Below are 122582 nucleotides of genomic sequence, written 5' to 3'. Positions count from 1 at the left end.
GGTTGTTTCTGACTGAGTGGTGTATTTCTGCAGTTCTACTGGGAGTACTGGGAGAAGGCAGAGGAGATCAGTTTTGTTTGTTTTTTTTCCAAAGATTATCTGTTGTACTGTTGCAACATAATGATGATTTTCACAAATATGTAAAAATCATTTTTGTAAATAAAGGTTAGATACACCTTCAAGGATAATTTAGTTACTAATCTCAATTCTCACAAATGTTGGTAGTTAAAAGATTTTTAGATACTTATGCTTAAGTTTTTCCTCTCATTAACAGGAATTCCTTCCCACCTCAGTGCATTTTTGCCGAGGGCTAACAGGCGATTGTTGCTTTCACCTCGGTGCGAAGGCCCGACAGCCTGGACCGGGCCGCATTCACTTTTGCTGAATGAGTGTTTAGCTAAATCCCACCAGCTGACGGAGCCAGAATGGAAAGAGGTGGCGGTCCGAAAGCGCGTCCCGTGGCCTAGCTAATGTCCACAGCAGAAGTGCAACCTTTGCAAAGCCCGGCTTGGGGACAAAGGAGGGACGAGAGACGTGCCGTATGTCGTCATCTTAGAGTAATGTTGCGGCAACAAAAGAGCCAAACTTGAACACATTAAAGCTGGTAATCTACATCGTGAGAAGAGTTGGCTTCAGCGTGTGGGCTCGAACAGACACAGAGCGTCAAGTTGCTGCAATGTTTCCCACTTCTTCGAGCTACTTCAACACATTTTAATGACATTTCTGTCACCGTGGATTTGTGTTTAAGAGCGTCAAGTCTCACCGTCTCCAGCTTGATTCTTCATTAATGGTAATAACCCAGCAGCAGACTAAGTGGGAGTCAGCTGGGGCTGCAATTATATTAAGCAGGCATATACTTAGAGTCCACACACAACTGGCATATGGTAGTTTCCCCGTGCCGTGCAGCTGTCATGTGGCAATGCAAAGCGAACACTTTTAAGTGGTATTTATAGTTGAGTGAGAAATGCCCCCAGCTAAGCTGTCTGTTTGCATGAATACTTGCAGCTCTCTCGTGATGCGTAAAAAACAAAACCTATGAGTATGGGAGGAGACCATGAAGGTTAATGCAGCAGGTAAATATTGGTTATAGTGCAGAGGAACAGCAAGCTGTCAGGCTCGCTCCAGCGCCACATTGTCCGAAAAAAAACAAACAAAAAAACTAACAAAAAAACATCCACCTCCTACCGTTTCCTGTTGTCTTCTTCGTCGTTTCCGCCAGCAGTAACGCCTGGTTGATCACATGACTCGTGTGGTGTGAAGATAGTGTTTCCATTACAGTTTTGCTAAATACATCTATTTCGATACCTCTGAAAAAGCACCCGCTTTGTCCGATAGAAACTTTTCATTGAAAAACGTGTTTATTTTGTGTGTGGGTGTGTGTGTGTGTGTGTGTGTGTGTGTGCGCGCGCACGTCCACTATGCAAATTTATTTTCGTAATTTCAGTTTGCTCAATTTTATGGTTAATGGAATCGCAGGTTCTGTGACTTTAATTTTGTGAACGGTGTAAATTGTAACATTGCTATAAATTGAGAAAGATAAGTGAATATAATTTGACGGTCAAGGTTTTGCTAACAATTAAGCTAGGTCCAGTGAATTTGTGGGTGCATAGCGAATTACAATGATGACTTTAATCAAATAAAATAAGTGGATTTAACCCCTTTTTGACATAGTTATAGTAAGCAGTTGGTTTAAATAAGTTAAGAGCCTTTTTAGGTAAAAATGTTTCAAAAGATTTGCTTAATTTGAAGTAATGTGAGAGGGTATGTGACAGAATTTATTGTCACCATAAATTAAAAAAAGTGAAAGCCCCCAACACATACAAATTAAAATATTCCTAAAAATACAAACTATTACTCTTTTAATAACCAATTTTTAGGTTGCTGCTAACAACTGCTAACAAGACCCCAGAAGAAAAGTTTAGCTAACGTTGGCACAATGACGTCGTATGATGTTGATTAATGTCTCTTGACAAATAAATACATTTGAATTTGAAAATTTGAGTTTTTCCATAAAATTTTTGTAGCTCGGAGATGCATATGCTTATAAATACTAACAGAAGAAAACTCATGAGATTTCTGTCAGGATAATCGTGTTAGCATCCGATTGGGAGCTCTTGCAGGTTTGGCCAACATCTGCGGCGTTCGGAGTAACAAGTCAGATTTACACATAAGCTTTGCAGTAATGGGGAAAAAAAATATCAGTCAAGCATTAAAAATAGATATCTTTATTGACTGTTCTGATTTGCATCTTGTCGGTACATGACTTCAGGTTATTGTCACAGTTCAGTTCACAACATCGTAGCACACATGCAGTATCAGACATGCCAGCATGGAGCTCATCAACTCCTCGATCATCCTGTGAATCAAACCGAACTAATGGCAGAAAGCAAGCTTTAGAACGAGTCTAGCGCATATGGAGCATCGTCAGGAGGAGTGACAGTAAAACTGGCATCAAAGATCAAAGTTTACGAGAATAGATTAAAAAAAGACAATGGTTCAAATCGAAAACAGCAACTTTTCACGTGAATTGTGCAGATCTGATGAAAATCAGTTAACATTCTTCAGTGTGTCATTCTGCATTTTAGTCTCACATACTCAAGGTTTTTGTTAGTTTTTTTTTTTTGTGCCTACATCTTTTCCCGCTGTATTTATATTTTTAAGACGGAAAATGGAATCTGTAGCACCTTCATCTGCTTCATATCGTGTATGCCGGGACTAATGTGACGCCCTGTAAATTCAAAAACACAACTTGTCGTGATCGCCACAGGAAATGAACATTCAGACTCACGGGACACACCGTGTATGTGCAAACGTTCACATGTAGAAACTAACAGGACATCAGAAAGGAAAGAATAAGTTAGTCGTCATATTTTACATGTGCTGACATACAATGATTCAAAAAAAAAAAAAAAACAACTATTTTTTTTCCCTTCACATCGTTAAATCTAATAGTGATCGGGTTCAGGGGTTCCTGATTAAACGAGGATTCCCCGTTTGTCAAGTCAACAATTAGGTTTTTGTTTCTAAAATGTCTGAGCCCTTTGAGATTTACATCGCGTTTATAAGAAAAACACAAGCTTCAGCTTCAAAACGTTGCTCTCATTAACAGAATCCGAGCCCATGCGTTTTGACCCCAGCCGGACCTCGGGGGTCCCCCTCCCTCCCGGCCCCCTGCCCGTCACGTCGAGGCCAGGGGCCGCAGGAGCTCCAGCTGGGACTCCAAGGTGACTCTCTCCTGGTGAACCACCTGCAGCCAAACACAAGGAAGCACGAGTTCTGATCAAGTTCACACGGAACAAAAGTTCCACCTCGGGCACGTTTACCCTTGTTTGCTTCGTTTACCATGGTGACGACAGGAGGGAAGTCAAAAGGCTGCCTTGTTTGTTCCCCCATTAACCCACAGGGTTGAACAAAACGGAAAAGTAACACTGAGCTCATTTGGATGTGATGACAAATCTAATGTGGCGGTGATTTTGACAATCTGGTCCCGTCACTTCCTCACCTCCAGCAGCCACTGGACCAGAGGTCGCTACGTAGCATTAGTTTAATATTTTTACTCAAGTGAAAGTAAAAAGTAGCCGTCCAGGAAATTACTCAAGAGTAAATGAGTATTTGGTAAAAAAAAAAAAAAAAAAGGCAACTCAAGTAGTGATCAAATCATCAATTAGTATTTAAAACTTACATCATCAGATGGAACAAAATGTAAAGTTACTGGGAAATGTTGGTATTTTGAAGACCAAAATGAAAGTATTTCATGTAAATAACAATTACAAAATAAAAATCAGGCAAAGGAGGTGTCTTTTTCCAAATCAATTTTTTTCAATGTAAAACTTCTGAAACATGAAGAAAAACTGAAGGTGGGTGTTTGAATCTGGTGAATGTTTGGTCAAAAATAAGCTTGTTTGTCATTCTGGTTTCTAGTGCAAATATCTTTGTACACTTTAAATCAGACAAAACTGACTGACAAGTAGTAACTCTTCAGTCAGTCACAGGAGCTTGCTTTAGGTAAAAAAAAAAAACCTTAATATTGATAAAAATGCCAGATCGTTTCACTCATGACCTGGGGAAAAAAATACTGTCACAAATAAAATCATCTACCACCTTTTCAAATCAAAATGAATGAATTATTGACTTACAACCAGCTCCTAGATCTTGCTGAAATGCTACTTGCATGTTAGTATATTTGAAATACAACAAAACTATATTTGCACTAGACACTAGAGTAAAAATACCTTGTAAGATTTTGTGTTTTTGCAGTGTGATTACCAGACCTTTGAAGGCAGTTTTTTTTCTTGCAAGGAATTTTATTGAGCTGAATGAGGTCAAAGGTCGATATTTATTTGCAAAAAAATGTCATAAACCACGTGATTTCACTCCACTTTGTGACCAACAGCTGTCGGTCCACGTGTAAAATCGCATAAATAATGTGGTAAAAAGTGACAAAATGTGGAAAAGTTTACACTGTAAGAACTGGTCTTTATTACAAACAACTTAACCAGAGAAAATCCCCCTAATGTGAAGAATATGAAGTTGTCGAACCCCCGGAGATAAGATTGGATACGTTCCGAGTTCAGACACTCAGGGGATCATGGATTTGTCCCAAAAAAAAAGAGTCCAGGGTGGGTTCCTTCATAATATCTCCACACCTGGAATAAATTACGAAGTGAAGGTGGAATATTTGCTTCGTGTCCAGCACCAGCCGACGTTCAGGGAATACCGACTCAATCTTTCTGAGTGAGTAGGTGTCTCATAACCGTTATTGGTTGCCGCTACGCGGAATGACGTAATATAACTCCTTCCTTCTGCGAGAGTCGTAAAATGATCCCACTACTGCACTGCAAAAACACTAAACCTAACCAAGTAGGTTTGGTCCAGTTTCTAGTGCAAATATGTCAGCACACTGGAAATATGGCAAAACTGACTTACAGGAAGCTTTTCGGCAAGATATACGAGCTTGTTTTGAGTCAGTCATTTCTTAATATTGATGAAGAAGAACTGGTTCCACTGGCAGATTATTTCACTGATTACACAACACTGTTCCCTTGTTATAAGTGAAACAATTGGCCAGTGGAACCAGCACTTTTCCCATCAATATTAAGGAATTATTGACTCAAAACAAGCTCATCTATCCTGCTGAAAAGCTACTTATAGATTATTTCAAGTGTACTAAGATAGTTGCTCTAGAAACTGAACCAGAAACACTTGGTAAGATTTTGCACGGTAAAGTCAGACAAAACGCTTCCTCTCCATCCTGCAGTCTCCCTGCAGCCGAGATGCCTCATGGGCCCCGGCTCTATTTTGAAGAGGACAGTTGTGCAGGGGCCCGTTCGGTATTCCAGCAAGACCCGGCTCTATATAAAGACACATATGCCTTTCTCTGCAGAATTCCTCGAATGCTTTGGCAACGCGGCGGAATTAGAATGAGCGTAAATCATACCCGGCTGACCTTTTGAGCAAAACCGAGAACCGGATTATAAAAGAGCTTAAACTCATGGAGGAATCCAAAAAAAATGTTGTCCAAAAAAAAAAAAAGAGGGGGGGCAGCGCCTGTTGCTCGCCCCTCTCCTCTTTTGTGTTCCCCAGCCTCTGTCGTAAAGAGCGCCGCTAGGTTTGGCTCTTGGATCGCTTCCAGGGGAAAATGACAGGCATGCAGCATGTGCTGGCAGCGCGGCCGTGTGTGCCACAGGCAGATCCCCAACGCAAACAGCCGAGTCTTTGCCATTCGTTCTGCTGGGAGTGACGGGCAGAGAGAGAGGGCAGAGAGGTCGGGGTTCAGTGGGGTGGGAACGGGGGGACTTTTCACCGATTTGTGGGAGTGCTGGCTGTCGGCTGAAAACCAGGAGAATTCACACAAACAGCGCACCGCCTCTTGTGTCCGTGGGTAAAGCAGGGCGTAAGCCTCTGTCCCCGTTGTTGGATTGAACTGTCAAGATTCAAACGTTGCTGCCTTTAAGCTCCCGAGGGAACGGTATTCCCATTCCGGGTCTCCCTCTACGCCACCCCGGAGGAGGCGGAGGTCTTGGAATGTCTTCAGGTTCACATAGATAAACGCACACTCCCCTTAGCAAAGCTCTCTGTGGGTAACCTCTGATCCCAGGCCAGACTGTTTGCCATGAAGGAGTCAGAGACTTTTCTAAACTCAACTGGAAATGTTTTAGGTTAGCAATGCTTATATTGCAATACAAAATACTGATTTTAATTATCAATAAAAGACAAATGTTCCTACTATGGTCACGGTTTATGTAGGGAACAGAACCAGAGAGGGATGGAAGAGAAGGATGGAGGGAAGGAGAGAAGGAAGGAAGAAAGAGAATGAAGGAAGGAAGACAAGGAGAAAGAAAGAAATGGAAGGAAGGAAAAGAGGAAGGAAGGGATGAAGGAAGGAAGGAAAAAATGGATGTCCAAAAAAGGAGGAACAAGAAAAGAAAGAATGGAAGGACTTTAGGAGGAGAGGAAGTACATGCATTCCCTGCTTAATTATGTTCAAATATGTTTTCTACTTCATACCGTTATGTACAAATTATTCTTATTTTTTTTATTGAATTGAAGTATATGAAGAAAAATGGAGGGTTAGAAAATAGGATGAAGAAAAAAATGTCTTTTCATTATTGAATTTTCTTTTTGTTATCTGGAGCGTGTGGTAACCGAGGCGACCGCAGGCTGAGCGAAGCGGCTCTCACCTTCAGCTGCTGCTGGAGCTCGCTGTTGAGGCGCCGCAGCACGGCGTTGGTCTCCCGGTTCTTACGGATCGCCATCTGGATTTCTCTCTTCTGTCGGGACAGCAGCCTGACGGAGGGATTAGCCAGATTTATTAGCCTTTACGCTTCGCTCTCCAGGTACAAAAGAATATTAAAAAAAGTCACTTTAATCAGTTTGGAAATGGAACGAATTGTTCCAAACGTTGCGCAGTAAACGCGCAGCATCTGTCTGCAAGCAGTCAGCGTCGTTATTGATAGTCGGTGTCTACTTCACAGCAAGGAGACGGGGACACACATGCTAAAGTCGTTATGTCTGTTTTTAATCAGATAAAGTGTCCGTTCTGGGTGGATTTCATGGATTCTCCCACATTACACAACCGAGAGTGGACTCATCCAAATTCCTGAAAACATTGTCTCAGTACACAAAATCCCCATCAGTTAATGAAATACCTGAAGGTTATTAAAGCCAATTATCTGCATTCGGAAAGGGAGCAACCGTCAAACTGACTGGCAACCAACTGGTAACAAGGCGTAAAAAAATAAAGATATAAATGCTTTTAGCTTTCACTGCAGTAGTTTAATCCCAAAATGAAGACTTTAGAAATTCTCTATGGGATTTAGGTCAAACGATCCAAACCCTTCAAAAAGCCAGTACCCCTCCTCGCCTGTGGTGGCGCTCCACCAAGAACTACAGAAGGAAACGACACGAAAACGTCTGAAGAAAACGAGCGCGACTTCCTTCTTCACAAAATGTAAACGAAAATAGAGCGGCGTCAGATTTTAGTGATCGTCTCTTGTTTGGTAAAAGACCGCGAGCCATTTCTCCCGCCAGCACTAGACTCTAGAGTTTGTTTTGGTTGTATTTACCCAGAATGCACTGCACCATAGTTCGCCTCCTGCTTTTGGAGCGGTCTTCAACAAAACCAAGACACACGTTTTTAGGTGGGCCCAAACAATTTGGACTTTCTAGAACAGCAAACCATAGAGTTCAGTTAAAGCGGATTAAATGAGGCTGGTGTGAATTCACTCTAAAGAAAGTGAACATTTCTGATTGGAGGCTAGAAAAGCCTCCCATAAACATGGGCTCAAATTCATGCTTGTTTGTCACATTTCCAGTTTGTTTAAACTATGCAACCATCACACTTAACGTGGATATGGGAGCAGCTGTTTTCTAAGCTCTACACACATCTGCCTCATTTATATAGCATGTTCTCCCGTCTTTCCCATGGTTGAGAGCAGCTAACAGAAATGGGCATGTACTGTATTTTAAGTCAGATTTTCTTCCAAGGAAACAGGAATTACTTATGAGTTTCCATGAACTTCACTGTCTGGTTGCCGGTAAGTGAAGAACTGGTCATTCTGCGCGTGGGATTTTTTCACATGGATAAATGTATTCACATTTTATTACAGTAAGCTAAATTCACTACAATTAAAAGGGTAAACTTGTTAATATAAGGTTGTTTAAATTTTTTCTGCAGTTTTTCAATACTTTTACTTATTTCTTGGAAATCACGTTGTGTTTATTTGTGAGTGAAATTTAATGTGAACCAAAAAAATGGTCGTGTTTTTGGCTCAGTTCATGTTTTGAGCACTAGATGGCAGCGCAACAAGATCTACATGTTAACACGCCGGCAAATGGAGGTTTATTTACTCATTCAGGTCACATAGGACACATGATTTTTTCTTTACTTTGACTCTTCAGAAACTAAAACTTATTTGTCTACATGTCATTATCATATAATTCTCAGTTTGACTCAACAGCAAAAGTGATAAAGTTTTGAGTATCACTGCAAAATTTGAGTCAGTGATACTCAACTTTGGCAGTTGAGTATAGATCTATCTATCTATCTATCTATCTATCTATCTATCTATCTATCTATCTATCTATCTATCTATCTATCTATCTATCTGGTTTCTTGTTGTAATGTTTTGTGAAAAGGGACCAATTTTGTTCATTATGATTGATTTGTAAACACAATCATAAGGGTAAAACATCCAAGGCAGTGAATAATTTTTATAGGCACTGTAATGTGCACACAGCAATAGTTAAAAAAACAACAAAAAAGGTACAATTTTCCTTCCACTTCACTATGAGCCAGTCACATTAAATCCCAACTCACACTGAATCTGTGGTTAAACGTGACAAAACGTGGAAAAATCAGAGGATCGTGAAACGTTGTGGAAGGCAAAAGTTTCGCTACCGCTACTCCAACGTCTGCCGGATTAAATCTAAGAAAACGTCAGAACTGAAAATCCGTCACTAACTTTTGGCTGGTTTTGGCAGGCGGTAGGAACGGCATGGCAGGAGGCGGAGCTCCGGTCTCCAGGCTCTGGCTCTCCGGGTGGTACTTCCTCCGAATCGGCTTTTGTGGCACCTGACCGTGAGGCGTGCCGGAGACGTCCTGAAAAAGAAAAAAAAAAAAATCAGCTCCTTCCAGCTGAAACACACAAAAATACGCAAACCAGCGCAGTCTCATTTTTTGCTGTTGTTTCTTTGCACAGCCAACCTGTTGGGAAGTGCTTCCCAGGTCTTCAGAACTCAGTCCAAACCTGGAGGCCGGACCCAGCTCTTCCCGCTTCACGCCGCTCTCCTCCTGTAACCCTCCCCCAAAAAAAACAGAGAGGAGAAAGCAAAATGATGGAGGGACTCTTCCTGGAGGACGGGAGTGTTGATGTCGTGATAAGGTGAGATGACATGAGAGCGCGGCTATAAAAGAGGCAGGATGAAATGCATCTGCTCCGACCGGCGGTAAATCAGCACCTTCCCTGCAGGATGGGTGGGAAGGGGGACGAAAGACCGGGGAGGTGATGTACTGCTCCCCAGGAGCTTTGGGGAAGGGGGGCCAAGGGGAGGGCAGCCATGATGGATTAACTTACTTTTACTACACCTATTCGCTGCATTTCAGCCATTCTTCTCTTGTTTGATTTATCGCCACCTGTTTTCAGTTAGCAGAGGTTAACAGTGCAGAAGTGTAAAGAAGGGCCTCACGCGTCCTACTTCTTCATTTCTTCTCTTTCCGAGGGCGAGTTCATGTAAAGCGCAGCTGTCACACTCAGTTTTCAGTACGCAGAAAGTGTTGATGGACCCGTCAAAGCGACATAAAAAAAATGTATGTTTTTTTCTCTCTTTTTTTCACATTTGTTAAAACTGTCACCACGTCGTGACGTCACAGTACGACACAATCTGTGAAAAGTTTGAGCTCCTCCTCCCTGAGCTGCTATCGACGTCTGAAAAGAATGCACCGCTCCCGGTCCAAAAACAGAGGAGTGTTTTAGCGCTGTCAATCAACCTTGTGTACGCACTAAACGACGTACCGCTGCAGAAAAAACGATTATCCGGCGTCGTCAGTGGCCATGTAGCTAACAGACTGAGCATTCAGAATGAGCAGCCACACGGAGGGTGATTGACAGCGCTAAGACCCGCCTCCTGGCTCTGATTGGTTGTTTCAACGTAGCACTGGGAGAATGCAGAGGAGTGTGATTTTTTTTTGTAACAGATCATCCGTCTCATGACATACTGACCGTTTCAACAACAAAAAAAAATAAAAAATACTACTTCCCTCCAGGAATTTGTGATTTTTTTTAATGATTTTTTTTGCAGGCAAAATGACCAATTTTGTGGCGCTACTTTAGTAATATGTGCAGGGAATTTTGTGATGTGTGACGATAAATGTGGTGGGTTTTTTTGTTGCTCTCCACATCGATCTCAGGTTATATATTGACTTCAAGTAAGGCTGAGGCAGCGGTGTAGTAGCGGTAAAAGGTACTGCCACCTACAGGTTGAAGTTAGCATCAATTTTATCCAATGTTTTTGACAATTGTTGTTCCAGAAAATGAACAATAAACTCACAATTATGCATCAGTGTGAAAAAAATGCAAGGATCTTTGATTCTTAGTGAATTTCCGCAAACAAAAACAAAAAACAATAGACACTGATTTGAACACAGTTGTTATCTTGAAGGTTCTACTTGTGTTTCTCCCAGAATCTAGAGGATCACGTGAAGAGCTCCGGCGGGCCGCATTCGGCCCCCAGGCCTCGAGTTTGCACTTGTAATCTAAAGGTTCAGTTCTGCTGCCTCCATTTTAGTCCTGGCCGAAATTCTCAAAAGGTTTTTTTTTTTAAAAAAAACAACAGACTCTGCTCCTAAATGCACCCAAGAAACCTCGAGAAACATTAATCAGAGAATGCAGCCGACTCTCAAAGTGACTCCATGTGAAACACGACCGCAGCCTGGAAACATTTTAATGCACCGGAGTGGTTGGTGCAGTTGCAGTGGAGCTTTATTAGCCCCAGGGGCAGCATGTGTGGTCGCCTCAGCTATAGGTCACTGCCGCTGGCTGCGCCGTCGCTGTCGCTTTCTGAGAGGAGTCGCTTTTTAAAAAGCAGCCGAGGTCAGCTGGACTAATGAGGTGCAAAAACCAAGAGCGAGCTCCTCCAAACTGAAGAGGAGCACAACCGCCCCCCAAAAAAATCTCTGTTTCACACAACGCCTTGCTAAAGTATTCATGCTCCCTCGACGGCTGAAGATTTTGCCGCTTTACAACCAAAAACCTGAAGGTGTTTTATGCTACGTTTCTACATAAAGTGAATTTTGAAGGAGGAAATAAGTTTACAGATACAAATTCTGAAAAATGTGACAAAGATCTGTATTTAGCTCAGAAACTCCTAAATAAAAAAACCTATCTTAGTTACGATGGAATATTGGGGCCATAAAGAGAAGAAAACTAAAATAAAAGTCATAATAGTACCAGAATAAACTAGTACGATAATAAAGTCAAAATGATACAAGAATAAAGTGTTATTCTTGTATCATTTCATCCTTATTCTTGTAATTTGATGATGTTTTTATTTTCTTCATGCAGCTTTAATACGCTGTCTTAAGAAGTTGCACTGCAAAACGTACAAAATCTTAGAAACTTAGAAACTATTTCTAGTTTGGTTTCTAGTGAAAAATTGTCAGTGCACTTGAAATGAAGAGACTAACTTACAAGTAACATTTCAGCAAGATATGAGAGATTGTTTTAAGTCAGTATTAATATAAAAAAAAGCAGTAGTTCCACTGGCAGATTATTTCACTTCTAACATGAAATATTTCTTGTTAGAAGTAAAACAATATGCTAGAGAAACTAGCCGTTTGCTGCATAGTAACTTGTAAGTTAGTTTTGTCTTATTTTAAGTGTACTGAGAATTTGTTACTAGAAGAGACTCGACCAGAAACAGTTTGTAAGATTTTGTTTTATTCCAATGCACCAAGCCTTCATGGAAGTGCAGTTTGCTCCAATTCCTGTAGGGGGAGCAGTCAATCTGTGGAATCTGCTCTGGGTACACCAGGGTCAACTTTGACCTTTACGGCCTGCATCCAAAATGAAGTGTGTGAGGACAGGGGGGCTCGGATGTGTGGTGTTAAACCAACACTGATGTTTTTTTTCTTTAGTTCACTCCAAGCTGATTGAGACGCAGAATGGAGAAGAATAAAGGCAGGTTCTGGATGAAACCTGGTTAGAGGACATGAAACCAGAGATAGAACAGAATTGTTTAGATTTGGGGTCCAACTTGCATGCATTTAAAGGTTAGCTGTCAAGGATTTAGATCAAGGCGTATTTATGTTTTAGAGAGGCCCAAAGTCCAGGCCGAGAATTAAAGTGAAAAAACGATTTTTCTACAGAGTACGGACCCAAGAGGGTTGCGCACTTCACTTGTAGGATGTTATTTTACGGAAAATGCTAAAATCCTGGAATCAATTTCCTACCACTTCGCAATTATGCACTACTTTGTGTCAGTCTGTCACATGAAATCCCATTGAAACACTTTGAGGCTCTGAGTGAAAAAATAAAGAAGTATAAATATCACTGCAAGGCCCTGTGAGGTTTCATCTGATTCATCCTCTGCAGTGTTTGCAAAGTTGACAACATTAGGCGTCCTAATGGCTGAATCCAACTGCTTCAGAATCATAGCGTCTGCACAGTGGGACAGAAGAAGTAAATAAAAATGAGGAGAATAAAGTAATTTCACCCAGATTGTTAATCGTTAAAGTGACCTTAATAGGGTTTTACGATGGAGTGTCAGGGCCAAGCTAAGAAAATTAAAAATAAAACTACGAGAAAAAAGTCATAAAATGATGACAAAGTCGTAGTGTTATGAGAATACAGTTATAATATTACTAGAATGAAGTTACAATTTCACAAGAATAATGTCATATTATGAAAATAAAGTCAAAGTAATATAAAAATAAAGTCAATAGCAAGGGAATAAAGCGATAATATTACAAAAATTAGAACGATACCTTCATTCTCATAATATCATGACTTTATTATCATATGTTTATGACTTTATTCTTGTAATTTTTTCTTTTTTATTTCTTAGCTCTAATACTCCATTGTACAAACCTGTTGGTCACTTTAGAGATCAGCAACCTGGATGAAATGTGAAGGAGCTTTAGAAAATATGGACTGAAATGTTTGAATAAAGGATTCAGTATGACCAACCGTGAGGCCGTAAACTCATCAGCACCTCTCTGATGTACCTGCCTGTTTCCCACATATCTTATTTCCCTCCGAGGATTCGGGGCCCCGGGGCCGGTTCGGGTTACAGTTGATCTCGCCACGCGGAAAAAGACATACACTCACGGCGTATACATTTCTGCGGGATAATCCGCTGCGGCTGGCTTTTGTGAAGCTAGACGTCAGCTGTACGGCGGAGGAGCGAAGCCGTCTCCATGGGAACTACAGAAAGTCGGGATTAAATGAGACAAACGGAGGCCTGTACGCTTCACGATGGGGATAAACCCGGAGAATGATGGAAAACACGAGCGAGCGGATGGGACAAACAGATGAGGCCGCGCTCGCCGTTTGACCCGGGGGGAAAAATTTATCTGGAGTTATTCGTTCCCTAAACACTGAAGAAATTTATGAAGCGAGTTACGATGATGTCAGGCGGCCTGAATCTCAGGTGAGTAATGGGTAACTCATTTGTTGCCCGGCGCCTCCTGTGGTTTGGTATGCTGGGGGTGAAGAGCACTGACTTTTGCCAAGACATGACGATGTTTAATAAAATATCCTTAAAAAGTTGATTTCAGTAACTCAGTAAAAAAAAAAAAAAAAAGAACGAAATAAAGTATACAGATTGATTACACACAAGCAGTAAATTTGATAATTAAAGCTTACAACTAATACACAAAATCATACCAAGTACTTTTGATCTAGTTTTCAGTGCAACTATCCTAGTAAATTTGAAATAAGACAAAACTTATTTACAAGTGGCTTCTCAGCAAGAAGTAGCAGCTTGTTTTAAGACAATAATTCCTTAATGCGGGTTAAAAAAGTACTAGTTCTACTGGCAGATTATTTTATATATGTAAGAATATTTGTTTCCTATAAGTGAAAAATCTGCTAGTGAAACAAGTATGTTTTGAGGAATCATTGACTTAAAACAAACTTCTATGTCTTGTTGAAAAGTTATTAGCACTAGAAACTGGACAAAGTTACTTGATAAGAGTTTGTGTTTTTACAGTGAAAAAAGCCCAAAATTCAGTTTTCAGGATATTACTTATGACTAATATTAAAAAAACATAACTTTGTTCCGCTTAAAACTAACTTGCAAGTAACTTTTCAGTAAGATATGGGAGCTTGTTTATCGTTTAATATTGATTTAAAAAGTACTAGTTCAACTGGTAGATTATTTTACTTATAACAAATTTTTCCCCTGTTATAAGTGAAATAATTTGCCATTGGAACTAGCACTTTTTCATCAATATGAAAGAATTATTAACCTAAAACCAGCTCATATTTCTTGCTGAAAAGTTGCTTATAATCAAGTTTTGTCTAATTTCAAGTGCTAAGATATCTGCACCAGAAATACTTTGTGAGATTCAGTGTTTTTGCAGTGCAGGAACAGGATCCGGTTCTGTTTGGCAAATTTAAAAACAAAACCAAATCCGGCTTACGGAGAAATGAGGTCTGTTAAAAACTCACCTCTTCTCTGAAGTGACTGAAGTCAGCGAAGTTCGGCTGCTGAACTTTGCTCTGGGAAGCTTGCTCTGACACCTTGAGGAAATGAGGAACCTGAAAAGAGAAATGTAATGTTCTGATTCCAAAAGAAACAAGAAAAACAATCCCCACAACGGCGCTGAGGAACTCAACCTGCGAGGCCGATGGTCTGGGAGGCAGAGCAGGAGGAGGCAGCAGCCATCCGCTTTTCACCCCTAAAAAAAAAATAAAATCCAAGAAGAGCTCAGCTCCACCTTCAAGGTCTTTGTTCTCAGGACGCAGGACCAGAACAAAACATTTATTTCACATTCAGAACCTGACTTCCACCTATCGGAGCAGTAAAAAAAATCACTGCTTCTGCTTTTGGCCCCTTGAAACGAGAACTGCTGGCGAAAACCTGATGAGTCGGACGCAGGGCAGCGCGGGGCCGCTTCGCCTTCCGCGTGTCGGAGGGGGAACATTGTGGCCGGAGTCAGGCGAGGTCGTACCTGGAGCGCCCTGCTGGAAGAGCTTGTTGAGGTCCAGCGAGGAAGCCCTGGAGTGGGTCTTCTGAGGGCGGGGCGGAGGCGTGGGCGGCTCCTCCGCCTTCTTTATGGCGTCGTCGATGGAAGTGCTGGAGTATGACCTGCAGGTGGACAAATGCACACGAGGACGACGAGTAAACCTGCAAAATAGTCTCAATAGTTTCACCAACAAGTGTTTGGATGACCTCATATTTAACTAAATTGTCATTTAAAGGGGTGGTAGATTGAATTTTCCAAGCACTCATGTCATTTTATAGCACAATCGAGTCACTATGTTACCTTCAGTTGTTATAAAAATGCTGTTTATATACATATTGGTGAAATTGTACTTACAACAAATTTGACTTTTCTATTTAACGCCTTGAAATTGGGATTCTGCCTCTTTAAGTAGCTCTTGCTCTTAAAGAGACAGGAGTTCTTCACAACAATTTTCCTCCAATAAGCCTTTAACATCGCCCTGCAGAGCATTTGACTGAGAAGTAGCTCGTATAATGAGACCTGCACTTCCACCAGGTGCTTCCTAATCGCTGCTGCCGCTAGTCTGGAGGAACTGGGTGGAAGGCGACGCGTGATGAGCGCTCTTTGGATTGTTAAAAGCTGCAGACCTCTGCTTCAGGTTAACAGCTGTGTGCTTACCAGTCAAATCAAAGTCGCCTTCATCTGTACGGTGCCAAATTACGTCAATATGAAAAGATTCTCAGTAATATTTAACTGTAAGAAGTACTCGCTGAATGCAGAGGCAGCTATTTGCTGATATTTTAACAGTTTGGTAGCGGGTTCCGTCAATAGATTCGGTTGTGGTTGTTACATGACAAAAACAAAAAAAGTGTGAAAAAGTTCAAGCATGTTTATTTTAAAAGTGCAGCCATTTTCCCAATTTTCTCGTTACCTTTGTCTTGTTTTTGTTCTTGTCTGCGGGTCTAAATCCTGATGCGGCTCTGGGGGAGAGGCGACATGAAACAGAAACACAGCGGCGAGACTTTCAGTCAGTGAGAAGCAGCTACTTGGCTTCAGCCACCAGCCAGCGCTCGGGTTAGGCAGCTCAGTCAAACCTGCACATAATCAGCACTCATGACTATAACTATAAGACGCATCGGCAAAATGCTTCCGTCATGAAAAAGTGCTGGCTCCACTGGCGGATTATTTTCACTTGCACTAAGAAAGTTTCCTCATGTTATAAGTGAAATAACCTGCCAGTGGAACCATCACTTTTTCATCAATATTAAGGAATTATTTACTTTAAAACAAGCTGCTGTATCTTGCTGAAAAGTTACTTATAAGCTGGTTTTGTCTTATTTCAATTAAACTGTATTTACACTAGAAACTAGACCAAAAAAATACTTTTGTTTTTGCAGTGTAGAAACCCCCCCCAAAATTCAGTTTACAGAATATTACATATGGCTAACATTTAATACTGTTTAACGAAAGACCCTGTGTTGTTTTTTTAAAGTCATTATTACCCGGCTTCTCAGGAAACGCTCCCAGCTGTAGAGCGGGTTTCTCTCGAGACGACCCCAAACGCGTCACGCTCCCGTCTGCAGGAACAGCCAGGCAAAATAAACCCTTCATCAGCTCAATGACGAAATGACGGCACTTTTTTTTTTTTGTGTACTATAAAATACCGATCTGTGTTTCACATGCATAAATCACTGAGTGAACCATTAAAGGTCGACTGATGAAATAACCCACACGGCTTCAATGGTTTTAAGGCAATTCTTAAAATCAACTCAGTTTTAAAATTATTCACACCGATTCACAAATCTGTTGCTCGGGTCACTATGATTGGCACTCAATCAATAAGAATCTATATCGCGACAGACATGTGATCAATACGTCTGATAGAATATTCGATAAATTCACTGAACTCTGCTCCGGAACCGCACGGCATTCTGGGAGGATTTAGGGAGAGGATGGACTTTAGATACTCAGCCTCTCACAGCAAACTGGAAAAGGTTGATGGCATGGGCTGACTCAGTCACTCTTTGGTTACCTAGCAACAATCTGTTGAGTAACCTGTGCAATTTAAGGTTTTACCACAGTTCATAAAAGCTGAAGAATAAAAAATGGCGTAGAGCAAGAACTGTGGGCACGCCACCAGTTTGGCAGCATTTTAGTTACTTAAAGCAACAACAATAATAACAATCTATATTGACTGATATTAAACGCTTATATCCTGACACATTTTTCAGCCTAGTTGGTACCATGGAACCGAGCCAGAAGCCAGAGAACAGAACCTTTATGGAATCGTTTTAAGCTAATTGTTGGCCTGTTTTATTCTTCGCTGAAGGAAGTTTATTGTCGTTTTGGGATCTTTGTCTTGTTGAGATAAAGGTGAAAGATTTGGAGGTAGAACTCTTCTGTCATTCCTCATCAAGGCAACTGTAATCCTGACCAAAAGCAGACCCCACAGCATGACGCTGCTACCACCGTGCCTCACAGTTTTCCCAAGTCTAAAGCCGAACTTTACCTCCACCACAACCAACTGGACTCTTTTTCTTGGCCTGTAACGTGTTGGTCCATGTTGAACTGGTGTTTAAGCATCATGCAGATTATGACTGTTTCTGAATATTATAACAAATTTCCTATTTAACCTGGACACTGTTGCAGGGAAGTGATCGAACCAATAAAACCTAGACTGTGAGTGGTTTAGTCAGGCTAATATTGAGCTTCTGGAAGCGCACCAATACAAAGTGTACAGTAAATTGACGGACCGTGTTAAAAGCTGGCTTCATGTCGGGATTTAACTGAGCGCTGCCATTTTTTCATAACTGGTGTGGTCAAATATTTACCAAAGATTAAACCAGAAGCTTGTTGATGGCTTCCAGAAGTGTGGGGGTTCTCTAGAGCTCGCTAAGGGACATTTGTTTATTCCTTCATTCATTCACTGACTAACTGAGATCAGGAAAGAAATTTTAAATATGAACTGCGGTGTTTCCATGTGTTCAGCTTGTATTTAGTAATTTAGTATAAATCCAATTTAGTGGACCAAATATTATCATTCGATCCTGGAAAAAACCCCCCAAAAAACCACTATAAATACCAACGTGCAGTTCTTTCAGTAAATCGGACAAATTTGTTCAATTTTGCAACATACGAATCCTTATATTTTGTCTGATTCAGTGAATTATGCACAAAGACTGGGGTCATCAGGGCTGGTCATCAGGGCTGACTTTCCCTCAAAAACAAAAACAACAACAACAAAAAAAACATGGTAGTTAACATCTCTGCAGACCCCACACATCCTGGACACAAACCATGTAGACATTTACAGAGCATTTTTTGCCAAATCCAGTCTCTGAATTTAAAAAAACAAACATTTTAGACAATACTTTCCTTGATTAAGGGATTCCTCTTGCAGATCTTGTTTCCTTGAGGCCAGGGTTGGGTCAAGCCTTGCTACGCTGTTTGGATCCTAAACAAAGAACAGGACAGACGCCATCAGTGCCCAACAACACCGATACGTTCTCTCTATGTGCAGTGCATTTAAGAAACTAAAAGGCTTTTCTCCCTAGAGCCAACACTGAAACCCGGACTCAAAATCTTCTCTCATAAGCTTGCTAGTGCCCTCTACAGGCCACATAAAAAAAAAAAATTAAATACAGCATCCTTAAAAAGTGTTTTACCTTTACCACCTGACAGGACCTCAGTTTCGCATCCTCGAAGACAATCAGAGGCTCCGAACTCTGCAGGCAAAGTAAAACAGTTTAAGGAGCTCCGTGCAGGACGAGAGCCGGACGTCGCAGGGAATCGTCTCTTACCTCGGGAGTGTCGGGGAACCGCTCCTCTGGGTGCTGAGCCGGCGCCGGCTGCAGGGTCGGGGGAAGGCTCTCCGGGAGCGGGTAGCCGTTCTTCCGGGCCACAATCAGGTGAAAGGCTATGCAGAACTCGGTGAAGGTCAGCGCTCCGTCCCGATCCACATCGCTCAGCTCCCTTAACGAGAAAGACGGAGAAATCACCTTAAACTTACAACTTACAGTCTCTGCAAAAATACTGAGGACTGAACGTTTATCGTATTATTTATCATTCGATTTTGATTTGTTGTTGCCACAATAAATTGCAATGAATAATAAAAAAAATAAAAAAACTGTCTGTATTGTCGGGATTGCCAATTTAACAATTTTTCCCCACTGTTTTTTCAATGACAAAATGAGTTAATGCCAACACATTTAAAAATATGATTAATGTCTTCAGTTTAGTGACACAAATCACACTTTTTATGTGACTGGTGCCCTAAAGAAAAGTATATTCCAAATGAGAATGTCTTTCTAGAGCATTATTTATGTTTTTATGGAACATAATTTGCTGCATCATGCAGTCACTGCGTAACAAAGAAGTAGCACATACTTCTTATCGTCACTTTTATTATGATCATCACAATAGTACCACAAAGTATCGTGATAAAACTTTACGTCCACATCACCCGCCCCTTCTCTGACGTATAAAACTTGCTACTTTAGTGCTGGAGATCCTGAGTTTGAATCTCCTGAAGCCATTTTCTCTTCACATGGATCGACTTTAGGTTGAAGGAGGGTCGGACTAACATTTGGGAATTTCGTTCTTGCGAGTTTAAAAAGAAGGTTATTGAAAATTCAAAGAAACGTTCTGTGGTTCTGGGGCGTAATCTGATTTATTTGAGTGAAAAAAAAAAAGACTGAAAGTTTAGTTTAAGAACCCTTTAGAAATAGGAGAGTTGTTGTTCCATTGCTATAACTCTTGTAATTACAGCTGAAGCTCAGTCAGACAGAATGCAGATTTAAGTGACAGGCTGCACACGTGAAGTAGGTTGGTATTTGTGCCAAAGTTACTGCATATTTAAATGATACAGTAAGCAGTACTTCCTGTCCAAAGATTTAGAAAGAGATTTATGAACTAATCAGTTTAAAATTATGCGCAACTTTGATTGATTTTTTTATTTATTTATTCAGTCATCAAATCATTTGTCATCCACACCACAACAATTTAAACAGCCTGACTGAAGTCGGCCTACAAGACAAACTAATTATTTAGTTAATTATTTAGTAATCGATTAATCTATCAATTAGTTTGACGATTAATCAATTAATCGGATAAAAAAACGGCACGTTCTACAGATTTTTCATCTAACCACTTGAGCCTTTTTTATCCAATAGTAGAAATATATTAGCAGATGCAAACAAACAACTGAATTCTTTTATTTTACGTAAGAAAATAAACATGTTATTGCTTAAAATGCAATAACGTAGAATTCGTTGAGACAATCTGAGTTGGGTGAAGTTAAAACTACACCAGTCGACAACTTCTGCCAAAAACCTGTTTACAAATAAAGGTGTTTTTATCCTAAATTAAAAATGTGTCAATTTTTTTTGTACAGCTTTGGCTTAACTACTGCTCTGAATATGTTTTTTTTTTTTTTTAGCAAACAGCCTTTTTTCGAGTCTGTATATGTCAGTTAACGATTAATCGATAATCACTTGACGATTATTTCGATCCTCGATTAATCACAATTAATCGTTTCAGCCATACCACATATATCCACATATATAAAGACAAAACATAATTTTCTTATAGGAATTACTAGGCAGAAACGTAAAAAATAAAAAAAAATAAAAACAATCCATAAAAACTTAAAAGTAGCAATTTGAAGTTATTTACACTTGTAACCCTCGATGTTTAACTTTTTTAAAAACCCAAAATAAAATACCCACTAGTTCTTTGCTTGCATCATTCCATGATTTAATTCCCACAACAGAAACGTGGGTTCTCTGACCTGTCTGCTGTGCTACATGTCCTAAATCTCTCAGATTTTGTTGGAATTGAAAATGAACGAAAACACCCAACCTCATCCAGCTGCACTGAAACAGGAATGAGACAAAATGTGGAAAACTTCCAGGGCCTTGCCGATACTTTTGCCAGGCGCTCAAACCAGTTTGAGGAGGACGAGGGCACTTCCTCTCCTGTCACCTTCAAAACCGGGTCTCCGTGTGCCTCCGAGGCCAAACTCAGCAGACACGCACACAACGTGACTTGAAAGGCAGAGCAAGGACAGGCGGCACACTGAGTCAGCACTCACCAAATGTGGGAGAGCTCCGGGATAGGCAGCTTGGATTTAGTGAAGAAGTTCTTCGCTACAGCTCCTAAAAAAAAAAAAAAAAAAAAAGAAGGAAATGAGAGATAATAGAGCCTCATAAAACTCTTTTTAGACATAAATGCTTGGTTTTAGTTTTAGTCCATACCCAAGATTAGAGCCCCCAGGTCGGGCTGGAGGATTTTAAACTGGTTGGTGTAATAGTCCAACTGTTCCGCAGTGATCCTCCAAGGGTCGTCGTCGGAGTAGCTCAGCGTGGCCGGCTGGTTGAGCCTCTCTGCAGAAGAAGCCTGAGCAGATGTGTAAAACTGTGAAGTCAGACGTCACAGACGCTATAATGCTGCTATTTAAAAATAAAATAAAATAAAAAAACCGGACTCTACCTGAGCCACAGCTGGATGTTCTGCAGCGGGTTTGTTCACATAGTGGCCGGGCGAGGAGTGCTGCTCCGGCTGAACGATCGACCGCGAGGAGAGTTTGCCGTCGTAGGCTGCGTGACGAGGAGAAAAAAAACAACAAAAAACACACGGAAACCTACTGTTCACACATGTCTGACAGAGAGAAACTTCAGAAGAATGGAAAGCCGTCTCACGGATCTGTGCGTCCACACCGTTCCTCTGCTTTGAGTACGGGTAGCTGCGATACGTCAGAGGAGAGCGAGGCGGCGAGCCGCACGGCGATCGAGGTGGAGACCACGGCTCCTTCAGACAGAAGCAGCACAAAAAACTGACTGAAGATTCCCCTCCTATGGTTCACTTTAGGATATTTTTCTAATATTTTTATCGGCTACGTCAGCAAGGCCAATAAAACATATCGTATCGGTCGATAATGATAACAACCGATTTTCAGTTGGAGGCGGAGGGGCTTGACAGTATCATATTTGTGACTGTGATGGTAACGCAGCAGAGGACTGTGGGTGTTTTCAAGTGAAGCAGAGAAAGCAGTGTAGGCGGTGTGTTTAGTTTTACACAAGGTCGAAAGTGTAGGGGTATGTAACATATCGTTACCTTCCTAACATAATGGCTTAGCTCATTTTCTTTTGCTTAAATCATCTTTTGTCAAAAGAATAAAAAGGATCAATGAACACTGCAAAAACACAAAATCTTACTAAGTGTTTATGATGTAAATTTCTTAGTAAATTTGAAATAAGACAAAACTAACTTATCAGCAAGGCATAGGAGCTTGTTTTAAACCAATAATTCCTTAATATTGATTAAAAAGTTCAACTTCCACTGGCAGATTACTTCACTTATTACAAGACATTTTCCCCGTGTGATAAGTGAAATAATCCAGAACCTTTTCAACAACACTGAGGAATTATTTGCTTAAAAAAACTCTAAAATCTTGCTGAAACAATTTGCACTAGAAACTATCTGCAAACATACTCGGTTTGCAGTGAGACGGTTGAAACTGGATCTATGCTATTTAAATAAACTCAACCAGAATGATGACTGATGGCTACAAAAAGCATGTTGTTTCTCCTTCATTTGGCAGGAAATATGTAACCACATGTTAGTAGGCTTATTCACTACATTGAGCCTGTTTGTATAATTTTGACCGTGTGTAGAATAGAGGAAGTCTAAACTTGCATAAATTCATTCAAATCTTACAAAAAGAACAGTTCAAAGCTAATATCAGCTGGCTAGCTTAACAGTCCAACGATTTTGCTGTAAACAGTTTAGATATAAAGCAGGAATGATTCATATCATTCCTGCTTATAGGAATTTGTTGTTGATTTAATATCATGACAATCAACAACAATCAATGTTGTTGATTGTAAATATATCTGTGTTTGGTAAAAATCGCCGTCATTGGCAGTACGTGTTTTATATTTGCTTACAGGCTTCTTGTCAGTGTTGGCCTCCAGGTGTCTGAAGGAGCTCCTGTCCGCAGCGTTCCAGGCCACAGAACCAAGCGGCGCCCCCTGGGGGTCGGAGGCGGGAGGCGCCGCGGCGTATCGCATCTCCGGCTCATTCTTAAGCCCGGCGAATCTGGGGAGAGGCAGATCTGCGGAGACAACGTCAGCAGGGTTTGGACACATTTCCCCACAGTAAAGTGCAAGCACAACTTCATTAAGTGTGCAGCTTAAATTTCAAGCACTTTCATTTTCCAAACCTGGAAGCATTTTCAAGGATTCCAACCCTGTTAGGCTGCGTGTTGACATTATGACATTTCAAGAGCATACAGCTCATTCTCAAATATTTTCCAACCTGCAGTCATTTAATGAGGGGAATAATCAGGGAGGGCATCTTAGCCAACAGGTCTGCTGCGGGCCAAAGTGTGTATGCATGCGTGTGTGTGCGTGTGGGGGCGTGTGTGTCTGTGTGTGTGTTCACTTCCCCTTATAATCCAGAAATCTCTGTGACGCTGCCGGGAAAACATGCTCCCTCTGCGGTCGGGGTGCGACTGATTGCTCGCTATTTTCAAACGAGGGCAAACCCACTTAGCGCTCGCCAAGCAACTCCCCCCTTTCATCCAGATTAGACCGAAATCCCGCCACGTTAAGATAATCTCCTGATCCCCTTTTGCTCCCGTAAGATGCCTTCTCTGTCGGAGCGACAACAACACTCACTGCCGGCTACGCTCTCCAGGCGGACGGGCAGGCCGGACTGGGCGGCCGCCAGCAGCTTCAGGGCGATGTAGAACTGGGCTGTACCGAAGTAACCCAGGTGCTTCGCGCCACACACCTCAGTCACCTGGGAAAGACAGAAATAATATATATATAAAAAAAGACAATTCAAATGAAAAGCAAAATGGAGTTTTTAGCATAAATACTTGGCCAAACATACCGTGAAAAGTATATTTCTACGGTATGTTTGCCTATACCGTAAAATCTACGGTATACCGAATGTATGTTCGGACATATACGGTATGTATGGCTAGCGATGCGTGGTTATTTTAGATTGGGATTAAATGAAGGGGTAGTTAAAAAAAACTACAGGCTGTGGAAGCAGAATAAAGGCAGAGCAAAAGGTGTGTGAGGGATAAGCAGCGCAGAGGGATCGGTTTATGCTGCACTCTTGTGATTAGAGGGACAATGGCCGCTTTGAGGGGAGCAAAGAAGATTAGGGTTTATGTAGGGCGGTCAAGAAAGACTGAAAAACTTTTGATTAAATGTCTTTCAGAGTTTTCCTGGAAGTACTTCAGCTCATTAAATAAATGTTCATTTTAGAAAAAAATGCCCTGAGTAAAATACAACATGTGGTTTTTAAAAGGGAGGTGAAAAAGAAGTGATTCAAACCCAATGAGAAGAAGTAATTAAATGATAAAAATAGCTGTTTTTCTGCCATCCAGAGTAAATGTAACCAATCATAGAATATTTTCCCAGAAGTCTTGGAGTTCATCAGAATGCTTTTTTTTATATTATGAAAATGTGAGATAAGCCTTTATGTTCGTTTTGGTCGGTTGTGTTTTTTTCCCCGTGGAACTCTCCCCAGGATGTCATTTTCCCAGTTGAACTATGAACTCTGACCTTTCATTAATGATCTAAGTCATTAAAGTGTGACAAAAAAAGAAGAAGCACAAACTGGTGGAATCTGTCGGGAGCAAATACGTCTATACAGCACTGCATAAACAAAAACACATCTACAGATTTGAGATGTGTCTTGATTTCTGGATTCAAGAATTTTTTTGTTGTTGTTTCTAGGCAGAATCTCCTCTGTCACAATGGGGAGTGTGTGTTCTCATAAAAGCATAATCCATAGCTGCCCACAGCAACCTAAGGAAACCATGAACTTCTATTTTTTTCCTCCTTGTTCCAGGATGCTATTGTTGCACAATTGACGGACAATAATGTGCGTTTTTGTGATTGTTGAAGACTTCCCAACAAATTTTTGAAATAAGCCCAGTCAGTCTGGAAACTAAAACCAACTTTTGTCACCAAAACAAACAGAAAGGCATATTCCAGGGCCTCCATTTTCTTGTGGCAACAACAGATTAACTACAGCTCCCTCGCTACACAACACTTTTAAATTCATCATTAGAAAGGAATAACTTAAAAAAAAAAAGAAGACTCACTTTAGCTAAATTCTTCCCCAAAAAAAGCATTGTACAGAATTATTTATTTACAGAATTTTTTAAACCTTATTTTTATGCAAAGATGAACAGACAGTTTGTGTTTCCTGCCTAATGAGGTTAAAGGTCTGGATGAGTACATGACTTTCCTTACGAGAGATTAATTCTGCTTGGCCTGCACTGTATTCATACAAGAGCTTTTAGGAGAACAGGACATCCAAAACAAGTCAGAAGCAGAACACACCGCGCGCGGAGGTCAAGTCTGCGTCGTTTCTGTGTGTGTGCGGGCGTGTGCATGTGTGTGTGAGAAGGACTGATGAGGAGATTATTTGAGGAGCGACGGCCGAGGCCTTGACAAACCAGACTGACGAGTCCCTGATGTGTCCTGAGGAGGTTAAACGTATTTGTGGCAGATGGCACAACGCCAGCGTTTTAGTTCACTTCTTCTTCCCTACTAAATGCTCCCCAGCACTTTGGTCCCTACATTTCCATCACTCTATCTTGCTGTCCATAAGCCTTGTGTTTGAACAGCCAGTGCTAATTTTGGCTGATTCCGAACTACAATATATAGTTATATACAATATAAGACGTTAGAACAGCATTAAAATACGTCTTAGTTTTGCTGCCATGACATGAGAGAGTAGCACATTGGCGATTTTCTGTTGTTTTAAAACAAAGATGAAAAAGATTACACCTTATATTCCAAGCTAGCTTTAGCATCTTCTATTAGCCAAGGCAAGGCAGCTTTATTTATTTGTAGCACCTTTCAGCTGGTACATTATTATAAAAACACCACATAATGTAATACAAAACATCCAACTATTAAGATAAATGCCGCTGTCTTATTGTGCTTAATAAGATATTGGCTTAAATGCTAATATCTTGTATTAGCTCTGTCCGTTCCGATGAAGATTTGCGCAAGCTAGCTGCTCGGGTGGCTCCTGGTCCTGTTTCGACAGCCAACCAATTGAAAAATAATTTACTATAGTCTACTGTGGTAAAATGACTCCCAATAAACGAAATCTATCAACAGAAGATTGCCTTGAGCTGACAATTGAGCGAACCACTGCTCAAGTGAGCAATTGTTAGCTCAATTGAGCTAACACCCAGCTAACAATTGGAGCTCTTAAAAAAACAAAAACAAACTTGCTGACAATTATTTTTTGTCGCGTTCTTTGAAGGTTTAAGAACAAGAGAATGAAATGGAAGTAGGCTGGGATTAAATTTCAGGTAGGAAGTAGGAGGAACAAATTAGCTAAAACTTCCTCAAAATATCCCCGTCCTCACATGTCAAGCCTCACAGAGTTTCTGAGATAAGATACATGTTTAGAAAGCAGTTTTAGATTCTTATTCTAGGCATAACCAAATACTGGCATTAAAAAAAAAACAACTTGCAATTCTCACCCATGAAATCAAACACAAGGAAATCATTAGATTTTTGAATGAAAGGAACATTTTGACTCGTGAGCCTTTGAGGAAATGCTGCAAACTGCCAGAGACATGCAGCATTGTCCTTTTCCTCCTCCAAAAACTCAGAGGGAAGCCTTTTAAACTCCTTTATTCAGCTAAAGCCCTTAATTGTTTTTCCGACTAAGCTTTTCCATTGGCAACCACACAGAAGGCATAAAACAGCATATGTTGCAGAACTTAAAACAAACCTCCTGAGCTTCAGCAGGATTCGTTGTGTCTTTTAATTTCACCAACATGTTTCTTCTCAATATTGGTGCAGAATTTGAGAATTGAGCTAAAGATTAGGATGATGGCAACGCCATTGTTGTAATGCCAATAAAGAGTTTTCCAATTCTTTCAATGAGATGGGTACAACAATTTTTTGACATGCTGTTTTGTATTAAAATGTACATGAAAACTGCTTTTTACTTATTCTTTTTTTTAATTAATAGTTTTTATTATGGTTTTATAAAGTTTGAAGTGATCTCCTATTAGAAAGAAGTATCTTGGTTTAATGAAAAATTTTCCTGGGATTAAATGCATGGCACAATTACTATGAACCTTTAAGGAAGCAGTATTATGTGTCTTCCAGCCACTTATCATTTCATAGCACAGTCAAGTAACTATGTATAAAAATGCACTATATGTCAAGTACCACGTAAAAGACATTTAACTTTGTGATTTAATGCCTTGAAATTGGGCCTCTGTCTCTTTAAGAAGCTCCTGCTCTTTCTGAAACTCAGCTTTCGGGAAGTCATCACAACATGGCTCATTTATTAACCCTTTAACCTTTTTTCCAGCGTTTCACTGAGCAGTAGCTCCTATAATGAGCTCAGCAGGTGCACAGGTCCACCAGGTGTTTGCTAATTGCTGCTGGCTAGTCTGAAGGAGCTGAATCGGGGAGTCACGGCGGGCAGCTGCTCTGTGAGGTGGAAGCTGTGAAGCTTGGAAACTGCAGCTCGGAGGAGGAGCTACGTCCTCGAAGGCGGAGCTAGGCCCACCCAGGCGTTTTGCACAGCTGAATGGTGGCCATGGAGACCAAGGGATTTCTCAAACATGCATGAAAGAATCAAGGCAACACTCCAGATCTGTCTTTGATTAGGGAATAACATTACAACATGATGCAAAGCCCAAAGGAGTTGATTTTACATCATGCTGCCGCTTTAAAAAAAAAAAAAAAGCTAAATGTTTTTCATGCATTTTTTTCCCCCAAAAAAGTACCGTAGATAAGATAGAAGGGTCCCCCTTACACTTATCTTACACTTACTAGCAGATGTCCTAGTTGTATTTTTTAGCAACTGCTGGAACTGAATGACTGCATAAAGACTTACTGATGTATATTTAAGTCAAACACAGCAAAAGGATCAAATCACCAGAACTAAACTCACACCTCGTTCAGTCGGACCAGTTTGGCAGCTGTTGATCTCTGAACAATGGTATTTTACCTTAACATGCCTTGGAGCGCACACGCACACACACTGGCCGTTATAAATGTTATCATGTTGCCCTGATAAAATGCTTTGGGGATCTTTTGTCTGGTTGGAGGTGAAAATAATGAAATTATCTCAGCCAGCAGCAGCGTGACCCAAAGTCCGTCTGCATGTCGGCTCGTTTCCCCGCGGCGGGAGGAAGTGTCATGCCTTTCTACTTATCAGCTGTGAACACGAGTCAGACAGAAAAGATCCATCCTCAGTAATCTGGAGCAGCGTAGGGCAGTCGTGAAATATTCGCACAGGACCTGTCGGAAAGGGTTCTTTGTTTATGTCCTAACAGAGTACTAAATATTCATGTAAAACTATAACCTGAGATCTAACTGGGCGTTTGCAGCCAGTGTGTGACACGATGAGAGAAGAAGAACGCACCAAGTCCAAGAGTGATCCTGCAGGCATCCTGCAGCAGGGCGTAGCGGCGGCTCAGAGGGCTCTGTGTCAATCACCCCCCCGAAAGCACCCCCAAGAGGTGGCAGCTTTCCAGGCCGGACAGGAAGGAAGCGAGCGCAGCTCTGTGCCAAACTTCCTGACACCCACACAGACACACAATGGGAGTGTCGGACGTTTTGGGACAGAGTGTGGGCCTGAAACGGCAGCGACATGCTGTGTTGTGTTCACCGGGGCTCAGGAAATTTTTATTTATTTATTTATATTTGTTTCTGTGATGGCTCAGCAAAAGGATCTGATGATGTGTTTTAACCGAGGGATCGGGCTTTAAAACTTGCTTTATACAACATCAAAAAATAAGTTGGGTAAACGACGAACAAGATGTGATTTTGCTATTCCATGTAAAAGAATCCGTCTCCGTCTGATGTTTGTGGACATCGACTGCATTTAAAGAAAAACGGCGAACGACGTCAAGGCACGCCAATTAACTAGCAGTTGTAAATGTGACTTTGAAAAGCACGCCACACTTTTCAGATATTTTATGTGTAACAAATTTCCAAAGTCATGTAATCGGTTTTCTTTCACTTCACTTTTATGGTCTTCAGTTGCGCTGGTCTGCCATGTGTGATGACGATGGATCACACAACAAGCTGTGCGCTTGTAATGTGACAAAAAGCTTTGGGCCTTAACACAAATATCAAAATCATAAACGTTACATTTGATATAACATAAGGCTGAGAGCCTCAGTCTGTGCAGCTCCCAGTAACAATATGACTGTAATAGATTTCCACGGTCAATGTTCTCCGAGATGGTTCCTTCATCAGAAGGAAGCTTCACATACAGAGCTGTGAGAAATTGCAGGCAGTAATGGAACCTCTTAAAGGGACAGAAGCCCTGATTCCTATAGCGGACACCAGTAGCAGCTCAGTCCAGACCTTCACACATTCACAATTAGAGGTAGGTGATACTGATCTATAGTTTCATCACGATGTTTTGCGGGAATGTTGTGATAACGATAAAACTAAAACTGACGATAAATACTGCTTATTACTCTTTTTTTAGGTAATTGTATGACTGTGGCTGGGTGTCACAGCAATTACAGCCCCACAAACACAAACAATGCTCTTGAAAATCATTCCCATTTGTCAAGTAAATTGTTTTTTTTAGGACACCAGTCGTGTAAAGAAGTGGGATCTGTATTACTACACCCCATAACTGTATTATCAGATTTATTGGTATTTATTGATGCTTTCGTTGAACAAACAATGAGAAAAAAAATTGTGAAACTATCAATCCCAGACAATACGGACAGTTTTTTTTTTTTTTTTTTTGTTTTATCATTTAAACTAGAGTTAAGTGGAATTTATGGACAAGGAGGAAATAAAATTCTTATCGTGATAAGAAATTTATCCCGATAAATGACAAAACACCCGATAAATGCCCAACCCTGTGCAGAATCGCCCACAACATCACAAATTAAAGCAAAAAACGTAAGGCCTGAACATCTGACTGCGAACTGAGAGGAGCAGCTGATAGTGAAGACATTCATCCAGATGCCTGGCTATGATTACAGACTGGGCTCCTCAATTGTTTCATCACCTATAAAACCCACACTGACACCGAGCGCGTAGCCTGTCATCATGTAACAGAGACCAATGCAGCCGCAGCCGCTCTCACCTTGCCACACGTGATCACTCACTTTATGCAGGGATTCTGGAGGCAGCTGAGACGCCTTGAACAGCTCCGCCACTTTGCTGGACGACAGCTTTCCCGGAGCGTCAGCCTGGCACAGAGCGCGGAGACCTGAGTAATACCTCTGCTCGTGTTCGGTCAGGGAGATCAAACTGGCCCCAGACGCCGCAGCGGATTCCTGATCCATTCCCGGCGGTGACACATGGAGGGATCCGCTGTGGGGGGGGGGAGCGCTCACTCTACGGGCGAACGGATCAATACATCCTTCCTCCAAGTAAGCGGCTCCCCGTTTGGCGAACAACGGATGGTATCAGCACCAACCAAGAGTGATTCCCGGTGAAGACGCATCGCCGAGCTGCTGGCTCGGCTCGGGTTTGTCCACTCCCACCGCCTATTGTGGCCGTTTGTAGCAATACCGCTCTGTGCCTGAAGGGGGCGACACAGCACAGGAAATAAATGTCCGTTTTTATGTTTTTTCTCCGACAACACAAGGATTTTTTTTTTTGGTTCTGCTGCCATGGTACACATTTTAAAGTGTAATAGTACTGTACAGTGTTTGACGTGTATTTTCACTCTGATGTGCAAAGAAAATATGAAGGGCGATAGAAATAACATAATTTCTTCATGTTGTTCCCCCGAGACCCTCCGAAAAAAAAATCCACATGGCTTAAGCTATTATTTACGGAGCCCTCTAGGGGACATGGGATTTTTTTTTTTCTTTTGCGTTCCCTCGCAATAATAATAATAAGAAAAAGATATAAAACTTCAGATATTTCACAACGAGATATTAACATTCATGGAAAAACCTCACGTAACCTTGTATTAAAACAGAAAGTACGGCGGGCTTACAGTATTCAGTTATGCCGCATGAACTGATCAGTACAGTATTGCGAGGGAACGCAAAAGAAAAAAAAATTCCCATGGGAATAGAAGAGCTGGAGCAGTTGGAATCCAAAATGTTCCAGTTTGTCACATGATTACCACAGACATTACTGTATTTTTAGGGATTTTACAAAACAACGCCAAGAAGCACATAAACAGAAGAATGTTGCATGATTTTCAAATGTTTTTTTTTCAAGAATTAAAATCTGAAAACTGAGATACCTCAAAATAATACCTAGCTTGCCCAACTGCAAGCGTAAGTGGTAAATAGAGTCTCCTTCTCTGTAATTTAACCTCAGTATAAATCCATCCCCACCATGGATCGTGGCAGTGGGAGCATCATGCTGTGGGGACCCTTCTTCACCGGGGATACGGAAGCTCAACAGGACAAACCCAGAAGAAAATCAAGTTGACAAAAATGGCAAAAAAAAATATAGCTCCAGGCAGCTTCCTTAAAAAACTAGCTTTGGACGACATTTTAATGACGCAAGGATGTACACAAATTAAAATCTGCTTCAAATGGAAAAGCCGAGATGCATCTTTGATCAACCACATTTTCTGCTGTCATTTAAACCTGAATGTGAAAAAGGGAACGGAAACGTCCAGTGACTTCTGCTCACTGGACCGAACTGACCTCGCCCGCTTGTCACGCCGGGGCTAAATGAAGCAGGACGTTTTGACTCCAGAACGACCCGTATCCTGTTTCTGTTGCTGGGAATACACACAATAAATGCAGATGAAGGAAAAAACAGAAGAACTGGGACTTTGTGTTTTATTTGTCCTTTCTTTTAAACAAGCCATTTTTAAGTTGTCGATTCACAATGATTCACAGATCACCTTTCACCAGAAATCCTCCTACTTTGTTCCTTTGATTACATTATCGTATTTTTTTTTTTATATCGATTACCAGACAAAAATGGATTTGTAATTAATAAAAAAACAAAAAAAACTGTAGTTTCTGTGATTACTTCCAACCTGATAATTCTGGCCTCTGTGGTAAAAAGTTTGGACGCAACTGGACGACAACACTAAGCCTACAGCCAGAGATATAATTAAGATTAAAAGACAAATGATGGCGTAGATTAGTCAAAAACCCAAATTTGTGGCAAGAGTTGAGAACTGATGTTCACTCTCCGTCAAATCTGAGTTTTCTTCCACACACTGACTTTGTGTCGGTCTGTCACATAAAATCCCTGGAAAAGTTTGTATCTGGAACGGGACAAAACGCGAAACTCAAAATGATAAGAGCACCGTAAAAAAACAACAACAAAAACACGTTCGCACTGCTTCTTCATCCCTGAGTGTTTCCTGTTTTCCCGTAAATACATTTCATAGGAGCAAAGGTCATTTATTGTAGTGTCACAGTTTGGTGGTTAACTATGGTTTGAATTTTACACTCAGGGTACAGTCTGCTGCCGCTGGAACGCAACCTGTGAGGCAGAAACTGGGCCCCCATGTCACCGTAGTCTGTTCTTAATGGCTGAAAAGCAGAAATCACAATAAAGTAGTTGAAAAATTAACCAAAAAGCCATCAGGGTGAGATGGATAATTAACCCTACACTTACCTAACTCTTGCTCTAAGAGATTTTAATGAGTCACTGAGATTTTTCTGCTGTCTAGCATGTTTTTTCCCCCTCACTTGTTTCGAACCTGCAGAAATAGTGAGGTCTAAGCTTTGAAACAGAGAAATACAAAGGAGAGGAGAACCAGAACAGTACAACTTGTCTCTGGCATGAGAGAGAAAGAAAAATGAATAAAAAGCAGAGTCTGACTCAAGATATCGAGCCGTGTTGCCTTATTTACTTCGATAGAAACACAGCTTTTGTTTTTTTTAAGAGCTTGTAAGCAAATTCTTTTGAATGCTTCAATAGAGACGGGACGTAATTTCCAGAAAACAAGCTGAGTACTGAAACTTTTTGTGAAAAGCTTTGTAACTCTGGATTACACGCACGCACACGCCCACACACACCCACACACACACGCTTCTGTGCAATGTAAACTGAAGTAGACGTTTCTCCCCTGAGTGGGTCGGTCTCTCTCCAGATTCTCTAGGAAAGCCCTCTTTAGCCACACAGAGCAGTGGCTGCCACTTCCTCACAGGTGGACAGATGAATGCAGGTTTGTCCTGGTTTAACCATTAAACATCAGCTTTTATCCAGGAACGTTCCTGCTGAACGCCTAGAAAACGCAGAACGCTTGGGAAGCTTCGCCTGCTTTGGGAAAAATGTTGGGAAGGATCGTCTACTTCCTCTGCCTGCCATCTGTTTTGGCTGCACAGCTTTGCAAACCAAGTAAGTGATTAGCTCAAATCTCACTCTTAGTTAAATGATATCCGTTTGAATTTGACACTAAGCTGTCACACTCTGTGAAATGAACCCGTTTCTCAGACTTTATTGCCTTATTTCTTCTCCGGTCAGAGTGGAATTCAGCTTCTAATCTCCCTTTACTGGAACGCAGTCAGATTAGGGACATAACTCAGATTCTTGCCTCGTAATAAACAGTTACATTACTTATCTACAGTGATAGCAAAACCCTCATTAGTTGACAGCGGCAGAAGTTAGTAAAATATTGTGAATTCATCTCAAAGTTATTCTGAAGCTGAGCAGTTCATCTCAAATCTGGGACAGAAATGTCAAACATCCGTTAAAAATATATTTTCTTCTTCTTCTTGTTTTTTTCTTCTGCTTCAGACGCTGCCGAGGGCTTCAAAGTTCGACTCAGCATTAAAACCGCTCTGGGAGATAAAGCTGTATGTATATATTTTTTGTTTTAGCGCATCTTCTTAAAAAAATCTTCCTCCACTGATTACATAAAACTGTATGTAAATATGGCGCTCCCCCAAGGTGGCTTCACGAACTTCAGTTTTTAAATCTGTTTGATCCTGAGATGAAAAAATAAAATGTCATCTTGAGGCGTTTGTGCCATTTGATCAGCAGAAGGTGCCTATATAGCTCTTCTACGGACGCCTTTCTCTCAACTCTTTCAGGACGTCGAGTCCTTATTTTCATTTAGATCCAAAGCCTGTTGCAGTTTCACATCTTTCAGTCATTAATCCTCTCCGAATTCAATCCAAACAGCCCATTTGATGAAGCCCAGCAACCCTTCAAGCTGCATTTTGAGATAAATTAACGTCTTTAATGAAACGACTTTTCTTTTTTGCGCTGTAGTGACACTTTTTTCAATGTTATTTAGACCACCGGTGTGCAAGATTTTCAGTTCCTGAAGCTGAAAAAGTAACAGCGTCTCTTCACACAGTTTGTTTTTTTTGCACACAATGTTGCTTTATTTCCTTTGAATAAGGTATTCTGTGTGTTTTCTACCATTTATAGTAAGATATGGTATTTAGGTACTGAAAAGCATCTCCAGATGCCACACTTCATGGGCTCTAACCTCAGGTTTGGACGGACCTCTTCCGTCTGAGCAACAAAATGTCCCTTAGGAAGTCGGATCTGAAAAATTATGCATTTCAGAACCTCTGCAAATCAATAATTTTTTATGAGTCGTGGCTCAAAGTCTCCTGGGGAGTGTCTTCACTGGTTTTCCACCATCAGCCTCAAGAGACATTTTATAGATTTGTCAAAACAAGCTCGATCACAACGTCATTACTCTTACTGTGACCGAGTCTTTAAAAATCATACATTAAACTACGTCTCAGTTTCATGTTTACCCCGTGAATAGTTTCTTCTTTTAATTGAACCACACCATTTTGTTCCATTGCTCAAAGTCTAAATAGATTTTTTATCTGAATAACCAACGAGGAAGCAAGGCAACAGAGAAAAAAATCTTTAAATTATATTTGTGTAGCCTTGAGTATGGAGTTCCACACAGTTCTGTTCTTGGCCCCGTATTTTTAGTGTTTTATTTGCATCTCCTATAAATAATGTTTTAAGATGATTCATTTAGGGTCTATTGTTATTATGCTAGAATCACAGCATGTTTTGAATAATTTTTTATACTTCCCCTCCCACTTACGGTTGTGACTGGTTTTTATTTTATTATAAATGTTTTCTGTAAATTACACTACTTTTAGCACTACATTGAAATCTGTCATAAATCATGTGTCATGTACGTATGTTGTTATGCATCTAAATTGTAATAAAAAAATCAAAAAAATCTCTTTCATCAACCTTCTAGGAAGCTACAGATAAACATTAGCCTCTCTGGCTAAATCTGGCATATTTACATGTTGTATTCATGTCGCTTAATGTGCATTGTCCACATTGTTAAGAATACGTCAATTTAATCGGAATCTGAATCAGCTTTTAGCTACTTTTAAACCCGGGCATGCTGCAAAAGTTTCAATCTCATGGAACAATTTGAAAAGTGCGCCATCCTCGTTTGTCAGGTCACTTCCTTTTTTTTTTCCAATCAGGAAACAAACAAAAAAAAAAGAATTTTCTTATTTGCGCCAACTCAGCCTCAAAGACTGAACTCCATCCACATTTTGCACACGTTAAACCAACAACGTAAGATTTAGTTCTAGTGGCGATTTGCCGTTTAAACCGAGCATTAAAAAAAAAAGGGGGGGGTTGCTCGTATTCAGATCGCTCACCTAATAAAAAAAGAAGGCCGCTGGGGTCAGCAGATCAAAATTTCGTCGCAGCAGGTGCATCCATCTGGAAAGACGCCATCTGTCCTGTTATCTGCACGCAGTTCAAAAACAAATATTAGAGCAAGGATCGGGCTGAACAAGAGAGAAACATCCCCCGGTGGAGGCTGCCCGTGAGTTAGAGGGACGTTTCGAATGACTTCTGCCTTCTCATTTTAGGTCCCTCACTTTGTGAAGTGATTTGAAAAAAGTAAATAAATGTGGGCATATGGCCTGGGTAATTTGCACACGTGGTGCATAGACCATTAAGGCTGAGCAATATGAAGTCATAAACACGACATGAACACAACAACTTGAAAGGAGAGCGTGTAATGGCCAACGAAAAGCGCTCGAGCGGAAGAACAATTTAACAAATAAAAATAAAACCATGTCAGAGGAATCAGAGAGAAACTGAAGTCTGTTGTGAGAGCAAGTTGTCTTCCACCGAGGTGCCAAACTTTTTGAGTTTTTTATTTTTATTTTGAGAGAGCAACAGCTTTACCTGTTTGTTTAGCTGGCGTCAAATTCAACATGAAGGTGACTTTTTAAAAAGACTAATCAAATATGTACGTTGCTTCTTGAATTAGGAGCATTTCCTTTGCACCTTTCCAAAACAGAACTTGTGTGGAAACTATTTTACGTTTTTGTCCAAGTTTTACAACACAGAAACGCATGAGGCTTATCCAAAATGCTCATAAAATACATGTGGTCATTATGTGTAAGGACAAGGTCCACGCTGTCATCCACAAACCTTTGTGCCTGTAATGAAAAAACAACTCTCTCTCTCTTTTTTAATCTGGTTTATGTTACAGTATGAGTGGAATAGAAATCAACGGTTCCTCTTCCAAGCAGCCATTGCTTTTGCCATGAGCCATCACTTGGACCTAGAATTTAAGTAAGGAAACAGCCACATGCTTGTTTTTAGGCGTTTTTAAAAAAAACCTTTTTAGACATGTGAGTCATGGTATGTGAAGGTGACGTCATGTTTGTTGTCTTGTGTCCAGCGTGTCAAACGTCCTCGTGTGTGATGAGACTCCCAGAGTGTCCTTTTGGTTTGTGGTCACGTCACCTGGCGACCCCTCACGTCTTGTAGGCAAAGAAAGCGTGGAGCTGGCTGTCAGGTAACCACAAAACTACATGATTTAGAGATGCAGTTGGTTTGTTTAAAAGCAAGTCCGTCCATCCATGACAGAGCCTTCCGGGGTGTTCTGGGTTTGCCCCAAGGTTTCCTCTGATTGGATGTGGTCAGAAACATGATCGAGGAACAGTGGTACTTTAATATACAACCCCAACCGTTAAGCAAGAGCCCCTTAGACGTAAGCTGAGAAGCAAGCAACCATACCTCTAGACCACAGGTGTCAAACTCCAGTCCTCGAGGGCCGCTGTCCTGCAGTTTTTAGATGTGCCACAGGTACAAAACACAGGAATGAAATGGCTTAATTACCTCCTCCTTGTGTAGATCAGTTCTCCAGAGCCTTGATGACCTAATTATTCTATTCAGGTGTGGTGCAGCAGAGGCACATCTGCTGCACCACACAAGGTTACGTGAGTTTGACATCCCTGCTCTAGACTCTCGTGAAGATACTAATCCCGGCCGCTTCCATCCAGGATCTTGTTCTGTCAGCTGTGATTAACACCTCCTGACCATAGTTGAGGGTCGGAGCGCAGACAGACTGGGAGATCAGGTTTTACTTGTCCTGGATTTTTTTTTTTTTTTTTCACCAGAAAAGTGATGTTTTTTTTGCAGGCATAATAACACACGAGGCCCCAGTCGTTCTATCCCAGTCTCGTTCCATGTTACAATCACTAAGGAGCAAAACTTAAACCCTGCACAGGGAACAAACTTGACTTTTTACTGAGATTACAGGAACATCCTTAGCCCTGGGTCTAAGGATAGGGCAGTCCTTAAAAGCAACAAGGTATCACATACGGTAATCCTTCTCAAAATACCTTGAGGAATATCTTTGTACATCTTCTCCAGATCCACAAAAAAGACCTGGCTTGAACAACCAAACCAGGATCCCCTCAGCAATTCATTGACAGCAAGGATCTGGTCCACTGTTTCTTGACTGTAAGCTAGACTGCTCTTCTGGAGTGAAAAGTTTGTCTTAACTATTGTCTTTTCCCGAAGTCCTCAAACTCTACCCGGGTAGAGTCCTCAGAGGCCACAGAGGCCATTGTGACATTGTGACTCCATCCATTGGCCAACGATATCCTCTGTCTTCCAAGAATATTGCATAAAGCCACATAAATGAACATCTTACTTAGAAGAGAGCACAGAAATTTTAAGAACCTGAAGATTGTTTGGACAGCATTTCTGCTCTGTTCAGTAGAGCATAGTGTTTGCCTTGGGCATTCATCTACATCCAAAGGAGACCTCTGACCTTTTCAGTTTGCTACAACTATCCATAATGTCATCACTTTGTGCGGAAAAGTATCCATTGGAACTCCTTTTGTTCTTCGTCCAATAGAGAGTCCAGGGACCGCATCAACAACGTCCTCCTGCTCAATGACGCGACTCTGGAGTTCGTTGGCGTCCTGCCCACCCTGGTAGCCCCCGTTAAACCTGCGACCCCTCCGTGGCTCATTGTGTTTGGGGTGGTGATAGGCATAGTTGGTGCCGGCATCGTCTTTCTGCTCGTGTCCACGGTGGTCCAAAAGAAACGGTAGGTTGCTGATTGTGGATGGATCGGTGCCAATCGTTGCGATTAAGTCTGATAACTTGAGCCTGATCCTGTTCGGTCTCCGCTCCAGCAAGGAGAAGGAGGTGGCAGAAGAGGAGGAGGACGACGAAGAGGCGCAGATGAAGAGGACAGCGAGAAATGAAGGCATTTACAACACTTCATTTTCCGAAGATGACCGAAACACACAAATGTAAAAAAATCAAATCAAATCTTGCGATATAAGTCTTCCATGTAAACAGATGTAATGGGAAAATAATATTTAGCTGCTTTGTTTAAAACCACGTTGGAAAAAGTAATGTTTGGCTAATGTGCAAAATCGTAATATTACTACAGAGCTGATCTTTATGTTTTATTTTTTGTTCTCAGATGCTCTCAGCAAAGCATGTACTTTTATTTCTACCTGTTCTTTATTCAAACATGTCGTCTTATGTGTGATGTCTGAATTTAAATTAAAGATTTCTCTCTAACGTAGTGTCTGTCATTACAAAGAAGTGCCCTATATACACAGCAAAAACAGTAAATCTTACGAAATTTGTTTTTAGTTTAGTTCCTAGCACAAATATTTTAGTACTTGAAATAAGATAAAACTAACTTACAAGTAACTTTTCAGCAAAATATAGCAGCTTGTTTTAAGGACTTATTGATTTAATATTGATCCACTGGCAGATTTTTTGACTTCTAAATATGAGAAGTAATAATCTGCCAGTGAAACTTTATCAATATTAAGAAATTATTGACTCTAAACAGGCTTCTGTGTCTTACTGTAAAGTTATTTGTAAGTTAGTTGTGTCTTATTTCAAGTATAACAAGATATTTGCATGAGAAACTAGATCAGCTGCTTTCACTGAATTACATTCAAAGGCATTCAAGCATCAAAGGGGATGTGTACAAATGTATACCACACTTTTCAGAGTTTTATTTGGGGAAGAAAATAAAAAAAAAAAGTTTTATCATTTTACTTCCACTTCCCAATTGTGCACTACTTTTTGTTGGTCTATCACATAAAATCACATGTATAATACAAAACAAATGTTTGTGGTTGTCAAATGATTTAACTGTTTAAAGGGTTAAATCATTTAGTTCATATTTTTAAAGTGAAAAAGTGGTATTAAGGGGTATTAACACGTTTCTAAAGCTCTACATCCAAAAGAGTCCAAGTAAGGTTAGTAAAAAAACTAAAATATGTCTTTAACTATACTGCCCCCTTCTGGTGGTTTGTGATACAGCAACATCAGCAGAGAGAACCCAATCTGACATTTAAAATACTACTACCATTATATGCTATTAGCATTTTACATAATTTTTGATTTACTGGTTATGTCTATCATATTGAATGGAATAAGTCAATGTGTCACTAGCATGTAAATCAACATAGTCGCATTATTAGCAGAAGTAGAGGGCCCCAAAACCAAATTTCACTTAGGGCCTCCTGGAGGCTTGGGCCGGCCCTGGACTGGAGCCTCACTGACAGTGCTGATTTCTGACATAAATGATATGGGCGAATGCCCAGGGCATTATCTTTATAGATAAGCAGAACAAAGAGTTTATTCCACTTTTAATACTGGTTAAATTTATTCCAGCTGTAAGAATTTAATATCTAGGTGTTTTTATGGGAATGTGAATCTTTCAGATCAATTTGATGAGCAGTTTTGATCATATTTCACATTTTATTGTGTCATGTAGCGCGGGGCGCTGGTCTTGGTCTTGACTCGGTCTCAGGTTAGGTGTTCTTGACTACAACGCTGATGTTTTCACTTTGAATGGAGTAATTTTATGTTGGTGAACATGCTAGTGGTAACTCTCAACCAACTGGGAGTATCAAAATGCTAGTCACTCACGAGTCACTCGATATGCTAGTGATGGCGCTCATGCTAACATTTTCCTTATATGTAAAATAAGCATTTTTGCTGAGTTTTCATTTGTTAGCTATGTTTAGTACACTGAGTTTTGTAACTCAATGTAAGTCAACATGCTACTGAAAGTTTTTACGCTAACATTAGCGTAATTTTCACATAAAACCTAGGTTTTACACATTAAATGGAGTATGTCAGTGTTTGTCAACATGCTGGTGATAACTCACATTCTACTTGTAGTGTCAGTATGCTAGTTGCACTACACACTGGTGATAGCCCTCATGCTAACATTAGCCTCTATCATTACAGTTGAGCTATTACAATTACTTTGTGACCTTATTTATGAATGACCGGAAAAGTGAACAAAATAAAGTGTGAAAAGTAAACAGAGTAACATTATTACTTTTTTTGTATTAAAAAAAGATGCTGTCAGTATAAATCACTCTGCATATGCATCAATGCACCGCAGTTTCTCTGCTAATGTCAAGCATCACATCCTCGAAGCTCATCTGTTTTATTCGAAAGAGGACTTCCCTCCGGGTCGCTCTGAGGACGGCGGTGACTAATTCTGTCTGGTTGTTCATCCAAATTAAATTCTGAGTCAAGAACTGTGTGAGAGAGCCTGATTGGGAAAATAGCTGTAGGGTGGGGAAGCAAAGTGGCATATAACTCAGAAAACCGTCTGCTAACTGATGCGTGGATGCCAACAATCTGTTACTCCAAGAACTTAATCTGGAGCTTTAAGAGGAATAATGTGACAGGTCATTTTTTAAAAAATGTCCAAACTGAAGCAAAGGGCGCAAACTGGGTTGTGTCGAAGAAGAGCAGCTGACGCTGGTTCCAGTTGGATTCAAAGGATGTAAAACCAAATATTGAAATTTTTCTAAATCTAAACTCAGCGTTTTTGAATGCAAAGTATCGACATGCCTTAAAAAACAAGTTAAATAAAAAAAATTTAAAGTGAGGCTCAGCAACATTTACATTAGTAGTAGTTCCTTTACCAGTATTAGAACAATTTAACAACTGTGAGCTTGTTGCAAGAGTAAATCTTGTTGATGGAAGCTAACAGGCTAGTCAGATACACACCATCTGTTTTAGCTAACTTTACATCATTTTAATCTCCAAGGCTAGAATGTTCCTATCACTGGGAGATAATGTGATCTTAGCGGATATTAAGAGTAAAACAAGATTGTTGCTGAGGTTCTGTTGAGCCGGACAACGTCCTTATTTTTGTGTGGATTTAGATTATCTGACGCATTTAGCTGTAACAATCTACCAGAAATGCTGCAATTCATTGATGCGATGCAGGTAGATAAAGAGCAAAATCAAGTTTTTGCCTGACTGATGTAAGGCAAAAACATCAGTCAGTTGTGCGGCAAAAATCCAAGTTGGTACGTTTCTGTACTTTCCAAGTGTGGGAGAGTCTATCTGCCAAATATTTCTGTTTCCTTCCTTTTGAGGATTTATTTACTTTTCTACAAGCTCCCTGCAGTATGATGTTTCCTTTACAGATTAGTGAACTATTACTGATACCTTCACAGAACCTCACTGCAGAAAGTCCTGTAAGGGAGAGTTTCAAATTGTTGAGTCCAACTCCTTAGCAACTCCAATCATTTAGAATCGATTTTTGAAACCTTTCTAAAATTGCTTGTGCCTCCTGTGATGTCATCGTCCCAAAAACATGCCACACTGAATTAGCAGGTTTTTTTCTTGTGGACTTTAAAAGCACAGAAGTTTTGAAAAATCCTGCAGATTAAATCTAAACTTTATCAACTGTGATTTGAATGACTATATATAATTGTTAGTAAAACTAAAAAAAAAACCAACATCTGGTTGTTTCTTTAATGTAGTGAAGATTCGTTTTGTGAATTTTTGGTTTCAAAACATTCAACATGGTTCACATCAGTCTTTTCCCCCCCAAACCCCTATTTCTACAAACTTTGGTTCACAATCTGCATGGAGCTTGGAGCAACAATAATCATGTTATTTAGAAATGTGCCGAGTCAAAGATATTCCAGAATCCTCCTTCTGGGTGAAATGGAACGGATGGCACCAAAAACAACCAATTGTAGCAGAAAATCATGAATAAATGCATTTATCCGCTAAACCTTCCGACAGGTTTTATGTTCACGACACGTTTTATTGCTGGAACACATTTCTGAATGTCGCTGCAGGCTGCGCAAGAAATCACAACCACAACTGTTTTGTTAGAGCAAAATGAAGTTTTATGAGCTGAAGTGACAAAAATTCATACACACTTCGGTTTTTTTTTATGAGAAAAAAAGCTGTGAGCCCTCAGGCCTTCCCACCTCCATATCTTAGCCTGGTTCCTCAGGTTCTCCAGCGTATGAACCGTATGCCAGGAATATTTAGGTTAAATCCATCATGGCGTCCCTTCCGCCTGAAGGATTAACAGTTTTAACACAACGAGGTATTCTATACGTGACCTGTAGATGGCAGCATTGTCCTGTCGACCTATAACGACTGAACCGACACAGACTTTGCTTTGATAACTAGGACTTTTCTCCCTTTGAAACATAAACAACACATTTTTCTACATTACATTTGAAATTCAGTGGTTCTATTTTGTGGCATTTTGTTCTTTACTGATGATTGCTGAGGTGATTTATATAAAAGGTATCAACAGCAGTCCAGTTTGATATTAAATGGGTTTCCGTTGCGAGCTCGGCTGGTCATTTCCAGCCATATTTCCATCCACAAGCCGCAGCATTACATCTAAAGATGCCCACGGCGTTCTGACAATGAGCTGCGTGGTGATGACTGTGGCATCATTTGGTCTGGCCCTCTTCCTCGTCTCTGCATTCTCCTTTCTAAAAAAAAAAAAACAACCCCCCACCCCCAAAAAACGTAAAGATGCAAAAACATGAAAAAAAGTGCCTTCAAAAGAGAAAGCTTTCCAATCCTATTAGACCGACAGATGATTAAGAGCTGAATTCCCGCCGCGGATGAAGAGTGGGAACAATTGCGGGGAGCCAAATTCATTTTTTATCATATTATTGAAAAATAATGTAATTATTTTTAATAACTTATTCCGGCACCTTTCTAAATAATGAATGCGTTTTTAAAATTGCTTTAAAAATGAGCCCCTGTCAAAAGGCATGAATAACATTTAAGTATTCTCTGAGCAAATGAAGAGTTTTTTTCTTTCTTTCTGCGTCTCGGGGGCCGTCACAAGAACAATGTCTCTGCGTTCCGTGTTGCATAAATCTCTTTACAAGAAGGCGAGGAAGCTTCCAGACACACAATAGGGGGGGAATATAAATAATTCTTGTGTGGGTGAACATCATTTAGTGCAGGTTCTCGACGTTTCGCTAGCCAAAAATCGAGCGCTTCGTTGCCGCTTCTTGTGTCCAGTAGATAGCCGGGGCCCCAAAACCCTTTCTGGTCAACAACACCCACAGCTGAGCTTGATGTTTATCTACATATGGATGCCAATTACCTTTTTTTCCCCCTTTAGCAAAAACAAAAAGATCACTGATAGACTCAGTGATCCTGTGAACAAACCTGTTCACTTTGACGTTCAAAGTGAACAGGTTTGTTTGGAAATTTATTATTTTAACGTAGTTAATGTATGATGTCAGACTCAGAGGACTTGCAATGCCTTTCAAAAGTATCCGTCCCTTAAACTTTTCTACATTTTACAACCACAAACTTCAGTGTGATTTTTTTTTCAGCGCATACCTGTAAAGTGAAAGGAAAACGTAACTTACTTTTCACATTTCTTTGCAAATAATACAGTTTAGTGTTCATCTATGTTGAGTTAATACCTCATAAATCTACCAGCTTTCCACGTCTAGAGACGCTTTCTCCTGTTCTTTTCAAAATAGCTTAAACACTGTGTCTTTACACAGCCATTTTCTTGTCACAGATTCTTAGATTAAGGTTTTGACTTTGACTGAGCCATTATGGCAAAAGAGCATGCTTCGACCTAGACTATTTCACTGTGCTTATAGAGGTATATTTAGGGAAGGTGAACCTATATTGCCTCCAACCTCAACTCTTTTGCAGCTTCTGTATCTCTCTATGATCTCTGACCCTGACTGTCCGCACCAAGTCTAAACACTGGGATGGTGCGGTCAGGGTGATTTTCAGAGTCCCTCTCCCACTCCATAAGCATTTTAAGCCAAAGTGGATCGTTTTATCGGATCATATCTCCTCCATCGGTAGCCATTTTATTTGTTGTTTTGGGTGTTTGATTTATTTATTTTGACATCTTACAATTGAATAATGGTTAGAAATTAAACATTTCTTGATTTTTGAGCATTGTTATGCTATTACCACAACATAACATGAAAAAAGTCTGTAACAACAATATTTTTGTTTATCATAATAACTTCTGGAACAAATTGTTATTGGGACAAGTTCAGATAATTGGTTTAATAGAGCCCTGTCAGATGTTCAAAGCTTGACACATTGCTTTATGTACTTGGTCTTGATGATGCTGCTTGTTCATTTATGTTTTTGAACAAACATTTGAGACCCGCACAGAACAACATTAGCAAAAACCTTTCTAAACTAGGCATCGCTTTCCTTCCACATCACAGTTCTGCACTGTTTTGTGTCTACCTATCACGCAAAACCTCAATAAAACACACCGAAGTTTGTTGCTGTTCGGGCTGGACGATACGGCTGAAAAACGTATCGCAATATAAGAGTTTCACATCAGCCGATATCAATAATTGTCAATATTGATCATTATTGACAAAGTTTTTTGTTTCAAATATCTTGTTGCTAGGTAACCAAAGAGGGAGCGAGTCAGTTGATTCCACCAACCTTAGCTTGCTGTGAGAAGGTAGGTGGCTAAAACCTTCCCTCTGCTAAAACCTCACAGAATGCTGTGGTTTTCTATATATTGAATATTCTATCAGATGTATTATCTATTGATATTGATCAGGTGTCTACCATGATATTGTTATGGATTTATTATCCAGCCCTGTTGTAAGGTGAAAAGATTTAAGGGATATGAATATTTTTGATAATTTTACTCATGTTTCGTCTCCAGTTTACATCCTAGTGGATCCCTAAAGAGCCAAAAACGTCACATACTGACTGAAATAACTATCCACTATCTGATGGCACAGATTTTCTAACAATTTTTGGAGTGCATTATTTATATATAAAAAAAATAATATTTATATCATTAACTTTTAAAGCCATGTCTGCAGTATTAATGGTTAGTGTGAAAAGTGACGGGTTCTCGTTTCTAAACCCGGTGAAAGTGAAAGCTACACACTGATCACAGATCTGCGCTACCGGGTTGCCTTGATTCTTGACGTCAGGGAGAAAATGAAAGCTCATTTGTGTCAGAGGAATTTTTTTTTTTTCATGTGTGTGTGTGTTTAAACTCCGTTATTTTCAAAGATTTTCCTCTTCTCTCACGCTCGTCTGGTACAGAGGATCTAGAAATCCCATCTCTGCTGCTGTTTCTCTGTGTTCTCGCCCTGTCTCTGAGTCTCTGCGGTCTCTGCCGCCTCGCCGCTCTGCGTCGTCTTCTTCTTCTCCTTCTGCCTCTCGCGGATGATTTCCACCAGCCTCTGGAACTTCTGGTTGAGCTCGTCCATACCTCCCCCCGCTGCCCGCTCGCCCTCCTTGTCGCCGTTGCTCTCCAGCGAGCTCAGCGACTCGGCCCTGGAGTCGCAGCCCTCGAACTCGTAAGTCTGCAGCGAGTCGTAGGGCGGCTGCGACAGGTCCGAGGTGACCCGGTCCAAACGGATGTTGAGGAGTTCTTCCATCCGGAGCGGCTGAGGGTTCAGGGCTTCGGACACCGGGGCTTTGCCGTTGCCGAGTGACCTCGCCGGTGCGGTTAAAGTCTGCGGGGACGTGTCTCTGGCCTTCAGCGTTGCCATGTTGAGCAGCTGCAACCCGCCGCCGGCGCCAGTCCCGTTGATGCACACCCCCATCCCGCCCGGGTTCAGCGAGCCCACTATGCTGTACGAGTCTGCCTTGACGTAGGCGGGGGAGTTCACGCTGCTCATCTGGCTGCTGGTGGAGTAGTTCTGCTCCGACATGGAGCGGATGGAGGAGTCGGTGTCGATGTCGTCCGCCGTGGTGCTGGTGGCGCCGGTGCTGACCTGGGTCTGGGACGACCCCGGACGGCCATCCTGCTGGTTCGACGAGAAGCTGGTGTGACTCTGGCACGACGACTCGTAGGTCAGGTGTGCTGGGACGTTGGCTGCTGTCGACTCTGGGCCTGTCGGGTTTGGCTGGAGAAGGAAAGGCAGCGATGAGACGAGTCAGAGGAAGCCAAAAATACGTCAACGCATCTCAATAAACTAAAATGTCAATTGGCTGACTCAGTCCAGGAAGTGAAATACACAGGAAGTGAGGATAACAGATCACGATTATTTTAGTAATTGATTATTCTACCGATTGTTGGGACAATTAATTGTAAAAATAAAGAAAAAGTTATTCATCTTTTAGAGTCCAGCATAATCGGTTATGTTCTAGGAGCTACTCCAACCTCTGGAGATGACGAGTCAAAGAAGACTTTTACACAAGGTCAAGAAAATTATGGTCAACCCTGACCAACCTCTTTGTGAGACTGTCTTAGAAAAATAGAGCGTCTTCAGTCAGAGGCTTCTTCAAATTCACTGTAACACAAACCGCTACACAAGACATTTTTCTATCAACAGCCATCTCCACCTACAACATCTTTGAAGAATCTGAATTGATATGAGTTGCAACAACAAATGATTTCACTGTAGGTTCGATAAAGTAATTTCAAATTTGAATTGAAATTTTTTATGTTCCAAAAATCGGTTAATCACGACTAATCATAACTTATCCGATTAATCGCTTCAGCTCTAATTTATAGAAATTGAATAAGATAATTTTATTAGTCTCCCACAGGAGAAATTTGTCTTGGAAGCAGGGGCAAAACTGCAATACAACAATAAAAGCTCATCCAAAAGGACAGTAACCATAAATAAATACATACAAACAAAAAATACATAAAAGCACAAATGTCAGATCGGCAGTACACCCCTATAACCATTTCCATTCACATATAATACCTCCTCTACATGCTACTCTTGATCTCCATCTGGGCCTCCTAATAATTTGTGCAGGCCGTTCTAGTCTGCCATTTAAGTGGAAAGAAAACATACGTAAAGAAATGTACGCAAGATTGCGAAGGAAAACCCTCTGAAGAGTTTTTTTGGGAGATTCCCAAAGTGTGCACCGCAGCTGGAGTCACCACACACACACACACACACGCGCGCGCCCCCACACACACACAGAAGTATCCTGGGCAAAAGCTGCAGCTGAGTTTTGAACCAGAGACGATGTAAGATGTGCTTCACCTGGGCTAAGGAGAAAAACGAGGACCTGTTTCAGAGGAAAGTGAATTCCACATTGAATTTGGACATCCAGGCCGCAGAACGCCAAGAAAGAGTGCAGAACCACAGAACTCGGGCTGTCAGTAATGATCTGTGGAGCCCTGTGATCTGCTGCTTCCCTTTGCTGTCAAGCTTTCAGAGACGCTGATTTCATCTTCCAGCAGGATTTGGCACCCGCCAACACTTCCCAACAGCCGCTTTAATGGCGAGAACATTACTGGGGTTGATATGCCAGCAATGTAAGCTGACCTGAACCCCATAGAGGATATATGGAGCACTGTCAAGAACAGGGTGATAGAAACCAGACCCAACAATGCAGGAATCCATGCAAAAGGACAAAGACGAAGTGACACATTTGACACACTCCACCAAGCCAACTCACGTTCTGTTGTCATCAGCTACCAGTTGAAAATACTTCCAGACTCTGCTGACTTTTCAGTGTCACTTCTCCTGCTTCTAGATTTTCCTTAACATCTTCCAGCTCCGTTTTGTTGCTTGCCGTAACAGCAGGGTGAGTCAAAGGTTAAATATTCTGGGTTGTGTGATTGGCGAGAGCGAAGGAGGGCGGGGCCGTGTGCGTGCTGTGCAGCGCGCTGCACTTGTTACAGTCTAACTTCAGCACCTTAATTTTTTCTTAGTTTGTTTTTTTCTTTACTCAACAGGGTAAACTACCTTCTCCTCTATTTAGACTATGATAAGTTGGTTAATCTTGCTTAGTTTGGTCTGTGCTGTATGTATTGTTGGCTTATTAAAAGGGGCAGTATTATGTATTTTCCAGACACATAGTGCCATTTTATACCACAATCAAGTAACTATGTTAACTTCACTTGTTATGAAACTGCTATATATGAAATTTGACTTTGTAATTTAACACCTTAAAATTTGGCGTCTGTCTCTTTAAGAAGCTCTTGCTCTTTCTGAAACTCGTTTTTACCAGCGTTTCACTGAGCAGTAGCTCCTTTAATGAGCTCACTAGATGCTCAATTCCACCAGGTGTTTGCTAATGTCTGCTGGCTAGTTTGAAGGAGCTGAGAGGAGGAGCTGTGGTGGAGGGCTGCTCTGTGAGGCGGAAGCTTAGAAAGTGCAGAGGTGGAGCTTCATCATCGAAGGCGGGGCTAGGTCCAACCAGACGTCTTACACAGCTGAATGGTTGCCATGGAGATTAAAGGATTTCTAAAACGTGCATGAAAAAAATCTCCAGGTATGTTTTTAATGATGGAATAACATTATAACTAGATGTAGTGCTCAAAAAAGTCAATCTTACATAATAATAATAATAATAATAATAAAAGGCTGTGTAGCAGTCCGAGCCAATCATCAAGCAGATAATTTTGCCCGACCCGGTCTGAATTTTGGGTCGGACTCTGGCTTTGAATCTCAAACTGTAGTACACATGGACAAGCGTTATAGAAGGTTTTCTACTATTTCTGCCTTCAGAATCCTTTTCATCAATAAACCGTAACACTTGATGATTGTCAAAAACTTTTGAATTCATTAAGATGCACATCTAATTTGATCCTCTCATGTTCTGATCTCACCAACATCTTTTTGGCCGAGGTATTTGGTTTTTATTTTCTTTCCTTCACTTTTGGAATTTTTTTTTCATGCCTCATATGCGATTACACCTTTCCCAGTGCGCCGACCTCATAATCCGACATTTTCTGTTCGACAGAGACGAATGTGTCGTGACGATGTCGCCCGTCTTGATACACACAACCGATCATGCACGCACATTTTTTAGAGCGCTCAAGCTTGAGATGCGAAAGTTAAAATGAAAAATATGTACTGTAGCGACAAAAATTTACCATAATATGAAACAGCTAATTTCACAGACTCTGCATTTCTTATTAAGGGTATCATTTTTTTTTATTATAACGTACACACACACACTACAGTATGCACAAACTATATTTTAAGTAATTGAGTTGGTGCAAAACTCTTACCAGGCTATTTATTCTGTTTTTTGTTTTTATCTATGTGGATTTTATTTGGAATGCACTATAAATAGTTGAAGCCACACATAAGAATGATAATATTGAAGATCTTATGATTTTTTTTTAATATATATATATATACTGCTGCCACAAGCCTCTTTTCTCCTTTCATCTGTCTGTGATTTCACAGCTGAGGCCACCTAATAAAACCTACTTTATTTTCTCACTTCCTCCATCGACAGCCTCAGTTTAACGGCTGGTGAAGTGCTTCTGCCCCGGCTGTTGTTTTTATTGCCACATCAAGCAATAAACAATGCTGCTATATGCAAATGATTGATTATGGCAGCGCCGACATGCAAATACGACTGAAAAACGGGCTCCTGCATTAACGTGACGCTTCGCCACGCCTGGGGTTCATAAATTTTAATCAGTCCAAAGCCGTCTTTATGCGGCGCTCATTACATTCATGGGAACTCCTGTTAAGGATGTAAAAGAAAAGCCTTAAAATAAATTTTGTCTTATCTTGTGATTTATTGCAAATGGAAGAAAAACGCATTCCTGGAATATTTATTTGGACCCATACTTTGCCCACGCCTCTTTCGCCAACAGGACAGCTCTTCGACTTCCCCCAAACTATTTCCCAACGTGAGCCTTTATCTGAACCTTTACTTCTCTAAATCGGCCAGAGTTCAGACTCCAATCTTATATATTTTTTTCTTCATCTCACCCCTCTGGTTTTCCAAATGATTTAGGACTGAAGGTGGCCATGAAAGAAAGTGGGCTTTGCCTCTGGTGAACCATTTCGGTATCGATTTGGGCCATAATCTTTCGGATTGTTTTTCTATTGACGGACCCAGTGATAACCTATTTTCATTTGTCTGACAGAGTCGATCATATTTTTATCTAAATAGTCCCAAAGAGTCTCTGATGCCATCCACTGTAACAAGACTCCCAGGGAGTTTAGAGAGAGAGGGGGGGGAAAAAATAGGTCCACAACATCACAGAACTTAAAAAACTTAAATTCTTATTTATCAATTCAGATGTTTTTTCTTGGGATCTGACATCTTTGCACGGAAAAATGACGACCAGCTCCATCAGTGTCTCATTCACTGTTTACATTTGATCTGGTCAAATTTTATACTTCAATAACATCAAATTCGGACTAAACTAGTAATAGATGATCCAATATTAATATCTGTATCGGCTCTGATACAGATATCAGAGCCAATCTAGAAAGATATTCTAGATTGGGTATTGGTGACAATGTGTCTGATCCATAAGGGCAGATGTATACAGTCTAATTCTATGTCTGTGCTCTGAATGACGTCATGATATATTATTGTGTATTTTAGATTATAATTAGAATTCCTAATTTCACTTTCCAAACCATTTGAAAGTGAAATTCTAATGCATTTGTTGCATTTTTTAATTTTGTTTAACGTTTGACCAAAGTAGTCAAACCTATTATTTGTTTTCAGGTTCAGTTTCTTTATAATTTATTTTGCATTGGCTGTTCTACTCTTAATTACTCTGACTGAACAAATTAAATTTGTTTTTACACGTTTGACCAACCTTGTGAAACTATTGGTGTATTTAAGATTACTGTACTGGTGCAGAGTTATCTAATACATTTTTAATTTAGTACATTTACGTCTGTGTTTTTAAAAAAAGAATCGTTTTAAGCCAACTCAGAACCTTTGTTCTGCATCGGATCGGTATCAGCCGATACCAAATCTCAGATATTGGTATCGGGAGTGAAAAAAGTGGATCAATGCATCCCCAGACTAAATGCTAAAGACCAAAAAACATAGGTCTCTATAAACAACCACAGATACTGTATGTATCCAACTGTATTTAAGTGGCCCTGATCTGGTGTTCTGATATGGGCCACTTATGGGTCAAAAAGTCCGTTTTGGCCCAACTTTCATGTGACCTGGATCCTTAGCAAACTCTACATGTTTATATTTATGCTGGGTTTTTTTTGCCATGCCTCTTAAACAACCAGTTGGCATGTATACGGCATACAGTGGTTGTTATGGCAACTTGGCTTTGTATGTTTTTACCACTCATATAATCCTCCTCACTGTATATATAAAAATATGGGTTTATAGTTAGAAGACCATACAAACTAATTAACCTAAAATGTAAAGCATAAAAAAATCTCGAACTACATTTCATAAATCAATGGTGTAACACTAAAATTGAACAATTTCTTAAAATAAATTTTTCTACTCTACTGAATACATGCACTTAAGATTTATATATAGATATATATTCATTGAAATAAAATACAATTATTTAAAGCCGCAGTTATCTTTGCCATTAACTGTGGGCCACACTATATACCTGACATAAAAGATGTGTATTGATTTGACGATAAAGTATTGCATTTTAAACAGATGCAGCTCACGAGTTTTAAGGCAGGTTCTGTGAAAGGGTTATAATGTAATGTTGTAGCTGCATCAGATTAACTTTTCATTCAGTATAAATCCAGATTAGTTTCCAGATCCAGACTTTTACTGTCGTAAAATAACTTGAGTGTCAGGAAGGTTGTTGCAGTTTATGGTTATTTACAGGGAAACAAATTTTTAGTTATGTGGGGAATGGCGGTGGGAGGCGGTGCGTCATCAGTAATCAATCTGAGTGAAAAACTCACTGAGAAAAACGTTTGAAAAAAGGTTGTTAAAGCGGCGATGTTGGGTAAAATCGCCTTTTTTCAACTTTACGTCATGTTATAATGTCATTTCCTTATCAAAAATATATCTCCTGCGTTGCCTTGATTCTTTCATGCATGTTTTAGAAATACTTTAATCTCCCGTGGCAACCATTCTGGGTGGACCTAGCGGCGCCTTCGAGGACGAAGCTCTTCCTCTGAGCTGCAGTTTCCAAGTGTCTGAGCTTCTACCTCACAGAGCTGCCCTCCCTCACTAGCCCTCCGCTCAGCTCCTTCAGACTAGCCAGCAGCAACTAGCAAACACCTGGTGGACTGGCATCTGCTGAGCTCGTTATAGGAACTACCTCTCCATGCAACTCTCCTAAAAACGTTAACGTTTCAGAAAGAGCAGGAGCTTCTTAAAGAGGCAGAGACTCAATTTCAAGGCGTTAAATTTTGAAGTCAAATTCCTCTTCAGTCATATTTACTGTATATAGCACTTTTATAACAACTGTGCATCTGCTGAGCTCATTATATGACCTACTTCTATATGCAACACTTATGAAAACAATGTGTGAAAGTTTTTATTAACTTTTATACTCCCTTGTTTTTCTATTACACTTGGATAAGAAACACTTTATATGTTTCGCTCAGTACATGTTTCCAACAGGAACTTTATTATTGGCACACCTTTCTGTTGCAAATAACCCACTATTATTTCAAAGTTCATAAAACTGAGTTGGCATAAACTATGACTTTTTTTTAGAATATAGTTGTATGATGGTGGAGGTTCAATTTGGTCTAGTCTCTTCTCTGACTGGCCTCTGCAACTAATCTGGATCTAAACTACATTAAGATGTTTAAATTCATCTTAATGGATAAAACAGTTATCTCCTGCAGGTAAGGTATTAGCTGCTTATAACCAAGGTCAATATAGTTAGCTAAAACTAACAAACTAACAAAAACTTAAATCGAGAAAGCATTTTAACTGAAATGAATGTGGAGAAATTTAAACCAACTGGAACTATATTGTGCGTTTATGAAACTATCTAAAACTTACTGAAATTATAGACATAATATCCTTCATTTTCTTGTTTATGAATCTATTTATCAGCCTTTTAAACTGATGTGGAATTGATTTTTTCTCCCAATATAAGCGACTGTCGGCAAATTACGGCACTCCATGCTCCTCCTATGGTAGTCCACAAAATGGCGACAGCAAAAGTTGGACTTAAATTCCAGAGTCAGCTTGTGGTTCAACAATAATTGAAAATTATTGAAAATGGTATCTTCTGTTGATTATTCATAACCCAATGGATGTGTACATAATCACAATACTTTGACCTTTTTGATTTCTGCACCAAAAAATTGACCAAAGTATGAAAATAATGTAAATTACTATATAAACTAAATTAAAACTAAACAATAACTAAGAAAAACTAGCACACTGACTAAAAGTGAGTTAGACAAAGAAAATCACAACTAAATAAAACTAAACTTTAATGAACAACCCAGACTTATTATAACTCTGCTTACAACCTTTTAGACAGAACCTCACTTCAAAAATCCTGAAATATCCCTTTAAATGTTTGACCTTATAAGGTAAGCTGACCTTTTAATGACTTTTCTATGAATTTAATTTACTCGCTTTTTCTCCCTCACAAGCCTAATAATGTTGGAACTTGTTCAAAGACAAAAAAACAACAACAAAACATAAACAGCGAGCTGTGAGTAACTGTTTTGCTCCGCAGCGTTTTCTGACCTTGGCCTGCTCCTCCTTCCCTTTGGCGCCGGCCGCGTTCGCCCCGCCACTCTCGTTCCCGTCTGCGGCCGCGCTCTTTGCCAGCATATGCTCTGCTTCGAAGCCGCCGAGGCTCATCTCGGGTGAGTGCAGCAGAGGCTCAAAGGTGCTCCGGCCGGGGACGAGGAGACGATTGGCGCCGTGACCCGCCGTGAGGCCCTGGGTCACCCGGCCCAGCTGGAGGCCCGCCTCCAGCGGCCCGAGCGGGTAGTCTCTGAGAACGGGCAGCGTGTGGACGCCGTAGCAGAGGCGCCCGTAGAGCTGGGCCGAGCCCGGCCGCTGCTGGGGGCCCAGAGCCGGGCGCGGGTGACGGCTCCAGCTGTACGTCCTGGCTCTGGGCGGATTCTGCTGGGTGTACCATCTGCGTGCCGAAGGAGAGAGAGAGAGAGAGATCACAGCCATCGAAAAACAACCACACACAAACAGCCGAGAGCCACGGCGCGCGAGCGAGCGACTCACATGTTCCCGCTGTTATGCATGTGCTGGATCCTGTGCATGCTCTGCAGCGCCGCGATGTCAAAGGCGGCCGTGTCCGCTTCCCCTCCCCCCTCGTCGTCGTAGGATATGATGTTTTCCCTGACATCATCCTCCTCAAAGGGCGAGTGGGAGTCTCGCTTCTGATGGCGCAATGACAGCGAGAGAGCACACACCACTAAAGGGCAAAGAACAGACACATGCCCACATACTCCACTGATGTTCCAGAAGCAAGCCTGACACAACCGCTCAGCGTCTTTTCCGAATAGGAAGTCGCTCAAAAAAAAAAAAAAAACATACTTGAGAGGTTTTTTTCTTTTCCCCAGAAATGTCACACGAAATCCTCCCCACCCCCGGAACTCACCCAGCAGAGTGGTGACACAGGCCAGCATGGCGAGCAGCGTGACCAAGCTGAAGATGAGCGACGGCGAGGCAGTCGGCGCGGGCAGGCAGACCACGTGCCTCTCCCACCGCGGGTCCCGCTGCCTGCCCCGGTTCTCCGTCTGCATGCCGCCTTGCAGACACGGGCAAATGGTGACTGTGACGGTGCCAGTGTTGGTCAGCCCCGAGGCCCCGTCACGCAGCACCACCGGCACGTCGAGGGCGAGCGGCGACGAAGAGAAGCCAGGGAGCGGCTCCAAGGCCGACTGCAGCACCAGGCTGGCTGTCACACCTGATGATGTGACAACACATCAAGCATGTCACTGCACAGCAAAGCACAGGGCGCTCTCTTGTCGCTAATAGACGGGTGGCAAATTTCTGCGTGAAATGTGAAATAGCGGCTGTAGAGGGAAGCGGAGGAGGTAACCTCCAGATTCTCTGATGGAGAGGTTGAGAGCGGAGCTGGACTCAGGAGGGATGCTGAAGTGGACCGGAGAGTCCTGTCCTCCCTGATCCCTGTCGACCGCTCGCAGGACCTGGACGACCTGTGGAGCAGAGAGCCGGAGAATCGTTTTAACAAGAGTCGTTTAACAGTCCGGAGGAGTGTATTCTGTTGTTCATATGCAGTAAAGTTGAACTTCTGCATGTCTTGTTTCAAGTTACAAGCATTAAAGTGAACCTAGGATGCAAAATTCAAATTTTCCACATATTTGTACTTTCATTTGGGTCCCCACTGCTTCTACAACAATCCAAAGCCTTATAAAAATATATGTTTCTTGGTGTCTGGTTGTTTCAAACAAATTTGGAATAGGCAGGCACTGCCGTCACCTAGCAACCCCAGGGGAGCCCAGCCCCGTTACCTAGAGCAACAAGCTCCAGCATGTTTGGTCAGCTGCACTGAAAAAAGAAAACAAGTGATCCAACATAAAAAAAAAGGTCAATTTGTTACAAGTAACCAAATTAAGTTTACCCAAGTAAGTAAATTAAGTTTATTAAGTTGTCATGTTAAGCAAACGCAAATAAAGTAAGCTTGACAAACTTAATTTGATCACATGTAACAAATGAACTACATTTTTTAAAGTTGAAGCTCCATTTTCTTTTTTCCAGTGTGAGTTTACCGCTGTATGCGCTGTGTACAATGGCTGCTGGAGAAGACGAATGTTTTGTTGTTCATTTAGAAACCACTTGTTGCATTCAATTGTTTGTGCAGAAGGCTCCACTTCTGCTTTTCAAAGATGTATAGCTGTACAACTGCGCATTTGTTTTGCAGCCATTTTCATGTGCGAGTGTAAACGTTGAGGGGGCGTGGCCAGCAGCAGCTTATTTGGATTTAAAGTGACAGGAGGCCCTAAAAAAGATCATTCTGACAGGAACAGGCAGAACTGAATCTCATTATCTAAGACTGGTTTTCTGCAAAAAATGTAACAAACATGTTTTGTATAGCCCACACAAATTCGTAATCTGTTAAAGGAAGCACAATAGGTCACCTTTAATGTGTTTTTATTCATCTCCAGCTCAACACTTTGCGGCACCAAATTCTGCTGCAGTTACAGGAAAAGAGTTTGTCTCATCCAACTTCACACAGACATTCGTCTTCTCAAAGTAGATCAGTCAGACTGGAGAATGTTTCCAACACACCTTACTACTGTTGATTTGAGGAGCGGCCATATTAAAACGACAAGTCTTGCGAATCGTAACTGGGACTAGTCGGAGTTCCTCTCACTGTTCTGAGTGGGAAGTCTGACTTCCCTGAGCGCTCCAGTTGACTTCTCCAACTGGGAAGTCAAAATGTTTGAGTTTCGACCACGAATGGAACGCACAACAAATCTATTGAAGTAATGCTACTCTTAGTCGATGTTTGAACCCACGTCTGCTTGATTTCTATTTCACTCCACAAATATGCAGCTCTTGGTGTTGGTCTGTCACACTAAATAATAAAATCCAGCAAAGTGAGAAAATGAAAACCAAAAAAAACAAAGCAATGTGGACAAACTGTGAAACGATCCCATAATCACATTGTTTGATTGCTCACGCATTGACTTCTTCGCAGTAAAAGCCATTCCAGGAGCTGACAATCCCCCTCTCTCATCCCCACACAAAGCTTTTTCTTCAGCACTGCTGATGCAAACCCAACATTTCTGCCTCCGCTTTAAAGTATCTAATTGCATCAGCGGAGTCCAGCAGTGGCTGCTTGTTGCACTCGAGTTAGTTCAGTTTCAGAAAGTGCAGCGCTAGATAAAAGTTTAGCTCTTGTTATTAGTATCATTTATAAAGCCAGGCAGGGAGTGAACAATGCGGAGGCTTTAATTGTGTAGTTATAGGGGCGAAAAAAAAAAAGAAGAAAAAAGATTAGGAAGTACAGTGGCTGTAGAGACTGAGTGGGTAAAATGAAGAGCAGTGTATTATCAGGCCGAGGCTGAACAAGAACAGACCTGACCCGGGGCGCTGGAGTCACATACTGATGTTGCGTACTGCCTGTCCAACTCCGGCGCATTGTCATTCTGGTCCAGTGTCTCTATGGCAACCACAGCCCTCGACACAAGGTTTGGGTTGTCTGGAAGGGAGACAAGAGAAGGGGGGAAATGAACACTAATGTTCAAGTTATTACAGAATAATCCACCGTTTGCTCTCCAGCGGGTGAAATACGACTCGCTGTTGCCACGGTGCTCCAGGCGCCTCGCGGCAGCGCGGTCCATCGTACCCCTCTGTGTGGCGATGACTGAGATATTATGCCACTGCTTTTGCTCACGGTCCAACTCTACCACGGCGCTGATGAAGCCCTTGTCGGAGGCGATGCGGAACAAAGCCTCAGGGTCCGACTGAGGATCGATGGAGTATCTACGATACGGGACGAGGAACAGTCAGGAATCGCAGGCGTAAAGAAGCTAATGAGTGTGTGAGTGGTGTGTGTGTGGGTGAGCAACCGTGAGTCGGCCACCTGATGTTGCTGCTCTGTCCCGTGTCCGGGTCCACGGCGTGGACGCGGCCGACGGCGCACAGGGGGGCGCAGTTCTCGGACACGTCCAGGTGGTAGACGGCCTGGGAGAACCGCGGCGGCTCGTCGGCGTTGAGGATCATCACCCGGACCGTCGCCTGGTCCTTGAAGGGCCCTTTCCGTATGAACCGGGGGTCAACGACCGGGTTCGCCACTTCCACGGAAAAAGTATACGAATTACGCATTTCGTAATCCAGAAGCTGTAAGAAAGAAAAAAAACAAAACGGTGAGTTATTTTTTGCTCTGGTTCTGATCCAGCTGAAGACGTCATCATTCATTTCCTCCATTCATTCTTTTCTTAAGCGGCTCGGGTGATTTTTTTTATTCTGTCTAATTAATGACGAGCCTCATTTCCTCCTTCAATCCTTCTTCGATAATCTCACCGAATGTTGTCAAAAGCCCTAAAAGTCGAAATCCTGTTCTTTTAACAGGACCTCACTTTCAATGAGTGAGCCTCCGACCAGCTGATGTCTAGTTCATCATTTCTCATTTATCACTCCCTTCAGGAGGCCGGTGGGCTGACACTATCAGCAGAAGATGTTTAAAGTGTTGCTGATGCAATGGTTTGAAAAACTATTCAAACCCCTCCAACTTTTCCCAGTTTCATCCTTTACAACCACAAACGTCCGTGCATCTTATTGGGATTTTGTGTGTAAACCAACACAAAGTGGTGGGTAAAGAAAATATTACATGCTTTAAAAATATGCACAAAGCTCCTCTGGGTCAATACTTTATTGAATCATCTTTCACTACCGTTTTTGGTGTATGTCTCCATCAGAGAAATTCTTCTTTGTGAATGAGCTCAGGCTTCATCCTCAATTTTAAAGTCTTGTCACAAAGAATATCATTATTTTTAAGACATTTTTAAGACCATTACAGAGTTTAAGACCTGTAGCACAACAGAAATACACACACAAACAAAATAGCAAATAAACAAATCGTATGGGTTGGCAACAGAAAGGAGCCAATGGTTAAGATGAACATCGCCCAGCTAACTGGAGATAAATTTACACTTACCCATGATGTACGTTAAAAGCTAGCTACACTGCAAAAACACAAAACCTTGTTAAGTAATTTTGGCCTAGTGCAAATATCTTAGTACACTTGAAATAAAGCAAAACTAACCAATGTGTGACTTTTCAGCAATATGTAGAAGCTTGTTTTAACTAAATATTTCCTGTTGATTACAAAGTACTAGCTTCACTGTCAGATTATTTCACTTATAACAAGACATTTTTCTCATGTTACAAGTGAAATACTGAAAACAAGCTCCAACATCTTTCTGGAAAGTAACTTGTAAGTTACTTTTGTCTTATTTCAAGTGTAATAAGATATTTGCACTAGAAACTAGGCAAAAGTATTTAGTGTTTTTGCAGTGTAGTTAGCTAGACAAAACTGGCTAGCTACCCAGATAGCATTGTAAAGCAAGACCCTCTGTCATTTTTACAGTCTGGCTGGAGTCTTTTCTACTAAGGTTCTTAATTGGACTCATCATCTTCAGGTGTCTGTAAACGACATTTGTCATGGCTCCTCTGCGACCACTGGTTCATGAAGATCAGATTTGCAGAGTGGATGACTAACAGTTGACCTGTTGACAGATTCCCTCCTGAGCTGTGTATCTCTGCAGCTCCTCCAGAGTCACCATGGACTCTGCCTGACAAACAGGCAAGAGACATGGCAGGTGGACTGCCATGTCTGGCTGCAGTGAGCATATTTTCATTTGCTCACTGCAGAAACACAAAACCTTACTAAGAACTTCTGCTCCAGTTCACTGAACTAAACGGTTCAGCAAGATGTAAAGACTTGTTTTAAGTGAATAATTTCTTAATATTGGTGTCACTGGCAAATTATTTGACTTAAGACATGGAAAAAGTTTTATTATAAGTCAAATATTTTGCCAGTTGAACTAGTATTTAAAAAAAATCTATAATAAGGAATTACTTCTCAAACTTTTTAGCTTATTTTGCTAAAAATCTACTAAATTTGGGGGCTTAATAAAATGTGTTCCACACATTTCTACTTTCCATGTATAATTTTCTCCATATTTATGCTCTAGTTTGTGTTGGTCGACAACATAATACCACAATAAATTACCCAAAACTTTTGTGGTTACAGCTTGACAAACTGTGGAGAGGTCAGTGGGGTATGAATGAATGACCCTTCCAGGGCACCATAAAAGCAGCTCAACCTCCCCGATTTTGAACGTTTCCCCGTGATAAACCTCAGCTGCTTCTCGCGCATTCAGAGTGCGTCGCCGATCACCTTGTTCAGCACGATGACGGCCTCTCTGGCTCTGCCGGTGACGTTGAAAATGTCCGTCTCCTCCGCGTCCAGGATGGTGAACTCCAGCTGTGCATTTTCTCCCAGGTCAGGGTCGGTGGCGGTGAGACGGCCCACCTCCACACCTGGTGCAGCCAGCTCCGACACGGAGAACGACCATGCACCTGCAGCGCAAAGAGGGGTGGGGGGGGGGGAGGTCACAATGAATGGAGCAGTTTGAGAGCTGGCACTGAATGTTCATGAGGACGCTGTCTGGCTCCGTTTGGGCTCAAAACAAAGCGGGCATTACGCTAATGCATGCAGCTGCTCCCCCTGCGCAGATTTCATGATGAAGTTTGGAGCATTGTTCGCTTCTCTGTCACGGCTCTCGCAGCATATCACGGGTCTGCTTGCGTTGCAGGAGCGATTAGTCGGTGCGACAATCGCAGTAAATCATTCGAGGAGCAACATTTCGTCTTGAGGCGATGCTAATGTAGGTAAACAGCACCTTGTTTCTGCGGGAAAAAAATGAATTATACAGAGCTGCTGTGGTTGGGGAGGAGGGGGGTAAACATGTTTATAAGGCAGTAATAAAAGATGTAGAAAATATTCACTTTAACCAAAATAATGAAACAAATGAAAAAAAGGCTGCTATTTGTGATTTTTAATTTAGGTTTGTTAGCTATTACTGTAATTTATTGATAATAAATTTTTAAAAAACGCTCCTCCTGTGCTGTTCTGTCCGGAAGGTTCAGGTTCCGACCCTCTTTGTCTTTGCGCTGCGATATCATCAGATGTTGGTTTTTCACAGCTTCGCAGGGCCGGCGTGTGGCATGGATGAATAAAAATACATGTTAATTGTGTCCTAAAGCGAGAAAGCTTGCATCCTTGATATGTTATGGTGCGCAGAGACGCATGAAACTAACTCTGCAGACTGCGAGCATCGAAGGAGTTTTCCTTTTAGCGCAGCGTTCACACATAATGCAGAGAACCAGAACCAAACTTGGAGAAGCAGCACTCAGCTTCTATGCATCGCAAATCTGGAACAAACTTTCTGAAAACGTGAAACGTTTAAGTTTCTTTAAATTTAAAGCTAGAAACCCAGCTGGTTAGCGTTTGAGTCACAATAACTAGAACATTGATCGATGTATCTGATGAATATTTGCTTCATAATTCTGATGACATTTTTCAAATTGTATTGTTTACTGCTTGTGCCATAATTGGTATCTGTTGCTGAAATGTGCTTAACAAGTAAATTTCACTTGACCAGAACAAATAGTTCCTGAAAACAGGAGTTTTTCATTTATTAAAACAATAATCCATATTTCAGTAAGAAAAAAGAAGAAAAAAGCTCCATGATTGTTTTATTTTGCTTTCCTAATTGGATTGTTTACATTCAAACGCCCGAAAGTTTTTAACAGTGCGACCACAAACTGACTTGTACATTTTATTGGGATTTTATGCGACGGATTGAAAATGAAAAGGTGGTTTTCAAAATTTACAACGAATGAATAAACTAAAAAGTGTGGCACGCGTTTGAGTTTGACACCTCTGAATAACATCTAGACTTTCCATTTGTATAACAATAAACAAATTGTCTTCATAATTACTGTCTACTTTGTGTTAGGCCATCACTTAAAATCCCAGTAAAACTCACAGAAGTTGTAATGTGACAAAATGTGACAGATTTCAAGGGATTTAAATGCTTTGCAGGGCCCTTTAAAAGCTATGTTCTATAATTTATGCAGGTTTCTGGTTTCTCCCCAATACTACTCTATCTGAACTCTTTAATCACTTTAAACATTTGAGCCATGCCGTTTGACTATTATTGTAATGATTTCTGATCTCCGTCTCTTAAAAAGCCCGGAGCTCCTCTGGGATGTCCGTCCTCAAACTCTAAAAAACTTCTGGTTTCAGCCCAATTATCTTCAAACATTCAGCGTCGTTTCTTTGGTTCTGGTCAGGAAATGGAAACTGAACAGGCTGAGAATAACAGACATGAGGATGATGATCACTCTGTGTTAACATGGAGACGTATTTAAACTGAAGCTTCAAGTTGTAAGTGTCAAACAGCTGCGTGTTTACGTTTCTGTGACTGACAGTATGTGGGTATAAAAAAAATCTAAATTCTTCATGGACCCTTATAGTTAAAGCTCATTATCATTAATTGATATTGACATTAAATCAACTTCATGAGGGAAGAACATCAAACAATAAGAGTTAAAACCACAGAATGTCAAAACCTTACATTTTCAAATAAAGATTAACATTTACCAAAGGAAAAAACTATGCAAAAACAAATCTCTCTCTCTCTCTCTCTCTCTCTCTCTCTCTCTCTCTCTCTCTCTCTCTCTCTCTCTCTCTATATATATATATATATATATAAATGAAGTTATTGGGCTCTAAAGTTAATAACTGGTTGTATCACTGCAAAGACTTCATTCGTGTTTTTGTAAGAATTTTCAGTGAGTCTTTTGCATCACTGCAGAGAACTTTTGACCCACTTTTCATTGCAACAATGTCAATTTAGCTACACTTTTTGAAGTATGAGAAGCATGTCTTCAGGCACGCCAATTGAATTTTGGTTGTGACTTTGACTAGGCCTCTCCAAAACCTTAATTTTGTTTCTTTTAAGCCAATCAGAGATGCATTTGCTGGTGTTCTTCGATTTAGAGGTGTGTGATTCTGTATCGATCCCATACCAGGTAAATACAAGCAACGTATCGCCAATACAAATACCAGCCTGACAGAGTTCACCTGTTCTGCTGCCACCGTTTAGCCAAGACGGCAGCGGCCGAGACGGCAGCGGCCGCTCCGCAAGCGGTGAGAGGCCAGGCAGCGACCGGTGGCGGGTTGTGTCGTTTTACCTGGCATCCCGTAATGAGCGCTGCTTGTTTTGATGCGGCACAGTGGCAATAAATAAATAAATCAAATCCTGAGGAAAGACTTCACCTTAATCAAATCGGCGCCGCCTCCTCATAAACAGGCACATTATACAAAAAAATAAATAAAAACACACCCTTCGCTTTCAAAGAGCATGCCAAATGAGCCGTTCGCTAAAACTGTGGCGTTATTGTCAAAGTGAAAATAACGCCCTGCAGTGAAGTGGGGATATATTGTCAGATATCAGTAAATAAATAACATGCTGGTGCTGTCTGGAATTATAATATTGCTTCCATAAAACGCCTGTATTGCAGCACAATATATCAACATAAGGAAAAAAGAGGAAGGAGTGTGGGGGGCTTTAAACATTAAGATGAATGGCAGTGAGTAGAGATGGAGGGGGGAAACGCACACAGGGAAGAGGTAATATGTAAAGAAATGTAGGGTTTTGCTGAAAGTGTTGGACACATTCTGCAGTGATTTTGCTGTCTATTGAAGCAGAAAGCACTGAACTATAAGATAAAATATTAATAGCGGGGAACCGGGAAAAAGCTTTGATGGGAAAAAAAGGGACACGATCTTTCACTCTTCTGCATCAAGAGGCAGTCCGTGTAAACTTTAGGGACCACTGTGGGATGCTCACATAGAGTTCCTTGCAAAAATAAAATAAAAAAAATAAATAAATAAAATAGTACTCACACCTGACCACACACAACCTTTCCCACATTTCGTCACGTTATAACCGCAAACGTCGCTGTGTATTATTGGGATTTGATGTGATGAACAGAGACGAGGAGCGAATATTTGTGTTGACAAACACACACACAAAAGAAATAAAAAAATACGGCACAAGAAAATCCAAAAGGTAAGGCGGGAATGTCAAAGAGAAACTCGTGGAGCAGATTAAAGCAGCGAACGTACTGAGATTTAAAGGTCAGAGTTCAATTCTTCATCAGAACGAGGGAAGAGCAGACAAGAACCAACCGTAACCGGCGTCCATGATCAGGGATAAATAACAAAACCAGTCAGATAACAACTGGCCTTAAGAGAAATAGGAGACACAGCAAACATGTCGAACTAGACGCTCTGGTCAGATGAGAGACAAAAAAAGTTGTCGATAAATATTATTTTATGGATATTATTAAAGGGAATTTTTATAGTCAAAGGAAACAGATGGAGCACAAAATTAAAGGGGCAGTGCTACGTGTCTTCCAGCCATATAGAACCATTTTATAGCACAATCAAGTAAAATTACCTTCAGTTGTTAGAAAAGTATTGCATATATCAAATATGACTTAGAAGAAATTTGACTTTGTAATTTAGCGGGTTGAAATTGGGCCTCTGTCCCAAAAAACGTGGCTTTTACAAAATACTGCCCCTTTATGGGACCCCAAAGAGTTAACAGAGAGCTCCGGTCCACAAACAGCATAAAACTGAAGGAATAGTTTTGAAGTTGTGCTTCCAAACCAACAAGTGAAGCTTCAGATTGTAAGAGATCGGAGGGAAGGATCCCTTTATCTGTTTTATTTGGAGGAAATCGTGGAAGAAAACCTGCGAGGAGCAACAAAAGCCACGAAGCTGGGGGCGAGTTTCATTTTCCAGAAGTATAACAGCTCTAAAACATACAGCCAAAGCCACAGTTCAATGGTTCAGATCAAAGCACAATCACGTGCTGGAATGGCCTAGTCAAAGTCCAGATCTCAGTCTGAAAGAGAATTTGCAGCAAGACTTAAAAACTGCTGTCCACAGAGGCTCTAACATCCACTTTAACGGCGCTTCTCAGCAGGGCTGAAGACAAGTGAGTCCCACAATTTTCAGCTCATATTCAAAATGTTGAAAATGTTTTTTTTTTTTTTTGTTTTTGCTGCCCGATCACATAAAACCCCATTAAAGTACAGTACAGACCAAACGTTTGGACACACCTTTCTAATTCAATGGGTTTTCTTTATTTTCATGACTATTTATAAGGCAAGAAATCCCACTTATTAACCTGACAGGGCAGGTTGACCTATGAAGTGAAAACCATTTCAGGTGACGACCTCTTGAAGCCCATCAAGAAAATGCAGAGTGTGTGCAAAGCAGTAATCACAGCAAAAGGTTGCTACTTTGAAGAAACTAGAATATAAGGGATATTTTCAGTTGTTTTACACTTTTTTGTTTAGTGCATATTTCCACATGTGTTATTCATAGTTTTGATGCCTTCAGTGTGAATCTACAATGTCAATAGTCATGAAAATAAAGGAAACTCATTGAATTAAAAGGTGTGTCCAAACTTTTGGTCTGTACTGTACGTTCATATTTATGGTCATAATCTGACAAAGGAGCATTGATACTTTTGCGACCTCACTTCCTCTGCAGCTCATGCTATGTGAGAGCGAGTTTCCAAAACGACGACTCGGTAAGAAACGCTCAGCTCTCATCCGGAACCCAAGCAAGGCGAAAAATATTCGAACTCTATCATCGCAGGACACTTTGTCGTCTCGTGATCAACAAGCGCTCGCTACGTCTACAATGGGAAGCCACTGCGGCTGACGTGGCGACCCGGCAAGGCGTGGTGCGCTCACTGCGTCTGAAGTGGGGCGGGTTGTCGTTGACGTCGCTCAGCTTCACGGTGACGGTCGTGGTCCCCGTCAGCCCACCCAGATGTCCGCCCATGTCTTTGGCCTGGAGGACCACCAGATATTCGTCCTGCGTCTCCCTGTCCATGTCAGGTACGGCGGTCCGCAGGATGCCTGGTGGAGAGGGAAGCGGGGAGCACAACAAAAAAAAAAAGAAAAAAGAAGAAGAATCACAACAGCTCCAGATTTCACAGTGACACGCCGTCTCCTCGAGTTAGCGTCAAAGCGAGTCATACATTTTAAAACGAGGAGATTTCCAAACATGCGACTCCGGGCCACCGCTCTTTCCCCTAAACTGACTCAGAGAGAGAAATCTAGTTTTCTGCCGAACATATGGTGGGAACGGATAAAACGTAACCATATGAAGAGGATTAACTAACTATGTAAAGTGTTCCCATCAGTTGGAGAAACCGTCTCTGAAACGCCGCTAATTGCTGCCGACGGTGAACAAACCTGTCTGAGGATCCACGGAGAACTGGTCCTGGCCCTGTAAAATCCCGTAGACCAGCCGGGCGCTGTTTCCGTACGTCGGGTCGTCGGCGTCTGTGGCTGTGACCCGGGTTATGGAAGTGCCTGTGAAACGCAAAAGGCAAACGCTCCACATGAAAATCAGATTATTATTAGGTCCAAAATCTTTCCTTTTGCGTATTCAGTAGTTAAATCTGTTAGGCCAAATGGGATAATGCAGTTCCTCCTGCCTCTCTGTTGCTCACAAAATGTTCCGAGTGTCATCCTTGATCTCATGCTTGGAGCGGCGTGTTTAGCCCAAGTGTGGAAAAAAAATATGTCAAGTGAAAATTTGATTCTACATAGTACTTTACAGCAATGTGAAGCTGATTTCTTTATATTTAGCCTCAGCAGAACCAGATTTTCTTGTATTTACTGGCAGAGCGGTGATGATCATCGGTTCCCTCTGGGCTCTCTGAAAGTTTTCTAAAGCTTTTCTTCAAACTTTGACAGCTTTTTTTCACTCTCTATGAGCCCAGCTTGTTGCTTTAAAGGCCACTTAACATTGAAGAGTCATCCTGGCATAAAAAGGCAAAAAAAAAAAAAAAGCCTCAGGGGATTAGCTGGTGTTATTTTAAATGAGATCTTTGTTATTAACAGTCTGTCGCAAAGAAACTATTTCACTGCAAAAGAAAAGCACAAAATCTTACAAAGTAATTTTGGTCTGGTTTTACTCTTAAAATGAGACAAGAGTTCTGACACTTTTTACAAACTTAACTTGAGCTTTCCTCAGAGTTAACTGAACTATCAGCTGTTCTGGGCCTGAGATGTTAACCCGGACTGCCGCGCAGACTCTGAGTTTGTTTGAATCTCGCTTTTCCCAAATAACCTCCCCGATCAGATTCAAAATTACACAAGTTGCATTTAGGTCGCCAGGAGTTCAGCTTTCTATATCTGAGACAGAGTTTGATTTCAAAGCTTCCCCCTTGGGGGTATTATACTGTAAGTTGGTCTGCCTGGGAATCGGTTTTTTTTTTTTTTTGCTGTTTTTTTTTTTATAGCAGAGGTAGCAGTATGCCTGTCGCGATAAACGGTAAATCAATTAATCGTACGATAAATTAAAACGATCGACGTCATTTTAATTATCTGCATTATCGTCTCTTCCGGCCTTTTTCTCTTTCTGTTGATGACACCGAATGAAAAAAAGGCTCAACTCCAGTGCTCTCCACTGACTCCTCCCTTCCTCATTTCCTTAGTGTAAAGCCCAGCGCACACTACACGATCTTAGAGCTGTGGGCTGATTGTCGGCCCATTTTCAAAACCTGACAGACCACACTTTACCCGACAGAAATCCTAGGTATATCGGTTCGATCGGTTCATTCCTGCCCTGTGGTGTCCAACAATGGGCACAAAATAATGGCTACAAGTTCAGTGAACTAATTTTAAAACCAGGCATTAATCAATGCTTTACTACAATCTACCTGCAATGCATGTGGCTAGTGTCAGCGTAACGTCCTGACTGAATGAAAATCATCAGAACCTATTTACGTCACGTTAACGAAGAACAGCTGAAAAGTTACCGGTTTATCAACTGCTGTAGTAATTTCGCTCCAACTCCTCCTCTTGTCATTTCTATGTTCTTTGCATGTTGAACAAACATTAATGTTGTTTCCACGTCGGCTGGACTTCGGGTTGCGCCGTGTCAGCTGTTTGGGATTCCCCGAGGTAATTTCCCCTCAGAAAGCACGAGGAGAATCCGCGCTTTCTGATTGGCTGCCTGTCACATTCAACAGGTTGAGTTAAAGATCCCAGTCGGGAAAAACCCCTGATTTGGATCGGAGCGGCAACGACGATCTACCGTAACACACCACACAATCTGAGAAAGACCAACTTTCTAAGATTGTTGTATGGGGAAAAATAGGAGCAAAAAATTGTGTAGTGTGAACTATTGCATCAGGTAGTCGATGTGCCCATCTTCTCTATTTAACAGTGTTGTATAAAGTACTGAAATCTCAGAGTCAAGTAAAAGTACAAGTACCTCTCCAAAATATGACTTTGGTAAAAGTCGAAGTCACTGACTGAAATGTTACTTGAGTTAAAGTCTTAAAGTATCTGAAACTTCTTGTACTTAAGTATGGAAATTACTGTAAAAATGGATGTACTCAAGTAATGTAATGAAAAGTACAAGTAAAAAGTAAAACAAAGCAAATGCAGTTTGAATGACATTTTTTATATTTTGGTAAACTTGTCAAATACACTTAAAATAATGTACACAACCAAGTGCAGGCAAAATTAAACCTGCTAATAGATATACCTGCAGGCATCATTTAGTTAAGAAAATTAGGTGCTTTACCTATAGCACAAGGTTAACTTAACCTGCTTTACAACTGAACCAGCTTCTTAGTAAACCCTCCAGGACAGAAAATACAAAGTTTTTGTAAGCCTTAAGTTTTCCCTTCAAGTAAGGTCAGTGCTGAAAATGAGAAAAATAAATAGTACAGAAAATGCGGCCAACATGAAGAAAAAGAGCTGTTACGATTACTCTACTTCACAAATCAGTGAATCAGTCAATGCTACAGTCAGTAGGTGGTGCACACAACTGGTCATTATGCAAAAGAAAAAAAGAATTGGGAGGGAAATGCAGCTTATTGGCATCTCTGTAAACCTGGTTTTGAACTTGCATGCCTTTCCTATATTCGTTAAATTTTGTCTAAATTGCTATCGCTATGGCTTCTGTCCCCCCTTGAACAGAAGAGTCTAGGTAGCCTGATACAGTCAACATTAGGCCTAAGCTAAATACACCACGTGTGGAACTGAAACAATGCCAAACAAAGTTCATTTATGGTCAAAATTTCACAATACAGTAGTGTCTAGTGACCAAGCTATAGTTACTGAAACAGGAGGATTATAACCATTTCATAAGACGTTACCTCGATGTGTTTCTTCAAGTTGGACGGGGAGTTTTTGTAAGATAGAATTTCCATGTGACTGCTACTGATTGCGAGACTTGCTTTGTGTTTAATGGGAGAAGCGAAACAGGTGTATCCTAATTAAAAGTAAAGAAATCAAGAAATGGCAAAAAATGTGGAATGAAGATAAGAAAGGAAGAAGATTATATGAAGTACAAAAGTCAGTTCGAATTCGAAGCATTAATGAAAGAAACAGAAGAGAAGAAATAATAATTAGTAGATTAAGAGTAGGTCATACCTACTTAAATGACATGCTTTATACAATAGGGAGGAAAAATAATGATAAATGTGAGAGATGTGGAGAGAAAGAAAATGTAGAACACGTATTGATGAACTGTAAGTCAAATGAACTCGAAAGGGAAGAATTAAAGAGAATAGTTAGAAATATGGGGCATGAATGGAATCTTAAAGGTATATTAGGAAATGAAGGAAACATAACAGATATTCACAAATTAAGGAAAGCATTGTTTATTTATCTTAAGAATACAAAATTAAAAAATAGAATTTAATAGATGTGAAGTAATGCTTCTACACACTCATGTACAGTAGGTGGCGGTATGCACCTTAAAGTTGCTTGTGATCCGCCATAATAGAAAAGAAGAAGAAGAAGAAGGTGTATCCTATTGGTGGTGATGAACAAGCCCAGACAAGCAGGCTACGGACTTTGTTCGGTAGCCTGCTTGCTACTTGCTAATCAGTAGGTGGGTCAAAACACTTTGTTTCTCTCTCTCGCTTTTTTGTAACGAGTAACTAAACCACACATTGAAAATGTATCGGAGTAAAAGTACGCAATTAAGTTGGGAAATATAGTGAAGTAAAAGTGAAAGTCATCAAAAATTTTCATACTCCAGGAAAGTATGAAGTACTCCAAAATATACTTAAGTAAAGTAGTGAAGTATTTTTACTTCGTTACTATACAACACTGCTATTTAAATCTAATTATTACTGAAGTATAGTAGTATAGTATACAGACTTCATAATCTGCACTCTTTTGGTTGAATGCAGTATTTATTTCCACTTTGGCTTTATGTTGTTTAGTTTTTATCAAGTACATTTTTTGTTAATGGAGACTGAGAATCCATTTTGTTTTTGTTTTTGGTTGTTTTGTTTATTTTGTTCATCAGTTCCAGTGTTTAGTGTTCTTTTGAAAATAAAGTGTATCTATCTTTGGCAGGAAATCACATGCATTATTACGTAATTTTCAGTGTAAAAAGGTCTTCAAACAATATTATCGTTTATCGCAATAATTTTTGACACAATTAATCGTTCAGCAAAATTTGCTATCGTGACAGGCCTAGGTAGCAGGATGCAGCAATTCTGCAGGGAACATTGTTGGGGTTTGAAAATGGAGCTCATCAGCCAGAGCAAACGGTTTTCAGAACAGCTCGGCATGAAATGATCGGTGAAGATCTCCCGTATCAAACCTAGCGACTCCACGCTGCGTCACTTCCCCTTACAAAAAGCGCTTCTGCGAGTTTTAGAGTGACCGAAATGTTATTCAGTTCATGCGGCACCCTTTCATCTGGCTCAAACGCTTTTTCAGTTTTTTTGCTGCAGTCAAACTGAAACAAAGAAATTTGATTAAAAAGAAGAAAAACGCAGCTGAAAGTTCTATAGAGAGCTCAAATTTGGGAAGGGGACCTGATTAAAGGACGAAATACAACAAAACAGGCAGAAATATTAACCAGGACGTGTAGCTTCACACGTTCACTGAGTTTGTAGAAAATGTTACCCTAAAACTTGCATCTTTCTGCTGTAGACACGTGTCTAGGCTTGTCAGGGACGAGGTCAAAGAACGAGTTCAACAGCAGCCAAAATGTAAAGGCTTTGAGAAAACTCAGCAAGTAGCAGCAGACCTGTAATTAATATCGGTTTAAGAGACCAGAATAAAATATCTTTGAAGTAAAAGTTGATATTCAAGTTTTGCACAGAGAAGTTTAAACGCACGACTTCTTCTCCAGGCTATCTGAAAATCGACAACTGGTTTGATTTTGAGTCCACCGCTTAATCCTGGCTGAACTGTGCGAGCCACTGTTGGACAGGCTGTTAGATAATCTTATGCTCCTCAGATGAAATGTGTGATGAATTCTAATGCAGAGTCCGTGATGCAGACGCAGCACCATGCAGACTAATTGGCACCTCCGATAAAAAAAATAAATAAATCTGTTGCCCCTCTTAAAAGGAATTCACCTTTTATTGCAGCACAGCATCCGACACTGAGGAAAATAAGAAAAATCATTGGGGTGAAACCTTCACAATACAGTAGCAAAACCAAAAGTGTCACAATTGCTAGTAGGTGTAAATATTCCTATGAAATTAATGTAATTGGAGCTTAAAATTCAGGAATGTCTAGTTACTAATTCAAGACTTTCTGTTTCCTTGGGGTGAAAACATGACGGGATGTTCTCCTCTTGTCGAAGCTCCTGATCAAGAAGGGAAAGACAAGAGAACATGCGGTTTCAGTGAGGCAGATGTGTGGAGATTTTAATTAGCCAGAATATGGCTACAAGAAAACAGCGACGCTCTTGAGGTTCGGAGAGTCAGAGCAAAAATCGAAATGTTTACCACAACTGAAACTTCAACAGGCATGAGCGAATGTGGAGGAAACGAAGATCCTTATATCATTACAGGGTTTAGCTCAGGTTTGTGCTAGCTGCATGATAGCAAGCTAGCTTGGGTGAATTTCAGCATCTGACCTGCAGCAGAAGCACATGTAGTCTCTGCTGGGTATTGACCGAATACTGGTACCAAGGCATTCTGAGGCTTTAGTTCCAGTTTTAAAACAGATAAAATTTCATGTCATATCATTAAAGTCATTTTAATAATAAGACACTGACCCTTAAAATGTCTGTAAGGGTCAGTGAGCAGTGCAGCATTTCCCCCTCCCCCACTTGTTGCAGCAAACTGGCTGAAACAAAGCACTTACACTTATTTATTGTTTGCAAGCTTTTGTGTTTTAAAGAAAAACAATTAGGTCAGAACAGATAATCCCATGAATCACTTAAAGCTTCAGAATGAAACTTTTATTAGAACATATATATGTGTATTTACATATTTGTTAAAACTCTCACTTTGTCATGGCGGTATGGTAGAAGACGAGCTTCTCTGCCTTCTCCCTGTGTTAACTACAGAAATACACAACTTGGGCAAAAACAATCAATCAGAGCCAGGTGGAGAGTCTTAGCGCTGTCAATCATGCTTATGTAGTGCTGCTCACACCCTTCCCCTTGTGCTCTGCTACACTACAGCTTCTACCCATCAGTTGAGGAGATGCTATGAATGCTAACACTAGTTAGCACAGCCATCAATGACAGCGGATAAGCGGTTTTCCTGTAACGGTGAGCTGTTTCTCCCCATTAGCACATTTAACAGCGTGTATATGAGGTTGATTGACAGCGATAAGACTCTCCTCCTGCCTCTGATTGGTTGTTTTTGACTGGTGCGTTTTTGCAGATCGCTAAAGTAGCTGATGGAGCTAAAGTAGCTGATGGAGCTAAAGTAGCTGATGGAGGAGATGGAGAAGACTGATTTCATAGATTAACTGTCTCACACTGTCACGACACGTTGACAGTTTTAACAAATATGCAAACATCAGAAGCTACATACTGTAGCTTCAAAATTTATTTTGGGTAACTGATCACTTCTTAGTTTACCGTCCACCACAAATCTCTAGCTCTACTAATTTGGGCAGAAGTGACTAAAAGTGATAACGTATTTCAGACAGTCTCAATCTTCTGCCAGAGTCTGTCTAGCTAAACTCTCCAGGACAACAACCGCCACTACCAGAATCACTTTTCTTCCCCTTCTGGCGCCGTACCTATGTTGGCCATCTCCGGCACCACGGCAACGTAGGGCTCGTCGGGGAAGATGGGCGGGTTGTCGTTGATGTCCTGCACCCGGATGATGAACTCGGAGGAGGGCTCCAGGGCCTGGCCCGTCTCCCTGTCGGTGGCCGTCGCCGTGAGCCGGTACTCGTCCTTTTCCTCGCGGTCCAGGGCCTTGGTGACGTGGATGTTGCCCGTGTTGCCGTCGATGACGAACACGGAGCCAACTCCCTCCCCCTCCAGCATGTACTTGGTGCGCCCGTCCCCTCTGTCCACGTCGGTGTGCAGCTGGAGAACGAGACACAGACAGACAGACGACAATCCCCAGCAGCACCTTGGGGGCGACACCGAGCCACGGGCCGCTCGACGCAGGTATCACTCATCGACGCTCCTCGGCGGTCTGGCACGCGAAACGCCAGACTGATGCGAAATGGGTGAGTCGTGTCAAGATGGAGGGTGGGGGTTTGGGGAGGATGTGAGTCTACGAATGTGAGAGGAAATAGCACCAGGTGTGGAACATACACATGGGACCAGGGGTGAGTACTGATGCATGCAGCTAATTAACTCACTGGACCAAACACGCCACTGGCGGTATCGTCGAGAGGGAAAACGAAAAAAAAAAAAAAATAAAAATCAACGTTGATGCGGACAGTGGCCCTGCAAATGTCATATTACGTATAATCACACACATCCTGCAAGCGCAGCCACTATCTGTCTGTGTAATCTTTCAGTCCTTTCCACCCATCTGCCTCTTCCCTGTCCTGCCTCTACATCCATCTGCCTCCACCCTTTAAACCACCTCTTTCTCTTGTTTCTCTGCTCTTTTCATCAAGTTACCTCGCTTTCACAGATTGCCCATCTGCTCGCATTTCTTATTCTCTTCATCTCACCCCCTTCTCTCTCTTCCTCTCAACTCTATTTTCTCTTCCTCTGTTTTTAAAAAAATATATATATATACATATATATATTTTTTGCTCTCTGGTGCAGAATTGTGGTTCAGTATTTACTGGCAGCGAGAGGATATTAGCGAGATAGATAGATAGGTAAAAGGCCAAACATATAGCAATGGGAGGCGAAAGAGATTACTCAGCCTTCATCACATCCAGGCTTCTGACCACAGACTCTCGCGTCTCTCCGTCCTCGAGGCATATCTGCACATGCTGATAATCCACAGAGCTCACTCGCAACCTCTGCTGCCGACCCCAGATACTCAAGTGGACTAAAGCTTTGACTTTAAGTTGCAGCCGCAGAGCAGTTTGTTTTGAAATGTGAGTGAGGAATTTTGCATACATTTATTCAAGCCGCCCTTTTTTTTATTTTTTTTTAATTACATTTTCAGCTCCAAGAGTGCTGGTGAACAAAAACAAATATACCAGGGTGGAATTAGTGGACTCAAAGAACACCCTCGGTGCATCATCACCACAAACGAACACGCACGCAAACTCTTACGCCTACGGAGAACCTACTAATAGATCAACCTGTTTGTTTTTGGACGGAGCCAGGAGAGAACCTACGCTTGGATTGGGGGAAATTCAAAAACCCCAGGCTGGGATTCAAACCCCTCAAGGCAACAGTGCTAACAGCCACACTACTGTAATATCTAATGTAACAAAGTGTTCCCATCCATTTCCCACGTTCGGTCACGTTACATGTCTTTTACAGTTCATGGGAAAGACCAACGCAATGTAGAGGCAAAACTGTGGAAGAGGAAGGGAAACGGATTTTCTAATGTCTTTACATTTATGTTACATTTATTCTCGGGATACACCGATAAATTGGCATCGATTTCCTTCATTTTGGGAGATCTGTGATCTGCCGATAATTACATGTGCAGTTGATCTTATCCACTGACCTCTTTTACCTCAACAAAGGTCTAAAAAGGTTTGGCTGACAGACCGGCCCACCAGGTTGTGTCTGCACATTTGCAGCTAGCAATAGTCGCTCCAGTGTTGCCAACTGAGCAACACTGGAGCTGCAAACTTTATTACAAACTTTACTTGTATATTTTGCAACATTTCAGAAAAAAACAAAACAAAAAGAAATTGAGGATTGGCCAGAAAACTGCAATCAGTGCACCCTAGTTTATTCATCTGAGTCAATACTTTGTAGAACCACTTTTTAAGGCGGGGGCGTCAAACTCATCTTCGTTTTGGGCCTCATCAGGAATGCAAATGTCCCCAAATGTCCAGTTGGGGCAGAATGTACCAATAAAACGTCCTGTTAAACTTAGATTCTAAATAAATTGCTGTCTCTGCATCAGATGAGTAGGTAAAATTAGACAATATGGAACATCTTTTCACTTTGATGTAATTTGGCAGGATACAAATAAAACCTGCTGTGATATGAATGGTAAAAAAACAAATTAGGGACACAATTATCTTCCTCAAGTCAATCAAATTTGGTGTCAAATGTTTGCGCAACTAAAATTTTCATTTGTGCTCCGATCATTTTGAAGATGTTAATAAATGTTTCCAGAGATCGCCAAAGGCCAACCAGAGCCCCCGTATTTACAAAATCAAACACAACTTAGAAAGAAAATGCACAAACCAGTACAAATGTAACACAATTCATTTATTTCAATATCTTTTGACTCGCTTATGTGCGTAGCGGAGGGCAGGTCGATCGCCGATGACGTCTAAAACCTTTTTATAAAAATCTTTAAAAAAGATTTTAAAGGCACAAACAAAAGTTTTTGCTGCACAAAGCAGCAGAAACATTTGAAACCAATTTTGTTTAAGAATGTGATGTGCTGGACTGGACTTTATTTAGGGGTATCAGGCTAAAAAGGGTTGTGCACAAAGGTAACACCAATTTTTTAAAAATTTGTTTTTGTGAACATTTTTGAAAACCTCGAATACTTAGTCACAATAACTAAATTACCCCATTACTTATTGCGAAGAACGATAACATTGTCACTTCGAGATAATTTTCAAGTGATGCATCGATAACAATGCAAGTTGCCCCTCCCAAAGACTTCTGGATATTTTAAATATCCCAAATAAAATAACCAAAAACAGAGAATAAAGCAAAAATAAAACCGTAAATAAAATGGATTATGACGTCTCTGCCAACAAAATTACCCTTCAAAAAAATATTAATAGTCAGAGTGGAAATTATCTTGCTCATTTTCAATTTATCATGCGATTAATTGCATATTGTGACAGGTTTGCGTATATCCTGCCTTCCATTTCATAATTATGAATTACTTTGTCAGAATCTACAGCACACCATCTTAATAAAACACATCAAGTTTGTGGTTGGGACAAAAAGTGAACCCAGCGATCTGAATAAGTCTTTGTGGCAGGTTGTGCTCACTGAACATAAAGCGCGCATCCTTCAGAGGGCAAACAAACTGCGTGTTGCGTGTATAGGTTTGATGGGGCTGAGCGCAGGGATTGCATACACTCCAAACGCTACATACGCACAACAAACGGCAAGATAAAGTGCTGCTTTCTTTATCCATCCCTGCACCCACATCCTCTCCATCCTTTCTTCCTTAAAACTAGCTTTGATCCCACTCTTCTCCACCAGAGACATCTTTGTCGAAGCCTCGCTCCACCTCCCCCCCATCCACCACCTCCCACTTCCAATCCAGACCTCCTCTCTCCTCACTGCCTAATTGCTGGTTCAGTCCCGCTGCGCTTCAGTCAGCATGGAAAAACACTCGCGGCGGGGAGGAAATTTATCCATCCCAGTCCAAACAAAGCGAGGAAAAGGAGGATACCTTCTTATGTCACTTTCTCTTCCTCTTTGTAACCCCCACCCTTCGTCATCCCTCCTTCCCCAGTCGACTGGTGTTGGTGTGCCGCATCCACCTCCGGGTTTATTTCTGCTACTGGCAGACGAACTCTTTTCACCCAGGTTGAGGCACCTGCGATTTGAGCTGCTGATAACTCTCCTCACATCTTCCGTCTATTTCTGGCAAAACAAAGTGAGCCGCTTTAGCGAAGGGGAAACCTCGCGCTTTCAATTCCTCCACAGCAGCAGCAGCAGCATTTTATTACATGAATATTAAAAATGAAGACAAAAGGCACGAGCAGCCGCGCGTTGCCACCGATCGCCCCTCCCCACCCGTATCAATAACAATCGGAGAGGGAAATTAAACATTTATGAGGCGTATACGGCCCTGGTGAGGATCCAATCTCCACTGTCACTGCATGGTTTACTGGGAGCTCCAAAGTGTTTGGCGGCGGTCCCTGTTAGCGTTGCGGCTGATGGAGGCCTGCTCCGAGTGTCGTCAGGCTGCCAGGAGCCGCATTAGAGAAGAGGTCCTCGCTGTGAAATAATACAGGCCGACCCCAGGGGCCGCACAGTTCACGTGCGCCCCGAAGCTAAATCATCTCCACCGCTGATGGCAGATGAAGGCTGCAGGTGCTGGCTGTCGTCGAAGCTCAAGTGTGGGATACAACAAGTGGAGGTGGAGTGTGGGCACAGCTGCTCACATGTAAGATCTGAGCTACATCTCAGCGGCTAACAGGAACTAAGAGATACACAAGATGCTGTTTGGCCTCTTTTTTTTTTTCTTTCGCTAGCGTTCATACCACCGATTTGGATAGAAAGCATTCCAGAGGATAGACATGTCAACATAACTGGAGGCAGAGATTTGCTTCGCCGCCTGTTTTACGTGGCCCGCAATTCAATTGAACTAGAAAATGTGACTTTCAGTATGAATGCTGAGAGGAATACAGTCAGGGACGAGTAAACATGGACAGGATAGACACATATATGGTCACTGTTTTGGTTTTATCAGATGGTTTTAGAGTAGGGCTGGGAAATTTATCCTATCGTTTATCATTTATTGTGATAAATTTAGCCAAATTTCACATAGTGATGTTTAGAAACCCCTATTGTCAGGATTGCTTTTTTTTTCTTTTTCTTTTTTTTCACTATTTGTCTTCACTGTTTGTTCAATCAACGTGCATCAATACATCTCAATAAATTCAAAAATGTGAATACAAAATCTTTATGTATTCCTTTATCTGACTGGTGTCCCAAGAAAGCATATTTCAAATGAGTATGTGTTTGAAGAGCAGTATTTGTGTTTGTGAGGCTGTGACCGCCGTGCCATACAGTAATCTAAAAAAGGAGTAATAAGTAGTTATCGTCACTTTTATTGTTATCATCATAGCACCGCAAAATATCGTGATAAAAATTGAAGTCCATGTTGCCCAGCTCTATTTTGGCTTCATCCATTAGTTTGGGCTGTTTTGTAGTAGGAAAGCGTATGATTATCATTAAAAATTAAAGAGCATTAAAGTGCTCTTCCCGACTCTTTTCATCCTCCTTTCTCCTCACAATGTTCTCCTGACTTTCTGTGAGGCATCAGGTTTTCATCCAGGATTGTCCATCCATCCTCACACCAACAGTAAAATGTTTCCTGACCAGGTTTCTGTCAGTGTTGGCCTTTGTCTGTGTAGACGTTATTTTACACACTGGTGGACTCTGCTCGTCATTTAGGATTTCCCATAAGCAAACTGTCTTTAATTTTGGGGAGTTCATATTCATATTGATAGCTGTGCTTCATGTCGCTCTGAAACAGGGGCCTGCAAACTGCGGTTCCGGAGCCTCAAGTGGTTCTTTGGACCTTCCACAGTGGCTCTCAATAACTTCGGCAAAAAGGATGTATTTAAATAAAGATATAACATATAATAAAGGTTTTAGCAGAATTTCAGATTTGTTTTTGATGGAATACTTGCAGTAGGTATCCAAAACGAATGACTCCAAAACACGCATTAAGGTTTTGAAGGTCTTTTTTTGTCATGAGGCTGAAAACGATGTTCTTTCTCAGAATCTGAATCAGAATTACAGGCCCAATCAATCAATCAATCAATCAATCAATCAATCAATCAATCAATCAAGTTTATTTGGATAGCACATTTCAGCAACAAGACACTTCAAAATGCTCTACATCATAAAAACACCAAATATAAAAAGTGGTTGTTGATATAAAGAGATCAACTTTAGAAGAAATAAAGGATTTTTTTGTAGTATTTTCCAAAAATATCAATATCCCAAAGAAAATGTGTCCATCCACTTTGTTGCAGTTTTTCTTTACGTTTTTCTTTGTTTTAAAATCTAAAACTAGAAATACAATGATGTTTTTTGTAAACTTGAGGACACATTTTTTTTTATAGATTGGTAGATATTTATAAAAGATCTTGCAACATTTGCAGCCCTTAAGTTTTATTCTGCTGGGCTGAGGGCAAAATGGCTCTTACAGAGTTCTGCAGGCCCCTGATCAGTAGCATAAAGCTCAATAAAACACATAAAAATTAGTGTTTATTGATGTCAAAAAGTTCAAGCAGTATAAATACCTTTCATTGTATATCATGTTAGGCCATAAAGGGGAATAAGCGCCGGTCAACTGGTCACATATGGCACTCAGACTGTAGAGACATTTACAGTGGCTCAGTGAAGAGTGAGGCTTCATTTAGCATGAAGCTAAGCTAAAGTTCAACATTGTGTCACTAAGTTGCCAGAGGTGACCAACGTGATGCATGCAAATTCTGACCAGAATACACGCCTACGAGGTTTAATATCCATTTAAAGGATTTAGCATAATTCGCAGCGCACTGATCAGAGAAAAAGAATCAAGTCGGTGACATCATGTTGATGTCTGGAGACTGTAACCCAGGGGGATCGCTGCTTTTTAAATAGAACCCTCTCACAGTCTTAGACTTCAATGTTTGACAGCAGTAACCTTGTGGCCACTGAAAGTAACAGCTACTGCTTCTCTTACACAGATGGCTTAAAAATCCATGTTAAATGCTGCATAGTATCCGTTCTGGTTTTGGTTTGGCTCAATCATGGCGTTCTAGACATGGATTTATTCACCGCAGCCTTAAGCAGGGTGATAATTCAATAACGTTGAATTAAAAAACGTTGCATAGAAAGAATAATTATCACCAGATATCAACACCCAGTTTGCGTCTTCTCAGCCTTTGGATAGAAATTATCCACAAGAACACGGCAGCTAATCTCCCCAAACTGAAACTCTCAAAACAAAGCGCGATTACAAAGTGGTTTCTTCTGTTCTGACTCATCCTTATCCGCTGCGTATTTAGCATCGCCCTTTAAATGGGAGTTCCTTTGTCACAGATGATTCAGTTTACACCAGCTTCACCATTGAGCGAAAGGCGGCGCGGACTGGGAGGTCTGAAGTTACCATAGTGACACACCAGTCAATCTGGCAGTGACTGAATGGTGACTCACTATTGCCCGGTTTACTCTTTGAGCAACACTTGCACGTCTATTTCCACAAGAGGCTGACTGAATTTTACTTGGTAAATTAAAATTTGTAAAAATGTAACAATAAAACTCAGAATAAGTCAAATATTGCAGAAAATAATTCACCAAAATCAATTTTCACTACAGTAGTTGTTTTATGTGATTTCTTGAATTCAGGTAAGATATTTAAATGTTGATTATTGTAGGAACTGGAATCATTCAAAGGTCAGCCTTAAAGGGTTAGTTCAGTTTTTATTTAGCACCATTAGATTCTTACAGAATTTAAAACTAAATATCTGCTAACATAGCATTGTATGGCACTGATATGAACAGTTTCACTTTTAGTCGATTTGAATGGCTAAAATCAGCTAAAACAGTTAGTGTATGTCTGATTAGTCATTAAATGTTAGCGTCCCTTCCCCACCTGTTGCCACACGCTGCTGGACAGCTGGCTGAAAGAAGACTTTTCCCTCGCTTCTATAGGTGAGACTAATTTGTTCGTTTTGAAATATTTCCAAAGCGTCGGCACATAAACCGTCTGGACCTCCACCCATCATTCTGCTTTATAACTACACTCAACGTGTCCATTAAGCAGCTAACAGCAAGTTTACGACCCAAACACATAGCATGACTGATTAATGAACTAACAATTAATTTAGTTCATTAATTGTTGATGAACTAAATTGATGTTCTGTTCACTGCACAATGATGCACTGGGCATTTATCCAGTTGTTTTGGATGCGCTCGTGTATTAAATTATCAACATGTTATGTCAACATGTTAACCTGTTAACTGACCACGCCCCTTTTTTTACCGCCAGCTAACAGGTTAATCTGAAAACATGTTCATTTTTCCTCTTCAAAATAAAAGATCATGTCATGCTTTTCTATTATAAATATTTGTGTAAATGCTGTGATTCTCTTGTGTTTTTAATCAATGTTAATATACAGCGCAGGCTGAATGATGGTGCACAGATGAAAGATGCTTTAAAACATGTTTTAATATTTATGAAACATTTATTCTATATAAAAAAAACACAATAAAAACGGAGATTTTTATATTTGTTGGCATTAGGAACACTAGGAGTTTAATTGAGTTTGTGGTTTGTTAAACCTTTAAAACTCGGGGATTCAATTATTATCCATTAATATTTCAATATCCTCTAATTCTAATGAATCTCCTGTTTTCTTGTCTCTTTCTAAAAAAATAAATTACCATTAACTTTTACCGCTATTAAAAAGAACTGCCTTGTGCTTGTACTGTCTATATTGGTGACTAGCAAGAATGAACTCAGGAGCGCTTGACTAAATGTAATGCAATCAAGATTGAATTAGCCTTATTTGATGGCAGTTGTGTGTTTCTCTTGTTTTCCATCCTCACACTGTCGGTCTGAATGTTCTGGCTACAAACTTCCAGCCTGCTCCGGCGATGAAGAGTGGAGGGGTTTTAAAGACACTTTTGCGGGGGTTTTGTAAACACCGAACTTTCTCTGTAGCCCTTCTAACGCCAATATTCCGTAACCCATGAGTGCTTCTGGACACTCTGACATCGGCTATTATACCCTGCTGCCTGTGGCGTGTACTTTGGCTCGGCTGATATAGCATGCAGGTCCTCCTCTCTCACACACCCAAGGGAGATGTGCTTCCACTCAAAACCGCGCTTCTTCTCACAAGCCACTTTTCGGAGCATTTTTAACAAATTATGCTTTTAAAAAGTAATGGAAACGAAATGGGCCATTTCGGAGAGTGGTGGGGATGTGCTCCCAGGGTGCCCCGGTCTAAATGACACCCGTGTTGGCACACCAATTTTACCACTTCAGCCAAGCATGGCTAACAATGTTTGGGCGACAGTTCAGGGTTCTTTCCTAATGTACAAGTTGAGTTTAACTGTTTATTTTAATGCAGTCTTGCTGAATACAAAACAGAGGAGAAATCACATACTGTGTTTGGGGGAAAAAATAGGTTTTTGGGCACTTAGAGATAGAAGTGGGCATTTATCGTGTCGCTTATCACTTATCATGATACATTTCTTATCAGGATATGAATTTTGATGTATCAATTAATTTGAGTTTAAAAACCCCAAAACTTGTTTTACTGTTTTCTCCACAGTTTGTCCAGTGAAACCATCAACAGTTCCTAGGTGCAAATTAGTGATAGAAGTCACACGAGATGAAATATGACTGGTGTCCTAACAAAGTGCATTACAAACGGGAATGTTTTTCAGGAGCAGTATTTATGTTTGTTGTGAGTCATGAACTCTGACCTTAACTGAGGTAAGTGAAGTCTGCAGTGCTTTACATGTTGTTCTGGGTTCTTTTGTGACTTCCTAGATTAATCTCCATTGAGTTCTTGGAGTAATTTTGGTTGGCCGCTCACTCCTGGGAAGATTTACGTTTGTTCCATGTTTTCTCCATTTTTGAATCTCAAAAATGCCCAATTAGTTTGTCTTCACATCTAATCTTGAATTTCTTTAGAATTGGGAATGATGTGTTGCTTTTTGTGATATTTTAGCTTACTTTATGCTGTGAGACAAGTTTTGTTTAGGCGCTCTCTTGATTCTACAGGTTTATTCTGTATTCTTATTCTGAGTCTGGTTGTGGCTGGTGAAACTGAACGTTTTAGGGTGTTTTAACACCTACTAGTATGCATTCACACCTTTCCAAACAAACCGGACTTTCTAGACAAAACGGAATAGAGTTCGATGTGAATGCACCCAGAGAAACACGAGGTTCATCACAGTTAAGTCATTGTTCAACAACAGGAGGTGACAGAGTATGCCTCTTTTTCAACAAGGTATGGATTGTTTTTTCCATGAACAAATCATCACTTGAAAACGTCACATTATTTGTACTCAGGTCATTTTGTTATAATGATCTGAAACATAAAAGTGGCACAAAAGACAGACAGAAGAAATTTGTAATGAGGGCAAACAGTTTCTTCCACAGCCCTGTACATAGATACAATCTCCCCTTTCCGCTCCGGTTGGAAATGTCACAGTCCATCGGGCAAACCTCGAAGCGTAAAAGCAGAGACGTTGAGTGCAAGACGCGCTGTGAGTGAACACGGAGTGAAACTGAGTGAAAAGTTGTGCACTTCCCGAGCATGGATAATGCAAACATACAAATGCCTCTACCAAGCGCCGCGGCCAATTGTGTTTGCTTTGATTAAATTACTCTGAACATGAGTTATATCAATGACAAAAATGTGTTTGCCAAAAAAGAAAAAAAGTAATGCCCTGAGGAGTAAACTACAAACATAATTTCACAGAAATAGATGCAGGAGATTCACACGGGCATGCAGAGTGTTTACAACAATAGCTTACCCGCCCAATGAGCACCGGCTCGGGCCCTCGGTACTCCTCGATCACAAAGAACTGGTTCCAGAGCCAGCTCCTGCGGCGACGGGGGCCCGATTGAGGGTCTTCGACCCGTTCAGAGCCACCCCGAGTCCTTCCAGGCGGAACCTCACCGACTCCGTTGACAGAGTACGCCTCTTCCTCTGAACTTGGTCCTAGAGAGTCACCATCAATTACACCGCCATCAACCCCATTACTCAAACCGCTCGTTTTGCTACCCATCTCAGTGACTTCTGTTCTAAGTTTAGACATAAAGGATGTAGCAGAAGTTTCATGGCGGCTCAGCGTGTCCCTTTTGTCGACCGGGTGGTTGGCGCCTAGTGGTTGGAAGGCCAGGCTCGGCATTGGTGTTACGTCAGCCTCAGTATCGCAGCCATGTCTTCCCGGCTCTTTGATTCGGTCAAGCAAGACGCCTACGGACTCCGGGTGAGGCAAGACTTGTTGCTTTTCGCTTGGCGTCGCTCGCATGTCCTCGTCTTCCTCTGAAAGGCCAGAGGCCTCCGGGACGCCGCAGCCTTCCCCCCGACAGAGGAAGAGGAAGAGGAGCGCCAGGTGTGGCGCCGCGGCGAGGCGTTCACGGATCATGACAGCTTTACTCCAGTTGCTTCTTCCTGACTTCTCTGCCTCGCCTCTCCTCAGAGCGCGCCGCCTTCATCTCGGATATTTCCCTCACACATTTCCATGCGGCGCACATGCTTGCCCAGGATCACCTAAGAGAGGAGACATAATTAGCGCGATGTGGAACACGTTCATTAACATGGCTCACAAGTGCTTCGAGACACACGGAAGGAGGAAAAAAGACGCATAAAAGTTGACGTCTTACTCATTATCTAACGCAGAGGGTGGTGTGGAGAGAGTGGGGGGTTGGTATTTTAAGACAAATTTCTACATGAATGTTTCTCTGCTGTTTGTTGAGCAGCTTTGTTTGCTCATCTGAGCACTCTGCCAGCTGCAGTAAAAATAGCAGTGCTTTTCTTCTACAGAGTGGTGCAATAAGAACGTACCCCCCCCCCCCACTCTTACCAAAAAGAAAGAAGGGGAAGAGCTACTTCGTGCTGTCGCAGGTGGATCTCGCTCTTGATCTCATCGGCAGACGAGAGAAGTAAGTGTGAGGACTTTGAATTTTTCAATTAATTTAGAGCCCAAGGGCCCGGCGAAGAGGTGGAGCTCAGGTACTTTACTGCGCCTTGTCACACACAATTGCCTGGACAGGAATTGATTGACTCCGTCCCCAAAGACGGCCCCCCCGCATGCTACAATGCCCAATAGAGGAAGAAGTTCCCCCTTCAGAGATTAATTAGGCTCATAAATAATATAATCGATGACTTGCTCTTATTTCCCCAAAGTTTAATGATCTCCGCTTCATTTGCATACGAGTCAGATACGAGCGGGGCCATTGATCTGAGAAGCTTGATGCAGTGGAAGGTGTCAGTAACTAGACTCAACTGAAAATGCATGATTGCACTTTCTCTCTCCCCCTACCCCATTTTGTCCCGTGTGCATCCATCAGTCTGCCTTACTTTTTCCCGGCATGAACGGAATAATTCTGGCATCTGCTTTCACCTTTGTGCACACATGGAAGCGTGCATTATAATTTCCATAGAGCTAAAGCATATGAGTCATATACTGTATATATATATATATATATATATATATATATATATATATATATATATATATATAGGTACGTGGTTTCCATTGTTTTCTTTGCACGGCTCTGGCTCCTTTCTCTACAAAGTCAACAGCAACTCTTCTTCACAGTATTATTCAGTCACATCTTGGGTTTCTTGGTGTTTTCTCGGTTCGATGTGCTGCGATGTTCAGGAGTCATTTTGGATGGCCACACTCTCTGGGAATACTTCATCTGGTTAATCTCTTAAATTTCTTGAGAATGGCACACAATCTGTGGCTTTTTGAAGACATTTGATGATGTAAAACAGAATCACTTCAAGGGCCGTCAGAAATATCTCCGTAACACAGTCCAGACTGTTCGTTTCTCATGTGTCGTTAAATATTTTAGATCAGGCATGATATCGAGCTTTCTCAGCATACTTCATGCTGTCAGACAGGTCCTATTCTTGTCTTTCCAGACCTCAGGCTGTAAGGTGTGACTATATAGTGAAACTGAATCAAGCATTTCATAAAAGCAGAATATTTACACGTTAATTCAAGATTTAAAGGGTGTACAGTACTTTATTTAGGGCCAGGTTGCTTTTACTGCTTTATTTCTTTTATGAATGGCTAATCATTTGAAAGACTGGTTTTTGTATGCATTCAGGTTATTTTTGTTGACTACACCATGACAAATACTTTCCCACGACACGGCGGCAACAAAGACTGACATGGCATAGAACATATCTCCTCTCATGTCCAGATAAGCATGTGCTTTGATTCACTTAAAGGCCGAGCGTCCCTGTACAAGTGCAGCAGCCGTTGATAGTACAGCATAATGAGAACCGTAACACGGTCTGATTTATCCACACTGATATCCTCCATAGTAAACGAAGGACATGTGGAAATGAAACGTTCTCCCCCCTTTCTCCAAATACTGACCCACTTGAAACAAGTAGTCATTTGATCATGAGGTATATAAAGTAATTTCCGCCCTTCTTGCTTTGAATTCCCTCTAAAGGAAACCCACCTTTCAGTTGCCCTCTTTTTTTTGTACATCTCATTTCATTACGTGCACCAATTACACAAGACGTCCACATGTAATGCCTGATGTTCTACATCTGTTTGCCAGCATCTTTAAAAAAAAAAAAAAAGTAAAAATCGCTGAAAAATCCAAGAAGTGGCTCTTCCAAAACACTTTTGTCTTCCCCAGCTATTGTGCATTAGCAGAGACTGAGCTCGCGGCGTACGTTCCTCTCTGCCAGCTTTACTCCAAAGCCCACGTTGCCAGCAGTACATGTCATTCAACGTTGTTTGAAGTCTTTAGAGAGATGTGTGTGTGTGTCTAGTGTAAGGCAAGGAAAGAGGATGAAAGCGCGAGGACGATTTGCTGTTGCTGGCTCGGAATGGAATGATGAGTGGTGACATAGCTCCAAATTGCAAATCGCTGTTTCAGTCTCACTTCCACTCTGCATTGAGTCGCTTCACTGCAACAAGGCTATTTCATTTTTATTAAAAATAGCCTGTGCATGTCGGGCCTTTTACAGAGGGAGGGTGGGGGGGAGAAAAAGAGGGGAATGGAAGGTATGGAGGGAGCAAAGGGGGTGAGTGGTGGTGAAAGTACTTTGGAATGGGGGTAGGAGTGTGTTGAGGGGGTCAGGCTCTGCTCCATTTGCACATCTCCTGCTTTTTTTAAAATTTATTTTCTTTCCCCCCAGCCTCTACCATTCGTCTTAATGCCCTTAGTCCTCTCATCCGTCCCCACAGTCTCTTCCCTCCTCAGTGCACACGGGCAAATCTCTTAAGTCCATCCAAATCGGACGGGTGAAGAGAGCCACGCTGTACTCAGCACATCAGTCTCCTCATTATTGTCAAGGTCTGACACTCAGACAGCTTAAGTGATACAACAGCAAACTCATTGTGCTGACGAAGTGTTCAGTCGTGTACTTTATTTGTCAAATAAAACCACCTCCACGCCTAAAAGGATGATATACCTACAGTGCTTTGCACTTGATCCCCGAACATTAAAACCGCAAACTTCAATGTACTTTATTGGGTCTCTCATGTGATAAATCAATTCAACGCAGTAGTAGGGAGTAAGTTTGGGGTGGAAGGAAAATGATAAATGGCTTTTCTCTCTCTCTCTTCTTTTTTTTTTTTTTACAAATAAAAATAAAAAAAGTGTAATGTGCATTTGTGTTTTCACCTTCCCTTCAGTCTGATGCCCCTACATAAAATCCAGCTCAATCAACTGAGTTCAGAAGCACCTAATTAGTAAATAATCCAACTGTGACTGTGTAGAATAAATCTAGCTGTTCTCTGAGAGCCTCAGAGGTTTTGTTAGTGAACACAAGCACAAAAAAACTACAACTTGAAGAAGCAGACAAATCGGGGAGAATTTTAAAGCGAGGCTTTGTTCCAAGTAAACACGGAGCTTTGAACGTCTCGCGGAGCGTTGATCAATCCGTCGTCCAGCAGTGGAAAGAGTATGACGCAAGTGCAACCCTACTGCCCACCTAAACCAGCAAGCCGGGATAGAAGAGCGTCAATCAGAGAAGCAGCCAAGAGGCGTGTCATAACTCCAGAGGTGCGCCAACAATCCCCCCTAACTCAGTTGACGCAGCGACTATTTGTACAATTCTCAAATGTAGTTTTTATGGAGGAGTGGCAAGAAGAACTCCACAGCTTGAAGAAAAACATTTGCAATTTGCAAAGAAGCTGTAGGGACCACATCAGAGTAAGGTGCTCTGCTCATATTAGACATATTAGACTAAAACATACTACTTTGACCTTCAAGCAAAGTAGTATGTGTGGAGGAAATTTTTATCATTACATTATGGAAAACAATTAACTTTATCACAATATGCTAATATTTTGAGAAGGACCTGTAGTCCAATCTGACTGCTCTTGAACTATTTTTGAAATGTCTACATAAAAGGATGAAAGAGACAAAACCCAAACGATCTACAATGCAACAATAGGTGGTTCTATGGGCATTGAGGCGGGTCAGAATACCTCTTCTGCACCCCACACTTTTCAGATTTTTATTTGAAGAAAATGTTTAAGCATATTTATGATTCCAATTGCTTTGCACTTAGGTGCCATTTTGAGTTGATCTAGCACATAAAATCCCAACAGAATTCATAAAAGTTTGCAGTCATAATGTGGCAAAAATTTGGAAAAGTTTTATTTATTTATTTAAACATGGCACAGTAAAACAAAGGACATTAAATAACCTACAATGCCTCACTGCAGCCTCTCTTTGCTCTGGGTTACACACCAAAGCCTCCTGACACACACACACACGCAGACAAAAACAAACACACGCAGCCACTTGTGAACCATTATTAGCATCGTGATACAATAAACAGCCCCCGGAGCGCGACCTTGTCTTGTTAGAGCAAACCGGGAAAATGACCTACTTGATGCATGTTAATGTGATTAAACACACTTGGGCTAACTATTATAATGAACGCGACGTCCTAAAAAATACAGCTGTCGGCAAATGACCGGCGTCCACGCGCTCACTGAGGAAGCCTCTGCGTCTCCGCGCGCGGCAGGTGAGAGTGCCGCGCGTGCACGGACGGCGAGCTCGCGCGCTTACATACACGCACACAAACATTGCCAATGAATAAATAAATGAATAATGAAATCGAGCCGTCCGTCAGACGCTGGCGCTCGGCTCGTTGAACCAAAGACAATAGTTTGCGCCCTCTCTACAGCCCCTCACCCAGCCGACGGAGATTTCACCTGAACACTTCGCACATGTTCGTGGAGACAAACGCTGCGTCTGTGCTCCAATTCAAACTGACAGTGAAACACTTTGTAAAAACCGCCTCCTGGTTTAGATAGGAGCCCCCGCAGATTTAACAAGCGAGCGTTAAACTAGACGAGCGACTAGCTGGAAACTTGCCACCTCACTGTGAGGATTTCTTTTCTTTCTTTCTTTCTTTTTTAAAAAAGGAAGTGATTCATTGGGATAAGGGAGAGCTTACCGTGTGTTCCGCGGCGGAGTTCCTGCGGTTTAACGCAGCTGAAATGAGTCCAGCGAGGCGGGAGGAGGGGAATGATGCTGAGGTTCATGCGAGCTCAACGTGAAGTCTGTCCACTTAGCCCAGTCTCCCTCACGCTCTGTCTGTCCCTCGCTTCCTCCCTCGCTGTGCGTTTCTACCCCCTTTCTCTCTTCCCCGCTCTCCATTAGTTTGTAACTGCCACAGAAAAAGACCCGTAGCTACACTAAAAGCCTTCTATTTTTGACAGATGTGACCACTGGATAACACAGACAGGATAAACTGTCTCGCGTCACCCATAACTATATGTTTCAATTGGTTGCAGGTTTAATTTTTAAAAAAATCTGATAACACTTATAAGGTCTTCATCACTGTAACCTGTTTGTGAATCAGATGTATAAGGCAGCCTGCAAAGATCTTGTCCTCAAAGTTGATGAGATAGATGGAGGGAAAATGCGTTAGCAGAAAGATTTGAGTGAGTCAGTACAATGTCTAAATTGTGACAGACATCCCTGTCAAAGCACCAGCCGACACTCTTGTGGGAGGGTCCTGGTCTGCAGCAGTCAGGGTCCATCAAAAGCGACTTGAGGAGGCCTGACCCAGACTAGCTACTCTTCCAAAGAAGCTGGTTCTTATAGAAAAGTGTCAGAATGTAGAGTGGCTGTTGTATTTTGACAGACCTGTCAGGATGTCCATGCTAACCATTGGACCAGCAGCAATGGAAGACGTTTTCTTTTACCTGCCAAACACATGGCACCAGGATACACATGAGGAAAAAGGCAAGCTGGCAGAGGCAATGTTTGGGAAACACCGTGTCTGTCCTAACCTTTGCTTCAACGCATGTGATCTAAGCATTACTGCCGACTGCTTACACCCTCTCATGGAAAGGTATTCCCCGAATTCAATAGGTCCTTTCAGGAGGAGAGTGTTTAGTGCAGCAAAATACATTTCGGGAATGGTTTAAGGAGGATAACAATGAGGATGTGGTGCCAACTTGCCCTCCAGATTTCCCAGATTTCAAACCGGTTGATCTTCGGTTAACCGGCAGGGTTAACCAATGCAATTCCTAAAGGTGCTGACTCACAAGTTATGGGACTTCATGGATTTGCTGCTAACATCTTGGTGCATGATACCACAGAACACCTGCAAAATGTTTCTACAAGAGTCCAAACAACAAGTGTTCAAGGTACTCTTTTTTTTTGGCAACAAATGTGGGAGTGGGAGCTGTTTGGCCTGATTAGTGTATGTTTCCTTTAATGTTCTGCTGTGTCTTATAATCCATTAGAGCGCAACCCGTGCACAAAATCATAATCAGAAACTTTGCACTTCTCCTATTTCTACCCCTCTCAAGCGTAGCCAGAAAATTGGCACTTAGTTCTACATTTAAGGGTCCCACACGACAAACAGCTTTCTGAATTTGCTTAAAAGATGTCATCTGGTTGACTCTAATTATCCCCCTTGTCAAGCTTTTGTGCTGCATCCTATTTTAGGAGTGGACACTTCAGTATCGCCATGACTCAGGAACAGACGGGGAAGATTGTCAGCACAATTGGCTGCATATTCTTGTGGCAAGAATATCTGTTGCCCACACCGATTTATTTGGTCTAAATGATTCATTTAGTTAATCTTAGCACAGACACGCAACCACTGTAAAGATAAAGTACACCCTCTTTCAAATTTAAAGGCATAAACTTGATCTTTACCAGATTCTAAAAAATTAGCAAGCTATCAAGTTTATCAAAATTGCACAAAAGACACTACCATGTCATCATTTATGAAGAAAACATTTGAAACCCAATCTGTAAAAAACTAAATACACGCCAGTACCCTGTAGAGACACATTTAGCTATAGAGACACGTTTCCTCAAGAGCTTTTTGTTTCCACGTCAATTTGAGGATTTTTGGGTCACTCTATTGCAACATAGCTTTGGTTAATTGAAGGTGTCAGCCTATTTTTGCATGTCTCCCTTACAGTATAATCCAACCACAGCATTTCAGTGGGGTTAAAGCTACGACTGAGTCAAATACAACATTGTCATCATTTCCGTTGTCACCTTTGCACACCCTGGCCTTGGTGTGAATTTGCTTGGACATCCACGGTTTTCAGCTGTGAATAATCTCACTGGAGATTGTAACTGGGATTGTAGGAGAATTACCTTTTTAACCCTTCCCAGGTTTATGGGCAGCAACTGTTGCTTCTCTAAATTCATAGCCGATACCTTTCCTTCTTGGCAATGTGTTAAATCACACCTGTATGCTTTTACGGTGGCAATCACACTGATGATTATCAGTTTTTCAATTGCATTTCATCTACAGCTTGTGTCTGCCAACATATTGGATTGCTTCATGTTTAATCTATAATGAAATATTTGTGTTTTTATCATGAGGAACAACTTGGGTGCAAGACTACTTAAGAATGCTGTACCTTCAGAAAGTGCAGTCTTGACCAGTCAAGATTGATTGAGTCATTGCGGTAACTGGGAAACTAGAGATCCTCAAAGGAAGTTACAAAGAGATAGCATAACCCTAAGGGCACTTGTCCGATCTCTTGTACCCAGCAGTGTGCAGAGGTTTATTAATGCCAAGTACAGAGCAGGCACAAAGTGAGGTCAAGGAGTAGTAGGGAGGGTTTGAGAGTGGACTGTGCTAAACATGTTCAGAGCTCATCCCTCCGTTTTTGTTGGAAGACGTCTGCTGCTCATTTGATTTTTAAACTTAAGTGTTCTTTTTTTTTTTATCTTTAAATGGGTCTCTCCCTATCAGCTTTCAAGACTGAACCATCCGTTTTGTTGCTATGCCTTCCTAAAGTGTGTATACCCCTTGAGCTTTTTCCTATTTTTGCTCTATTATGCTCTATTGTGCTATATGGGTTGCATTAAGGCTCTCTGAATCGTAACATTCTCAGTGTTAGCTGGATGTAAAATGTCTGTGAACATCAGATTTCAATTCTTGCCACAAGTTGTCATTCAGACTGAGGTTAAGCTGTTCACAGGCGGCTGCTGTCCCTAACCCTGCCAGAATCAGGTGTCCACTCTAGATTAACCTACATCTATGTTATTTGATTTTCTTTTATATTTCTGTAAATAAATGTAACTGCTCTGTCTTGCCTTCAGATGGCATTTGTTGTGAATTGGAGCTAAATGAACAAAAATCTTTCTTATCCTGCTTTAGAAAAGCATTCCCACAGCCTGATGCTCACCACTATGTGTTACAGTTTGGAAGATATTGCCAGGGTAGTTAGTAGTGTGTGTTTTCTGCCACATACTGTGTATTACAGTAATATGTTGTACTGTATATTACAGTAGACGTATGGCCTGCATACATTTTTTTATGCAGGCCATAATATGGCATATCTGTCTCATCTGACCAGAGCTCCTTCTTTCACTTTTGCTGCATAACCCCTGGAAGACCGCAAACAAGTTTTCAGGTTTTCAGGTCTTTTCTCAAAAATGGCCAAATTTTGTGCAATGCAGAATGAATAGTTGCCCTGTCAACTGAAGTTTGTGCTTGTAGTGTGACGAAATGTGAAACATTCAAGGGGGCGTGAATGCTGTTGAAAGTATTCCTTTTTTTTTTTTTTTGCTTGTGCTCAATAATCCCTCCATTATTGGCCTTCCAATGGTGGTTATCATAGATCAGATGGGTGAATAATGCTTCTCCTTCTCACTCTCACAGACGCAGTCGATCAGACATTGGTAGGAGAGGACATCTCTGCTCGTGCTGCTGTCAGGCATCCTTGCGTGTGATTTATTTTACACTGTTAATAGCATATAGACACGCTGAGTGCACACATATGGATATGTTCACCATTTAAATTTTTGTCACAGGCAATAAATCAAAATACGTATGAATTAGCTCATCACATCTTTATGGGAAAACGGATTTCCAAGCAACGCTTGCCCATGTCCCATAAAACGCCTCCCATGTGGGAACCTCTAGGCCAGTATTTTCACTAGAAATTCAAGAAGGTGTGACCTCACAATAGGATTAACCACCCAATTTCTTTCACCGTCTTTCCGCAGAGTCACTGTCATTTGAATAATAATAACTTGTATTTACGAGTGCGGCGCTCACACAAAACCAACAGGCAAGTTCAGCCAAACCTCATGTATTCATTAATTTATTGACGCGTCAACGAAAATTCAGAAGTGCTCCGACAGTAGGCACAAATCAGTTTTCAGCCGCTGCTCTTTTATTGCTGGAGTTAATGTGTTTCCCCACACACAACAATACATCAACAGGCCTCAACTTGAAGTCCTCACACTACTCATTGTCTGCTTCTCTCTCTTGTTTCTGTGATTAAAGCACATTAAGAGGTAGGTGGTAATTATCCCAGATGAAATGATTTATAATCCTTTAACATCTACATCAAAATGGCAGCCAGCAGCGCTCAACGCTGCAAGAGCACTTTTTATCGTCACTGCAAACAAAACATCAGCTGTTTATTAAATGGAATGATGTGCATGCCCAAATCTTCAGAGAGATAGCCTGGAGGATGCGACTGCCTGTCTTGTTCATTAATTTAGCATTTGCTCCAAACATACAGCCTTGTTTCTCCAAAATACAGCCCGGTGTTTGCTTTTCTTTTTCTACTGATGTTTCCGTTTGTTTGCTTCTCGTCTTTACCCTGGAAAAGTCGTGCCTCGTCTCTCCATCTCAAGTCTTCGTCTCTCTTTTTCTCTGTAATACTCCTCTTTCAAGTCCTCGCGCGTCCTACGAGTCCATCCTTTTGAGGTGACGTGATAGACATCCACGAAGTTCCCAGAGTACGCATCCCTGTGGGTGGCCCTGTACACAGCTTCCCTTGCTATTGATGTGGCCTCCTCCACGGTCAGGCCCCACCAAACCCCTTGGTCTAAGATGGAGTAGGCGTAGGGTGATCCTGAGCCCACAGAAAAGAGTGATCCCTCCAGGCGAGTGCCATCGCTGCATACATAAAACAGACTGGGACCAGAGAAACTTATTTTTCTCCTGGAACACTGCTGCTTTGTGAAAGAAGAGCTTTGAGTCTTGGAAACAGAGACCTTTTCACCAGGGGCACCCGCAGTCTTTTCCAGGTGAGCCTTTGGAGTCTTTGTAGTCTCTCTGCTTTCGCCATGATCCATCTCTGAGCCTTTGTGGGCACGACATCCATCATCCGGCTCTCCTCCATCCCACCCACACAGCGTGGCAGCCACGCAGAGCTCGGTTCCCTTGAAAGGGTGCAGCATGTGTGAGAGCAGCTTGGCGGCCCCCCTCGTGGACAAACGCCGTCCGTAGCGGAGCTGGTAGAGGCGCAGCTCTCTGGAGAGGATCCGTTTCCAAAGCGCGCAGTCAGCCGAGGTTCCCGAAGTGGTGCCCACCAGGTGGCTGTGAATGGGCAGGATCTTCTGGGAGGCCGGGCACGCTACGAGGCCCGAGCAGCTGGAGCGAGTGTCTGCCGCAGCCAGGACGCCGCCCTGGAACATGAAAGCTAGGGTGGTGGTCCCATGAGCCATGGGGAAGGGAAGCGGCACGACTTGAGAGGAAGTGAAAGGAAGACTTTCAGGCAAAGAGGACGGTATTGGGAGCGTTTCTTGAGATGGGATTCCACTTGAGCTCTGCATTGTGCTGATTTGCCCAAACTGTATCGGGCTTTCATCCAGATAACACGCTTCTGGAATATAAAAATGGAATAGGCTTCTGCTATTGCTCAAGGCCACACCAGTTGCATAGCTACAAGATTTCCTTTGCCCAACTGCCATTACATTTCTCGCAGTGCCTACACTTTCCTGAAAGATATCTCCAAAATTGCACAAGTCCTGCAAAGCCATTGAATAAAACTTGCAAAGTTTGGAATGCCTTGAAAATGCTCTTCTAAAATAACTTGCTAGACCTTTGAAGCCCTCAGTCAAATGTCAGCCGTCTAATAGAGACTGTACGTCTGAAGCCCGCGGCGATGCTCGCAGTAATCATCGTTTATATAGACAAGAAGGTCGGGCTCATGTTTCTGTGTGGTCACTCAAACAACCCATCCGCATCATTACCAATGTTTCATTCTCTTTGAAACACATAAAGTCAATAGCCCATGGGTAATTAATTTTGGCTGTGATATCAGGTTGCTTTTCACATCAGATCGCTTCAAAGTCTTGTGTGGGCGTAGGCCAAAGAGAGCGTGGGCTGATGTTGAAGCCTTGGCTCGAGCACTTTAAATTAACTCCGACTCTTTGATGCAGCAGTCCTACGGATCAAATCCCTGCTAGAATAACACATGATGTCAATGTGAAGCTTCGCGGCGGCGCTGCACGGACGAGCCCTTTCCAGCACGGCACTTTCTCTTTAGAGGTGATTCACACTGAACCTTGAACCTGCCACACCAGAATATCAGGTAGTGCTGCGTTCTGCGGGGCGTGTGCTCGCGCAACTGCTGTTTGTCCGAGACGCAACCGGCAGGTGTCGGATAGCCAGAGGAAGCTACGTTTGCTTGTTAGAGAAACAATGAACCGAAAGTTTAAATATTTATTTTCATGTCCCACTTTGCTCTAACCCCCTTTCACAATGACTTGGTTTCACACCAGCGTTCCTGGATTTGCCTTCACTGCTTGTTTCCTATTGGTAAGCTTCTTTGTCTCACTTTACCTCCCTGACGTTAGCTGTTGAATATGAAACTATAATTAGGTTTGATCAGTTTCTTCACAAACATGTTATGTTCTTTAAAGCGTCTTTAACGGAACTGTTCATTTTAATAATATTACATTCAGTCGTGAGTAAACACACATGTGAAAGTGACTAAAGAATAATAAGCTCACCTTACATTCACCTAAATCTGTCGATATTCCTAAATCTAAATGTTTTCTGTGACTTTAAAAAATATTTTTTAACGTAACTTTTAATATGTTTTGACCTCATTATGTGTTGGTTTACTGTCACTCCGTCCTCAGTGTTATTTTACACTACAGGAAGTTGCTGTCAGAGCGCAGCTGAATGTCACTACCTTCCTAAAATAATGGCCAAAGTCATTTTTTTGTCAAAAGTGACTTATTTTTTTGTGCCTAAAACATATTTTGGAAATAAAGAGGTGGTGATTTTCTTGCCAAAGTCAATTTTGGCTAAAAATAACTTAGGCCATTATTTTATCTAGGTGATGACTGGTCGATATCTGATCAGCTTAGTTTGCAGGATAAATGTGTCCAATTTTTGCTCAGAGTCTGTTTTCATCCTAGGTAAAGATGAATCAAAAGCCCTAAAATAGCTGCATCCTTTATTACATCTGTATGAAAATACAATGCTGTCTTTGAACACATATGTATATTTGGTGAAGAAATCAAATCCTTCCTTCTGCAGGAGGAAGCTGGAATACCCAGAGAAGGCATGCATGTCTGATGAAAGATTGGTTTTGTGACTGGTTAATGATTTCTGTTGATTTGGCCATATTTTTTGAATATTTGTAAAAAAAAAAAAAAAAAAGACCCAATAATGACCTATTTTGAGTTTTCTGGTGGAGATTTCCAAAGTCTCCTGGTGAGTTCACGATGCCATGACTTTTAATAATGTTTCCTGAGCCTTTAGAAGAGAGAGAAATATGTTTATGTTGGGAAGGACAGGCTAAAGCAGCTTAAAAAAAATCCTTAATCAAGAGTGATGAAGATTATAACAAATGGTTGCCATGGAGACCTGGTCAACACAAGATGCCGCTCTTTGCTTCGGTTCTTCAGAGAGCCGCAAAAATTCAATTTGCTATACTTATGTATCACAGAAAATAGTCATTAATATTTAGCTGTTAATGGTTGCATTATTTATGCAACTTGTGTTGCTAAAAACAAACTCTTCTCAACATGCTGCAGTAAATTCTGAATTTATTTGAAGGTTTTTGGTTGCAGACGCTTACCAAGGGAGCCAATTGATGCATATATTCTACACGATTCCATAACAGACTTAAACTGATATAAACTGTGACATGATACAAAGTTAGAAGTTGTAGTTAAAAGTCTTCATAGAGTTCTTGTGCTTTATTTTGTTTGTGGAGAGCTAGAGGAAGCAAGGACAGTTGTAGCGAAATAGATCAATCTTTAAAGTTGAAGGATATGTCTAGGGTTGAATCAATTAATTGGATTAATTGTGATTAATCGACAATTGACATGATAATAAACTAATTTTGTAATTGATTGTTTAGGGAGTATACAGACTCAAAGAAGGGCCGTTTTCTGAGAGAACAACATAGTTGGCAGTAATTAAGCCACAACATTGCAAAATACAAATTTTGCATACAAGACAAAAACATAACTGGCATAACTTCGCTTGGCTCAAATTCTGTTTTAAACAGATTTCCTGGAATAATCTGGTAAAATTCTTTTATCACACCTGCTCAGAAACGCCACTACGATGGGAATCCTCCTACATGTTGGAGAAAAAATAGAAATCAAAACGCAAACCATTATAGTGTCTTCTGGGACTGCCCAATCCTAAAAGATTACTGGAAAGAGATAAATAGTGCCTTGCAAGACATTTTCCAGCAGAACATTCCTTTGGAGATCAAACTTAGGTATTTTGGCATAATTCCTCAAGAGGCTTCAAAAAGCTTCTGATGACTATTTTTTTAATAGCAAGTAAGAAAGACATTACTAGAAAATGGTTATCACAAGACAAACCAACTTTAGACTACTGAATCGACATAACATTTAAGATGAATAAAATGGAGAAAATAACAGCCTCTCTCAATCACAAGACTGAACAATTCTGTCAGTGGCTATGTGAAACTTAAAAGATCTGATTTCATTTCTAGAGACCAAACTTGATGAAATCTCCTCGATAATCCACTCTCCTATGACAGACATACTTCATAATTATTTAATACTATGTTTTTCGTTGGTGTATTTTTTCTTTTTGTGGTTTGCTTTTTAAATTTCTAACTTAATTTTTTCTCTTTTTTATTTTTCTTTCCCGCTCTCTTTCACTCCTTGCTTTATAATCTTTGTCAGGGAAGTGAAGTTGCATTTTTGTTTTGACTGTTCTAACGTAATGGTCTACTTGTCCACCTTATTTCAAACATTGAAGTTAGTTTTGTGATGTAGAGGCCTGAGGTCATGTAAATGACACTTCCTTGAGAATCAACAAAGATAAAATAAAAAAAAACTAAATAAAAAGATTTCCTATTAAGCACCTTTTGCTGTATTAATCGGTCAACTCAAAAATCAACAGGTGACTGTGTGGATGTCAAGTCAAGCAGAAAGGCTTGATCTTTTCACATCTTGATGGAGAAAGTATTTTTTTCCGCTCCAGATGCCTCCTTTGGTACAAATGATGATGCGCAAACTAAAAAAAAAAACAACAAAAGTTGTTAATGCATTTTAGGCAATAAAACGTTTATCTTCTTATATTGTATTAAAAAAAAGACTTCAGTGGTTAAATGAGGAGGAATATGGCCATATTTTAATCCAATTAATCGATTGTCAGAATAATCGTTTGCTAAAATAATCGTTAGATGTAGAGAAGTCTGGAAATGGCCCCAGATCTTGTCAAATCTGTCATTCTGACTCAGGATACAGCAACAGATGGTCCAGTGTGTTTGTCTTCTTTCTTAAAGTGGAATAAGTTAAAAACAACATTTTGTTTTCTCTGTATAACACTGATTTAATTTTTTCCCCCCCCTCACTTCACCAAGGCAGCGTCTGTGCTACGAGGCGTTTCGACCCGCGGGGATGACGCCGCACCTGACAGTTTCATAGGGTTCGACTCGGTCCCTGACAAAGTGGCAGATGGCTCAGTGGTCCGTGTGCGGTATCGGTGCTCCAGGCCGTGTCGGCTCGCGGTGGAAGTCGTGCTGTCAACATTAAGGAAGACGGATCTGGTGGTCTTCAGGAGGAAATGGATCAGCGGCACACCTCAAACGCTCCGGGTCCGGCGGGTGTTGCTCAGATTGCCTCTGTCCGTGTCCCATCGCCGCCGCCATGTCCACGGGAGCGCGGCAGACGCCCAGAACGTGACACTTCAAGCTTGGCTGGATGATTTGAAAGGAGGCGGTGAAATTGGCTCCGCGGCGGGAATTCATAAAGTGCAGCGGGTGGTGCGGCTCTCGCTGTGGCCGGGGTCGGCCCCCGCTGAGTGCCCGTCGTGGTCCGCTCAACTCGAGTGGCTGACGTCCAACGACAGGATCCATCAGTGCCCATATGAGACAGGTGTACACCCTCAATCACTCTGTCGTTTTCTCTTAATACATTACCGGTACGATGGGGAAAGCAAGTACTGAGCATGTCGACATTGTTGTGAGCAGCAATGTTTTACAGTGAAGCTACTGACGTTCACAGGAGATGTCAACAGTTTTTATTATTACTTAGAAACTGAAGAGTACTCATTACTTTTGCAAATTTTGAGCATACTTAGAAAGTCCAGAGAGCACTTACTTATCCATCGACCCAGAACAGGGATTAGAACAAACTTAGAATCCAGAAAAACTCCCTTAGCAACAACATTTTCGACTCCTGTTCTTCCAACCCAGAAATGGAATTAGACCAGAGGATACTTACTTATACTAATCTACCAACCCTATATAGGAGTATCTAGTTTATATACCGTACTTTGGATCAACATTATTAGACTCCTAAAATGTAGTCTAGTAATGTTAGATTCCATTTTTGGGTTCTTCCAACCCAGAAATTGGAATTAGACCAGAAGATACTTAGCAACCCTGAACAGGAGCGCCTAGCGTACATACTTCAGACCAACATTAGATTCTTTTTCTTGTTTTGCTCTTTCCTTTGGTTTGTTATTTTGTTTGTATTTCCTTTTAATTCCTATAAAGCACTTTGTATTGCCTTGTTGCTGAAAATGTGCTATAGAAATAAAATTACCTTTATCTTTACCTAACAACAAGCCAAATAATCCACTCATACAGAGATGTCTACACTGGACGTTTTTAGATCTGAGCATGCAGCATTTTGAGGGCTTTTAACCCACTTCATGTTGTCAACAGGGTTTATTTAAATGATTTTACAGGCCTAGCAGCAGTTAGGCTGGTAAGCCAAGTGAAAACGGACTAGGAAATGGCAAGAGTTAGCAAAGTAGGCATTTTCAATTAGGGTGAGGTTCGTTTGGATAGTTTTTCCTTCAATAAATAATCTATTTATTCCATCCATCCATCCATCCATTTTCCGTTCACCCTTGTCCCTAATGGGGTCGGGAGGGTTGCTGGTGCCTATCTCCAGCTACATTCCGGGCGAGAGGCGGGGTACACCCCGGACAGGTCGCCAGTCTGTCGCAGGGCCTATTTATTCTATTTAGTATAAAAATGTTTTGAAACATTTAACTGTGACAAAGAAAGAAAAAAAGTAGAGGAAAATTTGCAATGGAACAAATTATGTTTGTGTTGGACCGTGTGTTCCTAACTGTGCCTTTAAAATGCTGTGTTTCTGCACAGATGTGGTAGATCTGCTGAAGTTCCCTCTGGCCAGCACCGGAGAGCGCTTCGGGGTGGTCCGCCGGTTCCGGCCTTTCATCAGCGACGCTCTGGAGAGAGTCCGTCTTCACGCCGTAACCGAGCCCAGGTGGGCTTCGCTTGGCAACTCCTAATTTACCTCATTCTTTTGTTCTGCTCAAGGTTCACCCACACAGCGGGCGACAGAACCTCCCCTCGGCACCCCGTGCTGCGTCTGCACATATTGTGCCAAATGCTTTAAAAAAAGAAAAAAAAAGCGAGCCGTTTTTTCTCTTTTACACGTTAAACACCATAAAGACGCTCGCTTCAGGTGTGTGTCTGACGCAGCGGTGTGTGTTGAGAGCAGCAGGTTGACTGCCACAGGTCAGTGGCTGTTTCTCTTTCAGCTCCTGTCAAAAAGCCCTCGCAGCTTTCGCTTGTAATTCGCCATCTTTCTAAATGACTTCATGAGCACCGCCAAGCCTCTTCACCCAAGCATATAAGCTTTTTATTTACGGTCAGTGAAAGAAAGCAAGGTCAGGCGTTTTCTTTTTTTTTTTTCTTTAGCAGACAAGCAGAGAGTTTTTTAAATTCAACCCTCATGCCTGACTGGGTGGAAGAAATGATTTGTCCAATCATGCCTTGTTGTTTGTTTTTGCCAGCACCGCTTTCTCCGTGTGGATCTACCTGTTGAAGTGGTGTCAGAAGAAGCACTGCGGGATCATCCATCATGTGGATAAGGAACATCTCTTTGACTCGGTGCTGATGCAGCTCTCAGAAACAGGTGGGTCACAGCAGCTTGTGTGGACACATCCTGCCGTGGAGAATCTGGGGCCCGGGCTGCCGGGAGACGAGCGCGAGCGATGTTGTGTGTTTTTGTGCGGCTCAGGAACAGACTGCGTTATGTATTAATAAAGAGCTTTGGATTTCCTCTGGCGAAATATATGACTGTCATATCTTCTGTGCAGGAGACATCATAATTCAGGCCCGCCTGACAACCGGGGAAGATGAGGCATTTCGAACCCACTTAATGTTGCCCCTATGGAAATGGATTAGATTGGACTGTTACATACTGGACTCCAAGGTAAAAAAAAAAAAAAAGCACCAACATGCGGTTTTGGGTGGGCGGAGGAGGAATTGAAGCTGAAATTGAGCGAGCACAATCATCCGTTTCCTCCTGAGCCGTGTCTGCCGGTCGGGCTCTTTGTTTCCTGCTGTAAGATCTTGAACGATGGTTTCTTTCCAACTGGGAGATTCAAGGCAATTGTAGTCTGTGTTTTGAATTTGAAGTTGTCCACAGTTCAGTAGTTATTTTTTATTTTTTTGCTTTCATGCTGAGCTTTTACCTTGTTGTGTTGGACTCTCAGGTGCTGCTGAACGTAACATGGGACGCTAAGAGCCACAGATTTGAATACGTGTAAGTAAAACCAGTTTGTTTATGTAAATCAGTGACGTGCGGTGAGGTTCATAGCTGGTGAGGCACTGACGTCATCAGAATCAGATTTGCAAATAGATGCATAGATTGACAGCAGTTTGCGATTGAAAGTCCACTTGAGAAAACTTTTTTAGTGTTGTAATGTAGTCATTCATGTCGAAAGTCGGGATGAGCGAGAGGAAAAAAATCACTATCTCTATTATAATCTATCGCTGCACTTGACTTGCTTCCCGAATCGTTTAGCCTAGCTCGCTGTCACTTACTCGGCAGTTGAGGAGTGAACAAGACGAACGTCTGGGATCTTGAGCGCCCCCTGCCATGAGGCAAGAGAACTGCCTGCCTCACCTCGAACCTGTTCTCTGCCGTTTATAATCGCTCATTACACGAAACACGTTACACAAACACAGTTGGTGACAAAAAGCACTGTACATTATATACATAAGCTAAATTATTGGAAATAAGTTCACATATTAAATTTGTTTAAACCATTTTATTGACGCCGTACAGCAACATGCTCTCTCCGCTTAGCAGCCAGCGCAGAGCCAGGGGTTGCGCAATCCAAGGTGAGGCAGAGCTCGCTGCTGCCTCACCGGCATCGCTTCCAAGCATTTGAATGGGAAAATAAGAAAATTCAGCGATTTTGAACAAATAAAAATCGAAATTGGTGAAGCTACATGAAAAATAAATATTTTTTAGTACAAACCACCGGATGAATATAACAATTTAAATTACTTTATGATTATATATTTTCTTTCTTTCCATGATGGCAGGTGAGGCACTGCCTCACCCTCCCCTGACCTCCCCTGACCGCACGTCACTGATAAATCAATGGGGAACAAACACAGATTTTGCCCTTAAGCTTTGTCATGTTGTCGCAAACACAGTGTGGTGCATAATTGTGAAGAAGATGAAATGTCTTATGGTTTGAAAAAAATCTCGAATCATTTCTGAAAAATGATTTAAAGGGGTCCATCCCCCTTTAATCCGATATCCCTAACCAAGCCCCAAGGCCTTCCTCAACCACTAAATTCGTAAATTCACACGCTAACGTCATGTTGTTAAAATAAAGCAACATGACGTCTTTTACTTTGCCCAGGTTAAGCCAAAATTGAGCTTATTGAACAAAATTCAAAGAGCGATGTCTTGTGGTAAACCAACACTGCACCTAAGGACTGACTCAGGAGGCTTTTAAAGTACATTAATGCCACACTTTTCAGATTTGTCTTTCAAAAAAAAAAAAAAAAAAATCCAAAAAAGAAAATCTTCCACTTCAGCATTTTACTCTGTCACACAAAATTCCAGTAGGTAACATAAATATCCTCACCTTCATATCGGCCTAAGTTATTATTTGTCACAAGTGATTTACCCAAAAAAACAAAACAAAACCAAAAAAACCATTGTCCCTTTTACTTGCCTCTACTTGACGTAAAAAAAAAACTTTTGGCAAAAAATGAGTTTGCCCATTGTTTCAGGAAGGTGAGGGTGTGATTTCGTTAGCAAGGCACTGAGGGAAAATTCTGTTTGGTATCTCATTATTTAGTTTGGACGCACAACTTTAAATGCTTTTAAAAATCGTTCAGATTTAGGAACAGTATCCACTTCGACGACACAGACGGCTACTTTGTGATTGGAGGAGGCAGATACATGCCAGGCTTCGCCGGCTACTTTGGGCCTTTCAAGTATTATCGTCTTGGAACCGACGAGGTGACATTTTCCACTCTGCAAATCACAAACGGGTGTTTGTTCCATTCCTCGACTGTCCGTTCCTGTCTTAACTTCCACTGCTTTTCATGTTCCAGATAAGAAATCAGCTTCACCCCATGTCGACAGCGCAGGAGCTGGACAGGGCTCAGGTGGCGTGTCAGGAAATGAGAACGTTGGCAAAAGCTTTTCTGCACCAAGTGGTCGAGAGTCGCCTTCTGTCCCCGACCGACGAAGGTGAGACACTATTTTGACATGTCCTAAAAACGTGACGTTGCAGCCAATCTACAGAGAAACACCTCGCGTGAGTCTGATTTTAAAGGCGCAAACACTCCAGGGAATGTCTTCTTCTCCCCCCCTTTATTTCAGCTGTCTGCTCTAACGACCCTCTGAGACGCCGGGGTCAGTTTGATAGCAGAGAGGCAGCGTGCACGCAGACGTGGAGCGTGGAAACGCAGCAGAAACACGCCACGCTGTTTCGTTTCCTGCAAGGAGTGGAGGAGATTATCCAGAGAGGTGACAGAGATTTGCATGCCAAGTAAAGAAAACGCACACCTTTTTATCCAGCCGCTCACGGCGTTGATCTGTTTCGGCAGAGCGTTTGGGTGTGAGGCGCCTCGGAAGCGTTTTGTTCGAGCTAACGGTTGGCGCCGTCTTCCTTGTGGAAGGGAAGCAGATGAAAATCCCGTCCGAATCGATGGTTCTGCTGCAGGCGTCCTCCTGCTTTGGGAATCACAGAGCGTCTCTGTTGTTGGCCACCATCTACCTGTCTGGCCTGGGTCGCCCGGCCGATCAAGAAAAGGTAAAATCCATGCCAACTGTGTTTTTCATTGGCATTTTACCTAATAGGACAAACACAAAGTAGAGCTCTACGGTGAAGTGGAAGGGAATGATGCGTCATTTTCAAAATGTTCTTAAATTTAAGTTAAATTCTTACATTTTCTTTTCAAACCGCCACATATTTAGATTCGGGTCTGGACTTAGACTAGGCCATTTTGAGATATAAGGATTTGATCTAGGCCATTACAAGTCTGTCTGCACGTTTAGCGTCACGGTTCTTCTTGAAGGTGAACCTCTACCCCACCGTCAGTTCATCCTTTACAAGAACTGTTAGAAATTCCTTTCACCCTGGTCAAACTGACTCAGTTCATGTTCACTGTGATTCAGGTGATTTTAGATAAACTCTATGTTGGGGGTGCAGTTGCCACTATCTTGTATTGACTTGTAATGTGTGCTTTTCAGTGATGTTGTAGCTGAATAGGTTTTTCTCTGTGGTCTTTTTCCTCTCGCTTTCTGCAGGTGCAGAAGCAGACTTCTAGGGTGTTTTCTTGTAATTCTCTCTCTCCTTCTTTGCTTCCTCTACTCTTACTTCTTCTCACCTTGGGACTCAGACAACAATTATCGCCCGGTGGCTGGACGATGTTTGTCTTCGCCACCGGCTCACTTCTGTTGCCAACCCGTATGATGCTAAAAATGTTTGGCATTACTATGTATAGCATAAGAGATTTTCTTTTGTACATTTCTGTCATGATATAGGTAATTCATAATGGTTTTAAAATGTCTTAAATTTGAGTTGGTGAAACATTCTGTTGAACTTTCTCCACGATCTTGGTCTTCACGATTCTGTCTACTAAGTAATGTTTTGTCTGTTAACTTGATTTCATTTAGGTGTATGAGAATGAAGGGAGCTAAATATTTTGCAAAAAAACCCCAAAAAACAGTAAACCATGTGTCATTTTCCCTCCATTGTACAGTCTTGCTCTACTTTGTGTTACTCTGCTGAAGTAAATCCCAATAAAAAGCACTAAAGTTTTGTACCCAACAAAACGCGAATCGAGTTCAAGGGCTATGAATACTTTAGCTTTAACTTTCTGTGTTACACTTACTTGTGAAAGAGTGGATTTTACACCCAACGTTCAATCTGTTTCAGGGTCACGCCTACAGTTTGATTGGTGCAGCTGGCGACGACCGTTTCGCCCTGATGCACGCGGGGTTCAAGCACGCGCACGGCCTCGACGGTTTTCCTCAAGACTCAGACGTGGCTTATGGCTACTACTCCAACGTCGGCTCGCAGAGCAGCATCGACAGATCGCGAATACATGAACATAAGGTAGCAATCGCTGCGACTTTGTTAAACTGCTAGCATTATAAGATAAAGGCTGTCGTTGCTAAGGTGGTCATAGCTAGCTGAACTTAACGAAATGACAAAAGCGGAAACATTTTCGTTAACGAATAAAGTAAAAACGGTGATTACTGGGGAAAAACTCCAACTGGAATTATATTGTGTGTTTATTCAACTAACTAAAATATACTGAAATTATATTATAATATCCTTTGTTCTTGTGTTTATGAATCCATTTATTAGCCTTTTAAACAGTTTGCATCAGTTTGTCTGAATTTTACGGTACTACTCCGCAAAATGGCTACAGCAAAAGTTGAGATAAAATTCCAGAGTCAGCTGGTTGTTCAACAATAATCGAATACATTTTTTGAAAATTGTATCGTCTGTTGATTAATCATTACCCAGTCGATGTACGCATAATCATAATGCAATTCCTTGACCTCTTTGAATCTTGCACCTAAAAATTAACCACCGTAGGAAAAAACTAACTACTACAACTAATAAGAACAAAACAATATTTAACTAATAGGAACTAATAAAAACTAGCAATCCCACTCTAAAAATGAATGAAAACTCGCAACGAAAGTCACAACCGAACAAAACTAAACTCGAATGAAAAACCCAAAACTATCATAACCCGTGGCCGTTACTAGAAATGACCTACGATTTCATCATTTTGTTATTTAGACCGAGCAGTCCGGCCTGTTTGGGTCAGCGCAGCCTTTTCTCTGCATATTGCTGTTGTTTCTTTTTCAGGAGGAAGATGAAATTGATTTTGCTGTCAGTCTGTCAGCTCTTTCTAAAACCAGACCCAGCAGCCGGTTCGTTTCACTCTAATTTAAGAAAACCACAACTTCAAAGTGACACCCTGTAAGAAACAAATGGCGATTGCCATTTGTTTCGACACCTAATGAACAAAGCAGATGTGATTAATGCAGTTTAAACTTTACCCAAACTTCCCGTCCCTCGTTCAAATCGATCTGCTTCTCATCTCTCGGTTAGAATGAGAATACAAAAGCGATAACAGGGAGTTTTTTTCCGTTCCCAGCAGATAAAACGTGCGTCACACATGGCGGCGGTTTTTCTAAAATGCACCGACTCTAAAAATATGATTAATTGCATGTTTGTTTGTCCAGCCAGCTGGACTGAGGGGAGGCTGCAGGAAAAGGGAGAATGGATGAGCTCTAAATCTTCATTTAGAAATCAAGCCGTCTTGATGAACGCCAGAGAGCACTCAGAAGATAAGAGGCCCCGCCACGAGAGAAAAGCCTGCTTCCTTCTGATTTCCTGTTTATTCTACCAGTATTTCAATAAGCTCCATCTAATGAAGAGAGGCGTATGAAAACACCAGAGAGACCCGGCTGTCTGCTTCATCCTGAACGGGGGAATCAATGGAGCACGAAAACAGTAATGATGAATAATAATAATAAGAAAAATAGAGGGATTTAAAAGTTTGACCCAAAGGACAAAATCAGATCAAAGTGCAACAACCATCTATTCTTAGAAATGTTTTCAACAACTCACTAAAATGCAGAGGTGTATTTTTCAAAAAGGGACATCAGTCTGAGCTCCACTCTATACCGATGTTTGTTGCGACTGCAGAACTGTCAGTCAAGTCGGATCAAACCACGCCGTCCTCGTTATTCAGAGGAAGAGATATTTTTGTGCTCGAAACTAATTGTGGAATAAATCATGAATATTCAAAGCATCTAAAGACACATCTGGGTCTCTGTTTAGCTCTGCACTTCCGCGAACCCTTCGGCTTGTGGTTTAGTTCGCGCATGTTTCATCGGCTCGTTCTGACGTCGCTGTTCCGTTTTGGCGTAAGTCGGGTTTGATTGGGTAGCGCGGGAGTTCAAAGTGCTTGAAAACATCATAAAGTCGCCAATTGTGACACGAGCAATGGACATTGAATGCTATCATCAACATCATCAAGCAATATACGTCAAATGTGTTGGTCAGTGTTTTCTGTTACTACTAATCAAAGGCAACTCTAAACAGGTGGGTTTTTAGCCCTGATTTAAAGGAGCTCAGTGTTTTGTTCCAGATTTGTGGTGCGTAGAAAGTTAAGGCTGCGTCTCCATGTTTGGTAGAAAAGGAAACCAGAATTTTGGATAAACTCATTGGGGATTTTAAATACTCTTTGTTGCGGGATAAATAATTAGACAAGAAATCCAACCATTTCTTAAAACTAGAATTAGAATTAGTTGCAAAAACTATAGGTTGTTTCATCATTCAACTTTAAAAAAAGGAAAAGTCGAACCGCTTTGGAAAAAGCCTAAAATCTGTATGATGTAGATCTTGATGTTGAACGTCCGACCAGGTGTGTGTCTCAGACAACTGAACACTGCGGTTGATTCGCACTGATTGGATATTAAATTTGCCTAATGAATGATAATGATGCAATCAGCGAGGGAGATGTGTCACATCTAATGGCTGTGAGTGTTTACAGTGGAAGTTTTATTATGAACAAAAACCCACTTTGTGCTTTAACAAGTTTAACCACCGTAATCACCGTGTTTCTCTTCCCCGCAGCAATACACGCCTCACTTTATCTATTTGGGCAACGAAGACGATCTGAACTCCCTGACGGACGAGTCCAGCGACGTCTTTCGGTATCTACAGTACCAAGCGGAAAGGGGAGACCTGGAGTCTCAGGTACGTTTGGCTTACATACGCGCCCCGCCCGGAAGTCCAAATTCACTGCATTCATTACTCAAATGAGTTCCGTGTGGCTGTCCGGCGGAAAGGCGCACAAAAAGCGCGGGAGCGTCACGTCTCCTCTGCGGTCAGTGGTGGAGTCGGCGTCCAGAGCAGACTAATAAAAACTCTTATTAACTTTAGAGACGTCTGGGAACAATGCTTTACTGGGGACAAAACGGAGTCTCCAAAGACATCGCCAGCGCCGTGAAGTGGTTTGAGAGGAGCGCCATGCAAATGAAGGATCCCGAGGCGGTCTACGACTACTCCATCCTGCTAATGAAGGTCGTGCAAAATCATAAGGACCTTATTTTACGACTGAATTGAACACAGTACTGTTTGACTGCATGGGTGTGTGTGTGCGTGTGTGTGTGTGTTTCACCGCCGCTGTTTTGACACTTATTGATTTGCTGATGTTGATTCCTTCAGGGCCAGGGAGTGAAGAGAAACTACACTCAAGGTTTTCAGCTGCTGAAGAAAGCGGCTGCGATGGTGAGGGAGCAGCAATCAATCGGTGTGTTTACTCCATATAGGAGCTCACTGTGAAAACCGCTGTCTGTTTCCCCCCCCCACACGCTTCAGGGCTCAATTAATGCCCTGAACGGCTTAGGCTGGTACCATGGGATTGTGCTGAAGGACCACCGAAATGCAGCAAAATACTTTGAACAAGCCGCCCTGAATGGGAGCGATGATGGGATGTTCAACCTGGGAATTTATCATCTCACCGGGGAAAACCCAGACAAGCCGTGGAGGAACGAGGTTTTTTTTATTTTTTTTTATTTTCAGATCTTTACAATCGGTTCCGCAGCCCAGATGTAATCGTCTTGCTTCTCTCTGTTCCGTGTCTCTGGCCTCCATCCGCAGAGCGCCGCGTTCGAGCAGTTCCTGAACGCCTCCCGCTTCGGCCACGCGGCCGCGTCGGTGGAGGCGGCGTGGTACCTTTCGACAGGAAGCCTGCGGGGGGTTTCTCCGGACGTGGAGAGGGCCGTGACGTAAGGGGCTTTTCATTAGCTTGGTGAAGGAAGCGTCGTCGCGGGCCGCTGCGCCGTAGCCTGCAGCTCGGTGCCGTCCAATTTCAGTGACGGCGGCTAATTCAAGGTCAGAACGCGGCATTTGCATATCTAAAAATATGAGCTGTTGCCACTGCATTGTTGTCTGGCACACAGAGAGGTTCTGTTGAACCAAATCCCAACGAGTGGACAAAGAGCAGGTTTGCTACTGCCGCTGCTTTTTGAACTGATCTACTCCCCGAGCCCTTTCACATTTCATATTACAATCACATCAAAAATCACATCACATTTTATTTGTATAGCACATTTCAGCAGCAAGGCATTTCAAAGTGCCTTACATCATTACAAACACAGAAACACAATGCAACATAGAATCAACAATCAAAACACGACATTAAGTCAAGTTCCATCAATAAATTTGTAATTGATTACATTTCAAATACAATCCTAAACAGGTGGGTTTTTAGTCAAGTTTGCATCCATAAAAGGTTTACCTGTTACACTCCTACTGTGTTATGGAACAATCACAAAATAACATATTTCATAGGCGATATACCAACACAAATGATCATATGACGGTGAAGTAGAAGTAAAAACAAAACCCCCAAAAACACCAACTTTTTATTAGCAATTAAAATCTGAGAATTGGGACGTTTCAGTATTTAGCCTGGTGTCATCGCAAAGACCTAAAGAAAGAAGTGTAGTAACTGGTGCAAAGAATCAGAGGTCGCCTAGTAGATATCAGTAGTAGTTTGACTGAATTACCTGTACATCTCTGTGTATTCAAGTACACCATGAAATGTTTAATATTTTGCTTACTTATTTAAGTTTAACAAACGTGGGCTGACACACTTCAAGCTTTTACTTATTGTAAATTTGATGAAAACTCAAAGTTCAGTGTCTCTAGATATGGTAACATTGTGGAAAAAGCCAAACGTTAGAAACTTATGGTGTCACGCCACCAGCGGCTAAACACCTGCAAAGTTTTTCTGAGCCTTTAAACGGTCTCTCACTCTGAGTCAGTAGGCAACACAATCGAAACGTTGTCACTAAATAAGCTGGTTGCTCACAGAGTTCTGCATTCAGGCACATTTATAGAAAACCGAGTAGGAGAAAAACGTTTGGTAAAGGAACTGTTGCACCAGAAATGGAGATTGTCCAGCAAAATCCATTCAGGTTGAGGCTGGAGTCGGCACACAGGCGAGACGGGGAAACCCATGCTTCACAATGAAGCATGGTGGTGGCAGCATCATGGATGGGTCCAAACTCATCTTCTGCCCACACGAAAACAAACGTGCAGCCAGAACTACGATGGGCAAGTTAAAGCTTGGCTCTAAAACCAAAAGAAAATCTTTTCATAGACACTCCCATTGCAATCTGACTGAAGTGTCAAGATTTTCTTTCAAAACAAAACAACAAATACACCGACTGAAATTAAATATTGTTTCCCACCAGCCTGTGACGGTACGAGCAGCTATTTTGCAAAGAGGAACTGTCCACAATTTTCAGTCTGCAGAAGTGGAACGCTGATAGAGACGTTACCCCCAGAAGAATTGCTGTTGTGATTGCAGTGAAAGCTGGTTACACAAAAATATTGACTGGAGGGGGATGAAATTATATTCATATGACATTTTGTTGAAAACAAAAGAACAAAAAATTGAAAAGCGAGCACTTTTTTTTCTCCTTCCGCTTCACAATCGTCCGCTACACTGTGCTGGTCTGTCACGTGCAATCTCAATAAAAAATTTTTTAAAAATTCAAAACTGCTTTTTTGAATCCTTTTTTGCTGACTTATAAATCATATTTTTCATACAACTCGTCGCACAGATTACTGCAAAACGTCTGCAAACGGAACGGCCACCTTGGATTCATGATGAGGGAGGCTCTTCAGGCCCACCTCCAGGGAGCCTGGTAAGGGGAAAAAATTAATTATTTTCACTTTTATTTCTCTGGTGTTGACGCAATCCTTTCCCTCTGATCTGCGCTCTTTGTCTCCTGTCTTTGCGCCGTGTGGCGCCGCCAACAGGGAGGAAGCGCTTGTGAAGTACATCCTGGCCGCCGAAACCGGCCTGGGTTTAGCCCAGAGTAACGCCGCTCACCTGTGTGAGGTACACACACACACACACAGACACCCCCGCCTTACCTGTCTCCCCCCCCCTGCCTCCTCTGGTGCTCCAGCCGCCGCCTTTTTAATCCGACTCCGGTTCAGTTCCGCATTTAATGCATCATAATTGGAGTTTGTGATTGTAGCTAATGGACAAATCGCTCACAATTCCAGTCACACGCTAAATGAAGAGAACTATCCCAGAGGGAAATTATTAGCGGTTGATAACACGCCCTCGTTATTGCTCTGCTCTCTCCCAACCGAAAAGGAGCTGGGCGTCGGTTATGACTGTCGGTGGAGATATCGCAACCACTCTATATTAAACTCTGATCCTCATCCATCCAGTGAGTTCATCTCGTTTCATTTTTGCTCCAACCTCTCCGTCTCGTTCTCTGCCGGTCTGGTCACTGAACAAGCAAATATGTGTCTGTTTTTTTTTTTTTTTTATAGCCCTGCTGGAAATAGGAGACTACTACTACTATTCCTCCGCCGGCACACGGGGGAACTCATTATCCTTGGCTGAGCAGGCCGTATCGATGTATAGCAGAGCAGCTCTGGCGGGCAGCCCTCAGGTGACAGATTTACTTGAGCTGTAATCTCATCACCCTATGATAAACTTAATTAAACTTCCACAGGCTTGAGGCCCGGCGCAATAAAAACAACAAACGGCACTACACGCCGTTATTATTTGGAGACTTTCTGAGTGAATAAGCCATCAGCCGAACCGTTATCGTTCTGTTTTTCCACACCGGCTCGCAGGGAATGTTCAATTTAGCCGTTTTGGCTCAAAAGGGGCACGTCCTTCCACGGAGCGTCCTTGACTTCTTCAACGCGTCACGCGGCGACGGAGTGGAGGCTGTGATGGAGAAGATTTTAAACAGGTAATGGAAGTGTCTGCTCTGCTCTTATCTAATGCGACTGACGGCGTGGTAAGGCCATTGGAGATGAGTGGGTGGGGGGAGAAGAGGTACATTTCAGCCAAAAACATTCTGAAATGTTGAGATTAGTCACAGAAATCTTCTGGAAAAAACAGATATGTCTATGTTTCAAAAATTTTCTAGAAAAGAAAACTTCTAAATTTCTAATTTTAAAAGTAGAAAAATTTCTAAATTCAAAAAGTGTTAAACTTTTGAAATTCAGAAACTTCCTAAACATTTTCAAATATTTTTTTTAGATCAATCTAAAATTTGGAGTTTTGAGTATTTAAAAAAACAAACAACTATTCTATTTTTTTTTTCTGGGATATTTGTTGACGTTTGTAAATATGAAATGTCTAAGTTCTTCCTCTAAAATTTCTGGGTTTAAAAAAAATTAGTTTGGAACATTTTCAAAAATTTTGGATTTTTTTTTTCCAGTTTGACTTTTGAAGGTCAGAAGTTCCTTGTTTTTTTTTTTCTAAAAACAAAAACGGAAATGAGTCTAAAAATGTATGCGTTTTTATACATTTAGGAATTTCATCTAAGAATTCCTGAATTTAGAACAGTTTCATAAATGTTCAAAATTTCTGAGCTTTTTCTTGCAAATATTTGACTTTTGAAGCTCAGAAAATGTCCTTGTTTTTATCCATCTTATCTAGAAAAATTTCAACTTCAATCTCAGAAATTTTAATGTTTTTTTCTAGAATCTTTCTGAGCTCCATCTCAAAATGTCTGAGATTTTTTTAAATCCCTCCCCCACCCCTCCATCTGCCGTGGCCCGAATGCGCCGTGGTAGGTCTGTACTTATTGAAGCTGATGATGTAACACAGCTCGCACTGTTTTGTCTTGTCGCTCAGATGTGCGGAGATTGAGGATGATGAGGCCGTTACGCCCTGTTCTGTAGCTCTGCTCGGACTCCAGATGGGAAGAGCCTGGAGGAGCGTGACTCAGAGCCAAGCACAGCTCCTTTTGGTGAGCATCAGACAGCCGTCACACGCTGCGCACAGCAAGAATAGAAAAGTAGCACACCTCAAGCTTTTGTCCTACTGTATCTCAGAGTAATTCAGGTTTCAATTATAGCCAGGCTTTGTGTTTTGTTTTGTTTTCCTCCATCCACATTTTTGTACTTGCACTATTGTATATTATTGGGATTTGTGTGACAGACCAACTTAGAATAAAACATTGTTGTGAAGTGAAAAGGAAATGTTATATGGTTTTCAGATCACAGTCTGAAAACTGCGGCTGATGCATCAAATTAAAACAATGTGCAGCCAACGGCCTTCAGAAGTCGCTTAATTAGTAAAGATTGTTTCTCTGACTGAATTACACCTTATATATAGAAATACAAGTTGTTTAATTTCTTTTTTATTTTTTCCATTTCTTGTATAGCAATCACAATTACTGTCTGGGAGCCAAGGAGAAGCCCAACACATTCACTTTCACAAATACTCCACTTGACATGTACATCCTGTTCGTTCACCAAGACCTTCAGAGAAGAGATAGCTAACTAGCTTGATAGACACATAGCTACATAGCTAGCTATATAGCCAGCTTGGTAGCTAGCCAGACAGCCAGCTAGCTAGTCAGCTCCAGGTCCAACTAAGAAAAAGAACAACGTAAATAACAGCCAAACATACTCATATCTACAATCTAAAAGTTACATAATCAAAATGTAATAATAGACAACTGTACCAGTGTCTCCACAGGTGTGAATGGTATCGTGTAGAGCTCAAAGGTAAACCAGCGGTCCCCAACCTTTGTAGTCACGCGGACCGGTCAGCCTTTCGCTATTTAGCTGCGGACCGGGCGGGGGGCGCGCGCAGTAATCCGATGTTGTTTTGTTACTCATTCCGCCGCAAGTTGGCTCAATTTTGACGCGCAAGACGTAACCGGTAAAATCCGGTTCGGGATTTTCAAAATAAAAGATCCGGAAGTAGTTCATTATTTCTTGCGCGGCCTGGTACCAATTGGTCCGGTTGTTGGGGACCACTGGCGTAAACAATTTATCATGGTTTACTAAGACCATGAGGAATTTATTTTCAGATTCATTTAAACTGCATATAAACTAATACATCAGAAGCACGGCCTGCAGAGTGCTTGCCTTGACCCATCTTGGTCTCTTCAGGACTACTGTCAGTGCATCACTGTAGGCAACAAGAAGTCTTCTCTGACTTTTTACATTACCACAAGCCATCTCGGAGATACAGCAAACATGTAAAAAGATGGCGTTCTGGTCAGATTAATCCGCGGTTCTTATCTTTAGCCTACATGCTATGTTTGTGTAACAACCTAACACTGTGCGTCACCTTGAGGGAGAAAAGGTGCACAGGGAGATGTGAGACTGCAAAAACCTGCAAAGTCTTCCACCTTCCTACACTGGAAATGTTTAAATCAAACTATATCCATCTGCAGCAAGACTTGAAAATTGCTTTTCACAGACACGCTCCACCCAATCCGTCTGAGCTTGAGCTATCTGGGAAAAAGTAATGAGCAACAAAAATAACGTGTCACTTTCTTTTCCCCTCACAATGACGTGGCGCTTTGCATTGGTCCATCACACAAAACCCCAGTAAAATACATAAAGGTTTGTGCTCTCCTTTCTACAGCGAGGTGGAGAATTTTGAGGGGTCTGAATTCTTTTGAAAGTCGCTGTAAATTAAATCCATTGCAGATTTGTTTTTATCATCGCAAAAACACAAAATCTTACCAAGTAATCTTCATCTTGTTTCTAGTGCAAATATCTTGGCACCCTTGAAATAAGACAAAACTAACCTAGAAAGAGTTCATTTGCTACAAGTAATTGAATGAAGTTTGTCAAACTTTACTTACGTTTGTTTAACACAAAAACTTAATCTTAATATATTTTCTTGGAAAAACTTAATTTGATTACTTGTAACAAATTAACTTATTTTTTTAAAAGTTGGATTACCAGTTGTTTTTTTCAGTGCAACTTTTCAGCGAGCTATATTAGCTTGTTTTGAATCAATAATTCCTTAATATTGATGAATAAAAGTACTTGTTCCATTGGCAGACTGTTTCACTTGTAGCAAGACATTTTTCCTATGTTTTAAGTGAAATAATGAAATAATCACAAAAACAAGCTAATCTTGCTGAAAGGTTACTTGTAAGTTAGTTTTGTCTTATTTCAGGTGTACTAACATATTAACACTAGTCAGTCAATCAATAATATTTTTACCACTAGGTAAAAATAGATAGATTTTAGGTAGATTCGATTACAGTTACAGGAAACTTTGAGTGACACAAAATAAATATAAAATGATTCAAAGTTGCTAGGTGCTCAATACTTTAAAATGTTAAAAAATCAATAAAACAAAAGATTCAAAATACTTTGTCCTCCTCATTAGGACAAGATTAAAATAAACAAACAAGTAAATAAAATTATATTAAAAATATGCTAAATTGAACTTTGGAAGCTCAGGGCAACAGGAACCAAACCGCTTTTGGGGAAACTGGGTAGAAAATACTTGGTGAGCTTTAGTGTTTTTGTAGTGTTGTGTGAGATAAAACGCGGCACATTTTAATCACTAATGTGTCTTTTCCACAGGCGTACGCCGCCATCGTCTCCATATTTGTCTTCGTGGCCGTCGTGTCGTTGCAGGGCTGTCTGGGTAAGTTGCCGTTTGCTCACTGATGCGGCCACTTGCTAACAGTAACCACAAGATGGCCCCGTTTCCCACCTATTAATTTACTTCTCCTTTTTCTTTCTTTTTTTCCATGTCATGTTTGTCATGGCTCTGTTACCTGTGTATGTGCGTGCACGCGCGCTACAGAGCGGAGCAGCAGGGCATCTGCTCCGCGGAGGAGGACGCCGTCTGTCAGCCAAACGGACCGGGCAGACGACCCGGGGAGAGCCGCGGGGAGTTCATGGCTGACCGTGAACGAGCGACGGAGGCTGAGCCAGGCCGGCGATCTGGCCGTGACTCTATCGGGCGCGTGCCTCACCGCTTTCTGGACCACGCTGCTCTATCATCTCCTCCAACAGTCCATTCCCAGCACAGCCACTCAATAACCTCACCAAAAGGGAAAAAAATAAGAACAAATTTCGGAAAACTACTCGTGTGACTCATTTTTAATAAAAGTAATAATAAAGATGGGAGTCATGATGAAAGAGTAGCTTTTATCTGATGACCAATAATGTCTCCTCAGTAGCAGTATCAACTGTTTTATGTTTATGGAAAATAAACCACTTATCACAGAGTTCAGACAAGTGTCCCTGGGTTCATGTTGCTGCTGGTATTTTTTTTATGGCATGAATGCTTGGCAGGAGTTTGAACCTTCTCTTGTACATGGGCATGTAAGACAGAAACTGATATAAAGTCAATAGTTGTGCATAAAAAAAAAAAAAAAGATTCAACCTTAGAGATGATAATGTGGGGAGATGTTTTACCAGCTTTGTTTTAATGAGTCACCTATTAAGGCTTGTCGCCTGGTCCTATCAGTGATGATAAACGCTGCTCAGGAGACAAGAATATACGGCGAAAGTATGTGGGGCACAAATACCTGATGTTTGATCTGAAACCCCAACGCTGGAATTTCCCATTTTTCTTTATTGACCCAATCTATGTGTCTTTGGGTCAATAAGATAAGGAGATACCTGCTGTACCCATCGGTAATAAGTGACCGGAAATGAAGGTAACTATAGCAACAGGTGATTTTTTTTTTTAAAGCAATCTTGTGGGGTTGTTTTTTTGTTTTTGGGACAACACTGCAAAAACAAAATCTAGTGGTCCACTTTCTAGTGCATATGCACACTTGAAGTAAGACTAAACTAACTTACAAACATTTCAGCAACACATGGAGCTTATTCTGAGTCAATAATTCCTTAATATTGATTTTAAAAGGTAAGAGTCCCACTGGCAGATTTTTTTTCACTTAAACATGGGGGGGAAAAAAATCCGTCAGTGGAATAAAAATAATGTGTTAAAACAAGCTCCTATGTCTTCCTGAAAAGCTTCTTGTAAGCCAGTTTTGTCTCATTTCAAGTGTACCAAGATGTTTGCAGTAAGAAACAAACAGCAAAACCACTTGGTAAAGATTCTGTGTTTTTGCCAGGGCTGGTAAAACAAACCATATCTGTTAATCCAGTGTGTCACTAAAACAAATGCAACGGGAAATACTCTGTAATTTTGTTGTTGTGCCTGCCAGCCAGCACAAGGGACGGAGCGTGTCACTTCTTCTAACAGTTATTTACACGTCTGAGCGTCTAGGATGCCATAATGTGCAGTTTGTAGCTGGTAGCTGTCATTAGCTAAATTAGGAGCTGCGCCGTGTAAACAACTCGGTGTGGAGCAGCTTCACCTAAAACTGACTGTGTGTAATTTAAATTAATAAAACGTTATGCCTCCATTGTCTTAAAAGCATGAGTCATCTGACTGTGTTTTGTTTTGTTTAACTAAGACATGAGTTCAGCTATGCAGCTAAAAAAAAAAAAAAAAATCCTTTTTTAATGTTATGAAACAAGGACTATAGACACATTCATATGTTCTGCTCATGTGGTAGCAGGAGAGATCAAAACAGATAAAATAGTTAGCAGGGTAAACGGCTCCACAATAACAACTGGAAGTTCAGATTTGCTGCTCATAATGGCTACAGAAGAGATTTTAAAAAAATGTAGAAAATTAAATTAAAACCTTAAATTATTACGATCTAAAGAGAGTTATGACTGTTCCTCCACATGGCTGGAAAACGGGTGATCTACTTATGATTTCATTTTTTATTTATTTGTATTAAACAATATCTGGGTACCCAAAGGCCAATTTTTGAATCTTAACAGTTTCGCATGTGCTTTTCGCTTGAAGATTTTAGTTGTTGAAATTGATTAACTTGCCATGATTCTTCTCTTTTAGAGCCCTGAATCGTGAGTATCATGTCCCAGAGTTCAGTTTGTTTTATTTAACAAGAAAGATGAGTGATGTGCCCCTTATTTGATTTCATTTTAATTCACTTTATTTAACAAGAAACGTGTGTCATATGTCCCTAATTAAATTAGATTAATGTTATTTTATTTTTCATTTTATTTTACAAGAACCTAATCCATGTTCCACACTTCTGGAATATTTCACTAGTTTGGGGAAACGTGAAGCACAAGAACGTGAAACTAGAATATTTAAATCGGAACTAAGAAGAGAGAGTATTGAGTGATAAATTGCCGGATGTTTCCATTAAATCTGGAGGTAATTAGTTTGTATGGTTTGGGGGTCTCATCATCTGCTTTACTCATACTGGCGCCACGTGTGGTGTTCAGGAAAGCTCCGACATCCGGTTGAAATCTGCGACGCTTTGGTTACATAACCTCCTCATTAGAGGACAAGAGACGGGTACGTAAAAAAACAGAATCATTTTCTTTTCCAGCACACCTTTTCCAGACCAACCCGTCCATTCTTGACCCCATCATCCCTCCATGTGGACGTAATCATCATTTCATGGACGGAATGAAAAATTATTTATTTACCTTCTTATCTGGTGTCAACCCCCCCCTTTTTTTGTTAATGACTACAGTTTTTTCCTTATGTCTTTTTAGCACAAATATTATGCTATTACTTTCTGCATGTCTCTTTTTCCATGGAGGGACTGTTGTGTAACAGAGAACTGTACTGTGGTTAAAAATAACATTCAGTTTTGAATTTATTGTGGGGGCTTTCTGACCCACACCGAATCAAAGATGATACATACAGACTCAGAAATATATATAAAACCATAGCAATATTTGAATCCATGTCTCATAACACCTTGTACCACACAGTTTCTTTTTTACTTCTACTTTAATTTTGCTCCTATATTTGACCTTGTTCTCTAGATCATTTAAGTTTGTTTTTTTTTGTTCTGCCTGGCACACATCGGGCTGAAAAGTGTAATGAATAAAATTACCATAAAACCTAAGTGAGGTCTTTGGGGAAACCGTTTCAGAAACTTGATGTTAGCTGTTTTGTTGTTGTTGTTTGTCTTTCCATGGATGTGCGATGACCTGCAGCTGTAAACGCAACAAAAGGGATTCTAGTGAGTTTGGACTCAGGGCAGCTGAACAGAATTGGATGCCACATTTTAAGATTACTGTTTGCAAAAAAAAAAAAAAGAAAAAGAAAAAGAAGAAAATGAATAGGAAAGAGAAGAAGGGAAGTTAAAAAATAGCCCAATGTTTATAGCACAATCAAGTAACAACTGAAGTATGTTAACTTCGGTTGTTATAAAAATGCGGTATATGTCAAATATGACTTAAAACAAATTTGACTTTGCAATTTAAGGCCTTGAAATTGGCTCTCTGCCTCTTTAAGAAGCTCCTGCTCTTGCTGAAACAGGAAGTCATCACAACATGGCTTCTCTATTCCACCAGATGGTTTGCTAATTGCTGCTGGCTAGTCTGAAGGAGCTGACTGGGGAGAGTTATGTAGAGGGTTGCTCTGTGAGCTGGAAGCCCCGAAGCTTTAGCTGCAGGGAGGAGGAGCTTTGTCTGAAAGGCGGGGCTAGATCCCACCAGGCGTTTTGCACAGCTGAATGGTTGCCACAGGAGATTAAAGGATTTCTCAAACATGCATGAAAGAACCAGAGCAACACTTCCGTGTATGTTTTTGAGGGAACACCATTATAACATGATATAAAGCTCAAAAAAAGCTCAATTTTACGTCAAATTTAACAACTTGCGAAATGGTTCAAAGGGAAGAATTTTCTCGGAAAGTGCTCGGTATATCATTTAATCTCCGTCTCATTATACCACTCCTGCGGAGAGACCGGTTCAAAAGAAGATTGTCCAACCTCATCTGGACTTTGGAAATGCCTGGGAAGAATACTCACTGCTGATAATGACATGATAAAAGGCAAATCAAATGAAAATACACTCCCAGAATAGACAGGCTCCTATCTAATCACTGTTAAGAGATTTTTGTCTATCAGTACTAATTAGCCGCCTGAAGACGGGCTTGTTTCTGGAAACACTCTTTCCCGAGGAATTCTTTTGATGCCAAAGTGTTTCTGAGAAGGGCAGGAGGTCCGTCTCTAACCAGCAACACACAGGAAGCCGTTAGCAAGTTCGCACTCTAACGCAGCATGGGGCGAGTGAGCCAGCAATCTGGTTTCAGTCGGGAATGTTATCAGGTGTTCTGCGGCTCAGCCAAACAAGACGTTTTCTTCGCAAAAATGACACAACGCCAACTCCCCGCCTGACTCGAGGTCACAAATCTGTCACCAGCTAACATAAAGAATAAAATGTTCTGTGTTTTGTGTGCTGTGCCCACACGGACTGCATCAGGGTATTTCTCTGTGCGTGTGGACAGATTACACGAGACAACTCAGGTCATCGGTTAGAGAGTAGCTTATGCTCCTCGGGGAGAGGGAGCCGGTCCCCGGGGAGGAGAGGTCACACCGGTGCTGCTGGGCTTCTGGGTTACTCAGTCTGAGCTGTCATCTCTTAGCGCGAGCACGAATAAAGGAGTTATTCAGAATGAATCCGCCCTCCCTCGTGCTACATTCATCACTCTGTGGAAGTGAATATCGACTCGATGCGTCCGTCGATGTCCCAGCAGGGTGTGGCGAGCAGAACTCAGAGGTGGAATAACTCTGAGCCAAAAAAAACAAAACAACATAAGCTTGTTTTATCAGATTTCTATTAAAAATTATTCAGAACTTGTAAAAACTACAAAAACACCTAAAGCAGCTAAAAGTCAGAAGCGTGACGATACATCAAATCTAAATAAAAAAGTCTCAGCGTCTGCAAAACTGTGTATTTAATTGGCATCAGATCCCCAAAATGTATTTCTTGCAGAAAAAACTAAATTTAAATAAAACAATTTAAAAAGCAGAATCAATTTTAATTTAATGAAAATGTATCCGCTTTATTGACCTTTTCTAAACAAATGGAATGTCAAAAATCACACAGTCTTTATAATAATCAGTAGAAGAATCGTTGCTGGTATTGCCTCTATCAATCCCGTCTCCTAAATGTGGAGGAGCTTCTTTCATATTTCCACTTTGTATTGCAGAACCTGGAATTAATATGCGTCACATTTGGGCTCAATAAAGTATTTCAGAATTGAAATTTGAATTTCTTTTTTGGTGTGCCACCCCTCCACCCTCCCCCTTGTCCTACCAAACTTTTCTGGGGCCACCCCTGCTAAGATGAGACATTTTCCTCTAAACCACAGGAACCATTTCTTCTTCAATATCACACATGAGAAAGACAGAGAGAACACAAAAACTAGAGACTTGTGAATATCTGTGTATGCAGAGAGGTTTCAAGTATGAAATCCACCACAACAGATAACATAAACAGGGAGTCATTTGTCGATTTCCCCCCTCCAAAAGTCACCATTCTGTCATATTACTGTTCATGACAGATTATATTTTTGCATTTTACAGCAGGAAAAAGAGGAGTAGACATGACGCAACGTGACAGTTTTTAATGACTCAGCAAGCACTTACTGTACTTCTCCCTGCATGTTGCAGCAAATACTGTCTCCCTACCAAAACGAGAGAGGGGGGAAACCGTGGGGCTTATCTGCCCACCACCTGGCTCCCTGTGGGCCCTCAGGTGTCGCCAGCTAGTTACGCGCCAAACGGCTCGCTGCTGTAAACCTGCCAGTCAGATTAGCGAACGACGTGACGTGCAGGCTTTTGGCGACGTCGCCGACTCTTCTGAGAGGAGGTGAAGAGCGGCTAAGTTTATTATTTAGTGCCAAATTAAAGCTCCGTTGCAGGTTGACGAAAGTGCCAGGCTGCGTTGGCGAACATCCCGCGTCGGATTTACGACTAAACGAGGGGATGCTGCTGGCCCGATTAGCATATCCTCCAACCTCCAAGCCGCTCTCAGGGTCATCTGCTCCCAGAGTCCTCCTGCCTTTGCTTTATGGCACCTGTTTACATAAAACAACTTTATCTGTCCCATCACGCATCAGTTTATATGGAGGCCACGTTTATTGTCCATCTGGACGCTCTGACCAACGCAGTTAATTACTGATAGAGCGAATGCTGCACAAATTCTCCTGGAGTCAAGAATGTAATAATAATAATAATAATAATAAAAAGAAAAAAAAATGTGTGCAACCTGAAGCTGCTATTGTTGGACATTTATTGTGATGTTTTTTACTTGTTGTGCGGTAAGGTGAC

The 122582-nt window shown here is 41.4% G+C and overlaps 5 protein-coding genes across 8 annotated transcripts; 2 read left to right on the top strand and 3 right to left on the bottom strand.

The window, feature by feature from the left end:
• Nucleotides 1-2209: 2209 nt before the first annotated feature.
• reps2 (RALBP1 associated Eps domain containing 2) lies at nt 2210-30985 on the bottom strand. Of its 2 annotated transcripts, XM_028027188.1 has the most exons (19): nt 30312-30979; nt 23845-23968; nt 23113-23279; nt 21865-21973; nt 21656-21762; nt 21421-21562; nt 21258-21321; nt 18967-19138; nt 18832-18891; nt 18542-18620; nt 16669-16743; nt 16098-16146; nt 15173-15309; nt 14838-14899; nt 14670-14759; nt 9206-9292; nt 8964-9100; nt 6681-6786; nt 2210-3247 (listed from the first exon to the last, which is right to left on the bottom strand). In XM_028027188.1, the coding sequence occupies exons 1-19, from the start codon at nt 30489-30491 to the stop codon at nt 3179-3181; spliced, it is 2016 nt and encodes a 671-aa protein (XP_027882989.1). In that variant the 5' UTR covers nt 30492-30979; the 3' UTR covers nt 2210-3178. The 2 variants fall into 2 exon arrangements, 1 of the variants encoding a protein (XP_027882989.1); XR_003596793.1 differs by lacking the exons at nt 2210-3247; nt 6681-6786 and having other exon boundaries at nt 8965-9100; nt 9206-9300; nt 30312-30985.
• Nucleotides 30986-33182: 2197 nt separating this feature from the next.
• Nucleotides 33183-38925, top strand: cltrn (collectrin, amino acid transport regulator). Its single transcript, XM_028027189.1, has 6 exons — nt 33183-33477; nt 33877-33935; nt 36587-36669; nt 36779-36895; nt 38246-38440; nt 38529-38925. Exons 1-6 carry the CDS (start codon nt 33411-33413, stop codon nt 38650-38652), a joined length of 645 nt encoding a protein of 214 aa, XP_027882990.1. The 5' UTR covers nt 33183-33410; the 3' UTR covers nt 38653-38925.
• Nucleotides 38926-42513: 3588 nt separating this feature from the next.
• Nucleotides 42514-89274, bottom strand: LOC114151276 (cadherin-24-like). 2 transcript variants are annotated; one of them, XM_028028388.1, is made up of 14 exons: nt 89095-89274; nt 83456-84198; nt 72901-73195; nt 66121-66240; nt 65614-65781; nt 60170-60351; nt 57851-58107; nt 57614-57750; nt 57345-57466; nt 55340-55457; nt 54896-55204; nt 54517-54709; nt 54019-54418; nt 42514-46535 (listed from the first exon to the last, which is right to left on the bottom strand). In XM_028028388.1, the coding sequence occupies exons 2-14, from the start codon at nt 84071-84073 to the stop codon at nt 45732-45734; spliced, it is 3723 nt and encodes a 1240-aa protein (XP_027884189.1). In that variant the 5' UTR covers nt 84074-84198; nt 89095-89274; the 3' UTR covers nt 42514-45731. The 2 variants fall into 2 exon arrangements, with proteins under 2 accessions (XP_027884189.1, XP_027884190.1); XM_028028389.1 differs by lacking the exon at nt 89095-89274 and having other exon boundaries at nt 72901-73388; nt 83456-83542.
• A 4004-nt stretch (nt 89275-93278) lies between these two features.
• Nucleotides 93279-95092, bottom strand: psmb11b (proteasome 20S subunit beta 11b). Its single transcript, XM_028028411.1, has one exon. It carries the CDS (start codon nt 94899-94901, stop codon nt 93732-93734), a length of 1170 nt encoding a protein of 389 aa, XP_027884212.1. The 5' UTR covers nt 94902-95092; the 3' UTR covers nt 93279-93731.
• Nucleotides 95093-95475: 383 nt separating this feature from the next.
• Nucleotides 95476-117146, top strand: LOC114151249 (protein sel-1 homolog 3). 2 transcript variants are annotated; one of them, XM_028028344.1, is made up of 24 exons: nt 95476-95682; nt 98733-99242; nt 100481-100607; nt 101140-101261; nt 101446-101561; nt 101845-101894; nt 103493-103616; nt 103712-103850; nt 103983-104129; nt 104210-104415; nt 105544-105723; nt 108271-108393; nt 108580-108720; nt 108865-108927; nt 109018-109194; nt 109300-109427; nt 111273-111356; nt 111472-111553; nt 111818-111893; nt 112000-112121; nt 112309-112430; nt 113324-113438; nt 116032-116095; nt 116258-117146. In XM_028028344.1, the coding sequence occupies exons 1-24, from the start codon at nt 95595-95597 to the stop codon at nt 116494-116496; spliced, it is 3345 nt and encodes a 1114-aa protein (XP_027884145.1). In that variant the 5' UTR covers nt 95476-95594; the 3' UTR covers nt 116497-117146. The 2 variants fall into 2 exon arrangements, with proteins under 2 accessions (XP_027884145.1, XP_027884144.1); XM_028028343.1 differs by having other exon boundaries at nt 98729-99242.
• The last annotated feature ends 5436 nt before the right edge of the window (nt 117147-122582 follow it).

Source organism: Xiphophorus couchianus, chromosome 9 (genome assembly GCF_001444195.1).
Source record: "Xiphophorus couchianus chromosome 9, X_couchianus-1.0, whole genome shotgun sequence".
NCBI classification, from domain to species: Eukaryota; Metazoa; Chordata; class Actinopteri; order Cyprinodontiformes; family Poeciliidae; genus Xiphophorus; species Xiphophorus couchianus.
Note: the sequence above shows the minus strand (reverse complement) of the source record. Positions and strands in the feature narration are given on the sequence as shown.

Bases quoted from the DNA above. Each gene is read 5' to 3' on its own strand.
- reps2 (XM_028027188.1), bottom strand. From the start codon at position 30,491: ATGGATCAGGAATCCGCTGCGGCGTCTGGGGCCAGTTTGATCTCCCTG. The intron at 19,139-21,257 runs GTGAGTGCTGAC...TTTCTCGTTAAG, and splicing joins CCGGAGCTCTCCCACATTTG to GGAGCTGAGCGATGTGGATC. The intron at 14,760-14,837 runs GTTGAGTTCCTC...TTCTCTTTTCAG, and splicing joins CCAGACCATCGGCCTCGCAG to GTTCCTCATTTCCTCAAGGT.
- cltrn (XM_028027189.1), top strand. From the start codon at position 33,411: ATGTTGGGAAGGATCGTCTACTTCCTCTGCCTGCCATCTGTTTTGGCT. The intron at 36,670-36,778 runs GTAAGGAAACAG...TCTTGTGTCCAG, and splicing joins CACTTGGACCTAGAATTTAA to CGTGTCAAACGTCCTCGTGT. The intron at 36,896-38,245 runs GTAACCACAAAA...TTCGTCCAATAG, and splicing joins AGCGTGGAGCTGGCTGTCAG to AGAGTCCAGGGACCGCATCA.
- LOC114151276 (XM_028028388.1), bottom strand. From the start codon at position 84,073: ATGATCCGTGAACGCCTCGCCGCGGCGCCACACCTGGCGCTCCTCTTC. The intron at 58,108-60,169 runs GTGATCGGCGAC...TCTTTCTTACAG, and splicing joins CCGTCATCGTGCTGAACAAG to CTTCTGGATTACGAAATGCG. The intron at 46,536-54,018 runs GTCAGAAAACGC...TTCCTTCTCCAG, and splicing joins GGAAGGAGGAGCAGGCCAAG to CCAAACCCGACAGGCCCAGA.
- psmb11b (XM_028028411.1), bottom strand. From the start codon at position 94,901: ATGGCTTTGCAGGACTTGTGCAATTTTGGAGATATCTTTCAGGAAAGT.
- LOC114151249 (XM_028028344.1), top strand. From the start codon at position 95,595: ATGTCCCACTTTGCTCTAACCCCCTTTCACAATGACTTGGTTTCACAC. The intron at 104,130-104,209 runs GTGACAGAGATT...CTGTTTCGGCAG, and splicing joins GGAGGAGATTATCCAGAGAG to AGCGTTTGGGTGTGAGGCGC. The intron at 113,439-116,031 runs GTGAGCATCAGA...TCTTTTCCACAG, and splicing joins GCCAAGCACAGCTCCTTTTG to GCGTACGCCGCCATCGTCTC.